The sequence below is a fragment of the Schistocerca serialis genome, chromosome 12 (genome assembly GCF_023864345.2).
Source record: "Schistocerca serialis cubense isolate TAMUIC-IGC-003099 chromosome 12, iqSchSeri2.2, whole genome shotgun sequence".
Lineage (NCBI taxonomy): Eukaryota > Metazoa > Arthropoda > Insecta > Orthoptera > Acrididae > Schistocerca > Schistocerca serialis.
In genome coordinates, this window is record NC_064649.1 from 114,637,433 (window position 1) to 114,781,611 (window position 144,179).

At 43.8% G+C, this 144,179-nt stretch overlaps 2 protein-coding genes across 2 annotated transcripts; both read right to left on the reverse strand.

Annotated features, from left to right (window-relative positions):
• Positions 1–26,191: 26,191 nt before the first annotated feature.
• LOC126428110 (uncharacterized) lies at positions 26,192–104,966 on the reverse strand. Its single transcript, XM_050090014.1, has 6 exons — positions 104,844–104,966; positions 72,024–72,218; positions 63,835–64,141; positions 49,123–49,315; positions 37,854–38,004; positions 26,192–28,149 (listed from the first exon to the last, which is right to left on the reverse strand). Exons 5-6 carry the CDS (start codon positions 37,977–37,979, stop codon positions 27,340–27,342), a joined length of 936 nt encoding a protein of 311 aa, XP_049945971.1. The 5' UTR covers positions 37,980–38,004; positions 49,123–49,315; positions 63,835–64,141; positions 72,024–72,218; positions 104,844–104,966; the 3' UTR covers positions 26,192–27,339.
• LOC126427980 (platelet glycoprotein V-like) lies at positions 38,073–72,242 on the reverse strand. Its single transcript, XM_050089865.1, has 4 exons — positions 72,024–72,242; positions 63,835–64,141; positions 49,123–49,357; positions 38,073–38,097 (listed from the first exon to the last, which is right to left on the reverse strand). Exons 1-4 carry the CDS (start codon positions 72,240–72,242, stop codon positions 38,073–38,075), a joined length of 786 nt encoding a protein of 261 aa, XP_049945822.1.
• Positions 104,967–144,179: the final 39,213 nt, after the last annotated feature.

Sequence of the window (144,179 nt, forward strand, 5' to 3'; positions counted from 1 at the left end):
GTTAAATTTTGGTCTTTCTCAGTTTCCATGCGTTTGTGCGAATATTTTGTAGGTGATAATGTCTGAAGCCCGAAATTCAGATAGCAGTAAAAAATAAAGTAATTTGTAGAGTTAAATGGCGGAAATATCATTCAGACATTGTAGACATCTGTTTAAGAACTTGAGCATTCTGATTATTGCTTCACAGTATATTTATTACCTCATGAAGCTTGTTGTAAATAATGCACTGCAGTTGAAAAAGAACAACAATGGTGTACACAAGTACAATAAAAGATGGAAAAATGATATCTTGATCATTACTCCACATTAAGGTTGTCTTTAGCACAAATAGGGGTACACAGTGCTGGAACAAAAATGTTTGCTTACTTATCCATTGATATAGACTGTCTGACAGACAGAAATGTAAAATTTGAAAACAAACGGGAAAAGTTTCTCCTTGACATTTCCTTCTGTTCTGTGGAAGAAATTGTATTATTGTAACGAGTTAGAGACTGCGAGTAGAAATTACTATCTCACATATCTATATCTAAAGAAAAACTTGTAAATATTCAGGATGTAAACATGTTTAGAAATTAATTTTCGATGTGTTCTTAAAACGACTCGTTCCACATCATTACAATTTACCGCACAAAATGGTCCATGGAACATGAAACTAACTGACAGAACGAAGATGCTTGTAAATAATGCTGGTTAATTAATTCAGAAACGCCACAAAGCGATAGAATGAAGGATCTAGCTTTACACGTAAATAAATTTTGAAGTCAGTATTTCATTGGCTGCTATTTTCCCATTAGAGGTTTACAGACGAAACAATCACACCGAAGAAAAACAACAAAGAACTGCATTTAGAGCCAAACGACGATGTTTAATCTTTGGTATTGTAAAAATGTATTACTTTTCGGTTATGCGATCCAATAAGAGTAATGTAAATGACTTATCTGACACCAGATGACTGAAAATGCGTCTGTGATATAAAACGGAAACACGCACGTCAAAAAATACAGCTTATGGAACGGCATCCTTCTACAACAAGTTAGAAACTTTGATAAAATGTGTCATTTTCTAAGTTATATTTTTCGAAATCATGTGTCTGAAGACACCACATTAATTCATTGGACTTGTCGAACGAGCGAATGCAGTGAACATTTGACACAGAAACTTTGTCGTTGAAGTATTATTCGTCATGTTCCGATTTTCCTATTATTACAAGATTTAGTAATCGCATGCTTGTCCAACAGAAGAGTCTCAGACGAACCGTGGATGACTGGTTTCCAAAATCAAATCACTCTGAATACAGCTGCTGGATCAAAAGATTTCGTGTTTATTAAACATACATACCTGTGAGAATTTATGTTCTGTGGCCACAGAAACGCGCAATCGATTTGACGCCAGTGTTTTTGGTACTGCGACGGGAGGAGCTGCCATGTTTGTTGATGGTATACCTCCTGGTAGCTCCCGTTGCTGCGTCTTCTTACTGCATTTCCCGGTTTTGTCAAGGTTTTGCACACTGGGGATGGACCACATTCACGTTGATCGCTATTCGAGTTGTCACGAACTGTTGCTAAGCAACTGCGTCGTCCGTTGCGGAGACCACTGCATTGTTAAGAACTGCGTCACTTCGCGACATGTTGTCGTCATCGGGTTCCCGGGTTCGATTCCCGGCGGGGTCAGGGATTTTCTCTGCCTCGTGATTACTGGGTGTTGTGTGATGTCCTTAGGTTAGTTAGGTTTAAGTACTTCTAAGTGCTAGGGGACTGATGACCATAGGTGTTAAGTTAAATAGTGCTCAGAGCCATTTGAACCATTTTTGTTGTCGTCATCTGAGACGTTAGGGGAAAGTATCAACCACACGATTAAGGAAGCTTTTGAGAGATAATAGCAGGGACGTAACTGGGGTGGGACAACTGGGGGGGGGCAACTGGGGCCGAGGATAAGATGCATTTGAAATTTAAAAAAATAGGAATAAATAAGGGAAAATAAAAATGAGAAGAAAATGTTGAGTGATTAGTAAAATCGATCAATCAGGAGAAGTTTTTCGCTGTGTTAAAGAAATGAAAGACTTCTTTGGAAATCAATCTGCGGTAGGATGCGAATATCAGTTTGTTAAATGTATAGAAAGGGACTAGGTGTGAGTAAGTGTTTCAGGCAAAGAGACAACATATTTAACGCGTTGCGCTAGCAAATGCGACGTCATCTCTAAACTTACGGAAGATTCACTGGCGTTTTAAGAATGTGGCCAGCGTAATTCGTATGACTAAGGAGTGTAATAACCGAAGTATAGCAATACCTCGTACAAACGTAATTCAGTACTATGGGTTTGGTGCCACGTTAAGATTCAGTGTAAAGTACGAGAAAGAATCGATACGACAGCTAAGGCCTTGCAATCAGAGTTGGACGTTGTAAATGCGTATGACCTTTTCGAAGAGGGGTTGTCGGAAATTAAGAAATGAGAGAGGCTGGCGGTTAAGGAAGAAAGGATTCGACCTTTGCTGATCATTTATTAATAGAGAATCATTCATATGATATAAGAATGTGAAGTTTTACAATCTATCAAGAAAAGCAGAAAGATAACGTTACTGGAAATAGTGGAAATCAAGAAACACATTGTTGTGGGTTGGCAAGAGAGCCAACCCGGTATACTAGAGGAAGCCGAAAGGCACGCGTTTTAGCTCACGCAGACTTGCGTGAGGTCTGGAACAGGACAAGGAAATTAGACTTTAGCAAAAAACGTACGTTGCTACTGGAATACTTAACTTTAATCCATAAATGGGGAACATCGCTCTTGATGGTACATTATTCATAATCTCAATAGTAACTGGTAATGGCGCCTTGCTAGGTCGTAGCAAATGACGTAGCTGAAGGCTATGCTAACTATCGTCTCAGCAAATGAGAGCGTATTTTGTCAGTGAACCATCGCTAGCAAAGTCGGTTGTACCACTGGGGCGAGTGCTAGGAAGTGTCTCTAGACCTGCCGTGTGGCGGCGCCCGGTCTGCAATCACTGATAGTGGCGACACGCGGGTCCGACGTATACTAACGGACCGCGGCCGATTTAAAGGCTACCACCTAGCAAGTGTGGTGTCTGGCGGTGACACCACACACATGACACATAATGTCAGTCTAGTATTAAATGATTATACAGAATTTCTATTTGCCCCCCTGTTAAAGTAAGTTTTCGTTACGAATACTAGGTTCCAACTGTAAATGCATTTCGTTTCTCATTATTTGTTAAATGTATCTCCTCATAAAAACTTTTCTAACATGTTTTTATTTAATGTAATTATTGTAATGTTTTTCTATGTAAACACTCCGAGATTTTTGTATCTTTTGCACAGGTAATATCTGTATGAATGACACGTCATATTTATCTGTGTTTGCGACATTCATTTGTCACCTGAAGGTGACCTGAGAAGCCGAAAGCCTGTTCGTCACCAAATAAATATAATTTAGCGGAACATTGGGATCAGTTTCAATTTTTAATATTAAATGAGGAAAGTTTGGGTTTGTGCTCTGTGTCATCAAAGATGTCACTGGAGACAAACTCGGACAGAGAAAGGATGGGGAAAGAAATCGGACTTGTTTTTTCAAGGCAACCAGCAGACCATTTTCCTTACTTCATTTGAGAGAGAACCCCGGAAAACCTCCATCTGGACAAGCGGATGGGAACCGTTCACCCGACGAAAGATTCGTACCAGAAGACTGGAAAGTTGAACAGCTCACACCAATATCCAAGAAAAGCAGTAGGAGTAATCCACTAAATTACAGGGCCACATCACTGAAGTCGATATGCAGCAGGATTCTGGAACATATTATGCGTTGGAACATTATAAATTACCTCGAAGAAAACGGTCTGTTGACACACAGTGAACATGGGTTTAGAAAACATCGTTCTTGTGAAAGACAACCAGCTCTGTACCCGCACGAAGTGTTGAGTGCTATTGACGAGCGATTTCATATTGATTCCGTATTTCTAGCTTCTCAGAAGGCTTTTGACACTGTACCACACAAGCGGCTTGTAGCGAAATTGCGTGCGTATGAAGTATCGTCTCATTTATGTGATGGATTCGTGATTTCCTGTCAGAGAGGTCACAGTTCGTAGTAACTGACAGAAAATCATTGAGTAAAGCTGAAGTGATTTCTGGTTTTCCCCAAGGTAGTGTTATAGGCCCTTTGCTGTTCCTTATCTATATGAACGATTTGGGAGACACTGTGAGTAGCCGTCTTAGGTTGTTTGCATCTGACGCTGTCATTTATCGACTAGTAAAGCTATCAGAACATCAAAACAAACTGCAAAACTATTTAGAAAAGATATCTGTTTGGTGCGAAAATTGGCAGTTGACCATAATAACGAAAAGTGCGAGGCCATCAACATGACTACTAACGGGAGTCCGATAAACTTCGGTTACACGATAAACCAGTCAAATCTAAAGTTCGTAACCTGACTAAATACCTAGGACTTATAACTGCGAACAACTAAAATTGGAAGGATCAGTAGAAAATGTTGTGGGGAAGGGTAACCAAAGACCGCGTTTTATTGGCACGACAGTTATAAAATGTAACAGATCTACTAAAGAGACTGCCTACACTATGCTTGTCTGTCCTCTTTTAGAATACTGCTGCGCTGTGTGGGACCCTTATCAGCTAGGAATGACGGAGTACATCGAGACAGTTCAAAGAAGGGCAGTACGTTTTGTATTATCGCGAAATAGGGGAGAGAGCGTCACTGAAATGATACAGGATTTGGGATGGACATCATTAAAACAAAGGCGTTTTTCGTTGCGGTGCAACCTTCTCACGAAATTTCAATCACCAACTTTCTCCTCCGAATACGAAAATATTTTGTTGACACCGAGCTACATAGGGAGAAACGATCACCATGATAAAATAAAGGGAACTCAGAGCTCGCACGGAAAGATATAGGTGTTCATTTTTTCCATGCGTAGTACCAGATTGGAATTGTAGAGAATTACTGTGAAGGTGGTTCGATGAACCATCTGCCAGTCACTTAAATTTGATTTTTAGATTATCCATGTAGATGTAGAATCTGAAATCTGTCGCTCTGAATGCGAGTCCACTGCGAAATATCGCTCGGTTGCTGTCACAAGCATTTGGCAACCAAGGCTCATTTGGCAAATTACCTACTTAACCCTTCGTTACTCGCTCGATAATTCCCGACACGGTCACTCCCGCGGGATAACAGTATAAACGGGGCATCTGGACGCTTTGAACGGTGTAAATGAATCATTTTGTAAGTGTTTTATTTAAATCTAAATATAATAAATCTAATAACAAATACAGTTAGGTGCATGCTAGGTGGTAAATATTTTTGGCAGTTGCTGGAAAATAGCTCCAATACTTCTCTGACAAGAGTCAATTTGTCATTCTTTCTGCGAACACCTAAGAAATCACAGGTGCACCTGAATCTGTATTCACTCAAGTGTAAGTAGCAAGACTCATCTGTTGCCCTTTGAGGTATCACACAACTCTGATAAACTAGTTTTTTGGACGTCTCATCTACATCTACATCTACATCTACATCTACATTGTTACTGTGTAATTCACACTTAAGTGCCTGGCAGAGGGTTCATCGAACCATTTTCATACTACTTCTCTACCATTCCACTCTCGAATGGCGAGTGGGAAAAAGGAACACCTAAATCTTTCCGTTCGAGTTCCGATTTCTCTTATCTTATTATGATGGTCATTTCTCCCTATGCAGGTGGGTGTTAACAAAATATTTACTTGTTCGGAAGAGAAAGCCGGCCGCGGTGGTCTAGCGGTTCTAGGCGCGCAGTCCGGAACCGCGCGACTGCTACGGTCGCAGGTTCGAATCCTGCCTCGGGCATGGATGTGTGTGATGTCCTTAGGTTAGTTAGGTTTAAGTAGTTTTAAGTTCTAGGGGACTGATGACCACAGTAGTTAAGTCCCATAGTACTCAGAGCCATTTGAACCATTTGAAGAGAAAGTAGCTGATTGAAATTTCGTAAATAGATCTCGCCGGAAAAGAAGACCGCCTTTCTTTCAGTGACTGCCACCCCAACTCGCGTATCATATCAGTGACACTCTCACCCCTATTGCGCAATAACACGAAACGAGCTGCCCTTCTTTGCACTTTTTCTTCTGTCAGGCCTACCTGGTAAGGATCCCACACCGCGCAGCAATATTCCAGCAGAGGACGGACAAGTGTAATGTAGGCTGTCTCTTTAGTGGGTTTGTCGCATCTTCTAAGTGTTCCGTCAACAAAGCGAAGTCTTTGTTTCGCCTTCCCCACAATATTATCTATGTGTTCTTCCAAATTCACGTTGTTCGTAACTGTAATTCCTAAGTATTTAGTCTAAATGACAGCCCTTAGATTTATGCGATTTATCGTAAACCCAAAATGTATCGGATTTCTTTTAGTACCCATGTGGATAACGTCGCACTTTTCTTTGTTTAGTGTCAATTGCCACTTTTCGCATCATACAGAAATTCTCTCTAGATCATTTTGTAATTGGAATTGAGCGTCTGATGATTTTACTAGACGGTAAATTACAGCGTCATCTGCAAACAATCTAAGGGGGCTGCTCGGATTATCACCTAGATCATTTATATAAATGAGGAAGAACAGAGGGCCTATGACACTACCTTGCACAACGCCAGATATCACTTCTGTTCTACTCGATGATTTACCGCCTATCACTACGAACTGTGACCTCTCTGAGAATAAATCACGAATCCAGTCACACAACTGAGACGATACTCCACGCAATTTGATTAATAGTCGCTTGTGGGGAACGATACCAAAAGCCTTTGGAAATGTAGGAGTACGGAATCGATCTAAGATCCCTTGTGGGGACAGCACTCATTACTTCATGGGAATAGAGAGCTAGCTGTGTTGCACAAGAACGATATTTCCTGAATCCGTGTTGGTTATGTATCAATAAGTCTTTTTCTGCAAGGTGATTCATAATGTTCGAGTACAGTATATGCTCCAAAATCCTACTGCAAATTGAGGTCAGTGATGTGGATCTGTAATTCATTGGGTTACTCCTATTTCCTTTCTTGAGTATTGGTGTGACCTGTGCTACTTTCCAGTCTTTAGGAACAGGCCTTTCGTCAAGTGAGTGATTGTATATGATTGCTAAGAAAGGCGCTATTGTGTCTGCATACTCTGAGAGAAACCTGATTGGTATACAGTCTCGACCGGAAGACTTGCCTTTCTTAAGTGATTTGAGTTGTTTCGCAACACCTAAGATATCTACTTTTATGTCACTCATGCTAACAGCTGTTCTGGTTTCGAATTCTGGAATATTTACTTGGTCTTCTTTCGTGAAGGATTTACGGAAAACTGTATTTAGTAAATCCGCTTTAGTGGCACCATCATCGGTAACATTTCCATCGCTATCGCGCAGTGGCGGTATTGACTTTCTTTTGCCACTGGTGTACATTACATACGACCAGAATCTCTTTCGGTTTTGTACCATATTTGGAGGCAATATTTCATTGTGGAAACTTTTAAAAGCATCTCGCATTGACGTCCGCACTAAATTTTGAGCTCCCGTGAAACTTAGCCAGTCTTGGGGATTTTGAGTTCTTCTGAATTTAGCATGCTTTTTTCGTTGCTTCTGCAACAGTGTTCTGACGTGTTTTGTGTGCCATGGTGGATCAGTCCCGTCTCTTATTAATTTATGCCGTATGAATCTGTCTATTGATGTCGATACTGTATCTTTGAATTTGATCCATATCTGGCCTACACTTACATAATTAGCTTGAAAGGAATGGAGACTCTCTCTTAGGAAGGCATCCAGAAAATTTTTATCTGCTGTTTTAAATAGATATATTTTGCGTTTATTTTTAGTGGTTTTGGTTGATATGGTTTTGAGCCTCGCTAAAATGACCTTGTGTTCACTAATCCCTGTATCCGTCATGACACTCTCTATTAGATCAGGATTATTTGTGGCTAAGAGGTCAAGTGTGTTTTCGCAACCAGTTACAATTCGTGTGGGCTCATGAACTAATCGTCCAAAGTAATTCAAAAATGGTTCAAATGGCTCTGAGCACTATGGGACTTAACATCTATGGTCATCAGTCCCCTAGAACTTAGAACTACTTAAACCTAACTAACCTAAGGACATCACACAACACCCAGTCATCACGAGGCAGAGAAAATTCCGGACCCCGCCGGGAATCGAACCCGGGAACCCGGGCGTGGGAAGCGAGAACGCTACCGCACGACCACGAGCTGCGGACGCCAAATTAATTCTCAGAGAAAGCATTTAGTACAATTTCGGAAGATGTTTTCTGTCTACCACCGGCTTTGAAAGTGTATTGTCGCCAACAAATCGAGGGTAGATTGAAGTCTCCACCAATTATAACTGTATGAGTGGGGTACTTACTTGTAATGCGATTCAAGATTTCTTTGAACCTTTCAGGTGTTAAATTAATATTTTGGTACTGCTGTTGAGTATAACCTCTACCCATAGTAATTCGCAGGAACTATTTATTTCAACTTCACTACAAGATAAACTACTACCAACAGACTCAAACACACCACCACCTACTTTATTTAATCTATCATTTGTGAACACGGTTTGCGCCTCTGTAAGAATCTCGGCAGAATTTATCTCCGACTTAAGCCAGCTAGAAGTCCCTATAACGATTTCAGCTTCAGTGCTTTCTATCAGCGCTTGAAGCTCTGGTACTTTTCCAACACGGCTACGACAATTTACATCTAGAATACCGACTTTTGCTTGGTCGTTTCTCGTCGTTTCTTTGCCCTGTACCCTTTGAGGCTGGAAGCCTTTTTGATTTTTCCCAAGACTGTGTAACCTAAAAAACCGCCCAGTCCAAGCCACACAACCCCTGCTACCCGTATAGCCGCCTCCTGTGTTTAGTGGACACCTGACCTATTTAGCGGAACCCGAAACCCCACCGCCATATGGGAATCTGCAGCCTACACGGTCGCAGAACCGCCTAAGCCTCTGATTCAGACCCTCCACTCGGCTCTGTACCAGAGGTCCGCAATCGGTCCTACCGCCGATGCTGCAAATTTTGAGCTCTGCCTTCATCTCGCTAGCAAGACTGGCAGTCTTCACCAACTCAGACAGCCGCCGGAAACCAGAGAGAATCTCTTCCGATCCACAGTGACACACGTGCCGACGTGAGACACACAGATATTTCAAATCAACAAAAGCTCTGATCTCTATATCTGTTTCTTTAGCACCCCTTTCCCTAGAAAAGTTACCACTAACTTCGTTGATGTAAATATTAGGACATGTTGAAATGACGTATTTTCATCCAAGACTCACATCGTAATATTTACACTCCTGGAAATTGAAATAAGAACACCGTGAATTCATTGTCCCAGGAAGGGGAAACTTTATTGACACATTCCTGGGGTCAGATACATCACATGATCACACTGACAGAACCACAGGCACATAGACACAGGCAACAGAGCATGCACAATGTCGGCACTAGTACAGTGTATATCCACCTTTCGCAGCAATGCAGGCTGCTATTCTCCCATGGAGACGATCGTAGAGATGCTGGATGTAGTCCTGTGGAACGGCTTGCCGTGCCATTTCCACCTGCCGCCTCAGTTGGACCAGCGTTCGTGCTGGACGTGCAGACCGCGTGAGACGACGCTTCATCCAGTCCCAAACATGCTCAATGGGGGACAGATCCGGAGATCTTGCTGGCCAGGGTAGTTGACTTACACCTTCTAGAGCACGTTGGGTGGCACGGTATACATGCGGACGTGCATTGTCCTGTTGGAACAGCAAGTTCTGTTGCCGGTCTAGGAATGGTAGAACGATGGGTTCGATGACGGTTTGGATGTACCGTGCACTATTCAGTGTCCCCTCGACGATCACCAGTGGTGTACGGCCAGTGTAGGAGATCGCTCCCCACACCATGATGCCGGGTGTTGGCCCTGTGTGCCTCGGTCGTATGCAGTCCTGATTGTGGCGCTCACCTGCACGGCGCCAATCACGCATACGAGCATCATTGGCACCAAGGCAGAAGCGACTCTCATCGCTGAAGACGACACGTCTCCATTCGTCCCTCCATTCACGCCTGTCGCGACACCACTGGAGGCGGGCTGCACGATGTTGGGGCGTGAGCGGAAGACGGCCTAACGGTGTGCGGGACCGTAGCCCAGCTTCATGGAGACGGTTGCGAATGGTCCTCGCCGATACCCCAGGAGCAACAGTGTCCCTAATTTGCTGGGAAGTGGCGGTGCGGTCCCCTACGGCACTGCGTACGATCCTACGGTCTTGGCGTGCATCCGTGCGTCGCTGCGGTCCGGTCCCAGGTCGACGGGCACGTGCACCTTCCGCCCACCACTGGCGACAACATCGATGTACTGTGGAGACCTCACGCCCCACGTGTTGAGCAATTTGGCGGTACGTCCACCCGGCCTCCCGCATGCCCACTATACGCCCTCGCTCAAAGTCCGTCAACTGCACATACGGTTCACGTCCACGCTGTCGCGGCATGCTACCAGTGTTAAAGACTGCGATGGAGCTCCGTATGCCACGGCAAACTGGCTGACACTGACGGCGGCGGTGCACAAATGCTGCGCAGCTAGCGCCATTTGACGGCCAACACCGCGGTTGTAAGTAGGCTGTTTATGTTTTCTCTATGTAAGTAGGCTGTTTATGTTTTCTCTATGTAAGTAGGCTGTTTATGTTTTCTCTATGTAAGTAGGCTGTTTAGGTTTTTTATTGGTAACGCCACCTCTGTATGACAATCACTGGCTGTGCTGTGGGCAGTCTGTGTCTGCTTTGCATTGTTGTAATACTCGCCATTGTAGTGTTAGGCAGCTGGCTGTGAACAGCGCGTAGCGTTGCGCAGTTGGAGGTGAGCCGCAAGCAGTGATGGATGTGGGGAGAGAGATGGCGAAGTTTTGCAATTTGTCATGAACTGATATATATATTATGACTTGTGATGATATTTAGCTGGCAGTAGTGGCGCTCGCTGTATTGCAGTAGCTTGAGCAGCGAAGATTTTTGTGAGGTAAGTGATTTGTGAAAGGTATAGTTTAATGTTAGTCAGGGCCATTCTTTTGTAGGGAATTTTGAAAGTCAGATTGCGTTGCGCTAACAAAATATTGTGTGTCAGTTCAAGGACAGTCGTGTATAAATTGTTCAAAGGGGACGTTTCATATGGCGACCCTGCCAGGATACCTCACTGGAATCTTCTGATTTTTTCTTGTAGTTTGTGTATTTAGTGTAGCTTTTGTTTATTGCTAGCGCGTAATTGTAGAGAGAATCTCCTTTGTAGTTGTAGCCTTTCATTGTTGTACAGTAAAACACTTGTGGCATGCATATAGATTTGCACCAAGTATTTCGCAGCTGTAATTAACTAGATATTATTTTCAGTGTTATGTTAATGTGTTCTCTTATTTTTGCTCTTCAAATTGTGTTTTTCTGTGTTGTCGTGTGAAATACTGTGGCAATAATGGCGTGTGAAAAACGTAATACTAGGCTCCAAAGTAAACTGAGAAATGACAGTGAAAATGAAAGCAGTGTGTTAACGCCACCATGTAATGAATTAACAAATATTCAAAGTAGTAATTTGGTAACTGTGCATAGGGAAATGGAGCGGGCGTCAAATAATGGTGTAGACATTGAAACATGTAGAGAACAGGGAAGCATTATCGATCGATCGGTCGGCAACAGCTCGCCTCAGGAATCCGAAATGACAGGAAACAATCTCGCAAATACTGTAGATTCAGGTTTTGGATCCTCACCGTTTTCTCAAATAAGTCAAGACACATTTTCTGCTTGTCAAAATGTGAATGTTGCCGGTGCAAATGCACTGCCGAACAGCGTAGAGAAACAGATTCCAGACACTAATACATTATTATTGCAATTAATGCAACAAATGGAACAAAATCAGAGACAAACACAGCAACAGTTAGACACAGTGGAACAAAATCTCAAAAAGTTAGACACAATGGAACAAAATCAGAGACAAACACAGCAAAAGCTTCAAAAGTTAGACACAATGGAACAAAATCTTAAAAAGTTAGACTCATTGGAGCAAACTCTTGAACGAACACGTGAGGATTTAACTGCTGAGTTACATCACATTGAATCGAAATGTCAAAAAGTCTGTAATGACGTAAAAACACAAATTTGTGAGCATTTCCAACCTATTTTTTCGCGTCATGAAAATGCACTACAGAATCACGAAGCAGCCATAAAAGAACTGCAAACTATTGTTCATGAAAATCATGAGACCTTGCAAGCAAAATTTGACTCAGTTGCATCTACCGATACGGTTATGCAACTTGCAAAAACTCAGGAAAACTTAAAGGTCACAGTAGACACGATTGCAACACAAATGGACACTCTGAAACTTGGTTCAGAAAAACATAGAGAGGAAATGATTTCACTATCGGATAAAGTAGCCGAACTTTCAGATCAGTTCACTAACTTATCTACAAAGGTAGATGATGATCTGAATGACACAACACCTGTAGCCTTCATGGACACTGAAGAGTATGAACAAATAAGAAAATTCAAACAAAATCAGAATCGATTTAATACACAACACCAAAGAGAAATCCGGGAAGTACAAGATCAGCTGACACAGGTAATACAAGAATTACGTATTTCAGAGGACACTCGCGCTCCAACACGGGAAGAGGGACTTAGAAATACGGAACAACCACAAAATAATAACACAGGACACTTCGGAAGTTATGAAAGAAATTGGCAAGGTGCACCGAATTTTGAAATGGAACCGCCGAAACGACGTAACAATGACCGATATGCGACTCGCCGACATGATGACTTTGACTATAAGCTGTTCATTACTACACGTAAATTCAAAACATTTAAGAATTCTGGGAACGACATTCATCCACAAGCATGGCTCCATCAATTCTCTCATTGTTTTCCTCCCAACTGGTCGTTAGAACACAGATTAGAATTTATGTGTGGCTACTTAGAGAATGAACCAGCTGTAAGAATGCGATCGGTCATTCACGATTGCCACAGTGAGGGAGAATTTTACCATGCCTTCCTCTCAGCATATTGGTCTCAAGCTACACAAGATCGCGTAAAACATGACATCATAATGATGAAACATTTCGAACAATCTGAATTCTCCAGTCTTGTGAAATATTTTGAAGACATGTTGCACAAGAATCAGTACCTGACAAACCCATACAGCCCCTCAGAACTCATCCGCATTTGCTTACTCAAATTGCCTGAACATTTACGACATATTATTTTAGCAGGACGTTGCAAAGACGACATTGAAGCATTTCAGGGACTGTTACAAGAACTGGAAATTGACACTGACAATCGGGGAACGCGGAAACAGGAGCACAACAATTACAGGTCACATCCGTCACAATTTCGTGACGACAGAAGCAATAACTATACACGACAAGCCTATTCTTACAACGTAAATCGTGACCAAAACAGACACCACCCGTATGACAACCACTGGCAGAGTAATAATAGTTACAGAGAAAGATCGCATTTCCGTAGTAATGAATATGACAGAGACAATCATAGAAATAGACAATATGACAACCAGAACTATTATTATCAAGGGAGACAGAATAACTTCAGACGCAACAGTTCAGCGCGCAGTTACGACTCAGGGAGAAATTCTCCACCACATGACCGACAAACAAGAAACTATGTAAACTACCGACAAAACGACAGACCTGAATTCCATCAGAACTGGCGAGCTTTAAACAGAGCTGGGCCCTCTCGGCAAGGCGAATTCGTAGAAGTTAGGTCTCCTAATCCCAATAACGACGCGCGCCAACAAAGAGACAGACAATGACTCGCACCGCAGGCATACACGTGCGCCGGCTGGCTCCGAGAAAAATAACATTATATCTGGTACTGCTAATGAGATTTTAATGCAACATTTTGGTTTACTTGAAAATATATTCTGGGTTTAATGTACTTTCTGTGAGATACCAGACGACACACTGGTTAGTTTAAGTGACAGCTACACGATTTTATCACGACGCTACTAATGAGTGACAATTTACAATGTTGCTTTTGCAGTGTTTCTGTTTTATATCTGCACAGTTTTTCTGTATTATTCTGGAAAGTAAAACATGTTTTAGTAGTAACTTTTATGGTATAGCTACAAGGAGACAGCCTTTTATGTAGCACAACAATGCGTTACAGCACAGTACTTTCTTCATCACGGCAATAAGCGTAATAACTAAGATATCTCTACGCAAAGCATTTCACTTTTGTTTATCATGAGGTAAGTACATTGGCTTCTGCAGAACTTAGCTTTTGGAGGAAAATAACTACGACACTTTCACAGAGATTATCTTACAACAATATGCACATTTAGCGCTACAGGACACGCATTTCAGTGATTAATCTTATACTTAAAACACTTATTTTCAAAGATTTTTTAATTACAAAGAAAGTTTTCCGTGATACATTTCATTCCATTGCTGTAATTTGTAACACCTGAGGGCATAATTACATTTATCCTCAGGGGGGTACACGCATACTTTGTGTACCATGTGTGTGGCAACCACAAGGAACCCTAGCTAATATGGTATTTGCTTATACAACTTTACACATCGGTACCTTATTTCTCTAACACACAAATTACACAGCTATCTGATCATTTAACTGAGAGATAAACATTTTTTTACTACGTCAGTGACAGATGTTTACGTAATTACACAGCTGGATAACTTCACACTTATGAAACTGTATTTTGTCTGTACTTTGTGAAACTGTTCATATTTTTTCGGAACCATTGTGATACTATGAGAGCTTTGAATGATGTATTTGGTAAAGGGATTATGATTTTTAAAGTACGTTTGAGGCAGATGACATTTTTGACATGAGCAGAGAATTTTTTTTAATTATTGGAGGAAGCTACGACGATTTTGAGATTTGACTGAGGTGTTATGATGTTATTTTTACGACGACGATGTGTATTATGCTGCTGAGGTATGTTTACGATTAATAGGCTGAGGCTACTATATGAGTTATTTGATTATGCTTCATATTTATAATGACGAAATATTGACGAGTGTCGATGGATACGTATATGTGTAATAAGGTAAGGAGTAATGAATAGTGGGTAGGGACTCTTGACTTGTGAAAAAGGATGTTGGAAACCAAGAATCGTACTTTAAGAGTTATGACATGTGTGAATCATATGTGAATGTATCACAATGCCACTGAACATTTTTTGGACACTTATATTTATAGGATTTTGTTTATACAGATTTGCAACGCTAATTCTTGACCTGTGAAATATTTTTATGTGAGACTGTCACTTTAGCGAAAAGTGCTGTCGTAAATATTTCCGTACGAAAGTTAAGTGACCACCTGCACGTAATGCGTCGCGGGCACCCAGCTGTGTCAGACGTCTGGAGAAAAAGCCATTATTGTGAGCCCTTGTCAGCGGCACAGGTAGAACAAAAAAAAAGGGGAGGCCATTATCCTCGGAAATATTTTTACATCTGCACACCTGATTATGACAAGCGTCTTTCTACGAGAGTTGAGAGAATTTCTACTAACTTATGAAATGTCACATGACTACTGAATGATATTTTTATGCTTTGCTTTTCATAGTTGCTTATTTCATTTGACATCTGTTTTCCAGCTGTGTTGCAGCATTGCTTTTATAAAATAAAATGCATTTGCTAATGTGAACACTTTCTGTCAACAGATCTATTAAATAATTATTTTATGATCCACATTCTTTAAAAAAGGAGCACTTGGAAAGGAAAGAACAATAAGAAGGAACTAGTAACTGCATTCATAATTTTCTTTTCAAGTAATTGGTAACTTTTTGGTAGAATAACTTCTTGTGGTGCACCACTTTAATTACATAGACATTAAGATGTGAATATACATTTCCCTTATCTGCATTGTTGTTTAGTGTAATATTTTTTCTGCTTGAGCTATGTCATGTCTAGGTATAAGTTGCTGCTGTTTGCCAGGCGTAGTGCTACTGAATTTTAATTTGTGTTACTCTGCTAAGCCAGGTTTAATGCTGCTTGCTTTGCAAATTTGAATTTTTTTCGTCATTGATGTTTGTGTTAATTGTTTTGTGCTGCTGCATTGCCTCGTCCCTTAGTTTAGCATCTGAGCTCAGTAGATTTAAGTTAGCTTAAGAGGGGGTAGACTATATGAGAAACTGACTATGGAGAATAGGTAAAGAATGCATTGCGAAGTTATATAAAAAGGATTTGGGCCCAAATGAGTATTGTACAATCAGAAATAATTATTTTGAAAGAAATATGAACAGAATACAGAAAGCATGCTTGGATAAGATTTTTTTGGTGGAAACAAAGGATGAAATAAGAGGAAAGATATATGAAGTTTTGGGATGGACTGCAGTACCAAATGTTACACTGAAAACGAACCCTGTCCTTTCCTATTGGTGTTATCCCACTATGTGTTTGTGTACCCTTGTGTATTTGTTTTCTTCCTGTCTCTGTGTAGTTTCATAGAATTTTTTTTCTTTTAATATTAAGCTACATTCACTATGAGGAGGAATACTGTTATCCTCAAATATAAGTTGCATTAATAATATGTTATTTTCTTTGTAAAGTTGTTTACAATTCTGTTCTGTTTCAATGTTCATGTGTGAAATTAATGTTTTGAAAACTATTCTCATTATTTTATGTATGTACTTATGTCACTATTTTTGTAACACTGATGTATATGTTTATTTCTATTCTTTTGTAAAGCCTGTACTACAAATGTTATCTGTATTATTATGTTTTTAATGATGTATTTTGTACCTTTGTAATTGTATTCTTATGTTATAAAATTGTAATTGTCACCAGTTCATGACATTATTAACTTGTTAGTTACATTTCACTGCACACGTTTCTGTTGGTCATAGTATGTGGACAATATGTGAGAAGTAGGGACTGTTAGTGTTTGCACGTGTGTTAATAACTCAGCAAGGGACTGGATAACAGCATTGCTGGTTCTAAGGACAATTTCAAAAACTTTGTGAGTGCACAAGTAGTGGTTTATGGACTTGCTATATTATCCGCAAGACTCTTCAATGGTGATTGTGCACCTGCACAGTCACAACAGATGGCTGCTGGCCATCTCTACAAGGACTACAGTGGGTCTGCATCTTTGATGGCCCACCAATACCGTAATCTCTACAAGGACTACAGTGGGTCTGCACCTCTGGTGGCCCACCAATACCACAATCTCTACCAGGACTCCAGTGGGTCTGCTCTGTGATGACCTACCTACCAATATTCTTCAAAACTTCGAATGACTCTGCTGTGGGTTTGCTCCATTGTGGCCCATTACCTGTCAGCATGTCAAGAGTCAGCACTGTCTTTCCATTGGAAGGACAACACTACTTCTTCAAGACTGCATGGAAATCCACTACTTCTGTGTGCATTGTCTTTTACTGCTCAGACTTTGAGAAAAGAAACGGCAGTTTCACTGTGATGAACAATGTGGACTGTCTTTATGGACTGTGAGAAATTTTTAGCTTTTGACCAACAATGTATTAATAAGTGTGTGCCTTTGATTTCTTTGTTATTGTAATTATGAAAAATTTTTTTCAAATCTGTATTGGCCACTGCCCAACCCAATTTGTAAAAATTTTTGTGGGGAGCATGGGGGCTATGTAAGTAGGCTGTTTATGTTTTCTCTATGTAAGTAGGCTGTTTATGTTTTCTCTATGTAAGTAGGCTGTTTAGGTTTTTTATTGGTAACGCCACCTCTGTATGACAATCACTGGCTGTGCTGTGGGCAGTCTGTGTCTGCTTTGCATTGTTGTAATACTCGCCATTGTAGTGTTAGGCAGCTGGCTGTGAACAGCGCGTAGCGTTGCGCAGTTGGAGGTGAGCCGCAAGCAGTGATGGATGTGGGGAGAGAGATGGCGAAGTTTTGCAATTTGTCATGAACTGATATATATATTATGACTTGTGATGATATTTAGCTGGCAGTAGTGGCGCTCGCTGTATTGCAGTAGCTTGAGCAGCGAAGATTTTTGTGAGGTAAGTGATTTGTGAAAGGTATAGTTTAATGTTAGTCAGGGCCATTCTTTTGTAGGGAATTTTGAAAGTCAGATTGCGTTGCGCTAACAAAATATTGTGTGTCAGTTCAAGGACAGTCGTGTATAAATTGTTCAAAGGGGACGTTTCACGGTTCCTGGTGTGTCCGCTGTGTCGTGCGTGTGATCATTGCTTGTACAGCCCTCTCGCAGTGTCCGGAGCAAGTATGGTGGGTCTGACACACCGGTGTCAATGTGTTCTTTTTTCCATTTCCAGGAGTGTATTTCTGTCTTTGTTATACGAGCTTCATTTTTGGATCCAGGTAAAAGCGTAATGTTAGAAGATGTCTTCTAACATTAATAGGATATTTACTTTCTCTCCATTTAGGTAGTCCGTCGTTTCCTAAAATAAATAGGTCCTCTTGAATTACTTCTTCCTGTGACGCAAATTCATTATTTTCTCACACTTCTTGTTCTGTTCCTGGATCATGACTGCTTTCATGTAGACAGTCCTGGTACTCTGAGACATACCTGCCTCTGCTAGGACCTTCATCACTCAGCTCGTGGAACCACTACAGCCATACATAAGGATCTCTGTTAGAATCTGTCCCATGTTTTCTTACCTTTGAGATTTATGCTACGAACTAAAAGTATAGAGAATATCTAGTTTTCGTACATAAATATTCTAGGTAAAACGCAAATTAACTGTAATTATTTTAGGTACGCCTAAGATTACGCACATGAAAGTCGTATTGAACCTAGGAAAGAAATAAAGTATCATACACCTACTTTACATCTACATCTACACTCATGCTCATAAATTACTGTGGTGCCACACAACGTGGGACTACACAAAACTGGCGCTAATAGCATAGGCACATAGGGAACACACACGGCACAGATCTGTAACTCTACGGTATTGGTGATAAGTTGAGAAAACCGTCCCGAAACATATGTGCTACAAAATGCCACTGTTTCCTGCGCATGTACCCCGACATCAAAAAAATGTTCAAATGTGTGTGAAATCTTATGGGTGTTAACTGCTAATGTCATCAGTCCCTAAGCTTATCTGCCATCTGGAGGAAGGTGGGACCCACTGCATCCCTGAAAAGGCGGACATACTGGTGCAAAATGAGGTCCCGATACACCTGACCTGCTACAGTTCCTCTGTCAAAGACATGCAGGGGTGTACGTGCAGCAGTCATAATCCCACCCCACACCATCAAACCACGACATCCATACAGGCCCCTTTCAAGGACATTAAGGTGTTGGTATCTGGTTCAAGCCAGATGAAAACCCGGCGGTAATCACTGTTCAGACTATACCTGGACTCGTCTGTCAACATAACCTGGGACCACTGTTCCAATGACCACGTACTGTGTTCTTGACACCAGGCTTTACGGGCTCTCCTGTGACCAGCGGTCAGTGGAATGCACCTTGCAGGTCTCCGGGCGAATAAACCGTGACTGTTCAGTCGTCTATAGACTGTGTGTCTGGAGACAACTATTCCAGTGGCTGCGGTAAGGTCCCGAGCATGTCTACCTGCTGTACTCCGTGGCCGTCTGTGGGCACTGATGGTTGGATATATCGGTCTTTTTGTGGTTTTGTATGCTGTGGGCGTCCCGTAGTGTAGCGCCTAGACTCGTTTCCTGTCTGCTGGAATCGTTGCCATTATCTTGAGATCACACTTTGTGGCACACGGACGCCCTGTGCTACGCCCTGCTGTGTTTGATCAGCCTCCAGTAGCCCTAGTATTCCACCCCTTATAACGTCATCAATATGCGTTCTTTGAGCCATTTTCAACTCACAGTCACCATTAGTACGTCTTTTCAGACGTCTGTACCCCTACTCGCTGCACCGTACTCTGACATGCACCAACACACCTCTGCGTATGTGGACTGCTGCCAGCGCCACCGTGCGATGACCGCAGGTCAAATGCTCCGCACGGTCATACCCTGAGGTGATTTAAACCCGCAAACCGCCCACCAGAGCGTTGTTTCACCACGTATCAGCATTATCCTTAATTTATGAGCATGGGTGTACATAGATACTCCGCAACCCACCGTAAGCTGAGTGGCGGATGATCCCCTCTACCACTACTTGTTGTTTCCTCTCCTGTTCGAGTCGCAAAAAAAGCGAGGGAAAAACGACTGTCTGTGTGCCTCCGTATCAGCCCTAATCACTCGTATATTGGTCCTTACGCGCAATGTATGTTGGCGGCAGCAGAATCGTTCTGCAGTCATCTTCAAATGTCGGTTCTCTAAATTTTCGCTGTAATGTCTCCCAAAGGGAACGCCGGCTTCACTCCATGGATTCGCATTGAGTTCCAGAAGCATCTCTGTAACATTTATGTTTTATTCGTACCTACCGGTAACAAACCTAGTAGCGCTCCTTTGAATTCCTTCAGTTTCTTCCTTCACTCCGACCTGGTACGGATTCCAAACACCCTAACAGTACTCAAGAATAGGTCGTACCTGCATCTTATATGTGGTCTCCTTTACAGGTGAACCACTCTATATTAACATTCTCGTAATAAACCGAAGTCGACATTTGTCTCCCCTATCACACTTTTAACATGCTTGTTGCACCTCATATGACTTTGCAACGTTACGCCCACATAATTCAACAACTTGACTGTGGCAAGCTGGGCACTATAATACTGCATCCGAATATTACAGGTTTGTTCTTCCTATTCATCTGTATTAACTCACGTTTTTCCACATTTAAGGCTAGCTGCCATTCATCACGTCAACTGGACATCTTGATCTTCCTTCAGGCACTCAATCTCGGAACCTTACCGTACACCACGGCATCATCAGCAAACAACCGTAGATTCCTACCCACCCTGTCTGTTAAATCATTTATGCATACAGAGAACAACAGCGGTCCTATTACACTTCCCTGGGGCACTCCTGACGATGCCCTTGACTGCGATAAACACTCCCTGTCGAGCACAACACACTGGGTTCTATTATTTTCGAAGATTTGACGCACTCATATATCCATGAACTTATTCCATATGCTCTTACCCTTGCTAACAGCCTGAAATTGTTCGCCATGTCAATTGCTTACCGGAAATCTAAAAATATGACATCTGCTTGTTGCCCTTCATCCATAGTTCTCAGTACACTATGTGAGAAAACAGCAGTCGAACATTTTCTGTATCCAGAAAGGCCCGTACAGGACCTGCAACATGCGGTCGTGCATTGTCCTGCCGAAATGTAGGGTTTCGCAGGGATCGAATGAAGGGTAGAGCCACGGATCATAACACATCTGAAATGTAGCGTCCACTGTTGAAAGTGCCGTCAGTGCGAACAAGAGGTGACCGAGACGTGTAACAAATGGCACCCCATAGCATCACGCCGGGTGATACGCCAGCATGGCGATGACGAATACACGCTTCCAGTGTGTGTTCATCGCGATGTCGCCAAACACGGATGCGACCATCATGATGCTGTAAACAGAACCTGGATTCATCCGAAAAAATAACGTTTTGCCATTCGTGCACCCACGTTCGTCGTCGAGTACCCCATCGCAGGCGCTCCTGTATGTGATGCAGCGTCAAGGGTAACCGTAGCCATGGTCTCCGAGCTGCAAACGTCGTCGAACTGTTCGTGCAGATGGCTGTTGTCTTGCAAACGTCCCCATCTGTTGACTCAGGGATCGAGACGTGGCTGCACGATCCGTTACAGCCATGCGCATAAAATGCCTGTCATCTCGACTGCTAGTGATACGAGGCTGTGGGGATACAGCACGGCGTTCCGTATTACCCTCCTGAACCCACTGATTCCATATTCTGCGAACAGTCATTGGATCTCGACCAACGCGAGGAGCAATGTCGCGATACGATAAACCGCAATCGCGATAGGCTACAATCCGACCTTTATCAAAGTCGGAAACGTGATGGTACGCATTTCTCCTCCTTACACGAGAGGCATCACAACAACGTTTCACCAGGCAACGCCGGTCACCTGCTGTTTGTGTATGAGAAATCGGTTGGAAACTTTCCTCATGTCAGCACGTTGTATGTGTCGGCACCGGCGCCAGCGTTGTGTGAATGCTCTGAAAAGCTAATCATTTGCATATCACAGCATCTTCTTACTGTCTGTTAAATTTGGCGTCAGTAGTACGTCATCTTCGTGGTGTAGCAATTTTATTGGCCAGTAGTGTACATAACACCAGAATTTTCTCAGGTTCTCTCTCAGATGTTTTGCTATTGTGTGACGATGGTAGTAGCAGTATGCTTCGTGCGCTGATCTTTTCACAGGCCCACCAGTCTCTACTAACCTTCGGCTGTCGTCACTTGCGCGTTCCTCTTTTGAATCTAGACTGCTCCAGCCTCTGCTTGGTTTGATTTCTTTCAGATTCTAGCAGTAGTTGTTGGGTAGATGACCAGTGGCCTTCAGGATGTAATAACGTTCCATAAACAATGCCACTTGCGTAACTGAGAGCCACTGATGGCCGAAGTTGACGGATGGAGAGTTGACGCAAAGGTACTGAAAATGGCGCGAGCTCAGTGCACCACAGTCGGGTGAAACAGAGTGGGATAATCACGTTCGTCACTGGTGTTCCCCGCACGAACATCGGAGAGTAACTTCCAAAATGTGCGAAAGATGGCGCCTTGAATATAAACTACATAACAATCGAACTAAAGCTGTGAATGAGCACTTCGACGAAATCTGCGAGGAGGACAGCCTCATAGAACCAGCAGATCCACTTATGGGTTTATTCACCAAGTGACCAACACACATTGTTTATTCTCAGCTACAGTGAAGCGCTAAAGAAACTGGTATAGGCATGCATATTCAAATATAGAGATAGGCAGAACATGGTGCGCCTTCCGTATATGCCTCCCATCCCGAACGCGGATCTTCTACGATCTGATTCCTTGATTTCTTTCCCCCATCTGCTCTTATTCCTTGAACATATCCGCATACTCTACACCTCCCTCCGCCTTGAACCCCCTCACCCCCTGGTTGCTCCACTCCTCTCCCATCCTCGCCCCCTGCCACGCCTTCACTGCTTTTGTCCCCCCTACCCTCCACCTCTACACCTTTCATCTCGTTTCCCAAGGTGGCTTCCCTCCATTTATCCCTCCTATCAACTCTGATCCTAACCTCCCCCTCCTTTCCTCTGTCCTTTTCCCAGGCTCCCTCTTCCCCCCCCCCTTCCATCCTGTTTTTTCCCCGCCTACCCACTCCCTGCCTCCCATCTCTCCCCTGTGTCCTTTTGTGTTTCCTTCCTCCGCCTTTCCCCATTCCCTCTCGCGTCTGCCCTGCCCCCCTTATCTCTCCCTCCATCGGTTCCCCCCCCCCTTCGTTTTTCCTCTCCTCCTCCCCTTTTTTCCCCTCATGTGTCCAGGTCCCCCCCCCCTTCTGCCGATGGCTGTGGTGTGTCATCTTCCTGCTGACTTTTTAGTACAGTGTTTCCAGAGAGTGTTTTGTGCATCTTTTCCAAAGTGTTCTGAATGGAAATCATACTATCGCTGGGTGTGAATTTTATATCTGTTGCGAACAAAACCAGACTGGCTCCGTGTTTTTTAATTGTCTGTCTACTATCTTACCTGTCTGCTTCCTATGTATTTTATTAGCAGCGCCAACCCTTTGTTTTATGTTTTAACTTTACAGAATTTTCCGCCGTTTTACAATTTAAGTCACCGTTTTATCGCCTGCTTTTATTGTTCCTTATCTTCTAATGTTTTAAAAATTCTGTAGGCTGAAGGGCAACGTACTAAGCTACTGCCAGCCCGCCCCCTTTTGGGGGGGGGGGGGGAGGAAATCGAAATTCTATAAAGGAAAATAAAACACGACGCTGCCCTCGTCAACGCCTCTATAAGACAAAAAGTGTCTGGCGCAGTTGTTAGATCAGTTACTGATGCTACAATAGCAGGTTATCAAGATGTAACTGAGTTTGCACGCGGTGTTATAGTCGACGCACGAATGTCAGAACACAGCATCTCTGAGGTAGCAATGAGGTGAGGATTTTCCGGTACGACCATTTCACGTGTGTACCGTGAATATCAGGAATTCGGTAAAACAACAAATCTCCGACATCGCTGCGGCCAGAAAAAGATCCTGCACGAATGGGACCAACGACGGCTGAATAGAATCGTTCAGCGTGACAGAAATGCTACCCTTCCGCAAATTGCTGTAGATTTCAATGTTAGACCATCGACAAATGTCAGCATGCGAACTGTTCAACGAAACATCACCGATATGGGTTTTCGCAGCCGTACGCCCCCTCGTGTACACTTGATGACGGCATGATACAAAGCTTTACGCCCCGCCTGGGCCCGTCAACACCGCCATTGGACTGTTGATGACTGGAAGAATGTAGTGTGATCGGTCGAGTTTCGTTTCAAATACTATCCAACAGATGGCTGTGTACGGATATGGAGACAGCCTTATGAATCAATGGACTCTGCATGTTCGCAGTGGACTGTTCAAGCTGGTAGAGTCCTGATACATCTAGATACGTCGCTGACAGGTGACACGTACGTAAGCATCCTGTCTGATCACCTGCTTCCGTTCATGTAAATTGTGCATTCCGACGGATTTGAGCAATTCCAGCAGGACAATGCGACACCCCACACGTCCAGAGCTGCTACAGAGTGGCTCCAGGAACACTCTTCTGAGTTTCAACACTTCTGCTGCCCACCAGACTCCCCAGACATGGACATAATTGAGCATATCTGTGATGCCTTGCAACGTGCTGTTCAGAAGAGATCTCCACCCCTCGTACTCCTACGGATTTATGGACAGCCCTGCAGGATTAATGGTGTCATTTCCCTCCAGTACAACGTCAGACAATAGTCGAGTCCATGCCATGTCGTGTTGCGGCACTTCTGCGTGCTCGAGGGGACCCTACATGACATTAGGCAGGTGTACCAGTTAGTTTGCTCTTCACTGTATGATGCGACGGTGCTGTCTAAGATACTGTACGGGAGCTCGGTCTTAGGTCTTCTCAGCCAAACACAGATTGGTAGTCTACAAGTTTTACAAGATATGGTATTCAGATGGATGCTTCGTGCCAGCCGCTATACTCGTATCGTTGACTTGCACGCTGCCCTCCATATGGATACAGTACTGAAAGCAGTTCGCAAACGGACGACGATCTTGCACACCAAAGTAGACGCTTTGTGTAGCTCGGTGTACCAGATAAGAACTCTTGGCAGGACAATACCCCTTCAGTGGTATCCGTATAAGGCACCGCATTCCTTGGTACTATGACATCCAAACCCATTCCAACAACTGGCGGTATCCTGTGGTGTGATATACAGGCCCTAAGAAGTTGACTCCAAACGTTTGTTCATAATAAAGTGAACCCTAGTACCTAATTACCTTCCACCATGAAGTATGGATCGTTGTCGGCGATGGCACTTCGATTTACAGCGTGTGAAAAAAAAAACTGAATGTAAAACATCAAATAAAGCAAAGTAGCTACTGGGTACACGACTGTGTTGCCAGTGATCGCTTTTATAAGTTGCTGTTTATTGGTTTTACAAATTTCAAACTCTTCCAGTAAATCGAGAGCACGCCTTTTTTGCGGTCTGTTGAGAATACGCATACTTTCCTCAGTATTCCCTATGGTATGGCCGGCTTCTGCTAAGAGTAACCGAAGTATAGTCTTTTTACTTACCTGTAAATGCTCTTTAAACCGTGAATTAAAAGAACGATCGGTTTGGCCGCTATAATACTTAACACTACTATTACAACCGGCCCTGCATACACCACAGCCGTCTGATTTGTCATGTGCTCTTCTGGACTTAAGCAAAGTTGTACGGTGTAGTTTACTTGAAAATCACGTGTCGATTTACATTTACGGTAGACATTTCTCCATTTTTTGGGACATATTGCCGTGAAATTGCACTGAGGTGCTTTTCATTCTATCTTTAATACTACAGTTTCCTGGCTGAGTGTGCGTTTGTTTTTTCTTGCTTTAGCCTGTTGTACGGACCCATAACATCATTTACAGAAAAAAGCTTTTAATAAACTAATACAAACTACGTTTTTATCTACTATAAATTTTCACTATTGTTCTGTTTGTTCTATGTTTTCTATCGCATGTTAAATTCAGCTCTTTTATATAACAACTGTGTCATATGTGAACGTAATGTAATGTATGTAGAATGTCTGGTCAAGTGTAAGAGAGGGTATTATAAAAGTAATCTTGCCAGGACAAATTAATAAATAAATCTTATTGACATTTATATGGAAATATTGTAATTTACATTCATAGACCCTTGAACTCGAATGTTATCAATTTTATTTTTATTGCTACTGTCGAGTTCATTGCTTTTATTTGTCTGTATTTTTGCTAAATATAATTTTAAAAAATGCATTTCAGTGAAACTAGATGTACTAGCTAGATAGCATAAGAGTACAAATGGCTCATCTGTTGTGGGTGCAACAATAGGTTCAACCACAGTCTCTAGTCCCTGGTTCTTACTAAAACAAGGCTGTCACTATACTGTTAGAACTTTGTGATTACATATCGAAATGAAAATGGATTATCAAAATCTTTCCTGTCCCAAAAAGGTATTTGAAGTGAAACATTGGGGTAGGACATCAAACGGGTCGACCTGGAGCAGGAGAGACACCATAGGACATTTTAATTTACACTGTCTATACTTTTACATATAAATTCATAAAACTTTGTCAGCATGACCAGCAAGGATTCAGGATTCACACTCATAGCAATGTAAGTTCAACAACATAACAAAATACATATTTTTACATGTGAAATTTCATAATTTTTTCACTTATTATTGGCTGCATTTGTTGCTATATGTACGCTTTCCTTAATAAGTAAGAGAGGTTCTTCGATGAATTTTGCACAGCATACAAATCATATTTACAGGTGTATGAAACTCTAGAATTTTCCAATTCTATTAAAAACTGCGGTAAAAATTGAGATAAAAAACTATAAAATTTGAGTTTTCTCTAAACATGAAGTTTAAAATGTAACACCTCATTCATTTTTTCATAAATCAAACAAATTCTGAAGTTTCGTACATCAGTAAGTATGGTTTGTATGCTGTGCAAAATTCATCAAAGAATCTCTCTTAGTTATGAAGAAAAGTGTACATATAGCAACAAATGCAGCGAACAGTAAGTGAAAAAATGATGAAATTTCACATGTAAAAGAAATTATTTTGCTATGTTTTAGAACTTCCACTGCCATTAGTGTGAATCCTGAATCCTTCCTGATCATGGTGACATAGTTTTATGGATTTATTTGTAAAAGCATAGACAGTGGAAATTAAAATGTCCTGTGGTGCCTCTCCTGTTCCAAGTCGGCCCATTTGATGCCCTTCCCCCCTTAAGCGAGAGGACCAGCATGTGGATATTTTTGCACCACCCGCTCGTTCACACAGCAAGTTGCGTTTGCAGAGACGCCAGAACGAACGTAGCACCAACTACTATGATACTTGTGGCTGGGCTGCCAACACTGCAAGCTGAGCTGTCGCAGCCTGCCTCGTGCAGGCCACCGCAAGAGGCGGGGCAGTCGTCCAGAACGGCACGCCTCTGCCTCCTGACGACGTACGATGGGAAGGACGCCGAAACGCCAAACGTCACACGCCTAGAATGAGGCACAGTGCCCGAAACTTCTGCTGTTGGGAAATGTTCTCCAATGACCAGGGAGGCCCAGACGCTCCTGGGACTCCTCCTCAGGGTGTTCCTGCGCGTCCCATTCCTCTTGCAGACTGTGGCCCAGCTTTCAGCGCCGGCGGCGTTGAACGCTGTGCCATACGGACAGAAGACGATCTTCTTGCCGTCCCTCTTCATCCTGGAAACGGCGTTCTTCGCGCTGTCATCCACCTCACTACCCGCTGCAGAGGACGGAGAACCCGCAACTTCAGCCTCGCTCCTGGATGGGTCGCCACTTGCGCTGACGCTGGACTGAAGGACCGCCATGTTGGTGGCATTACCAGCAGTCACGCCAGTGTCCTCCATTTCCCCAGCACTAACGGAGCCTTTCTTCTTTCCCTTATCCGGCCTCGGCTTGATGATGATGCCCTCTATTTTGATCTGCGGCATCTTCGGAGGTGTGAAGAGCCTGACGAATTTCGCGGAGCAGCTGCAGGGGCTGCCTTCCATCTCGAGCGACTGCAGCGACCGCGGCCGCATGCTCGGCCAGGTGAGGGCCGAGATTCTGTTCCCTGTGAGGCGGAGAACCTGTAAAAGAGTGGCAGTGGTATCCGAGTAAAATGGTTGCTGCATCTACAAATACAGGGTGACTTTGGTAAATGTACGAGGGGGGACCCAAAAGAAACAGGACACCGAGGGCGTTGCCACTTATAGACGTAGTGCAGGGTCCTCACGCTAGATGGTGTTAGTAGAGACCTTCATGAAACAGCTGTGCAGACGGCGTCAGTGCAGAGCTGAACGTGCAAGTGTGGTATTGTGTTTCTCTGACAGTTGGAGGGTTACCTCTGCGAAGTCGTTATGGCAACTTTAAAAGAACAAAGAGTGTGTGTGAAATTTTGTTTCCTGCTTAAAAAAACTGGAACGGAGAAACACCAAAGGCTTCAGGAAGCTTTCTAGGAGGACACTATGAGCCGCACACAGATTTTCGAGTGGTTTGGGTGCTTTAAATGTGGTGAGATGTGTGTTTAAGACCAAGCTCGTTCTGGACGCGAAATGAGGAGAACATTGAGAAAGGTCCGCCAAAAGATCAACGAGGATCGTCGCCAAACGATCGACCAAATTTCAGCAGAGACAGGAATCAGTTGGAGCTCGTGCCAGCGGATTTTGAGTGAGGGTTTGCACATGAGACATGTAGCTGCTAAATTTGTTCCGTGCCTTCTCACACAGGAGCAAAAAAACCATCCGCATGAATGTGTGTCAGGACTTGAAAACAGAGATTTCATGTGATCCAAACTTCTTGAGCAAAGTCATTTCGGGGGATGAGAGTTGGTGTTACAGGTATGACCCAGAAACCAAGCAAGCGTGAAGCCAGTGGAGGACTCGCAACTCTCCCAGACCAAAAAAAAGCAAGGCAAGTGAGGTCCAATGTGAAGACGATGATCTTTGTCTTTTTTTGATGTTCGTGGAATTGTGCATTCGGAATTCGTACCCCCTGGCCAGACCGTTAACCAGCACTTTTACTTGGATGTTTTAAGGCGCTTGCGAGAGGCTGTGAGGAGGAAACGCCTAGAACTTTGGCGGTCAGGTGACTAGTTTCTGCATCACGACAGCGCTCCAGCACACACGGCCTTACGAATGACCCACGATTTGGCGTCTCAGATGTGGGCTTTCGTTCCCCACGCTCTGTATTCGCCGGACCTAGCCCCGTGCGACTTTTTCCTATTTCCACGAATGAAAAAAAACGCTAAAAGGGGAGCGTTATGGCGATGTGGAGGCGGTAAAAACAGCTTCGCAAAGGCACTCGGCAATATCAAACTTGAAAAATTCCAAACATGCTTCCAACAGTGGGAAAAGAGACTTGACAAGTGCATCGCATGTAATGGAGAGTATTTTGAAGGTGACTGAAGTAATTTTGTAAAAAGGTTCATCAATAAATTTTTTTATGACAACAATCCGGTTTCTTTTGGGTCCCCCCTCGTACTCAAATTGCAGGGAAGTGTATGTGAGAGAATACGCAGCTAAAACACTACAGGACCACGTGGCCAGAAATACTTCCCAGGAAGGTGCAGTCACTTGGAAGTGGGGACTTCAGATGTTTGACAGTAATCCCAGTATCACCAGGGTTGGCTGGTTGATTTGGAGGAGGGGGACGGAGCTGTGAGGTCATCGGTCCCATCGGATTAGGTAAGCATGGGGAAGGAAGTCGGCTGTGCCCTTTCAAACGAACAGCCTGAAGCGATTTAGGGAAATCATGGAAAACCTAAATCACGATGGCAGGACATTGGTTTCAACCATAGTCCTTCCGAATATGAGTCCAGTGTGATAACCAGTGTGCCACCATGCTCGGTGCCAGGCACATGACACACCACCATGTGGTAAGCCAGATGACTGTGCAAAACATTCTCCAAGAGGTTTCTACTACTAGTATCACCTACAATGCACGCAGTCCTTATTAACCGTGGATTTGTTTCTAGAGCAACGGTTCTGTTGCCGATTCATTGCACAGGCCACCACAATGCTGAGTTTACTGCCATCTGTGGTACTGACAGATGAGGCTACCTTCATCAGAGGCGGAATCATTAACGTTCACAGCACCCACCTGTGGGATACTGATAATTGCCACAGTAATTGTCCTGGTAGATAGTGTCGGAGGTTCCATGCTGCTTTTTGCGGATGCTGCTGTAGTATACAGAGAAGTATACACAGAAGTTGCAGCGAAATGCAGGAAGAACTGCAGCGGATAGGCACTTGGTGCAGGGAGTGGCAACTGAACCTCAACATAGACAAATGTAATGTATTGCGAATACACAGAAATAAGGATCCTTTATTGTACGATTATATGATAGTGGAGCAAACACTGGTAGCAGGTACTTCTGCAAAATATCTGGGGTATGTGTATCGAACAATTTGAAGTGGAATGATCATGTAAAATTAATTGTTGGTAAGGTGGGGGCCAGGTTGAGATTCATTGGGAGAGTCCTTAGAAAATGTAGTCCATCAACAAAGGAGGTGGCTTACAAAACACTCGTTCAACCTATACTTGAGTATTGCTCATCAGTGTGGGATCCATACCAGGTCGGGTTGGTGGAGGAGATAGAGAAGATCCAAAGAAGAGCGGCGCATTTCGTCACAGGGTTATTGGGTAAGCGTGATAGCGTTACAGAGATGTTTAGCAAACTCAAGTGGCAGACTCTGCAAGAGAGGCGCTCTGCTGTCCAGCTTTCGAGAGGGTGCGTTTCTGGATGAGGTACCGAATGTTGCTTCCCCATACTTATACGTCCTGAGGAGATCACGAATGTAAAATTAGAGAGATTCGAGTGTGCACGGAGGCTTTCTGGCAGTCGTTCTTCCCTCGAACCACACGCCACTGAAACAGGAAAGGGAGGCAATGACAGTGGCACGGATAGTGCCCTCCACCTCACACCTTTGGGTGGCTTGCGGAGTATAAATGTGCATGTAGATGTAGATGTAGATGGTGGTCACAAACGATCAACACTGGGTCTGTTCCGGCATAAGGTCAAGTGCAGGCACGCCAGTCTGGAATGTTAGAGCAGAGAGGGCTGTGAAGGAGACGTCAGCTAGTAGCACGCTGACTGACCCCTTTCCAGGACGACAACACAACAGCAGCGGCCTCTAGCTGAAGAGAACATTAGCTCTCGATCCCAACTTGTCGCAGCCCAGTTCGACAGAAGCGCCAAGACCAGCGACCTGGATAGAAGCACCCACTGTACTACTCCACTTGTATTGGAATCGTTATACTGAAGGACATTGATTGTATTGCATGTCATCCTTTGCTTGCAACACGTCTATTTATTTCCCAAATTTAAGTATTGTCATTTATTTTCTGTAATAAGATTCCCACGAAATGACCATAGTGAGAGAATACGAGAACTTAAAGCCACATGCTAATCGCGAATGAACAGGGTAGGGGGCAGCAGTTAGTGGTGCTAGAAGTAGCATCTGTCAGATGTAGGTGTTTCACATGATGGTGCTGCGCCCTTGACTGTAGAGTTAAGACACTGGTAATAGCAGAACATTCCCACTTGCCTGGTGTTCTTATGTGAGTTTTGAGTGAAACCTACATTCTCGAAAGCCTTTGATCTCCACCTTCAGATGGGTGCGTCACCCTTGGGATGCACTGAATCTTTTTGCTCCTTACCGTGCCAGGAATCATTTTCTGCAGTTTTTCCTCATTGTTAAAACCACCTTGTATAGTTTATGTACATTTGGACTATTGAAATCACTACAGTGTCTACATCAGAGAGTATTTTTGACTGCATCATGCATGTAGGCACAACAAACATTAAAAATTAGTCACTCCTAGGAGACATGCAGTGCAGAATCTCCACTAGGCTGCGGGAAGGCCTTCGTTCACTGGACATGGAAGTCCTTGACTCTTCCTCAGGTAGTCAATAGCCAGCGGAATGCCTCATTAATGACTAGCTTCTGCAGAGCTGCCAGACTGTGGGTATGCTCAAAGCCGATAATTCTCTATTGTATAATTAACCTTTATAAGGCTTACGAGTCGCTGAGTGCTGTACAGACATACACAGGTTACATCTGCTAGGGACGCTATAGTCTTTGGCTGTGTACAAAATGTCTGTTTATACGTTATATTTTGGAGGCGCTTCTCCACTTATCAGACCCATGACAACACGGTAGAGCTTTGAGCTAGTATTGCCATGTGTACAGAGACAAAGGTGGATTGGGCTCGACGCATCGCTGGGGCGCTGACTGCACTTCAGTGTTTCAGTTTGGTGGGCAATTCTACCATGGCTGAGAAAAATCTGGGTATTTAAAAACTGTCAATCCAGTGGGTAAAGTAAGGTTTTTATGGGCTTTATAAAGGATTTTGGGATTCTTTTCGTATTGACTATGAAACAGTTCAATTTATATTCCAAAATTTTAGAAAACGTTTCAGTTTTAATTCTGAAGTCGGATAATAAATTGAAGAAGGAATGTTTTTGTTAGATATAAGTACAAATTAACTATGTTCTGATTTCTCCTTCAGTTGTACTGTCAAACTTTGCTTCCTGCTAAATTTTATTATTGTAGATCAACGGGAAATACGTGAGTCTGCAATTATCAAAATATGTGAATAAATTCCGGTACCTTTTGATTGCATTTACTTAGAAACTTAAGTCTTTTACAGCACCAAGGTAACATGGGCTTCACTATGTGACGTAAATTTTAACTTGATAGGTCTAACCGTTTCTGAGAAAAGAGGCGTCTTAACAGATGGATGCCCAGACAGTCGGACAAGAAATGAGAGAAGAAATATTTTTTTCGCGTGCTATAATAACAGGTTAATCCTTTTCGGGTGTTTTCCTTTACTTTCACTGCTAAATTTCGTTTCTTGCCAAATTTCTTTATTCTACATCAAATGGATCTACAGTGCAGACTGTAATGAGTGACTTTGTGAGATTCTAAATATGTTATCGACGGATGGACAGGCAGTCGGCTAACAAATCAACAAAAAAAATTTTGTGTGTTATAATTACAAATTAATAATCTCCGCATTTGTTTCCTTTAGTTTTACTGTGATATCTTGCTTCTTGCCAAATTTCATGATTCTAGGTCACCGAGAGGTACTCTATAAATTTGATGTGTAGGGTCTGAGTATCTACGCATATAACATAAATGGCCGTATCTTTTGTTTGCATTGCTTCAAATCTCTTCAATCACAAAGTGACTGTACACCTTAGTTTACGACACAAATTTCTACATGATACGTGTAAACGCTCCTGAGAAAAAGGGTGTTTAACACTCTGACGGAAAGACAGGGAGATACACAACAAAATGATCCTGGAACGGTTCAGTTTTTGCCGGTGCAGGCATGGAACTGTAAATAGGATTGGTGCATTTCACCTGCTGTTCAAAATAGTTCCAGAGAGCAAACTATGGGACTAACATCGGAGTTTGGCTTGGTTCAAATGGCTCTGAGCACCATGGGACTTAATATCTATGGTCATCAGTCCCCTAGAACTTAGAACTACTTAAACCTAACTAACCTAAGGACATCACACAACACCCAGTCATCACGAGGCAGAGAAAATCCCTGACCCCGCCGGGAATCGAACCCGGGAACCCGGGCGCGGGAAGCGAGAATGCTACCGCACGACCAGGAGCTGCGGACCATCGGAGTTTTTAGCGGGCCAGTCCAGGTTCGTTATGATGCCTGAAACCAGAGACGTGCATCTGCAGACGTGTCATCTTGAAGAGCGGTAGTGTTGATGGAAAATTCGTCGCGAAGATGTCGAAGGACGACCAACACGTGATCATCAAGATAACCTGAAATGAACACCCCCGAAACATTTGTGGCGGTGGCGAAGAGCGAATGCTCGCGAGCCCTCCACCGTCTCTTTCTGCTAGGCTGCTGAGCCGAATAAACAGAAAGATACGGCTTCTCGTAAACCGAATTAGGCAGTTAATTTAATTCCTAGCTTGACCGCTCGCAACATGCGGGATTACATATGCATTTTGTAGTCCGAATCATGGAAAGAATATCTCAGTTACGCGACCGTTATGTTAATAAGTTCGTGTAAGAAGCATAGTGGACAATGCCGCTTATTACAAGACTTACAATATGAAATAAAGAATAGGGATTCCATGGGAATTAATGATCAGGATACTGAAAATCTGTTCAAAAATATTACCTAAATACACTACTGGCCATTAAAATTGCTACACCAAGAAGAAATGCAGATGATGAACGGGTATTCATTGGACAAATATATTATACTAGAACTGACATGTGATTACATTTTCACGCAATTTGGGTGCATAGATCCTGAGAAATCAGTACCCACAACAACCACCTCTGGCCCTAATAACGGCCTTGATACGCCTGGACATTGAGTGAAACAGAGCTTGGATGGTGTGTACAGGTACAGCTGCCCATGCAGCTTCAACACGATACCACAGTTCATCAAGAGTAGCGACTGGCGTATTGTGACGAGCCAGTTGCTCGGCCACCATTCACCAGACTTTTCCAATTGGTGAGAAATCTGGAAAATGTGCTGGCCAGCGCAGCAGTCGAACATTTTCTGTATCCAGAGAAGCCCGTACAGGACCTGCAACATGCGGTCATGCATTATCCAGCTGAAATGTAGGGTTTCGCAGGGATCGAATAACGGGTACCGCCACGGGTCGTAACACATCTGAAATGTAACGGCAACTGTTCAAAGCGCCGTCAATGTGAACAAGAGGTGACCGAGACGTGTAACCAATGGCACCCCATACCATCACGCTGGGTGAAACGCCAGTATGGTGATGACGAATACACGCTCCCAATGTGCGTTCACCGCGATGTCGCCAAACACGGATGCGACCATCGTGATGCTGTAAACAGAACCTGGATTCATCCGAAAAAACTACGTGCACCCAGGTTCGTCGTCGAGTACACCATCGCAGGCGCTCCTGTCTGTGATGTAGAGTCAAGGGTAACCGCAGCCATGGTCTCCGAGCTGATAGTCCATGCTGCTGCAAACGTCGTCGAACTGTTCGTGCAGACGGTTGTTGTCTTGCAAACGTCGAGACGTGGCTGCATGATCCGTTACAGCCATGCAGATAAGATGCCTGTCATCTCGACTGCTAGTGAAACGGGGCCGTTGGTATCCAGCACGGCGTTCCGTATTACGCTCCCGAACCCACCGATACCATATTCTGCTAACAGTCATTCGATTCGACCAACGAGAGCAGCAATGTCGCGATACGATAAACCGCAATCGCGATTGGCTACAATGCGACCTTTATCAAAGTCGGAAACGTGATGGTACACATTTCTCCCCCTTACACAAGGCATCATAACAACGTTTCACCAGGCAACGCCGGTCAACTGCTGTTTGTGTACGAGAAATCGGTTGGAAACTTTCCTCATGCCAGCACGTTGTAGGTGTCGCCACCGGCGCCAACCTTGAGTGAATGCTCTGAAAAACTAATCATTTGCAAATCACAGCATCTTCTTCCTGTCGGTTAAATTTCGCGACTGTAGCACGTCATCCTCAAATGGTTCAAATGGCTCTGAGCACTATGGGACTCAACTGCTGAGGTCATTAGTCCCCTAGAACTTAGAACTAGTTAAACCTAACTAACCTAAGGACATCACACACATCCATGCCCGAGGCAGGATTCTAACCTGCGACCGTAGCGGTCTCGCGGTTCCAGACTGCAGCGCCAGAACCGCGCGGCCACTTCGGCCGGCCACGTCATCTTCGTGGTGTAGCAATTTTAATGGCCAGTAGTGTATAAAACTTCCTTCTTCTCCTTCTGTAGCTTACCTGAAGAAATGAAGCTTTGGGAATTACTTGCAATTATGTTCCCTCTGTTCTTTACTCTCTTTACTGAGCGACTGTATTAGCTAGCGGTTTCTAGTACATTCTGATGCACAGTGATTAATGTGATTTTTGCTTCCTCTTCTGCCATAAGTTTATACGCGATTAACAAGGACTTTCGCGCCACCTTCAGTGCTGTTCGCGTGAAAGCAAAGAGAGATCAGTGAGAACCCCGGAAGTGCCTGCCAGGTCAACCAGCAGGCGACTGCCAGCTAAGGAGGCCTCCCCTTTGGAACAGAGGGTTGGACTCGCCCAGCAGTGACGCCGAGTGGATGTTCATGCGCACTGCTCCTCATAGGAACCATTGCACATCTGAATGTCATCTCCAGCCAGAAACGCACTCTAGCAAGTATACAGGGTGTTACAAAAAGGTACGGCCAAACTTTCAGGAAACATTCCTCACACACAAATAAACAAAAGATGTTATGTGGACATGTGTCCCGAAACGCTTGATTTATGTTAGAGCTCATTTTAGTTTCGTCAGTATGTACTGTACTTCCTCGATTCACCGCCAGTTGGCCCAATTGAAGGAAGGTAATGTTGACTTCGGTGCTTGTGTTGACATGTGACTCATTGCTCTACAGTAGTAGCATCAAGCACATCAGTACGTAGCATCAACAGGTTAGTGTTCATCACGAACGTGGTTTTGCAGTCAGTGCAATGTTTACAAATGCGGAGTTGGCAGATGCCCATTTGATGTCTGGATTAGCACGGGGCAATAGTCGTGGCGCGGTACGTTTGTATCGAGACAGATTTCCAGAACGAAGGTGTCCCGACAGGAAGACGTTCGAAGCAATTGATCGGCGTCTTAGGCAGCACGGAACATTCCAGCCTATGACTCGCGACTGGGGAAGACCTAGAACGACGAGGACACCTGCAATGGACGAGGCAATTCTTCGTCCAGTTGACGATAACCCTAATGTCAGCGTCAGAGAAGTTGCTGCTGTACAAGGTATCGTTGACCACGTCACTGTATGGAGAGTGCTACGGGAGAACCAGTTGTTTCCGTACCATGTACAGCGTGTGCAGCCAGTATCAGCAGCTGATTGGCCTCCACGGGTACACTTCTGCGAATGGTTCATCCGACAATGTGTCAATCCTCATTTCAGTGCAAATGTTCTCTTTACGGATGAGGCTTCATTCCAACGCGATCAAATTGTAAATTTTCACAATAAACATGTGTGGGCTGAGGAGAATCCGCACGCAATTGTGCAATCACGTCATCAACAAAGATTTTCTGTGAACGTTTGGGCATGCATTGTTGGTGATGTCTTGATTGGGTCCCATGTTCTTCCACCTACGCTCTATGGAGCACGTTATCATGATTTCATACAGGATACTCTACCTGTGCTGCTAGAACATTTGCCTTTACAAGTACGACACAACATGTGGTTCACGCACGATGTAGCTCCTGCACATTTCAGTCGAAGTGTTCGTACGCTTCTCAACAACAGATTCGGTGACCGATGGATTGGTAGAGGCGGACCAATTCCATGGCCTCCACGCTCTCCTGACCTCATCCCTCTTGACTTTCATTTATGGGGGCATTTGAAAGCTCTTGTCTACCCAACTCCGGTACCAAATGTAGAGACTCTTCGTGCTCGTATTGTGGACGGCTGTGATACAATACGCCATTCTCCAGGGCTGCATCAGCGCATCAGGGATTCCATTCGACGGAGGGTGGATGCATGTATCCTCGCTAACGGAGGACATTTTGAACATTTCCTGTAACAAAGTGTTTGAAGTTACGCTGGTACGTTCTGTTGCTGTGTTTCCATTCCATGATTAATGTGATTTGAAGATGAGTAATAAAATGAGCTCTAACATGGAAAGTAAGCGTTTCCGGACACATGTCCACATAACATATTTTCTTTCTGTGTGTGTGAGGAATCTTTGCTGAAAGTTTGGTCGTGCCTTTTTGTAACACCCTGTATTTCGTAAAAAGGCCAAGGAATGTACCTGCAGAGAGTTCCACGCAGGTTCCAACAGGCGCCGGCAGAGGCGCGTCAGCTGGTTGTGGGACAGGTCGAGCGACCGCAGCGCCGTGTTGTGGCTGAGTGTGGAGTCACCAGGAGGCTCTTCCATCAGGTTGTGTGACAGGTCGAGGAGCCTGTGAAGTGGAAGCAGAACGACGGTTATTGACTGTACGGTCATGTGAAAAAGCAAAATTCAAAACTTCTATGCCTGGCACACAATGGCATTGCTGTCGAAGTAGTACTCTTTTTATGCGTAGTAAATACACTCGTACTCTGAATCTGTAACATTCATTGAAACTGTTTGGCAGATTAAAACTGTGTGCCGGACCGAGACTCGAGCTCCGTACGAGATACTGGCAGAGGTAAAGCTGTGAGGACGGGGCGTGAGTCATGCTTGGGTAGCTCAGTTGGTAGAACACTTGCCCACAGTAGGCAACGGTCCAGAGTTCGACTCTCGGTCCGGCACACAGTTTTAATCTGCCAGGAAGTTTCATATCAGCGCACGCTCCGCTGCAGAGTGAAAATCTCATTCTGGAAACATCCCCAAGGCTGTGGCTAAGCCATGTCTCCGCAATATCCTTCCTTCCAGGAGTGTTACTTCTGCATGGTTCGCAGGAGAGCTTCTGTAAAGTTTGGAAGGTAGGAGACGAGATACTGGCAGAAGTAAAGCTGTGAGGACGGGGCGTGAGTCGTGCATGGGTAGCTCAGTTGGTAGAGCACTTGCCCGCGGTAGGCAAAGGTCCCGATTTCGAGTCTCGGTCCGGCGCACCGTCTTAGTCTGGCAGGAAGTTTCGTAGCAGCGCACCCTCCGCTGCAGAGTGAAAATCTCATTCTGTAACATTCATTGTTTTGCACGGTTTGCTGCCAATGTAAATTCGTCCAAAACTGACAGAACTTTCCTGTTCCTTCACGTGTAAGAATTCAGAAGTGGGTGGCCAAACTATAACATGGTCGTACTAATCTTAGAGCTGATGAACATGAATCACTTTGCCCAAAATCACTCTCATATCACGACAGCATGTACATTTTTAACATAATTGGGAATACTTTTAAAGTTTTCCTTTACCATTTCTTTTACACTGAAGGGCCAAAGAAACTGGTACACGTAGCTAATATCGTGCAGGGTCCCCGTGAGCACGCAGAAGTGCCGCAACACGACGTGGCGTGGACTCGACTAACGTTTGGAGTAGTGCTGGAGGGAACTGACACCGTGAATCTTGCAGGGCTGTCCATAAATCCGTAAGAGTGTTAGGGGATGGACATCACTTTTGAACAGCACGTTGCAAGGCATCCCTGATACACTCAATAATTCGTAAATAACAGATTTCAGCTATCAGTCGCCCTTTTTAAATTTTATTGGCACATCTACGAGGCCTGTTCAGAAAGTAAGCTCCGATTGATTGCCAAATTGAAACCACAGTGAACATCAGAAATGTTTTACTTCTAACAATTAGCTACACCTTTCAGCTACTTCTCTACGTAGTCGCCGTTCTGACTTAGACTTTTGTCATAGCGTTGTACCAACTTTTCAATAGCCTCATCATGGAAGGCAGCCGCCAGTGCTTTCCGCCAATTCTCCACGCTGGCCTACACCTCGTCGTCTGTGTCAAAATGTTGTCTTCAAAGACAGCGGTTCATGTGACCAGCGATGAAACTCAGGGGCAGACAATTGCGGACTGTATTGTGGGTAATCTCACATTTCCATTTGAAAACGATGCAGGGGCATCTTCATTGCCCCTGCAGAATGCGGCTGAGAATTGTCTTGATGAAGAAACAGCACGACAGTTATGTAATGTTAGCTGCATAGCTTCAGGCGAAATTTCTCACCAGGCCCTCGTACTTGGCGGCAGACACTATTTTCTACACATCTTTACGCACTCACTGCGAGCTCAGAAATGAGAAGAGCGACGTGATGCTAACTGGGGTTATACTAGAGACACTACCCAACGCATCTGTGCAAAGCTTTATCGGATTTTCATAGTCGTTTCCATTTCGCGACCGATCGGAGCTTACTTTCTGAACGCCCCTCGTAGATTTCAGCTAGAAACCAGACATTCTCTATGCACTATCATTTTTGAACAATGGACTGTTGATGAAGCCCGACCAACAGGCATTACACGCACTGATAAAAAATGATAGTGCATTGAGAATGGCTGGTTTCTAGCTGAAATCTAGATCTGCCAATAAAATTTAAAAAGGACGACTCAGGGCTGAAATCTATTATTTTCAAGTCAATATAACAGCCGCTGAGTGCAACAGCCTTCTGAATGGAAGGTAACCTGACACTCAATAATGTTCATGTCTGGGGAGTTTGGTGGCCAGCGAAAGGGTTTAAACTCAGAAGAGTGTTCCTGGAACCACTCTGTAGCAATTCTGGGTGTCAGGTGTCGCATTGTCCTGCTGGAATTGCTCAAGTCTGTCGGAATGCACAACGTGCGTGAGGACGTTCACATGAACACTGATACCAGCATCGTTGCACAACTGGCGCAACTCGTCCACCTTGTGTGGCAGGAATTTTTCCTGAAGGACCATCCCACTGCACCGAAGGACACAATCTGATCCCTATCAAACCTGCTCAGGTGGCTGTAGGGAGCACCACATTGAGCTGTCTGGCTGTGAGCATTCCCTATTAAAAGATAGACACAGATGGCGTTCTGGTACCTATGCCACTACGCCATCAGTTGGCGGAAGACGTTGAAAACCTTACAGTACGTCTACTATTCCCCAGATGGCGTGTGCCGTTATCGGATCAATATCAACATCGTCTTTCCAGATGCTCTAAATTTGTTTGGCATCGTAAACGATACCTCCAGGCTTTATTTTTTCTCGGGCGCCTACATAGCTGAACCTTCTCTAGCCTGTGGTATCATGTACAGTTCACTTGTTCATCCTTCTGCCAGCATGATTGCAATCTTTGGAGTCTGTAATTGCACAGCATGTATCAGTCCATCTTTTTTCTAATTACAGGTGTTTTCACATGCAATAATAACTTATTAAAGGTGCACAGCAATTTCTCAGTTAATAGTTAACTATTAATTAACGTTATAACGGATTTATAAAATTTAAAATTGTGAGGACTAGATATGATACCCCAGGCCTCATTGGATGCGCACTTATAATTCTGTTTAACTTGATTACCGGGCTTGACTGCCATGTACAGAAGAGCAGGTCAAAGTGCCAGGCAGAAACCTGTAGAGGCCCTACCTGTGTACAGTTGAACAGCTTCACCACTGACAGAAATTGCTTTACACAGTCCACAAAAAATATGACAATAATAAACTGGGACAAGTAATGGTAACTTAATACCATCCGTGTTGTAATTCAACGAAAAGCAGAAATATTTAAAAAAGATTATCTGTGGGAATTTTTTAAAGTATTGCGAACTGTTTTCTTATACTTACAGTTTTAATGCCAAGCATGTATTGTGGCCTACTTTGAAATCCACGGGAAATATGAGGAATCTGTGTAATGTGTTTAACAAAAAGCTGGCAAATTTCGTGTATAATTGTTCTGATCAGGTCCTAAGGTATCACGTATGATACCATCTATAAAAAATTCACTATGCTTTCAATTTTTTGAGGGTTATTTATTGTTGACTAGCATTAACTCCCAGTAACCCACTAACATTTTAATATGTGCTCGGGACTGAAGACGATAGAGCGAAATAACCTATAATCCCTTGTTGTGAGTGACAATTCGCAATTTTTCACAAACACAACTTTTGTTGCTGTAAGTTCACAAGGGTGATGACTGAGCAGACAAACGGAAGGCAACGAGAACGAAAAAAGTCTCCAAATTGAGGGAAACAAAACTTCACTCCTAATTTTCCACAAAGATTCGTTGTAACACACTCATACATTAGTAACAGTCCAATTCCGAGACGAAGACGTAATCTTCATCGGTCGCAGTACACGAGCTCGACATCCGGCATGAACTGAACTTCAGGCCCAGTTCTAGCCCCTAAATAGTTGTCTCCAGCCAATCAGGTTTTGGCGTAGTGATACTTCCTGCAGGCCGTGGCTCGAGCTCCCCCTGCAGCAAGTAGTGCTCGGAATGTCTGTTTCCATTATCTTGTACGTAAATAGCCAGTGTTTACCATAGTGCTTTCGGGTACGCCTTGGGGATAGACAACCTCGTCCTCTGTGGTGTTATATGGGTTGCCGGCCCTCAGGGGCTACCTTGGCTCCGGTATAACATCCTTAATGATTATTCCGTTTCGACATTTGTTCCGAATGTTTCCTACAGCCTTATACAATTAATGGTGACTAAACCTGTACGAAGATTAAGCCATTCAATGGACTTAGCTCCTACCAACCACGTCAAGTTTAAATACAATAGTAGTTACATTCCTATAAATAGAAACTGGAAGCATTTACTATTTATTCACTCTAACGTATTTTATTTGATTTTTGTTTTATCAGTACTATTTTTATCAAGGACACTGTAGTAAATACGCGTTACCAAATTCAATTAGTACTACATTGTAAGAAGAGTGCCTGAATACACCTTCTCGCATACAACGAGCTTCCACGTCACATCCGCCATTTTCCCTTCAGCTGCTGATGTGTCTTAACGATTCTTAATATCCCAACTGTTCTGTATACAATATACAGTCCTTTTCTAAACATTACTGACGGCAATGCTTTCCTGATCGTCAATTTCAGCCTCGAAGCGTAACAGTCAATCTTTCATCTACGATTACGGTTGGTAGAGGAACCGGAATGGCTAACAGTGATACAACGTACACTCCGCTATGCACTGTATGGTGGTTGCGGAGTACACTATGTGATCAAAAGTATCCGGACACCGCCAAAAACATATGTTTTTAATATTAGGTGCATTGTGCTGCCACATACTGCCAGGTACTCCATATCAGCGACCTCAGTAGTCATTAAACATCGTAGACGGACTTCGAACGTGGCCAGGTGATTAGGTGTCACTTGTATCATACGTCTGTACGCGAGATTTCGACACTCCTAAACATCCCTACGTCCACTGTTTCTGATGTGATAGTGATGTAGAAATATAAAGGGACACGTGCAGCACAAAAGCGTACAGGCCGACCTCGTCTATTGACTGACAGAGACTGCCGACAGTTGAAGACGGTCGTAATGTGTAATAGGCAGACATCTATCCAGACCATGACACAGGAATTCCAGACTACATCAGGATCCACTGCAAGTACTATGAAAGTTAGGCGGGAGGTGAGAAAACTTGGATTTAATAGTCTAGCGGCTGCTTATAAGCCACACATCACGTCGGCAAATGCCAAGCGATGCTTCGCTTGGTGTAAGCAGCCTAAACATTGGACGATTGAACAGTGGAAAAACGTTGTGTGGAGTGACGAATCACGGTATCAGTGTGTCGATCCGAAGGCAGCGTGTGGGTACGGCGAATGCACCGTGAACGTCATCTGCCAGCGTGTGTAGGGCCAACAGTAAAATTCGGAGTCGGTGGTGTTATGGTGTGGTGGTGTTTTCCACGGAGGGGGCTTGCACCCCTTATTGTTTTGCGTGGCACTCTCATAGCACAAGCCTACATTGATGTTTTAAGCATCTTCTTGCTTCCCACTGTTCAAAAGCAATTCGGGGATGCCACTGCATCTTTCAACACGATCGTTCATAATGCACGGCCTGTGGCGGAGTGGTTACACGACAATAACATCCCTGTAATGCACTGCCCTGCACAGAGTCCTGACCTGAATCCTATAGAATACCTTTGCGGTGTTTTGGAACGCTGACTTGTGGCCAGGCCTCACTGACTGACATCGATACCTCTCCTCTATGAAGAATGGGCTGCCCTTCCCCGAGTAACCTTCCAGCACCTGACTGAACATATGCCTGTGTGAGTGGAAGCTGTCATCAAGGCTAATGGTGGGCCAACACCATATTGAATTAGCCGGCCGCAGTGGCCGAGCGGTTCTAGGCACTTCAGTCAGGAACCGCGCTGCTGCTACGGTCGCAGGTTCGAATCCTGCTTCGGGCTTGGATGTATGGATGTGTGTGATGTCCTTAGGTTAGTGAGGTTCAAGTAGTTCTAAGTTCTAGGGGACTGATGACCTCAGATGTTAAGTCCGATAGTGCTCAGAGCCATTTGAACCATTTGAACCATATTGAATTCCAGCATTGCCGATGGAGAGCACCACGAACTTGTAAGTCACTTTCAGCCAGATGTCCGGGTATTTTGCTCACATAGTGTATGTATGGTCATGACGCTGCATTGTGCAGGAGAGGGTCGTCTCCAAGTGAGTGTAGGAGGATGTGGATAATGTGGATAGAAATTTTGCATTGCCTGACAAGAGTAGTGGAGCACCCAGCAGGTATGATCGGATGTGAACGTAATCTCGTAGGCACATACCATTGGCGAGTAAGTAAATGATTGGGGTCACAGTTCTCTGTCGTAGGTAGAACAGTACCAGAATGCGTTAGTGTTTTTAGTGTTTAGTATTGTTAACAGGCCTGGTAGAGGATATAAGGGTGTTGAGTGATCAGTGTGAAGTAGGGGGGGATCCCCTATACTGGTTTTGAGACAGCGTTGTCAGCACCTGACGGAGGTTTGAAAGGGGTGTCATAGCGGATCTCCATTTGGCCAGCTGGTCGAATTGTCCAATATGCAGTGTTGTGGCACATTCGGAGGTGACACTAGCACAGTGTTGGACCTGATGGGAATATGACGCAGGCTGAGCGCGTTTAACCACCACAAGGAAGGATCACTGTGTTGTGTGCCAAGCAGATCGTAGTGCCGTTTCATCTGCGCCAGCCATCAGGGAACAACCAATGGACACCCTGCAACACTCTGACGTTCAGCATCTCAGAGACTAGCAGCTGGCGGACCAGGGAAATACCGTCCCATGCGTAGGCTGCTGTTAACACCCCAACTCAGGCGGCTGCGTTTGGGATAGTACCGTCACCGGAAAGCGTGGACTGGTGGCAAATGGCGTTATATAGTGTACAGGTACGAGTCGCGGTTGCCCCACCGTTCTACTCGCAAATAGAGCAAGCAACAAACGACTGTCTGCATACTTCCATATGAACCCTAATTTCTCGTATCTTATCTTCGTGGTCCTTACGCGCTATGCACGTTGGTGTCAGTAGAATCGTTCGACAATCAGCTTCAAATGCAGTTTCTCTAAATATTCCTAAAAAGAACGTCGCGTCCTCTTCAGGGATTCCCATTTGAGTTCCCGAAGCATCTCCATAACACTTACGTGTTGTTCGAAACTACCGATAACAAATGTATCAGCCGCCCTCTGAATAGCTTCAATGTTTGCCTTCAATCCGACTGGTACGGATGCCAAACACTTGAGGAGTACTCGAGAAAAGGTCACTCCAGCATTCTACGAGGCCTGTTCAGAAAGTAAGCTCCGATTGATTGCCAAATTGAAACCACAGTGAACATCAGAAATGTTTTACTTGTAACAATTAGCTACACCTTTCAGCTACTTCTCTACGTAGTCGCCGTTCTGACTTAGACTTTTGTCATAGCGTTGTACCAACTTTTCAATAGCCTCATCATAGAAGGCAGCCGCCAGTGCTTTCCGCCAATTCTCCACGCTGGCCTACACCTCGTTGTCTGTGTCAAAATGTTGTCTTCAAAGACAGCGGTTCATGTGACCAGAGATGAAACTCAGGGGGAGACAATTGCGGACTGTATTGTGGGTAATCTAACATTTCCATTTGAAAACGATGCAGGAGCATCTTCATTGCCCCTGCAGAATACGGCTGAGAATTGTCGTGAAGACGAAACAGCACGACAGTTATGTAATGTTGGGTGCATAGCTTCAGGCGAAATTTCTCACCAGGCCCTCGTACTTGGCGGCAGACACTATTTTCTACACATCTTTACGCACTCACTGCGAGCTCAGAAATGAGAAGAGCGACGTGATGCTAACTGGGGTTATACTAGAGACACTACCCAACACATCTGTGCAAAGCTTTATCGGATTTTCATAGACGTTTCCATTTCGCGACCAATCGGAGCTTACTTTCTGAACGCCCCTCGTATATGCCGCCTCCTTTGTACGTAAATTAATGTTCCCTAAAATTCTTCCAATTAACAAAGTCAACTATTCGCCTTTCCTACCACCCGTTCCACCTAATAACACTTCGCAGCGTTACACCCAGATATTTAAGCGATTTGACTGTGTCAAGCAGGGCACCAGTAATACTATATCCGAACATTGCAGGTCTGCTATTCCTATTCATCCGGACTAACTTACATTTTTCCACATTTAGGGCTAGCAGCCCTTCATCACACCAACTGTAAATTTTGTCGAAGTCGTCTCTTCCTACTCAACCTCATCACCTCACAATACACCACGGCATCTTTAGCAAACAACCGCAGATTGCGGCCTATCCGGTCAGCCAGGTCATTTGTGTGTACAGAGAATAATAGTGGTCCTATTACACTTCCCTGGGGCACTCTTGATGTCGGAGTCTATTATTTGAGAAGTCTTTCATCCACTCACGTATCTGTGAGCTTATTCCATATGCTCATACCTTAGTTAACTACCTGGAGTGGGGCTCCGTGTAAAATACTTTCTGGAAATCTAGAAATGTGGAGCCTCCCTGTTTCCGTTCATCCACAGTTGTCAGTGTTGTTGTTGTTCAGGTCTTCAGTCCTGAGACTGGTTTGATGGAGCTGTCCATGCTACTCTATCCTGTGCAAGCTTCCTCATCTCCTAGTACCTACTGCAACCTACATCCTTCTGTATCTGTTTAGTGTATTCATCTCTTGGTCTCCCTCTACGATTTTTACCCTCCGCGCTGCGCTCCAATACTAAATGGGGACCGAGCGAGGTGGCGCAGTGGTTAGCACACTGGACTCGCATTCGGGAGGACGACGGTTCAATCCCGTCTCCGGCCATCCTGATTTAGGTTTTCCGTGATTTCCCTAAATCATTTCAGGCAAATGCCGGGATGGTTCCTTTGAAAGGGCACGGCCGATTTCCTTCCCAATCCTTCCCTAACCCGAGCTTGCGCTCCGTCTCTAATGACCTCGTTGTCGACGGGACGTTAAACACTAACCACCACCACCACCTACTAAATGGGGGATCCCTTGATGCCTCAGAACATGTCCTATCAACCGATCCCTTCATCTAGTCAAGTTGTGCCACAAATTCCTCTTCTCCCCAATTCTATTCAATACTCCTCTTTAGTTATGTGATCTACTCATCAAATCTTCAGCATTTTTCTGTAGCACCACATTTCGAAAGCTTCTATTCTCTTCTTGTCTAAACTACCTCTCGTCCATATTTCACTTCCGCACTTGGCTACACTCCATACAAATACTTTCAGAAACGACTTCCTGACACTTAAATCAATACTCGATGTTAACAACTTTCTCTTCTTCAGAAACACTTTCCTTGCCATTGCCAGTCTACATTTTATATCCTCTCTACTTCGACCATCATCAGTTATTTTGCTCCCCAAATAGCACAACTCCTTTACGACTTTACGTGTCTCATTTCCTAATCTAATTCCCTCAGCATCACCCGAGTTAACTCGACTACAGTTCATTATCCTCGTTTTGCTTTTGTTGATGTTCATCTTATATCCTCCTTTCAAGACACTGTCCATTCCGTTCAACTGGTCTTCCAAGTCCTTTGCTGTCTCTTTCAGAATTACAATGTCATCGGTGAACTTTAAAGTTTTAATTTCTTCTCCATGGATTTTAATACCTACTCCGAATTTCTCTTTTGTTTCCGATACTGCTTGCTCAGTATACAGATTGAATAACATTGGGGAGAGGCTACACCCCTGTCTCACTCCCTTCCCAACCACTGCTTCCCTTTCATGTTCCTCGACTCTGGTTTCTGTACAAACTGTAAATAGCCTTTCGCTCCCTGTATTTTACCGCTGCTACCTCCAGAATATCAAAGAGGGTATTCCAGTCAACATTGTCAAAAGCTTTCTCTAACTCTACAAATGCTAGAAACGTAGGTTTGCCTTTTCTTAATCTAGCTTCTAAGATAAACCGTAGGGTCAGTATTGCCTCACGTGTTCCAATAATTCTACGGAATCCAAACTGATCTTCCGTGAGGTCCGCTTCTGTCAATTGTTCCATTCGTCTGTAAAGAATTCGCGTTAGTATTTTGCAGCTGTGACTTATTAAATTGATAGTTCAGTAATTTTCACATCTGTCAACACCTGCTTTCTGTGGTATTCGAATTATTATATTCTTCTTGAAGTCTGGGGGTATTTCGCCTGTCTCATACATCTTGCTCACCAGATGGTAGAGTTTTGTCAGGACACGCTCCCCCAAAGTAGTTCTAATGGAATGTTGTCTACTCCCGGGGCCTTGTTGTCAGTGTATCATCTGAAAAAAGACAAGCTGAGTTTCGCACGATCGATGTTTTCTACAGTGATGCTGATTCGTGGACATAAGCTTCTCAGTCTCAAGAAAGTTTGTGGTATTCGAACTGAAAATATGGTCAAGGATTCTGCAGATCCTGTCTTTTACCTTTCTTATATACTGGAGTCACCTGCGCTATTTTCCAACCGCTTGGGTTTTTGTGCTGGGTCAGAGATTCGCGATAAATGCAAGCTATGTAAGGGACGGATGCCATAGTGTACTCTTTGTAACATCGAAGTGGGATTCCATCCAGACCTGGTGATTTATTTGCTTTCAGATCTTTCGGTTATTTCTCCAAGCAAGGTATGGCTCTGAGCACTATGGGACTTAACATCTATGGTCATCAGTCCCCTAGAACTTAGAACTACTTAAACCTAACTAACCTAAGAACAGCACACAACACCCAGCCATCACGAGGCAGAGAAAATCCCTGACCCCACCGGGAATCGAACCCGGGAACCCAGGCGTGGGAAGCGAGAACGCTACCGCACGACCACGAGATGCGGGCTCCAAGCAAGGTATGATTATTACTATGTCGCCAATACATTTACATTTATGTAGACGTAGAATGAAGATTAGGGTCAATATTTCATTGGTGACAGCTCGGATTAGGAAATCACAGGGAATCAAAGCGGCCACGCCCTTTCAAAGAGGCCATGCTGGCATGTGCCTTCAGCAACTTACAGAAATCACGGTAAAATTGAATCAGGATGGCTGGTTTGGGATTTGAAACACCGTCCTCTCGTTTACGACTGGCGTCTTTCCACTGCTGAACCTCACAGATGATGTGGATGTGGGTGTATATGTAGGTATACATGTGGATGTAGATGTATATGTAGGTATACATGCGGATGTAGATGTGGTATGGCCTGGACTGGCGTGGTCGTTTTGTACTGTACCTGAGCCTGGGATTCCCAGAAAGTGTCTCCGGGTGCACACTGGAAATACGGTTTCCAGCGAGGCGGAGCTCTTCCAGCGCTGGAGCCCACCATAGCAACTCCCTGGGCAGGGTACGCAGCTGGTTCCAGGAAACATCCAGCACCTGCAGCTCTGGAGTCCTCCGGAGGGTTCCAGGCGGCAAGAAGTGCACATCTGAGGGCAGAGTGACGTCATAGAACGTCATGCGGCTTCTACCTGCAACATATAGTCTACTCACGTTCACATGGTGCACATCTGAAATGTTCACAGCCACAAAAGGTACAGTAAATATCCACACCGTTAGTGCAACCACGCTGGAGGGTGTCTGTGAAGAGATGAGAGGCTAAAATGCGTTTCCTGAACAAAGGCACCATAATTTCGGTCTGGCCAACGAAGACGAGGTAAGATGGATTGGGGGAAAGAATCGTGCAGTCGTAAATGTTTACACAGTACTAGTAGGGAACATAATGCATGAGGCACTAAAAATCCTGACCTGTGGGGTGTGATCGTTGGGGAGGAGGTGCGTATAAAGGTCACTGTTTCATGATTATCCCTAACAACCCAAAAAACTGCTGCTTCTAGAAATTACATTTCGTACAAAACACGTGTTATTCACTTTTCCAGTAGGATTAATAATTTCCGCGTTGCTAAGAATTGAAAAAATCGAATATAATTAAAAATATTTTTTCAATTCTATAAAAGTAGTTTTATCTTTAAACGAGGTGGGTTAAAAACAAATACAAAATGGAAACAGCAAAAATTCGTGAAGCAACACTAAAAATTTTGAAATACTAGTAAGATATTGGCATCAGCTTCTGAACTATCCTGAACTTAATCATAAATTGTTATCCTTAGATATTAAAGAAATTTTGGAAGAAGATTCACTACCACTATAGAAGAAATTGAAGGAGTAATTAAAACACTCAAAACAAAATAGCTAGTAGAAAAGATTCTGTTAGAGCTGAACTTTTGAAGTGGCCCTGGCCAAATATAGCAAATGAGTTAAATTTACTCTTTTTAAGAAATCTGGAAAATATAAGAAAACCCAGAGGAATGGAAATCAGCCTTGATACAGTAACTCCTCAAAAAAGGTAACCAACAGATGTAAACAACTACAGCGGAATCTCTTTGCTGCCAGTAGCGTATAAGTATTTTCCAAGATTTTATAAATCAGAATACCAACAACAATAGAGTCAGTTAGTGGAATATCAAGGTAGTTTTAGGAACGTCAAGCACAGAACAAATATTTAATCTCAACTCAGCAATTCACTACAGTTTACTTAATTCATACGACTTTGTAATGTTTATGGATTTCAAAAAGTTTTTTTGATTCTGTTGACAGAGAAACTATAGATAAAATAAATCGAGAATTTGGCTTAAAGTCTAAACTTGCGATCCTAATCCGTGAAATAGTTATAGATACCGCCCGTAAAATAAAATTTATGAGATACATTTCACAGCCTTTAACGAAGAAAAAAAAAAGAAAAAGAAAAACGAGCGTACAATAAGGTCACGGCCTATCTCCAGTTCTTTTTAATAGTGTGCTGGAGAAAATAGAAAAACTTACTGAACTCAACACCTCACCTATAAGGTTAGGAACAGGAAGAAGAGAGGTCGAAATCAACTGTCTTGCATTTTAAGCCGATTTTGCTGTACTTTCCGAAAATGTGGCGTCTGCTGCAACATAAATAAATCTCCTGGAAGAAATAGCCAGAAAAACTGGTTTAAGAACCTCTGCAGACAAACAAAATTTGTAACAAACGTTAAGCATACTCCAAAACTCCTGAAAATAGATACTAGCCAAATAGAGAGGATAAACAAATTCAAACATTCAGGGGAGATAATTATAGAAAATGCTTTGGAAAAATCTGCAATAGAGGAAAGGTTGCATAAAACACGGAGAGCATGTGGTATCACGAAAGAGCTCTATAATAGTTTTTGATCTTTTTGAGGAACAGTCATACAATTATTTTTATATGAACACACAAATATTTCATTATATTGTTGTTTGTTTAATTATGACCTAGGTTTAAACATATGTTAATGACATGAACTCAATCACTTGAAAATGTCATAAAAGGCCGAAACCTAGGTCCTAATTAAATATGCAAAAATACTGTGAAATGTGGGTGTGTTGATTTAAAAATTAAAAGTCTCTATAGTAAAAATTGCCTATCGAAAAATGCGAAAATAAGGCAAAACAGCACAGCAGTGAAACGAGAACCCCTATATGCCAGCGAATGGCTGACATGAAACTGTAATTTAGATAAATTAGAAGTACTATAAAGGTGAATTATAAGGAAAATATTAGGACCACAAAATGCAGCAAAAGGCTGGAAATTAAGAAGTAATGCTGAAATATACCAAAATAAATAAAATATCTGAAACTTAATGAGAAAAAAGAGCCATATAGTTCTAAGGCAAGACAGTAGGTTAACTAATAAGATATTCAAATATTTATGGGGTAAGAAGTCCACAACAAGCTGGGTCAAAGAGGTAAAAAAGGATTTAGAAATAAATATAAGAACCGAAAATTTAAACAACAGAGGAGCCTTTCGGGAAGAAGTACTGAAAATGGAAGGATTCCAAGACAGCGTAGCTAGAAAGACTGGTTCAAAACGGTCTGAAGACAGAAAGAAGAAACATTGTGAACAGATGAAAGCTTACTGGAAGAAAAAGAAAGAACAAAGAATGAAGAACTGCAATGGGAACGTGGTCCTCAGAAAAAAAAGTACAAACCGCTTATAAATGCAGTAGAGCCTTATTAAGGGATAAATTGTATTCTGGGGTTTTAAGTGGCACAATGGGTATGTGGCTTCGATCATACTCAATTGACAGAAAGCAGAGGGCATCGTTTAATTACAGAGATGGCACAATAGCCTCATCTGGTTGGGGAACAGTAAGTACAGGGGTGCCGCAAAGTTCTGTACTTGGCCCCTTGCTCATTCTTATTTGTATTAATGACCTTTCACTCTGTACAAAAGCTACTGCCAAATTTACTCTCTTTACAGATCTTTTTGTCGAAAAAACACCTGGCAGTGATATTGCAACACATGCTAACTTTCTGTTCACTGAATTGCCTAACTTGTTCATCTGCAATGGCCTGATTTTAAATTTTAAAATACCCAAAACGTTCATTTTCATGGGTCTCATAAAGTGCAGGAGGATATAAGTCTAAGCTGTAACGATCAAGATCATCTTTAGTGCACATTATAAACTCTTCTATTGTATAAAAAACTTTTCCTCTGAGCCATTTCTTTGTGACACTTTTAAACTCATTCAGTGACACATTATGTGCCTCTATTGGCAACATGTTAAATAGTTTTACTCCCATGTACCTGTAACTATCTTGAGTTTTCTTTAGTCTAGCAACTGGGATCTCATTTGCTGTTTTATACATGTGTCATGGTGATGGTTAGATTGTCGTAGTTTGTGATTGTGTTGTTTTTCTTTTGTGTGTATCAGACAACTTAGTATAAAGAGGGCTGCAACTGTTAGTGTTTTTAGATTTTTGAAATATGGTCTACAAGACTCGTTATTTATGACTCCATGGATGCATCTGACTGCCTTCTTTTGCCAAATGAAAACGTGTTTTGCTCCAGGTGAGTTTCCCTACAACGAAGTGGCATATGTTAAATGGATGTGGGAAAAGGCATAGTATGCATTGAGTAATACGTTACCACTATCACATGACCTTAGTTTACCTAACAAATATGTCACACATGCTAACTTAGTAAAAATATAATCAGTATGACTCTTCCACGTTAATTTTGTGTCAAGATGGATCCCAAGTAGTTTAGCTGAGACACAATCAATCTTATCACTCTTAACACACAAGCTAAAGAGAATATTTACAGTTTTATCATAATTTATATGCAAGTCATTGAGTTGGAACCACTTGATGGCTGCTCTGAGATGAGCTTCACTTTCCTTGTTTAATTTTCCTAAATTTTTCCCTGCTGTAACAAAAGTTGTATCATCTGCATAGAGTGTGGATTTACATAACATGGTGCTGGGAAAGTCATTTACATATATTATTAGAAATAAAGGTCCAAACACAGAGCCTTGTGGTACCCAATACATTTGACCTCAAATTGTTAAAATGCACAGTTTGTTTTCTGTCACTCAGATAGGATCTGATCAGAGATAGTTCTGAGCCTCTAATACCATAGCAGAGCAGTTTTTCTAGTAGTATCCTGTGACTGACAGAGTCAAATGCCTTGCTGATGTCCACAAGAGTGGCATTAACTGATAATCCTGATTCGAATGATGACAATATATATGAAACAACATCTTCAACGGCTTTTCCCGTTGACAGGCCGGACCTGAAGCCATACAGAGAGTCACTAACAATATTATTCACAGACAGATGTTGACTGATTTGCAGCTGTATGCAATATTCCACTACTTTTGATATGATGGGTACAAGGGAGATTGGACGGTAATTATTAGGACAGGACTTGTCACCTTTCTTGTGCAGTGGAGTAACGATTGCCATTTTTAAGGATGAAGGGTAATAGCCACTGACAAACATCCGGTTCATAAGAGAACAGAGTGGATGTGTTGTTACATCTGCTATTTTTTTTATCACAAAATTGGAGGGACCATAAATGTTTTTTGATTTTGAGTAACTTAATTTTGCTATTGCAGTTTTAAAATCTGTTACTTTTACTTATTTCCATTTAAACACAGGAACCATATCCTCAAAATTTTGTAGAAATGAATTTCTAGTATTTGAGATATGGTTGTTGTCACATTTATGGATATGTTCATTTGCAGCACTGTTATTCATACTGGCCGCATTAATGAAGAAGGTGTTGAAATCATCCGGTGTGATACAAGCATCCCATGAATGATTTTTGTTAACATCTTTATTTCTACCCACATGAGTCTTGATAACAGTCCAGGCTGCTTTGCATTTATTTTGCGACTTATTAATATAATCATCATTTGCCTTGCATTTGCTTAATCTAATTTCTGCCTTGTATTTGTTCCTCAAACTTATGTAGTTTGCTTTTTTGGCTTCACTATTTTTTGATTTGTCACAGGAAATCATTAACAGAGTTCTGAGCCTTTGTGGGTCAGGTGTGAACCGGTTATGCACTGATGTGAGACTACGTTTCCTCATATTTCCCTTATTTTTTCTCATTACTTTAGGACAGCAAGTTTTAAATGCATCTGATAATGCACTAATGAATAATGTAAACGTTTTTTCAATATGATTACTTTCCAGCAGAATGTAATTCCAATTTGTCATCTTTATTTGTGTTCTGTAGTTATCAATGTTCTCTTCATTCAAAAGCCTAATGTACTTAATTTTATTGGAGACAGATGCTGGCTCTTTTGTTATAAATTTTAACAAAATACCTTTATGGTCTGATAAAGAATGAGTATTGAATAGCCCTAGTTCATACTGATTTGTCTCAACATTTGTGATTACATTATCAATGCCGGCAGAGTGTCGTGTTGGGTTTTCATTAATGCAGTGCAGGTCATGTGATCTTAGCATATTCAGAAGATTAACTTGTTTTGGTGTGTTCTGCCTTATATCAATATTTATGTCACCAAAAATTTAAATCCTATATTTAGCCCACTTATCGAGGTGTAGTATCAGTTTCTGTAAGGCCTGTGCGAATACTTCAACATCATTATCGGGTGTGCGGTATACAGACACAATCATGAGTTTTAAAATGGGCAGTAACATTGCTGCTATTTCCAGTACATTTTCTATACAGTAATCATTAACACTAAGGGCGCTGTAATCCAAGTCTATACCACTACTAACATATATAGAGGATCCCCCATAGTTGTGTGTTGGTCTACAATAACCTGTTACTAAATCAAAGCCTGGGGGTACATATAACTGCAGTTGGTCTTCACTTAACCAATGTTCATTGATACATAGTATAATATTCTTGTTCAGTCCTAAGAAAAAACTCAGGTCATCAGTTTTGTTTCTTAATGACCTGGTATTTATATGTGCAAATAATAATGAATCATCCTCACAAAGGGGTAGGTCTGGATTCCTCTGTAGCAATATATCAGCTTGTTCACTTTGCTTGTACATTCTTCTGTCACTTGTTGATTGTGTACTTACATCTCTGGCTAGTTTCTTGATCGTGTTGGATCCAGATGATGACGAGATGATTTCCCTGGTGCCATCCATAAAAAATCACTGCTCCTCTGTGGAACTGTTCTCACTCTAGAAGATGCACGTACAGTAGCTTGTTTGTTTTCACTCATATCTTAAGTACTCGCTTTTCTCACTTTTACAACTTGACTGCTTACACTCACTGGCTGAACACTTACATTTAAATCATCTGCTCTTTGAATGTTCTTATTCACTGACTGATAACTTCCGTTTAACTGACCCACTTGACCTGGAGATGGCAACATGACATTTATATGTGTAGATGATGTGCTGACAGTTCCTGGACACTTTCTCCTTTGCCGGTAAGTGGACCGTATAATGGTTTCACTTATGTTTATATGTGTAGTTGGTGCGCTGACAGTTTCTGGTGACTTTCTTCTCTACTGAGAAGTGAACTGGATAACAGTGTCACTTCTGTTTATCATATGAACACCCTATCCTAAAACTGGTGTCATCATATGACAGCCGTTCACTGAGGAAAGTTAAGAAAACGCTAAATGTGGAAGGATATGAACACAATTTACAGCATTCCGTACTGCACACAGCAAAGAAACATTACGGTATATAGATAATTTTTACTTTTTGGACCGTCTGACTACATCTCAATAGAGACAACTGAATGAAACACAATTTTAGTGCCGTACGCGTTTCGCCTTTATTCTCTGCAAGGCATCGTCAGTGGCTTGGAAATGTACATATATTACTATTTAGTTTACATTTTAGGGCAATGTACCTACTGCAAACTAAATAGTAAAATATGTACATATTCCAAGTCACTGAAGATGCCTTGAAGAGAATAAAGGCGAAAAGCGTATGGCACGAAAATTGCGTTTCATTCAGTTGTAGACAGATGGCCCAAAAAGTAAAAATTATCAATATATCGTAATATTTCACGTAACTGAGGAAGACAGGACTACTGAAGTTGATGCAAAGAAACAGTTCGTGGACTGCGAGTGTTTTAATAAGTATGCATATGCACCATGTCGTAAAGCAGCATCTGGATTGTGTAAAATAACATTCCTGAAATGGACTGATCTGCCCACCGTACCAAACTGAACCCAACAGAACATCTTTGAGATGAATAAGAATGTCGACTTCGCTCAAGACCCTGATGTACACGTTTGGGGTCTTGAGGGAGAATGGGCTTCTATTCTTCCACAGATATTTAAACACTTTATTGAAAGTGTCCCCAAAAGTTTTAAAGCCTTCATAAAGGTGAAGAGTGGACATATCCGATATTAAGGTCTACTAACAGCTCACCGGGTATTTTTAATCGGGTAGTATACTTGATCTTGTTATATGCCACTTTGATCTACTACACGTTTCGTCCCATCAAAATATCTAACTGTTCATTAAATGTATTTTCCTGCGATAACCTATGTAAATTTCGTGAATTTGCATTTAAATGCCGGCCACTGTGGCCGAGCGGTACTAGGCGCTTCAGTCCCGAACCGCGCTGTTGCTACGGTCACAGGTTCTAATCCTGCCTCGGACATGGATGTATGTGATGTCATTAGGTTAGTTAGGTTTAAGTAGTTCTTAGTCTATGGAACTGATGACCTCAGATGTTAAGTCCCATAGTGCTCAGAGCCATTTGAACCATTTGCATTTAAATACATATTCATTGTTGTTATATTTTATGTTGCATGTTTATTACTACGCATGAGATAGCAGTGGCGATGGCAGAGTGTTGTAGTGACAGCGATAATGTTATGGACCAGGGATGCTGCATTACGTTAACGCGATTGCATGATATCTGCAATTCAAGAGGAAAAAACTACCTTTGTCAATGTTGCCCTCCGTGTGCACCTAGCAGAAGTAGCGATTGTTTCGCACACTTTCTGTTTTCCTTTTGCGTTGACATGCATCCCATGTTTTGTGTAGTCTTCTCTATGTAGAAGTTGGTTCAAGTCGATTACAGTGACGTTTGTACATGGAGATGCCAGGTCCATTGTAATACAGTTAAGATTGTACACCATATGGTTGTTTCCTGGCTTGTCATATCTGTATGGGATTGTACACAGTAGCAGCCTAGTATGACGCATTCTTGAAATTCATCTTTGTACACTCGTTTTAAAAACTGCTGTGCTTCTGTTACTGTCATTAAAACCTCCAATAACTCCCACTAAGTCGACCGAAGTGAAGCCCTTGGAGAGTTCGACTGCTTCTCTGACAACATTTTCAAAGCATGCTTTTGGTTTTACTACTGCTGACGTGCTGTAATTGAAAGATGTATTTAAGGGTGATGCACACCCATGCCCATGACTATCAGATAACAGCAGTATATTGGTTTTATGCTTGATCTGAATCATTTGACTGCCAGTAACTGTTTTCGTGCAGTTGATGGACGTTCCACTCCGTTCTGTTGTGCCTTTTTTTGCAGCAGTATTGTTTTCTGGCGGCATATTGATGCTAACGATTGCTGGTTTCAAATTGTGCACTGCAGGACTATTAGTTACTGCATTTTGTTTTCAATTAGAAAGAAGAGTGCGAGTGTTACGTATTCCAGGTTCACTTTGTAGGTATTTTTCCAGTAATGCATCATATTGATGTTTAAGAAGTTAAAACTCGTCGAATATCATCGAGATAACTTCGTCTTTACTGTTAAACGTTTGACCTTTTCCTTGTTTACAGCATCTTCGACATAGCCAGATTTTTTGCTTTTCGCTAACATTAGTACAGCTGTAATGATAAACAGTCCTGCATTTAATGCACGAAACACCTTTAAACACATATTGCAATAGCAGTAATTAATTTCTATCAGTTCCTTAGTTGCACATGTTCGATCTTGTAACGAAGTGGACGCTGAGCACATGGCTTCATTAACAGAGTTTACTGCATTTATGCTTCTTTTTTCCACAACATTAGCGATTATATAACACACGATACACTTGTCATCACAATACACGGAAAGTTTTTCACAAATCACACATTTCTCTTCGCAATTTTTGTATCGCGACATTGCTGCTCGCGTTGGTCGTGATACAATGACTGTTAGCAGAATATGGAATTGGGGGGTTCAGGAGGGTAATAGGGAACGCCGTGCTGGATCCCAACGGCCTCGTATCACTAGCAGTCGAGATGGCAGGCATCTTATCCGCATGGCTGTAACGGATCTTGCAGCCACGTCTCGATCCCTGAGTCAACAGATGGGGACGTTTGCAAGACAACAACCGTCTGCACGAACAGTTCGACACGTTTGCAGCAGCACGGACTATCAGCTCGGAGACCGTGGCTGCGGTTACCCTTGACTCTACATCACAGACAGGAGCGCCTGCGATGGTGTACTCGACGACGAACCTGGGTGCACGAATGGCAAAACGTCACTTTTTCGGATGAATCCAGGTTCTGTTTACAGCATCACGATGGTCGCATCCGTGTTTGGCGACATCGCGGTGAACGCACGTTGGGAGCGTCTATTCGTCATCACCATACTGGCGTATCACCCGGCGTGATGGTATGGGGTGCCATTGGTTACACGTCTCGGTCACCTCTTGTTCGCATTGACGGCACTTTTAACAGTGGACGCTACATTTCAGATGTGTTACGATCCGTGGCTCAACCCTTCATTCGACCCCTGCGAAACGCTTCATTTCAGCAGGATAATGCACGACCGGATGTTGCAGGTCCTGTACAGGCCTTTCTGGATACAGAAAATGTTCGACTCCTGCCGTGGCCAGCACATTCTCCAGATCTCTCACCAACTGAAAACGTCTGGTCAATGGTGGCCGAGCAACTGGCTAGTTACAATACGCCAGTCACTACCTTTCATGAACTGTGGTATCGTGTTGGAGCTGCATGCGCAGCTGTACCTGTACACGCCATCCAAGCTCTGTTTGACTCAATGCCCAGGTGTACCTAGGCCGTTATTACGGCCAGAGGTGGTTGTTCTGGGTACTGATTTCTCAGGATCTATGCATCCAAATTGCGTGAAAATGTAATCACATGAAAGTTCTAGTATAATACATTTTTCCAATGAATACCTGTTTATCACCTGCATTTCTTCTTGGTGTAGCAATTTTAATGGCCAGTAGTATATTTTGGTCGGCGAACGACTCCATTCAGCACGCTGCAACTTCTAAAATACTTTCACAATCAGAAATACCTTTTGCAGCCACAATCTATATATTTCAGGAGTAAAAATTATGCAAGAAAAAGAAAAAAATACATTTTTCGTCGGTCTCGACCAGAACCTCCCCTCAAGCTATCGACACGTTTGGAAGCCCCAGAAAATTTTAGTAGCTTATACCACTGTGAAACGATGCATTCGCACCGAATTCGTACCTATTTCGATATTGCATACTCGCTTACCTTCTTGGTTCCTGTTGTAAAAATTGCTATGTCTCTTCGTTCAGATGGTTCAAATGGCTCTAAGGACAATGAGACTTAACGTCTGAGGACATCAGTCCCCTGACGTAGCACTACTTAAACCTAACTAGGCTAGGGACACCACACACATCCATGCCCGAGGCAGGATTCGAACCTGCGAGTGTAGCAGCAGCGCGGTTCCGGACTGAAGCGCCTAGAACCGCTCGGCCACAGCGGCCGGCGTCTCTTCATTCTTCCTCCATTTGATGACTAATGAATACTTCAGGAAACACCTAAACATTATTTGTTTGCTACTTTATTTATCATTTATAATCAATCAGCTGTTTTTTTTTAAATTCTCCTGTTTTTTACTTCTATCATAACTAGCTCCTTTAATTCCCCTGGATTGGGAACACGCGCCTAGCTTTCCCTGGGGGCAGCCCCGACGCACGGCCTGCACGAGAAGATTGAGCGAGTCTCGACGACCGGCGCATAATCCTCCGCGCAGTAACGGCGAGGGCAGGGGAAAAGTCGCGGAAATTAAGGAAATGGCAGGCGTCGGGAAGCGTCCTCGCCGGCCCAGAGTCCATTTTCCGCAGCGAGAGAGTAATTTCCGGTGCAATTAAGGGCCGTTTCGTCTTAATGCCCGGCAGTATTTTACAGGGTGAACTTTCTCCCGTGAGGGTGGGAGCCCCAGTCCGAGGGGTTACCAAGAGTCACCCCGCTTCCAGTTTCTGCACGGACCGATCTGCGGATGAAAACAAAACCCTCCGTGTCCGGCGAGTTTTCCTGCCATACACACGGTACAACCTCGAGATATTATAATACTGTAGAAAAAACACAGCTGTAGACAAGATGAACATATCACTACAGCCGGCCGGAGTGGCCGAGCGGTTCTAGGCGCTACAGTCTGGAACCGTGCGACCGCTATGGTCGCAGGTTCTAATCCTGCCTCGGGCATGGATGTATGTGATGTCCTTAGGTTAGTTAGGTTTAAGTAGTTCTAAGTTCTAGGGGACTGATGACCTCAGAAGTTGTCCCATAGGGCTCAGAGCCATTTGAACCACTTTTGTAAATGATGCTGTGGTCCAATAGTATTAATTAAAATTAAGGCTGTTCAAAAAAATTCATGATTGTATGTTATCTTTTAAATGAGATATTACGGAGTTTTTTAGCGTACCCTTCTGGGTGCGATATATCTCGAAGTTGGTCCTGTGTATATCGATTGTTTCGCTGCTATTCACATCGCATCCGCTTGTTACCGACAACAATAGCAAAGAAGGAACAATTCTTGAAACACGGTATTCGTCCCCATTTTACAAATTTTTATAAAATAATCGCAGAAAGGCCCCATTCCTCACCTCTACCAGAAAGTAATCAGAAAATCGTATCAGCGCTCTGAATGTACCGATTTTTCGCGTGGCCGGCGCTCTTCCTCGCAACTGATATGCAGAGGTTCGACTTTGAGAAATAATGCATACAATAACTACTATGTTTTTTAATTATTTGATCTTGCATATTTCGACACTTTTCATGCGATTTTAAGCATTTTTCATGCATATTTGCATGCAAATTTATGTTTTTTGTGATGCATATAATCCTGGTTCTAGTAATTAGAAACAAGAAGACGTGCATTTTTTCATAGAAAATGATGATGAATTGTACAGTTACGAGATTTAGGTATCACAAATGGAAAGAAAAAATAATGACCAACGTGGGGCTTGATCCATAAATTGAATCAGATTATGAACCTACTGCACTATCAGTTCCGCTATATACTGTATAGCCAACATGCATTTGTATCTCAACTACACTCATGGTCATAAATTAAGGATAATGCTGATGTATGGTGAAAAAACGTTCTGGTGGGCGGTTTGCGGGTTTAAATCGCCTCGGGGTATGACCATGCGGGGCATTTCACCTACGGTCGTCGCACGATGGTGCTGGTAGCAGTCCACATACGCAGAGGTGTGTTGGTACATATCAGAGTACGGTGCAACGAGTAAGTTTGCAGACGTGCTAATGGTGACTCTGTGTTGAAAATGGCTTAAAGAATACATATTGATGACGTTATGAGGGGTCAACTGGAGGCTGGTCAAACACAGCAGGTCGTAGCACGAGCCCTCTGTGTGCGACAAAGTCTGATCTCAAGATTATGGCAGCGATTCCAGGAGACAGGAAACGTGTCCAGGGGCTACAGTACGGGACGTCCCCGGAGTGCAACACCACAATAGGACCGATATCTCACCATCAGTGCCTGCAGACAGCCACGGTGTACTGCAGGTAGCCTTGCTCCAGATCTTACCGCAGCCACTGGAACAGTTGTCTCCAGACAACAGTCTACAGGCGACTGATCAGACACGGTTTATTCGCCTGGTGACCTGCAAGGTGCATTCCACTGACCCCTGGTCACAGGGGAGCCCGTAAAGCCTGGTGTCGAGAACACAGTACATGGCCATTGGAACAGTGGACCCAGGTTATGGTCACGGACGAGTCCAGGTATAGTCTAAACAGCGATTCCCGCCGGATTTTCATCTGGCGTGAATCAGGAACCAGATGCCAACCCCTTCACATCCTTGACAGGGACCCGTATGGAGGTCGTGGTTTGATGGTGTGGGGTGGGATTATGATTGGTGCAGGTACACCCCTGCATGTCTTTGAGAAAGGAACTGTAACAGGTCAGGTGTATCGGGACGTCATTTTGCACCAGTATGTCCGCCTTTTCAGGGGTGCAGTGGGTCCCACCTTCCTCCTGATGGATGATAACGCACGGCTGCACCGAGCTGCCATCGTGGAGGAGTACCGTGAAACAGAAGATATCAGGCGAATGGAGTGGCGTGACTGTTCTCCAGACACCATCGAGCACGTCTGGGATGCTCTCGGTCGACGTATCGCTGCACGTCTTCAAACTCCCAGGACAATTCAAGAGCTCGGAGAGGCACTGGTGCAAGAATGGGAGGCTATACCCCAGCAGCTGCTCGACCACCTGATCCAGAGTATGCCAACCCGTTGTGCGGGCTGTGTACGTGTGCACGGTGATCATATCCCACATTGATGTCGGGGTACATGCGCAAGAAACAGTGGCGTTTTGTAGCACATGTGTTTCGGGACGATTTTCAAAAGTTATGGCAATACCGTGGACTTACAAATTTGTGTTGTGTTTGTTTCGTATGTGCCTATGCTATTAGCGCCAGTTTTGTGTTGTGCCACGTTGTGTGGCACCCCATTCTGCAATTGTCCTTAATTTATGAGCATGAGTGTATATTAAATACAGCTCCTCGAAAAATTTGAAAGCCGATTTTTTTCTGTAAATTTCTGAAAAATGTTACGTAGCTAAAGCGTGTTCAAGAAAAACGTTGTATGTTGACAGTACATTAGAATCTCTTATAAGTTTCATTTAACAAAGCTTGGTAATAAGACATCTAATTCGTAAGTGTAGGACCTATTTCGAAGAGCGTAACAACACCAGCGTACGTGTGCTGCGGCTTCTGACCAATCATCGTCTTTGTGTTTGATACATCAGGTTTATTCTTACGATGAGCAAAGAATCGTCACGAGAACGCCCGTTACATCAGTGGCGAGGAACGTAGAGAAAGCAACAATTTTTCTGGCGAGAAGCAAGTAACTATACTTTCTACACAAACCTATAACGAAACAGGCTGTTCTTCTTTGTACCTTCCGCGCTTCTTCTATCATTTCCACCAGATAGTCGTCGCAGACAGGGAATCAGTACGCAAGTATCGGTCACAGATGAGATGTGTTTTGGAAGCTACCTCTTTCATGGGCTGACTACATTTACTGAGGATTCCTCCAATAAATTTCAGTCTGTCATCTGCCTCATCTGCGATTATTTCTGTGTGGCCGTTTCGTATTACATAACTCCATACGCATACTTGGCTCTGAGCACTATGGGACTTAACATCTGAGGTCATCAGTCCCCTAGAACTTAGAACTACTTAAACCTAACTAACCTAAGGACATCACACACACCCATGCCCGAGGCAGTATTCGAACCTGCGACCGTAGCGGTCGCTCGGTTCCGGACAGAAGCGCCTAGAACCGCATGGCCATACCGGCCGGCCATACGCACACTACCAGATATTTAACGGATGTCGGCGGTCGAGTAATCAAAGGAATGTGCTTCCCCTAAATATGTGGAATGCGTTACGTTTATTTTTGACAAAGGCCACTGTGCGAACCATGGAACCAGTGCAGCGATACGCGAGCGACCCACCGTTGTGGCTGAGGTTGAGAAGTCGCAGACCGCCCGTGGCGCTGAAGAGCTTCTCCGGGATGGAGCGGAGCTGGTTGCTGGACAGGTCCAGCCTGGAGAGGCGGCCGTGGTTGGGCAGCAGCGCCGCAGGGAGCGCCTGGAGGCTGTTGCTGGAGAGGTCCAGCGACTCCAGGGCAGCGTTCCTGGAGAACGCCGTGCGGTGCAGTGCCGAGACGCGCGTCCTGGAGAAGTTCAGCGAGCGCAGGTGTGGGCAGTGCTGGAGGAGACCCGCTGGAAGCTCCAGCAGTGGATTGTCCGAAAGATCCAGCTGGAACAGCGGCGGTGCCGGTGTCAGTCCCAGTTACTCGTACCTGTAGTTACGGCAGTCCACAGATCAACTTCTGTTCACACACAGTGTAACATTGAGGCTCCACATATAAATACAGTGCGGGCCGCACTCAGCCCTTGTGAGGCAAACTGAGGATCTACTTGATTGAGAAATAGCGGCTCCGGTCTCGGAAACTGACATAGGGCTGGGAGAGCCCCTCCATATCCGCATCCAGTGACGCCAGTGGGCTGTGGATGACACGGCGGCCGGTCGGTCCCACATCTACATCTACATTCATAATCCACAGGCCACCTGACGGTGTGTGGTGGAGGGTAGTTTGAGTACCTCTATCGGTTCTCCCTTATATTCCAGTCTCTTATTTTTCGTGGGAAGAAAGATCGTCGGTATGCCTATGTGTGGGCTCTAATCTCTCTGATTTTATCCTCATGGTCTCTTCGCGGGATATACGTAGGAGGGAGAAATATTCTGCTTGACTCCTCGGTGGAGATAAGTTCTCGAAACTTCAACAAAAGCTCGTGCCGAGCTACTGAGCGTCTCTCTCGCAGATTCTTTCACTGGAGTTTATCTGTCATTTCCGTAACGCTTTCGCGATTACTAAATGATCCTGTAACGAAGCGCGCTGCTCTCCGTTGGATCTTCTCTACCTCTTATATCAACCCTATCTGGTACCCATCCCACACTGGTGAGCAGTATTCAAGCAGTGGGCGAACAAGTGTACTGTAACCCACTTCATTTGTTTTCGGATTTCATTTCCTTAGGATTCTTCCAATGAATCTCAGTCTGGCATCTGCTTTACCGACGATAAATTTTATACGATCATTCCATTTTAAATCACTCCTAATGCGTACCCCCAGATAATTTATGGAATTAACTGCTTCCAGTTTCTGACCTGCTATATAGTAGCTAAATGATAAGGGATCTTTCTTTCTATGTATTCGCAGCACATTACACTTGTCTACATTGAGATTCAATTCCCATTCCCTGCAACATGCGTCAATTCATTGCAGATTCTCCTGTATTTCAGTATAATTTACCATCGTTACAGCGTCTCGATATACTACAGCATCATCCGCAAAAAGCCTCAGTGAACTTCCGATGTTATCCACAAGGTCATTTATGAATATTGTGAATAGCAACGGTCCTACGACACTCCCCTGCGGCACACCTGATATCACTCTTACTTCGGAAAACTTCTCTCCATTGACAATGACATGCTGCGTTCTGTTATCAAGGAACTCTTCAATCCAATCACACAATTGTTCCGATAGTCCATATGCTCTTACTTTGTTCATTGAATGACTGTGGGGAACTGTATCTAACGCCTTGCGGAAGTCAATAAATAAGGCAACTACCTGGGAACCCGTGTCTGTGGCCCTTTGAGTCTCGTGGACGAATAGCGCGAGCTGGGTTTCACACGACCGTCTTTTTCGAAACCCATACTGATTCCTACAGAATAGATTTCAAGTCTCCAGAAAAGTCATTATACTCTAACAGAATACGTGTTCCAAAATGCTACAACTGATCGACGTTAGAGATATAGGTCTATAGTTCTGCAAATCTGTTCGACGTCCCTTCTTGAAAACGGGGATGACCTGTGCCCTTTTCCAATTCTTTGGAACGCTACGCTCTTCTAGAGACCTACGGTACACCGCTGCAAGAAGGGGGCCAAGTTCCTTCGCGTACACTGTGTAAAATCGAACTGGTGTCCCATCAGGTCCAGCGGCCTTTCCTCTTTTGAGCGATTTTAATTGTTTTCCTATCCCCCTGCCAGCCCAGCCCGACAGCGCTTAACTTCGGTGACTTGACGAGAACCGGTGTTACCATTTCGGCAAGGCCGAAGGCTCTACACTCAAATTTGAAAAAATGAGAAAAACAGAACACCTTGGACGACTACTGACAAGACATTCATATTCACAGGACATGTACATTAGTATGTTCTCCAGAAATGATTAGCATTTTAGTCAGCTCGGTTCAGCATGTGTCCTGTTGCCTAGTAGGCACAGGGTCCGCCTTAGGTGCCGATAAATTGTTAATGGCATCGACACATATAAGGCCAAAATTGCGTCATGTGGCTGTCAGTGTGTGGGTATTATGTTGACGAGTTGCACAACGGATTGATCTGACAAGTACCTTTTAGCTCCTGCAAGAAACAATTTCCACCCCACACTACTACAGAAGTCGGGCAGACGCTCCTAACGTACCAAAAAGAAATGCCTGAAAAACTTTCAGCAATAAATATCGACTGGAGTCGTCCGCTGAAGAAAAAGAGACAAAAATATTCAATATTCTTACGTAACTAGTGGGATACTTGGGTACTGGAGTATTGTTAGTTAGTGTAAGAAAAAAATTAAATGAGCGGAAATTATTATTTATTGCAAAATTTAAGAAAATCAAGTGAAACTTTTATTTATAAACTAATACACAAATTTGCGGGTTCCTTTGGAATGGGAGGTTACCTGCTAAAGACATTTATATACAAAGTGTGGGAAAGCACTTTTATCCCTCCTCGAGTTCAAGGACACGCGAGGTCAGAAGAATTAATTGTGGCCTGGAAAGAATTACAAGGATGCTTATGGACAACCATCAGCTATATAATGGAATCAGGACAATGAAAATTTGTGTCCCACCGGGACCCAAACCCATATCTGCCGCTTATCGGCAGCGGTCACCTTACCGTTTGACTATCCGAGCGCGACCCACTGTCATATCCAAAGTTCCATTTCTCGTGAACCACGACTCTACAACCTGCGCTCGTGCATCCATTATATACAGGGTGGTCCATTGGTAGTGGCCGAGCCAAATATCTCACGAAATAAGCGTCAAACGAAAAAACTATAAAGAACGAAACTTGTCTAGCTTAAAGGGGGAAACCAGATGGCGCTATGGTTGGCCCACTAGATGGCGCTGCCATACGTCAAATGGATATCAACAACGTTTTTTGAAATAGGAATCCCAATTTTTTATTACATCTTCGTGTAGTACGTAAAGAAATATGAATGTTTTAGTTGGACCACTTTTTTCGTTTTGTGACAGATGGCGCTGTAATAGTCACAAACATGTGGCTCCCAATTTTAGACGAACAGTTGGTAACAGGTAGGTTTTCTAAATTAAAATACAGAACGTAGGTACGTTTGAACATTTTATTTCGGTTGCTCCAATGTGATACATGTACCTTTGTGAACTTATCCTTTCTGAGAACGCATGCCGTTACAACACGATTACCAGTAAATACCACATCAATGCAATAAATGCTCAAAATGATGTCCGTCAACCTCAGTGCATTTGACAATACGTGTAACGACATTCCTCTCAACAGCAAGTAGTTCGCCTTCCGTAATGTTCGCACATGCATTGACAATGCGCTGACGCAGGTTCTCGGTCGTTGCCGATGGATCACGACAGCAAATATCCTTCAACTTTCCACACAGAAAGAAATCTAGGGACGTCACATACGGTGAACATGCAGGCCAGGGTATGGTGCTTCGACGACCAATCCACCTGTCATGAAATATGCTATTCAGTACCGCTTCAACTGCACGCGAGCTATGTGCCGGACATCCATCATGTTGGAAGTACATCGCCATTCTGTCATGCAGTGAAACATCTCGTAGTAACATCGGTAGAACATTACGTAGGAAATCAGCGTACATTGCATCATTTAGATTGCCATCGATAAAACGGGGGCCAATGATCCTTCCTCCCACAATGCCGCACCATACATTAACCCGCCAAGGTCGCTGATGTTCCACTTGTCGTAGCCATGGTGGATTTTCCGTTGCCCAATAGTGCATATTATGCCGGTTTACGTTACCGCTGTTGGTGAATGACGCTTCGTCGCTAAAAAGAACGTGTGCAAAAAATCTGTCGTCGTGCCGTAATTTCTCTTGTGCCCAGTGGCAGAACTGTACACGACGTTCAAAGTCGTCGCCATGTAATTCCTGGTGCATAGAAATATGGCGCGGATGCAATCGATGTTGATGTAGCATTCTCAACACGGACGTTTTTGAGATTCCCGATTTTCGCGCAATTTGTCTGCTACTGATGTGCGGATTAGCCGCGACAGCAGCTAAAACGCCTACTTGGGCATCATCATTTGTTGCACGTCGTGGTTGACGTTTCACATGTGTCTGAACACTTCTCGTTTCCATAAATAACGTAACTATCTGGCGAACGGGCCGGACACATTTGTATGATGTCGTCCATGGACCACCCTGTATATCCCCTTACAGGGGAGACATTTTACTTGAAATTCGCTGGCATCCATGCATCCATGTCCGAAGGAACTTTGTATCGTAGTTTAGAATAACAGACTGATGCTGCCGTAGCTCGACGCGTGTGAACACCCCATAGTGGCTTGCCTTCTATGGATTCTGTTTTAAAAATTTTGTAACTGGCTTGATTTTTACTTTTATATGTATCATGCTAGTTTGAGTATTTTACTTCTGATGAAGGCACTCACAGCAATGCCGAAACGTAGGTCAAAAGACTCCTGTTTTGCGGCCGAGCACTGTTATTGCTTTAATTTTACTTTGTAATGGATCGCTGACCACACAGCCATCTTCGAAACTTTCGATTATGTCAGCTGATTTGCTTAACCGTAACCAGTATCATCGTGGGAATGATTCCCCAATTTGTCTCTGCTCTGCTTGTATCTCTTCCTTACTATTTCAGATGCCCATAAACCCAGCAGGTGACATTTAAACTACCAGTGGGCTGTGATCATAGTGTTTCGCGACATCAGTGAATGTAGTAGATTTAGATGTGATATTGAGTGAAGAGCTCTTCGGAAACCTAAAACCATATATACACTATCTGATCAAAAGTATCCGGAGACCTGGCTGAAAATGACTTACAAGTTCGTGGGGCCCTCCATTGGTAATGCTGGAATTCAATTTGATGTTGGCCCACCGCCAGCTGGAGTGGCCGAACGGTTCTAGGCGCTACAGTCTAGAACCGCGCGACCGCTACGCTCGCAGGTTCAAATGCTGCCTCGGGCATGGATGTGTGTGATGTTCTTAGGTTAGTTAGGTTTAAGTAGTTCTAAGTTCTAGGGGACTGATGACCTCAGATGTTAAGTCCCATAGTGCTCAGAGCCATCTTTGCTGGCCCACCCTTAGCCTTGACGACAACTGCTTTTCTCGTAGGCATACGTTCAATCAGGTGCTGGAACGTTTCTTGGGGTATGGCAGCCCATTCTTCACGGAGTGCTGCACTGAGGAGAGGTATCGATGTTCATCGGTGAGGCCTGGTACGAAATCGGCGTTCCAAAACATCCCAATGTTGCTCTATAGGATTCAGGTCAGGGCTCTGTGGAGGCCAGTCCATTACAGGGATGTTAATGTCGTGCAACCACTCCACGACAGACCGTGCATTATGAAAACGTGCTCGATCGTGTTGAAAGATGCAATCGCCATCCCTAAATTGCTCTTCAACAGTGGGAAGCAAGAAGGTGCTTAGAACATCAGTGTACGCCCGTGCTGTGATAGTGCCACGCAAAACAACAAGTGCAAGACCTCCCCATGAAAAACACGACCACACCATAACACCACCGCATCCGAATTTTACTGTTGGCACTACACACGCTGGCAAATGACGTTCACCAGGCATTCGCCATACCCACACCCTGCCATCGGTTCGCCCGATTTGTAGCGTGATTCGTCACTCCACACACCGTTTTTCCACTGTTCAATCGTCCAAGGTTAAGTTTCTTACACCAAGCGATGCGTCGTTTGCCAATTACCGGCGTGATGTGAGGCTTATGAGGAGCCGCTCGACCATGAAATCCGAGTCTTCCCATCTCCTACCTAACTGTCGTAGTACTTGCAATGGATCCCGATGCAGTTTGTAATTCCTGTGTGGTGGTCTGGATAGATGTCTACCTGTTACACATCACGACGCTCTTCCACTGTCGGGGGTCTCTGTCAGTCAAGAGACGAAGTCGGCCTGTGCGCTTTTGTGCTGTACGTTTTCCTTCACGTTTCTTCTTCAATTTCACATCGGAAACAGTGGACCCTGGGATGTTTAGGAGTGTGGAAATCTCGCGTACAGACTTATGACACAAGTGACACCCAATCACTTGACCACGTTGGAAGTCCGTGAGTTCCGCAGAGCGCTCCATTCTGCCCTGTCACGATGTCTAATCATTCTGACGTCGCTAGCAGTAGGTGGCAGGTCAATGAACCTAGTACCTTTTTTACTTTTCCGTGTCCAGATAAAATTTTATTTTTCCAGTATTTAGCTACCGCTACGGCTTTGTCGTTGGCTTGTAGCAGGTCACTAAAACTGCAGGGCTCCGGCAGTAGTCGGCACATGAGCAGATGTGCCTCGTCTTGTACCTCTCCGCATCCGCAAAGAACGTCGTCATCCTCAGTCAGCAGTCCCCACTTGCACAGATTAGTTTTGCATCTGGGTACACCAGCCCTCAGCCTATTTAGTGTTCTCCACACTGTGTAAGGAAGTTTGTTTCCAGGTGCCATTTGCTCTTTTGGTATTATCTGCAGTGCGGTTTGTTCATTCTCCCATTTACGGACTCTATTATCTTCCTGTGAACCGTCAAGGATCTTGGTTCTTGCAATAAAGCTATTTCAAGACTTTAAGCCTCCGAGCCTGAGTGGCCTGCCCATTCAGTGGGTGTCGAGAATCTGTTTCTTTCTTTGTTCTCTCAGCGTCTGCTGCCACCTGCCTTCTGATCTTGGATGGGGCAATTCCAGCAAGTAGGTACAAATTACCCGTTGGTGTGGGTCTGAGACAGCCTGTAACAATTCGCATTGTCTCATTTACACTTACATCAACCTGTTTAGCATGTGCAGATGCTTCCCATACTGGCGCTGCATAGTCTGCTGCAGAAACACACAGAGCAAGTGGTGATGGTTGAGCTCCCCATTCATAGTTTGTCAGCCTGCAGATGATGCTATTCCTGGAGCAGACTTTAGCCTTGGTGTTTTGGCAATGCTGCTTGAAGGAAAGCGTTCTGTCGAGTACAACCCCCAAGGTATTTAGGTGTTGGACAGTGCTTTAGCTTCTTACCTTGCCATGTAACGTCGAGCTCAACTCCAGCATCTCTATTGCGCAGGTGGAAAGCACATACTTGGGTCTTGTCAGGGTTTGGCTTGAGGTGATTGGCGTCGTAGTATCGAGCCAGTTCTTCAAACGCTCTAGAGAGATTTCCAGATGTTGCATCAAAATTGGACCCCTGGACCACCACAGCTGTGTCATCAGCATATACGAACAGTCTTGCATCTTGAGGTATAGGTTGGTCATTAGTGTACACATTATAAAGGATGGGAGAAAAGTACACGTCCTTGTGGTAAGCCATTGTTCTGCAGTCGCCATCCACTGTTCTTGCCATTTAGGGAGACATAAAATCTTCGATTCTGCAGAAGACTACGAATAACCACCGTCAACCTACAGTCCCCTGTGAGGTGATATAATTTGCGCAATAGCTTTCTGTGGTTTACCGTGTCGTATGCAGCAGTAAGATCTATGAAAGCTGCTCCAGTTATTAATTTTTTTTTCAAACCCATCTTCTATATGTTGCGTCAGATTAAGTATTTGCCCACAACAAGATCTTCCTGGTCTTAAACCGGCTTGTTCCTTTATGAGCTTTCCATCTACAGTTTCTGCCACCCAGTTGAGAATCATCTGCTTCAGTAACTTATAGAGATGGCATAGAAGTGACACTGGTCTTTAGCTTTTGGGGTCCTTTATCTCCTTGCCAGGTTTAAAGCACCAAATCAAGTTAAATGCACCTAATATGAAAAACGTATGTTTTCAGGAGTGTCATGATACTTTTGACCACATAGTGTAAATACTGCTTTCTTTATATGACTGGTTGTAATGCCTAATGGTGATGACAACCTACCTCCTGCAGCAGCCTGTTGGCCTTGAAGGTGTCCACGTGCAGCGCCTCGATGTGGTTCCCGGATAGCTTCAGCTGGGTGAGCAGCGCGTTGTGTCTGAACAGTTCAGCGGGCAGTCCGTCCAGCTGGTTGTCACTCAGGTCCACCGCTGACAGGTTGCGATTCGCTGCGAACGTGTCTGGTAGCAGCTGTGACACCTGCAAGCAAACCCAAAAACCCATGGCTTCCAAAAAGTGCTGTGTGGTGCGAAATATTCTATAGAGGAATGTGGTGAGCCATTGTTACTGCCTCAACGAAAGCAGAGAAGTTGATGAGTAACTTACCACAGCCTACAAAAATATCTGCCATCACCAGCCGACAACAAGCTAGTAACGTGTAACACTGCCTCATGCCATGATTGGACTTCATTTCGGTGCGGAAGCGATTCGACAAGGATTTCATGGGATGCCATTTCCGGCTGAGACCATTCGCTGGTGATAGGTCCCAAAAAATACCAAATTGAGGTATGTTCATTGCTACTGTTCCACAGAGTCACAGACAATTTCTATGGGATTAAGACTGGATGATTTATTATATTCCATATAACTCCAGACATTTTATGTGAGATTAAGATCCAGCGGCCGACTTGGATGGCCGAGCGGTCCTAGGCGCTACAGTCTGCAATCGCGCGGCCTCTACGCTCGCAGGTTCGAATCCTGCATCGGGCATGGATGTGTGTGATGTCCTTAGGTTAGTTAGGTTTAAGCAGTTCTAAGTTCTAGGGGACTGATGACCTTAGAAGTTAAGTCCCATAGTGCTCAGAGCCATTTGAACCATTTTAAGACCGAGTGATTTAGCAGGCTAGTATAAACGCAATGGGGTGCCTGAGTGTTCATCAGACCAGGATCGTACGCATGCTGCCCTAGGTTGGTTAGTTAGTTTCATGTTGCATGGATCATTTTGCATGATGTGGAATGACATTCATATCTCAAATTAATTTGTAAATATGGTTAAATGCTGAACCTCTACAAGCGTTTTTTAATGTAAGATGGCGTTAGTAATTTCCACAACCTATTACACATTACAGTAACAGAAATTCTTCTATAGAGTGAAAATAGTTTTCAAGTTTGTTTTCAAATTTCACTTTGCTCTGTGTCAGAAATTTTGTATAACTGAGTAAGTGATGAAATATTTTAGTTGCTGCATTGTGCACTCCTTTTTTGTGCTGATGACAACCTTACTGTGGAGTAATGAAGGTCATTTTCCTTCTGGTATTGTAATAATGTACATGATCGTCCATTTTAACTGTAGTGGGTTCTTTACAACAAACTTCATGAGGGAATACATATAGTGTGAAGCAGTAGTTAGACTTCTCAACTCCTTAATCAAACGTCTACAAGATGGTCGTGGACGAGCAGCATATATTATTTTTACAGCACGTTTTTGAGTAGTGAACCCTTTCTTTCTTAAAAATGAGTTACCCCAGAACAATATTTCATATGACGTTATTGAATGAAAATATACAAAGCATGTACATACACTTGCTGATTTGCCTCTCCCCAAGATTTTCATTGGTTCTAAGTATAAAAGTGGCTGACCTAAGTTGTTTTAGGAGTTCCAAAATGTGTTTTTTCCAATTTAAACTCTCATCAATATGGACACCTAAGAATTTTGAAGTTTCCTCACCAAGAGTTACACTTCTTATTGGTGTAGTACCCATAGATTTGCAGAACAGAATCTGTTGGGTCTTTTTAAAATTAAGAGTGAGACCATTCACAGAAAACCATTCAATAATACTTTTAAGAACATTGTTTATTATTTCTTCTGCTTCTGTACATATGATTGGATCGATTGCGACACAGCGGTCATCTGCCAAAAGAACTGATCCCCGTTGTTGTATATTAGATGGAAGATCGTTTGGGTACGTGAGGAACAATAGTAGACCTAAGAATCAGCCTTGGATAGCCCATATGTGATTAGCCCCTAGTCAGGTTAATGTTCCTAGACTGTATTAGTTGATTTACTAACTACAACTTTCTGCAATCTTTTGGCTAGATATGACAGTGTCCATTCTATTGCTATACTATCAGTCCCACAAAACATTAAATCGTCTAAGAGAATACTGTGATTCAGGCACACAATAGGTCATACAAAATACCAACTGGCGGTATTTTATTGTTTAATTGTAGTATTATTTGGCGAGTGAACATGTAAACGGTGTTCACAGTACAACAACTCTCCTTAAAACCAAAGTGTGACTCGCTGACGATAATATTGTTGCTCAGGGTAGATACTGTTCTAGAATACATCACCTTCTTAAAAAGTTTGGAAAATGATGTCAGCAGTGAAAGGGAATGGCAGTTATTCAAATCTATCTTATCACCTTTGTTAAATAGGATTTTGACAACGTTATATTTCAGTCCCTCTGAAAAAAAGCGTTGAGTTTATAATGCATTACATATTTCAGATAAAGTCAGGCTTTTATTATATGGGTAACAAATCTTTAGTATTGTATTGTAAGTAGCATTAAAACCAGATGAGCTTTTATTTTTGAGCCAATGTGCAGCTTTCTGAATTACAGAAGTAGAAGTTTGTTATAAATTCATATGATTAAATTTTGTGAGTTCTCTTGAACTGTTTGTACCTATATTTTCTAATGTATTTAAGAAATGATTATTAAATGTACAGGGTGATTCAAAAAGAATACCACAACTTTAGGAATTTAAAACTCTGCAACGACAAAAGGCAGAGCTAAGCACTATCTGTCGGCGAATTAAGGGAGCTATAAAGTTTCATTTAGTTGTACATTTGTTCGCTTGAGGCGCTGTTGACTAGGCGTCAGCGTCAGTTGATGCTAAGATGGCGACCGCTCAACAGAAAGCTTTTTGTGTTATTGAGTACGGCAAAAGTGAATCGAAGACAGTTGTTCAGCGTGCATTTCGAACGAAGTATGGTGTTAAACCTCCTGATAGGTGGTGTATTAAACGTTGGTATAAACAGTTTACAGAGAATGGGTGTTTGTGCAAAGGGAAAAGTTCTGGACGGCCGAGAACGAGTGATGAAAATGTAGCACGCATCCAGCAAGCATTTGTTCGCACCCCAGGAAAATCGACTCGCAGAGCTAGCAAAGAGCTGCAAATTCCACAATCAACTGTATGGAGAGTCCTACGAAATAGGTTAGTTATGAAACCTTATCGTCTGAAATTGGTTCAAGCACTGTCTGCAGCTGATAAGATGGATCGGCTGCCAGGCAGCCCGTGACAGAGCACTTCATCACTGGCCTCCAAGAAGCCCTGATCTTACCCCCTGCGATTTTTTCTTATGGGGGTATGTTAAGGATATGGTGTTTCGGCCACCTCTCTCAGCCACCATTGATGATTTGAAACGAGAAATAACAGCAGCTATCCAAACTGTTACTCCTGATATGCTACAGAGAGTGCGGAACGAGTTGGAGTATCGGGTTGATATTGCTCGAGTGTCTGGAGGGGGCCATATTGAACATCTCTGAACTTGTTTTTGAGTGAAAAAAAACCTTTTTAATACTCTTTGTAATGATGTATAACAGAAGGTTATATTATGTTTCTTTCATTAAATACACATTTTTAAAGTTGTGGTATTCTTTTTGAATCACCCTGTATTTTGTAGCAGTGACCCATCATTTACAGCCCTTCTGTTCAGTTAGGTAGTGATGTTATCCTGTCTGTTCTGTCTCTCCTTTCACTACATTCCATATAGAGTTAAGTCTGTAGTCGAAATTACTGATTTATGACTTTGTGTCATTGCTGTTGTCATCTTGGAAGATGGAAGTATCTACGTGCTATTCATCACGAAGATATAAAAGATAGGGCAACATTTAATCATTGAGAATTTTGAAACAACATAACAGAACTTGTTCACAATAACCTGAATGAATGGGGTGAAATTATGGCACGAAAAATACCCTCAATACACCGCAGATCCATCTCCAGTAGGACCTGGACCCTCCTCTCACTGTGGGCTGAGCGCCTCATTCCGGCATCGGCACGCTCCATGCATCGCATCATCTGAAGAGCAGGGAAATCGAGACTCATTGCTGGAAAACGTTTGAAGGTGAAACAGTAGTTGGGAAGTAACACGTGGCGATAAGTTAGCAAATAGCCATTAAAGCTGCAACGCTAGGAAGAATAGTAGATAACGTAACTTGGGGATACAATAACGTGTGATGTGAGCAGTGACTAAATATGTCAGCCATTTGGATGTAATCTCACTTGACATCGGGACGAAGTGAGCTCGTATGATAGACACAATGACGTCTCTCCGTGCTGGACCACCTCTGTCCCAGAAATCATCAACTGCAGTGCCTGGCGAGCCAGTCTCTCGGAGGACAGAGGATAGAGGTCTGGAAATTGTGTTGGCCGGGGCAGTGCTGTAGAGGCTCCTCTACCGTGGTAGGTCGTGACTGCGCGGGGAATATGCGGTGTGGCGTCATCTTGTTGAAAGATAACTCCTCAAAGACGTCAAAGATAGGTCACAGCCATCTGCGTTGTTGTTGTTGTGCTCTTCAGTCCTGAGACTGGTTTGATGCAGCTCCCCATGCTACTCTATCCTGTGCAAGCTTCTTCATCTCCCAGTACCTACTGCAACCTACATCCTTCTGAATGTGCTTAGTGTATTCATCTCTTGGTCTCCCTCTACGATTTTTGCCCTCCACGCTGCCCTCCAATACTAAATTGGTGATCCCTTGATGCCTCCGAACATGTCCTACCAACCGATCCCTTCTTCTCGTCAAGTTGTGCCACAAACTCCTCTTCTCCCCAATTCTATTCAATATCTCCTCATTAGTTATGTGATCTACCCATCTAATCTTCAGCATTCTTCTGTAGCACCACACTTCGAAAGCTTCTATTCTCTTCCTGTCCAAACTATTTATCGTTCATGTTTTACTTCCATACATGGCTACACTCCATACAAATACTTTCAGAAACGACTTTGTGACACTTAAATCTATACTCGACGTTAACAGACTTCTCTTCTTCAGAAACACTTTCCTTTCCATTGCCAGTCTACATTTTATATCCTCTCCAGTTCGACCATCATCAGTTATTTTTCTCCCCAAATAGCAGAACTCCTTTACTACTTTAAGTGTCTCATTTCCTAATCTCATTCCCTCAGCATGACCCGACTTAATTCAACTACATTCCATTATCCTTGGTTTGCTTTGGTTGATGTTCATCTTATATCCTCCTTTCAAGACAGTGTTCATTCCGTTCAACTGCTCCTCCAAGTCCTTTGCTGTCTCTGACAGAATTACAATGTCATCGGCGAACCTCAAAGTTTTTATTTCTTCTCCATGAATTTTAATACCTACTCCGAACTTTTCTTTTGTTTCCTTTACTGCTTGTTCAATATACAGATTGAATAACATTGGGCAGAGGCTACAACCCTGTCTGACTCTCTTCCCAACCACTGCTTCCCTTTCATGCCCCTCAACTCTTATAACTGCCATCTGGTTTCTGTACAAATTTCGCTCCCTGTAATTTACCCCTGCCACCTTTAGAATTTGAAAGACAGTATTCCAGTCAACATGGTCAAAAGCTTTCTCTACGTCTACAAACACTAGAAACGTAGGTTTGCCTTTCCTTAATCTTTGTTCTAAGATAAGTCGTAGGTCAGTACTGCCTCATGTGTTCCAATATTTCTACGGAATCCAAACTGATCTTCCCCGAGGTCGGCTTCCACCAGTTTTTCCATTCGTCTGTAAAGAATTCGCGTTAGTATTTTGCAGCTGTGACTTATTAAACTGATAGTTTGGTAATTTTCAGCTGCTTTCTTTGGGAATGGAATTATTATATTCTTCTTGAAGTCTGAGGGTATTTCGCCTGTCTGCGTTAACACATCAGAAATGTAATGGCTGAGTTCACATCTTAAGCGGCCGATGTGGGGGAGCTGTTCTAGGAGCTTCAGTCTGGAACTGCGTGACCGCTACGGTCACAGGTTCGAATCCTGCCTCCGGCATGAATGTGTGTGATAGGTTAGGTTAGGTTTACGTAGTTCTAGGGGACTGATGACTTCAGATGTTAAGTTCCACAGGGCTCAGAGCCATTTGAACCATTTCAAGATCACATATAGGCGGAGAAATAACTGATCGTGGTCAGAACAGGGTAGGACAATGTTGTGTATGACGTCGCATGCAACGGTAAGGAGTGGTGGTCTGTCTAGTGGTGTGGCAACTGTCATCGAAGGAAAGGTGAGCAGGAGCAGAAACGATTAGTGAGGAAGTAACACAGCGAACAGAAGACACACTAATAAGCCAGAACATTATCACCACGGACCTACTATCGATTAAGACGTTCACGCGTCCATAGTCACCTGGCAGGGAATGACTGCTAGCCAGACACACCCACAGTGCATGTGGTATCAGTGAGCAAGCTGTCCACGTGTAGAACGTGGAAGGATTGTGATCAATCTGGTCTGACCGAGGGCAGATTGTGATGGACTGGACACTCAGCACGAACATTTGGGAAACCGAACGACTTGTCAGGTGTTCGAGGAGTGCTGTGGTGATTGTCTTCAACTGATGGGAGACCAAGGTGAAATCAGATCCAGTCGTCATGGCATTGGGTCGCCACCCTTCTTCCAGATGTCAGATGTCGTAGGCTGAGCAGACTGGTAAAACAGGACAGGTGGTGAACTGGGGTGAACCTAACATCAGGCTTTAATGCTGGGCAGAGTACAAGTGTGTCTGAGCATACAGTGCGCCGAACACTCCGAAAGATGGGCTTCCACAGCTGGCGACCCATCAATGTGCCAGTGTTAACACTACAACATCAGCAACTACGACTGAAATGGCGGTATGACAAACGGCACTGGACGTTGGCGCACTGGTAGAGGGTTGCATGGTCTGATGAATCCGAACACCTTCTCCACCATGCCGATGGTAGGTCGCGAATCCCTCGTCTTCCAGGGGAACAGCTCCTTGACACCTCTTCTGCAGGACGGAGACAAGCTGGCAGTGCCTCGATAATGCTCTGGGGAACATTCATGTGGGCATCCATAGGTCCAGTGGAGATCGTATAAGGCACCATGACGACAAAGGAGCATCGTGCATTGGTTGCAGACACCCGCTCAAGACCATCATGTTTCCTGACAGTGTAACAACAACAACTGTACATATAATAATTTTTTTCTTCTGATTTTCGTTAAATTAGTGTAATCGATGTTCTGATTTCATTTCTTTTTCTTTTCATGCCATGATGTTAAAGGAACTGTAACCAATTTTCGATGTGAATATTAATGTTTATGTCAAATTGCAAGCAATATTATAACAAAATGGAAATGTAAGAAATGTTGAAACTGTTGTAAGATGTTAAAGTTGTATTTATGCGCCTGGTCCATACGTAGGCAATGTATTAGGATATGTGGAATGCAAAACCTTTGGTGAATACCCTGTCTGTAGGGGAGCGGTAAAAGGTGGATGGCAGGCGAGCGCGGGAAAATGCACACGGGCGCGGCACGGCACAACGGGCTCAGCGGTAGTAGTCGGAGTTGGGCATCGGTCTGAGAAACACGCTCTGGATCGAGGAAGCTCTCCTGGAAAACGTGATTTCATTGAGCCTCGGATGTGCCGTTTCCGACGACTATACAGCATGGCTATATTCCATAGGCACTAAATGGAAAAGTATTGCGACGCTAAGACGAAGCAAAGTGCCGATACATCAAGAGCCAAAGCTGTGATTGTATGTGTGCTTTGCGCCTCGCCATCTCGCCGCCCGCCAACCACCGCATCGATACGAACAGGTTGAAACTTTTAGTACTGTATTCGTGTGGACCAGTGTTACTTTTGTTCCTGACTGTTCAATAACAACTTAACTTTTACCAGAACTGTCCTATCATTTAATCATCCTCATCACTAACCTAGACAGGGTCCTTTCCACATGTTGTGCAATCCGAGTGTCCCGAAATGAAGATTTAAAGTTTATGTTAATAATAATTACTTGCAGACTTAGCTATGTTAGAATGATGTTTAAAGAACTGTTTTGTTAATGAATCTATAGGTAAATAACAAAGGTCTGACAAAGTGGGAAGATAATTTTGAAATTGGTTTAGTAATGAAGTTTAATTATTTTGAGGCAGATATAATGGTATTTTAAATGAGCAGGAAATAAGATAAAAAGAGTAGTAATTCATATTTTGGAAATCTTGAGTGCTTAATGCTTTCAATAGTTAATAGTTTCAATACAGTGATCATAACAGATTCAGCCCCCCCCCCCTTTTTTTATTCATTTGAATTCTGTACTGTTCTAAACTGATTAGACCAGTAAAGTTAAAGCCAATATAAAACCCAAAATTTATCAGTGTTTTACATTTATCAAAATTGACATTGTGTGTGTGTTTCGAAAGTGCTATTTCTAGGATAGCCTATGCCCGATTTTAATCAGATCAATAGACAGTACGAAGTTTCGTAGCAAACCTTATAGTGTAATGTTGTGTATTTATGGTTTATCCATATTGGTACAGAAAGTGAAATTATCAGTTCAGTAGATTTTCTGGTTCTAAAATTTACCATATTATGCGGTGTTACTACGTGTTGTTGTGCTCAAACGTACATCAACTTGTACAGGGAGGAAACTCAGTTAATGCCTAATTAGGCTGGCGACCGTATTATTAACAAATTGGTAACATCTTTTGTGTTGTTTCTCGTCCGTCCTGACGTGTAGTTGCATTTCGGACTTGCTTGACGTATCATTGTTATTACTGAGTGGGTGTAAGTCTGATTTGCCTCCATTCAGGTACACGCGGTCAACGTATATACAAAAATCCTTTTCTCTTAAGGTGAAGCCCGTCAACTTACTATAGTACAGGCTTAAAAAAGTATCGTGCGCCCGAGCGTAGTGGCATATTTCAACAGTGTGTCATGTCACCAGGCCAGGAGTGTGATGGAGTGGTTCGAGGAACACAGTGTCGAGTTCCAGTTGATGTGCTGGCCGTCCATCTCGCTAGATCTCAACCTGATTCAACACATCTGAGATGTGACTGAACGTGGTGTCAGAGCTCATTGCTTCCCTTCCCGGAGTCTACAGGAGTTAGGTGACTTGTGTATGCAGATATGATGCCAAATCCGTCGAGCGAGCTACCAAGGCCTCACTGCTTCCACGCCATGATGTGTCACTACTGTTATTCGAGCCAAAGGTGGACATACAATCTACTAGGCAGGTGTTCATAATGTTCTTGCTGGTCAGTGTGTACTTAAATTGTATTTCTCCAACTGTATCATAACTCATTGCAGACAATGTGGCAAGAATCAGGGTCCAGCGATTACAACAACTACAACAGTGGTGATGGAGCCTGATATGGCGCGCGCCGCTATCCTGTGATCTTGTTCAGAGCGCGCCCTGTAATCGACTATAGTTCGCTGTCCTGGTGCGGGTGGCACTCCGGTGGTGATTTGCTATGACGTCGGTGGCGTGTGTTTGCGGTGGCCGGCGGAAAGCGAGAGTGTAGTTGGTTTTCCGGGACTGCACATAACGTGAAGTTCGGTCTGCCTGACCTGCTGGTGACTGGCGCTAAGGCTGTTGTGCCTCGCAGTATGAGCAGAGTGGTCTGGGGCGGAGGCGACTCGCCGCTGTGCTGGCCATGCGGTGGGGATTAATTGGAGTCGGCGTACTTGTTCTGCCTGCCTGTCTGATGTGGAGGTCCGGTGGGGTCCTGTGATACTCTGGCCCGGAGACAACTAGTTGCTGAATTTTGGAGTCGTCTGCCAGGTTAGGGTGTGGGCTCGGTTGGCTCTTCAGATTTTCCCATGGAAGCTTCAGCAGCGATTTATGAACTTCATTCTGATGTGGGACGGCGCTGTTGGAAGTTTTTGCTGTGTGTGTGTGTGTGGCTCGTTATGATATTTCTTGATACTAATTTATTTGCTCAACTGCAGTCTTACCCGGAGTTGCGTTCATTTATGGTAGTATATTTGGAATTCGATGTGTTAGGTAAAGTCTGCCTAAGAAGGGCGGTTTTATACAGTATTTACATAGTGAATTGCTGCTGCTTGGTATATGTGGTCTTGTGGGACCTGAACAACACGACCTAGTCAATTTGGTTGTGTAACAGCATTTAGTGGTATGTTCTGTATTTTTCTCGCTGTGTTATTATTAACTTGGTGGAATAGACGCGTTTGGTGTCGTTGAGGCACTTCTAAGACTGTGGTTTGACTATTCATGTGCGCTTGGCTTTTATTGTTTCGTTTTAAGAAGCGATAATTGCTTGTAGAGATTTGTGTGTGTTGGCTTCCGGTACTTAAGAGCGCCCGAGTTAACGGCGCTATGGTTATCATGTGCTGTCGGGATGTTATACTGTATTTTTGAATTTTATCTTGTGTTGATATTACGTGTCGTGTGTTACAGAACATAACCAAGGTGCGTAAGTGATGGGCAGTTGTGGGAGGCATGTCGGGGAGCTCTCAGCGGTTTATTTCGGGGACCGTTTCTAGTGGGAAGGCTCCGAAGTGTTGAGAGCTCGCTTGTCTGTGATTGCGTTGTCAGTTGCCCTCGCCCTTTGCTTGTATCAAATTATTTTGTTATTATATTTATTGGTTGTGTGTTGCGCTTCTTTCATTTTACGGTGCCAAGCGCCATTATCTTTCTCAAAGTCTTTTTTTATATAAATCATTTTAAATTGTAATGCCAAGTTAACTTATTATTGGATTATGTCTTTTGGGTAAACTCTAAAAGCACTATTGTAAAAAAAGGTTCTTGATTTTATGGCGGCAAGCCGCCGTTATTGTTTTTAAAGCTCACTCTTTTAACCATTTGTCAAGTTCTGTAAGTTATATGAATTTGTTGTTATTTAAAAGAGTTTAGTATTGGCAATTTAATAAATTGTGTACAGAGTCTGCTGTTTGGATATTATTGTGTGGAACTCCGGATCTCCTTGGATAGTTCTCCTGTATGAATACACATTTGAGAGCCGTGAGTAGCATGTGTCTGTGTAGCTTCTTGTAGCAATGAGGCTCCGAGTGCGAATGCACCGCATCGCTTACGCCAGCGATGCTCTATCGAGGCGTGAAGTACAGAGCTGCTGGAGGCGTGGCTCTGTGGATGCGCACCATTGGGTCCGGCTGATTTCACGCGACCGCTGTCGGCATCGGACAGAAATTTGCAATTCCGGTTCCAACGTAATGGGGCCCATCAGGTAGCATCGATACATAATACTTTAGACATAAAATTCAGGGCTGCGGCTCATGGTCTAGAGGCTAGCGTTGCTACCTCTGGATCACGGTGTTACGGATTTGATTGCTGGTCGGGTTGGGGATTTTCTCTGTCCGGGGACTGGGTGTTTGTGTTTTCCTCATCATTCCGTCATCATTCATGAAAAGTGGCGAGATTGGGCTTTGTTAAGATTGGGAAAGTGTACAGGCGCCGATGACCGCGCATTTGAGAGCCCTACAAACCAATTATCATCATTATCATCATCATCATCATAAAACGTAAGTCTTAGGATGTCATTCCTGACGTTATTTGCCTGGAGCATAGCGTTGAGCCTTGTAAGGAAGTGAAACGTGGACAGGAAACACTTCAGGAAAGGAGAGAACGAAAACTTTTGAAGTCTGGTGCTACAGATATATGCTGAAGATTGTATGGGTAGACAAGTACCGAAGAGTCACTAACTCCAACTGTGAGGAAAAGGATTTGCTAACGTAGTGTACCTAAAACACGAGATTGGTTGAGAAGACACGTCTTGGATCCCTAGGGATCGTCAGTTTGGTCATGGAATGAACTGTGAGGGAAAAAAACTGCAGAGAGAGACTGAGGGGCCGGCCGCGGTGGTCTCGCGATTCTAGGCGCTCAGTCCGGAACAGCGCGACCCCTACGGTCACAGGTTCGAATCCTGCCTCGGGCATGGATGTGTGTCATGTCCTTAGGTTAGTTAGGTTTAAGTAGTTCCAAGTTCTAGGGGACTGATGACCTCAGATGTTAAGTCCCATAGTGCTCAGAGCCATTTGAACCAAGAGACTGAGGAATGACTATATTAAACAGATGCAAGTGGATGTAGGTTGCAATATTCAGATATACTGTTGTTGTAATCATGTTCAGTCCAGAGACTGGTTTGATGCAGCTCTCCATGCTACTCTACCCTGCGCAAGCTTCTTCGTCTCCCAGTACCTACTGTAACCTACATCCTTCTGAATCTGCTTAGCGTATTCATCTCTTGGACTCCCTGTACAATTTTTACCATCCACACTGCACTCCAATACTAAATTGGTGATCCCTTGATGCATCAGAACATGTCCTACCAACCGATCCCTTCTCCTAGTCAAGTTGTGCCAGAAATTCCTCATCTCTCCAATTTTATTCAGTACCTCCTCATTAGTTACGTGATCTACCCATCTAATCTTCAGCATTCTTCTGTTGCACCACATTTCGAAAACCTCTATTCTGTTCTTGTATATTTATCGTCCATGTTTCACTTCCATACATGGCTACCATGCAAATACTTTCAGAATTGACTTCCTGACAGTTAAGGGTATACTCAATGCTAACAATTACTCTTCTTCAGAAGCGCTTTTCTTGCCACTGCCGCTTCAGTCCAGAGCCCCGCGGTTGCTACAGTCGCAGATTCGAATCCTGCCTCGGGCACGGTTGTGTGTGATGTTACTTAGGTTTACATAGTACTAAGTCTAGGGGACTGATGAACTCAGATGTTAAGTCCCATAGTGCTTAGAGCCATTAGAACCATTAGCCTTGCCATTGCCAGACTACATTTTATATCCTCTCTACTTCGACCACTATCAGTTATTTTGCTCCCCAAATAGCAAAACTCATCTACTACCTTAAGTGTCTCATTTCCTAATCTAATTCCCTCAGCATCGCCCTAATTAATTCAACTACATTCAATGATCCTCGTTTTGCTTTTGTTGATGTTCATCTTATATCCTCCTTTCAAGACACTGTCCATTCCGTTCAACTGCAATTCCAAATCCTTTGCTGTCTCTGACAGAATTACAATGTCATCGGCGAACCTCAATGATTTTATTTCTTCTCCATGGACTTTAATTCCTACTCCGAACTTTTCTTTTGTTTCCTTTAATGCTTGCTCAGTATACAGATTGAATAACATCGGGGAAAGTCTACAACCCTGTCTCACTCCCTTCCCAACCACTGCTTTCCTTTCATACCCCTCGACTCTTATAACTGCCATCTGGTTTCTGTACAAATTGTTAATAGCATTTCGCTCCCTGTATCTTACCCCTGCCACCTTCAGAAATTGAAAGAGATTATTCCAGTCAACATTGTCAAAAGCTTTCTCTAAGTCTACAAATGCTAGAAACGTAGGTTTGCCTTTCCTTAATCTTTCTTCTAAGATAAGTCGTAGGATCAGTGGAAACAAGTATGGTTATTTTTAATGGAACCGTATACTTTTCGTAACTGCATTCAATAGCTCTTGAATAGCTAATTACAGTGATACGGCGCTTTTTGAGTCCTTTGGCAAAAGAATCTGACGAAGGTATTAAAACTGTAAAGCAATGAGACCACAGTCGGCTACTGCGGTGTAAACACCGCCAAGTAGAACTCTCGTGCTGGGCTCCGTCGTTATATCCAGCAAGACAGCCTTTCGCTTAGCTGTAACGGTATATCCTACAGGCCACAGATACAGACTCGGGAATAATACTTGCACATAGAACTAAGACATACGCTAGCTTCCAGCGTATCAGATGGAGCTTAGAAAACTTCATTCAAACCCTCACCATTGCTGATTACTTGTCAAAGCCGAAACAGAAACATCGGTCGGTCAGCGAAGATGAACTAGTGGTCATGGCTCTTAGGTTAGGTATTTCAGAGCCCATGTTTACTGGATTTTTTTGTTTTTGTTTCGAATGATCGCTCCTGTCATATCCCTGAAAACCCGTGGACCCCCTGTACAGATTTCGTTTTTCTTTTGAACAGAAGAGTAGGATCAACAATCATGTGAAAAATTGCAGACAATCAACTAGCTAGTACAAAAGTGTGCGGCTGGCTCTTTCCAAATTGCTATGACGATTTTTCATTATGGTATTAACCTGTAGTTAGCAAATTCTGACTTTAGCTTCCTTGGGTCCTGAAATACCTCTGCACCTATTGTTGTTGTTGTGGTCTCCAGTCTTGAGACTGGTTTGATGCAGCTCTCCATGCAACTCTCTCCTGCGCAAGCTTCTTCATCTCCCAGTACCTACTGCAGCCTACATCCTTCTGAATCTGCTTAGTGTATTCATCTCTTGGTCTCCCTCTACGATTTTTACCCTCCACGCTGCCCTCCAATACTAAATTGGTGATCCCTCGATGTCTCAGAACATGTCCTACCAAACGATCCCTTCTTCTAGTCAAGTTGTGCCACAAGCTCCTCTTCTCCCCAGTTCTATTCAATACCTTCTCATTAGTTATGTGATCTACCCATCTAATCTTCAGCATTCTTCTGTAGCACCACATTTAGAAAGCTTCTATTCTCTTCTTGTCCAAGCTATTTATCGTCCACGCTTCACTTCCATACATGGCTACACTCCATACAAATACTTTCAGAAATGACTTCCTGACATTTAAATCTATATTCGATGTTAACAAATTTTTCTTCTTCAGAAACCCTTGCCTTGCCATTGCCAATCTACATTTTATATCCTCTCTACTTCGACCATCATCAGTTGTTTTGCTCGCCAAATACCAAAAGTCCTTTATTAATTTAAGTGTCTCATTTCCTAATCTGATTCCCTCAGCATCAACCGACTTAATCCGACTACATTCCATTATCCTCGTTTTGGTTTGGTTGATGTTCATCTTATACCCTCCTTTCAAAATACTGTCCATTCCGTTCAACTGCTCTTCCAAGTCCTTTGCTGTCTCTGACAGAATTACAATGTCATCGGCGAACCTCAGAGCTTTTATTTCTTCTCTTTTGTTGATGTTCATCTTATACCCTCCTTTCAAAATACTGTCCATTCCGTTCAACTGCTCTTCCAAGTCCTTTGCTGTCTCTGACAGAATTACAATGTCATCGGCGAACCTCAGAGCTTTTATTTCTTCTCTTTTGTTGATGTTCATCTTATACCCTCCTTTCAAAATACTGTCCATTCCGTTCAACTGCTCTTCCAAGTCCTTTGCTGTCTCTGACAGAATTACAATGTCATCGGCGAACCTCAGAGCTTTTATTTCTTCTCTTTTGTTGATGTTCATCTTATACCCTCCTTTCAAAATACTGTCCATTCCGTTCAACTGCTCTTCCAAGTCCTTTGCTGTCTCTGACAGAATTACAATGTCATCGGCGAACCTCAGAGCTTTTATTTCTTCTCTTTTGTTGATGTTCATCTTATACCCTCCTTTCAAAATACTGTCCATTCCGTTCAACTGCTCTTCCAAGTCCTTTGCTGTCTCTGACAGAATTACAATGTTCTCGGCGAACCTCAAAGCTTTTGTTTCTTCTCCATGGATTTTAATTCCTACTCCGAATTTTTCTTTGGTTTCCTTTACTGCTTGCTCAATATACAGATTGAATAACATTGGGGATAGGCAACAGCCCTGTCTCACTCCCTTCCCAACCACTGCTTCCCTTTCATACCCCTCGACTCCTATAACTGTCATCTGCTTTCTGTACAAATTGTAAATAGCCTTTCGCTCTCTGTATTTTACCGCTGATACCTTCATAATTTGAAAGAGAGTATTCCAATCAACATTGTCAAAAGCTTTCTCTAAGTCTACAAATGCTAGAAACGTAGGTTTGCCTTTCCTTAACCTTTCTTCTAAGATAAGTCGTAGGGTCGGTATTGCCTCACGTGTTCCGACATTTCTGTGGAATCGAAACTGATCTTCCCCGAGGTTGGCTTCTATCAGTTTTTCCATTCGTCTGTAAAGAATTCGTGTTAGTATTTTGCAGCTGTGACTTATTAAACTGATTGTTCGGTAATTTTCACATCTGTCAACACCTGATTTCTTTGGGATCGGAATTATTATATTCTTCTTGAAGTCTGAGGGTATTTCGCCTATCTCATATAGCTTGCTCACCAGATGGTAGAGTTTTGTCATGACTGGCTCTCCCAAGGCCGTCAGTAGTTCCAATGGAATGTTGTCTACTCCTGGGGCCTTGTTTCGACTCAGGTCTTTCAGTGCTCTGTCAAACTCTTCACGCGGTATCGTATCTCCCATTTCATCTTCATCGACATCCTCTTCCATTTCCATAATATTGTCCTCAAGTACATCGCCCTTGTATAGACCCTCTATATACTCCTTCCACCTTTCTGCTATCCCTTCTTTGCTTAGAACTGGGTGCCCATCTGAGTTCTTGATATTCAAACAAGTGGTTCTCTTTTCTCCAAAGGTCTCTTTAATTTTCCTGTAGGCTGTATCTATCTTACCCCTAGTGAAATAAGCCTCTACATCCTTACATTTGTCCTCTAGCCATCCCTGCTTAGCCATTTTGCACTTCCTGTCGATCTCATTTTTGAGACGTTTGTATTCCTTTTTGCTTGCTTCATTTACTGCGTTTTTATATTTTCTCCTTTCATCAATTAAATTAAATATTTCTTCTGTTACCCAAGGATTTCTATTAGCCTTCGTCTTTTCACCTACTTGATCCTCTGCTGCCTTTACTAGTTCATGCCTCAGAGCTACCGATTCTTCTTCTACTGTATTTCTTTCCCCCATTCGTGTCAATTGTTCCCTTATGCTCTCCCTGAAAGTCCGTACAACCTCTGGTTTAGTCAGTTTATCCAGGCACCTGGTACTGTTGTTGAATTTAATGTATTACATCACGTCTTCCAGTAAAACAATATTCATACACTGTGTCCCTCTTCTATGTCCACGAAAAATTTCGGAGCGTCAGTTGAAACTGATTACCCTCTGCCGATCTACCTACAAGGAAAGTATTTATTTAACGTCTGTGTGGCAACCCAGCTCCCGATCCACCTACAAGGAAAATATTTATTTAATATGTGTGTGTGGCAACCTAAGAAAAAAACTACCGATACTAAGACCAGCACTGGAAAATGCATTCTTTTGTAATTATCTGAAAACAAAACTATTAGTTTCGCGTTTTTAAATTATTGATTTTTAATTGCTTAGTGTACAAAATTATTTCCAAGGATTGTAAGTTTTTACTATTTCCTCATTTGAATTTGTCAGTTGTACCTCGTTTGTTTCAGTTTAGCATCAATTCCAGGCATTGCAGTGCTCAACATTAAATTCTTCCTCACTCATGGTCTGGTGGCTAGTGTTGCTACCTGTGGATCACAGGTTCTCGGGCTCGATTCCCGACCTGGTTGGGGAATTTCTCTGGCCAGGGACTGGGTGTTTATGTGGTCCTCATCGTTTGATGATCAACCTCATTACTCGTGACAGTGGCTAGAGTGGACTGTGAAAAAATTGGGATTTTGTACGGGCGCTGATGATCGCGCAGTTGGGCGCCCCGCGAACCAATCATCATCCTAACCCGTTAGATAATAGTATTGGTTGAAAACAGTCTTGGTTGCAATTTTAGTTTTTTTTGTTTTTGATCTATGCGTTTCACCTTATTTAGGGTCCGCCCCCGGTAGCTGAGTGGACAGCGCGACAGATTTTCTCCGCTCAGAGACTGGGTGTTGTGTTGTGTTAATCATCATCATTTCATCCCCATCGACGCGCAAGTCGCCGAAGTGGCGTCAAATAGAAAGACCTGCACCAGGCGAACGGTCTACCCGACGGGAGGCCATAGTCACACGACATTATTATACCTTATTTAGGAATCTTCAGGTTGATGTTAATTTGGTATTTCTTAGAACGATCCTTTAGAGAGTATAGCCAAAGGGCATCGCCGAATACATCAGGCCAACAATGCCTTCGTTAAACTCAGTAAAAACTTTCTAGATGAGTTTAACGAAGTCGCGATGTTGGCCTGATGTATTCGACGATGCCCTTTGGCTACACTGTCTAAAGGATCGTTCTAAGAAATACCAAAGTAAGATCAACCTGAAGATGCCTAAATGAGGTGAAACGCGTAGTTGAAAAATAAAAAACTAAAATTGGAACCAGGACTGTTTTCAACCAATACTGTTAAGCACTGGTTCCCTGTATCCCACAGATGGATTGGAAGAATTTCGTTAGATAATAATTTTATTAGAAGAAAATCGCAGACTTCAGTTTGAAGAACATTGTGAGACAGTAATTCATAAGTAGGAATTGTAACGTTCCCTGGCAAACTCACACATTAACAAACTGAAATTTATTTGTACCATATACGCCACTCTGAGCAATTTGTATATAATGTAATTATTTAACAAAAAATATTATTGAATTTTGTGTAAAAGACATTTGTTATTATTGTAATATTTTTTGTAGTAATATTCTCTCTGTATTTAGGATGGTAATATTTCTATATTAAATATGTAATTGAGAAATGTGTCAATATCTGAGATATCAGAGATAAATTCAGCCAGAGGGAAATAATGTCGTGAAATTACAAAGAAATGTTAATAGTCAGCAATACTATAAAAGCACAATGCACTATGTATTCTTTGGTCTTCCTCGTTTAGAGCTGAAAGCGGTATGAAGCTGTATCGATGTATTTGGTGAATGGGTAGACTTCTTTTGTCTCTGTCTAGATTTAGCCGCCATTAGAGGAGGCGTTACAAATTAATGTGAGTTCAATTATTGTTTGATCTAAATACATCAGAATTTATCAAAAGTGTGTATTATTAATGTAAATTAGCTTGCCCATGTCATCTATAAAATTTCTTTTAAGAATTTTCAGCATTTTTAGCGGTGTTGCTGGGCTGTGCCGCGACCGATCGATTTGCAGCGGCGGCACATTTAAAAAATTGTTCCGCTAAAGGTAAAATCAACCAAACCCGTAAATCGGGAACAGATAGATAAACATTAACAGTGAACTGAGAGAATGTTCTTCTTTTACAGCGATCCAGAGACTGACTGAGATTTTAAAAATAGTTACACATTTGTGCATTCTTAGACGGATAGTTAATGTTGAAATCTAACAATTTTGGTTCTTTCAAATAACTTAAATGTATAGCGAAGTAGGTTTGATCAGTGATAATTAAATGTCGGCTTGGTAATAATTAACCATTTTCTGCTAATAGTGATAATCTTGTGTTCAAAAGCTAACGCCGGGAAAGAATTCAGTAAAAATATTTAACAAAAAATCCACTGCATTTGGAAAATGTGTGCCAAGGCCGAATGATGTAAAGGACTTAATTCTCAACTGAATATTCTTAATCAGTCAATATGAGTTCACGTAATTTTTAAATGTACGTAATTCTTTTGAAAGTGAATTTTTTTATTACCACACGTAAATAAGAGAGAGGTTCTACAACAAAGTTCGCACGCAAAGAAAGTAAGGTAAAGAAAATTAACTTAAAAGCAAATTTTATTCTTTAACGAAATTTACAGCAATTTCGTTAAAGAATCTGACGAGCTTCTGAATGTCAAAAACATTTTAAATGTGTCTCTGATTCCGGGTTAAGCTGAAGGGCATTGAGTTGGAAGGTCTATGAAAAACGGCAGATAATGCTTCACATTGTACTAATTAGTTGTAATATAAGTCTGGAAAAGCCTGTACACATTTCTCTGACCACCTGGTGAAAGCCAGGGTAACTGCAGATTGTAAATCATGTACCAACTAAATGAACAGGGACTCACACAGGTAATTCTTACCTTACGAAGGTACTGATAAAAAACGCTGAGAAGGAGAGAAAGATTCACTGATAATCTATAACGTTTATGAAAATCAGTTCACAGCTATATTACCTGAAGGTCAAGAAGAATCTGTTCATGTTTAGGTTACGGTACGTCTTAGCACTATTTCTAAACAGTCAGGTCACATTAATGCAATCACCACCTAAGTTCGATGTCAACGTGCCATAACCTCTCACATCTGGCATGTGGGAGCACTAGCAGTCGCGGGGAACCGGAAAACAGTGCTATCATTGAAACTTCCTGGCAGATTAAAACTGTGTGCCGCACCGGGACACGAACTCGGGACCTTTGCCTTTCGCGGACAAGTGCTCTACCATCTGAGCTATCCAAGCACGACTCAGGCCCCGTCCTGACAGCTTCACTTCTGCCAGTACCTCGTCTTCTACCTTCTCTAGTGCTATCATTGTCGTAATGCGGAAATGGAGCGATCTACCCGCCTTCCAACAGGGCCTGATCATTGGCTTTTGGGCCAAAACTGGAAGCATTTCAGAAACGGCTAAGTTTGTAAACTGTTCGCGTGCCGCCGTGGTTAAACTGTACAGTGCATTGCAAAATGGCGCTATCGAAAACCGGCGCTGAGGCAAATGCGGTGCATCATGGGACAGAAGTGACTGAGGTGAACGACGGCTGCAGAGATGTGTACAGGAGAACTGATGGGCAGCTGTTGAGCAAGTGGTTATTCAGATGAACCAAGGGACTACCAACACACTCTCCCCAATGACTATTCACAGAACGTTGCTGTGTATTGTTCTCTGTCTGGTTCATGCACGCTTGCTGACTGCTTTTGATCAGCGATGGGGGCTCGAACTTTAACGCCAATATCACAACTGGACTCCACTGAGTGATGGCAGGTGGCCTTTTCACATGGCCTTGAGGCCCTGCAAGAACCGTCAGAAGGGTGCACGTTGGAGGAGGGGCCTTATGGTATGGGGAATGTTTTTGTGGCATTCCATGGCGATCTCGTCATTCTGGAAGGCACAGTGGGTCAACATAATTATCCTTGACCATTTATGAAGTGTCGGCAGAAGTGGCGACATCGTGTAGTTTGAGGAGACCGAAATGCACGCTATAAGCTCACGCAGGCTGGCGTGAGGCCTGAAACAGGATACGTAATGAATGCTATAAAGAAAAGTACGTAGCTTCTGGAATACTTAACTTTAATTCATAATTGTAGAACATCGCTCTTGATGATACAGAAGTATTATAGCAATTGCACAATTTTGGTAAACATTTTTGGAATACAGTGATCAATTAATTGTTATATTTAGATTAAAGTTCAGTCTTGATCACGTTATGTCTGTTTTAATGAGTAACCGGTTTCGGTTTTTTCTATAAAACCATCATCAGACCTGCGAATAAATTTTAAGAAATACTAGATACCAATCTTTAAATGAATGAAAAAGTCTAATGATGTCAAAATTTTTTAACAAAATAAAATGAAATTAGTTATACCCATTGGCTCCCTTGGGTTGGTAGGTGGAGCTCTCCTTGCTGCTGTGCAGTCAACTGACGGTTATGAGAGCTGAGCACGAGCTTAAATATTTTAAGCTCGTGCTCAGCTCTCATAACCATCAGTTGACTGCACAGCAGCCAGGAGAGCTCCACCTACCAACCCAAGGGAGCCAATGGGTAATTTCATTTTATTTTGTTAAAAAATTTTGACATCATTAGACTTTTTCATTCATTTAAAGATTGGTATCTAGTATTTCTTAAAATTTATTCGCAGGTCTGATGATGGTTTTATAGAAAAAACCGAAACCGGTTACTCATTAAAACAGACATAACGTGATCAAGACTGAACTTTAATCTAAATATTATAGCAATTGAATACGGCGCCTTGCTAGGTCGTAGCAATTGACTTAGCTGAAGGCTATGCTATCTTCTCGGCAATTGAGAGAGTCTTCGTCAGTGTAGCATCGCTAGCAAAGTCGGCTGTACAACTGGGGCGAGTGCTAGTAAGTCTCTCTAGACCTGCCGTGTGGTGGCGCTCGGTCTGCTATCATTGACAGTGGCGACACGCGGGTCCGACGTATACTAGTGGACCGCGGCCGATTTAAAGGCTACCACCTAGCAAGTGTGGTGTCTGGCGGTGACACCACAATTTCGACACCTACACGGGCTTTGTTTTTCCTTGGCACAATGGCATCTGTCAGCAGAACAATGCAAAGAGTAACAGTGTTCACGGTATACGGGCGTGGGTTGAAGAGCACCAGGGTGTGTTTACCATACTCTCCTATCCACCAAACTTCCCGCATTTAAACCCAGTCCAGAATCTGTGAGACCACCACAAACGGGCTCGTAACGTCGTGGATCCTCGACTGAGAAACCTACTGCAGCTGGACATGGTACTGGAATTGACACGGCTCCATATCCCTGTCAGTACCCTCAAGAAACCCACTGACTGTTTTCGTGAATATCCATGCTGCAAAAGGTGGTTATTCACCCTCTTGACAGATGGTCAGATTGAAGCGACTGGTCCGTGCATGTTGAAGAAGCGAGAAATGCTCTGACACACGAATTTACAGTTTAGAGGTTAGGCTCCTGGCCGTGTATGCGGAAGGAGGTAAAATCGGATTCTCACCTGGCTTTAGAGATTTTCGTTTGCCTTGCTTATTTAATCTGAATGATACGATGACTACTTTGTAAAGGTCATTACATTTTGCTACGAGATGCTTCACCAATCCAACTTGTCTATATTAAACAATGGTCCCTTTTCCATGCGTTTTTTAAATAAGACGAAGCTGCAATATTCACGAAAACTCTAAGTGGCAACCGTGACAAGGCCATTGTCGCCAGTTTGAATAAACAAATTTCGTATTATTCGTGTTGTTGGAGGTGCTTTGAGTTAAGAAACCTCAGCCTCAAACTAGTGATAGGTTTCACTTCTTTACGAGAAAAGAATGAAAGATGGTTGGAACTTCATCTTGCTGGCTGCGGGAGACAAGTATTCGTCATGTCACATGGAAGCAATAGTTTACTATTGACGCCTTAAAATTGCCATTAAAGTTGCATTCATCATCTAATCATTAATAAATAGATTAATTAATAACTGTTGTCGCAGTCGTTAGTACTCTAAGGTCTGCACAACTGAGGGATGCAAATACAAGTGGTACAAGTGAATTTCATACGAAAAATGATCTGAATGGACATTCTGAAAGGCAAAGTGAGGATCTGTTCTGGCTAGACGAAGAGCAAGCGATTTCATGCAGAGTGCTGTGCCCTGTGACGATAAAATTTAAGCTCTAAGCCATTGCCTGGACTGCATTCAGAATACAACTAAGAGAACTGAAATAGTCGATAGAAGGAGATTTGCTTGTATCTTTAATAAAGGTTCAGATACCGTATGCACTTTTTTGAAAGTACAGAAATAGCCTAACTGTATGCTCTTACGAGTACTCATAGTAGTATTTATGCATCTTTAAATTGGCCATATTTTGAAATACCGCTTGTACATCTCGAAGCAACATCAGAATACTGACACGGTACATGATAAGGTTCTTGGATGTGGCCATATATATATATATATATATATATATATATATATATATATATATATATATATATATATATACAGGGTGAGTCACCTAACGCTACCGCTGGATATATTTCGTAAACCACATCAAATACTGACGAATCGATTCCACAGACCGAACGTGAGGAGAGGGGCGAGTGTAATTGGTTAATACAAACCATAAAAAAATGCACGGAAGTATGTTTTTTAACACAAACCTACGTTTTTTTAAATGGAACCGCGTTAGTTTTGTTAGCACATCTGAACATACCAACAAATACGTAATCAGTGCCGTTTGTTGCATTGTAAAATGTTAATTACATCCGGAGATATTGTAACCTAAAGTTGACGCTTGAGTACCACTCCTCCGCTGTTCGATCGTGTGTATCGGAGAGCACCGAATTACGTAGGGTTCCAAAGGGAACGGTGATGGACCTTAGGTACAGAAGAGACTGGAACAGCACATTACGTCCACATGCTAACACCTTTTTATTGGTCTTTTCCACTGACGCACATGTACATTACCATGAGGGGTGAGGTACACGTTCGACGGGCGTTTCATAGGACGTGGAGGACGCATAAATTGGCCAGCCCGTTCTCCTGATCTTACACCTCTGGACTTCTTTCTGTGGGGTACGTTAAAGGAGAATGTGTACCGTGATGTGCCTACAATCCTAGAGGATATGAAACAACGTATTGTGGCAGCCTGCGGCGACATTACACCAGATGTACTGCGGCGTGTACGACATTCATTACGCCAGAGATTGCAATTGTGTGCAACAAATGATGGCCACCACATTGAACATCTATTGGCCTGACATGTCGGGAAACACTCTATTCCACTCCGTAATTGAAAACGGAAACCACGTGTGTACGTGTACCTAACCCCTCTTGGTAATGTACATGTGCGTCAGTGAAAAAGACCAATAAAATGGTGTTAGCATGTGGACGTAATGTGTTGTTCCAGTCTCTTCTGTACCTAAGGTCCATCACCGTTCCCTTTGGATCACTACGTAATTCGGTGCTCTCCGATACACACGATCGAACAGCGGAGGAGTGGTACTCAAGCGTCAACTTTAGGTTACAATATCTCCGGATGTAATTAACATTTTACAATGCAACAAACGGCACTGATTACGTATTTGTTTATATGTTCAGATGTGCTAACAAAACTAACGGGGATCCATTTAAAAAAACGTAGGTTTGCGTTAAAAAACACACTTCCGTGCATTTTTGTATGGTTTGTGTTAACCATTTACGCTAGCCCCTCTCCTCACGTTCGGTCTGTGGAATCGGTTCGTCAGTATTTGATGTGGTTTACGAAATATATCCAGCGGTAATGTTAGGTGACTCACCCTGTATACACAGGGTGGTCCATTGATAGTGACCAGGCCAAATATCTCACGAAATAAGCATCAAACGAAGAAACTGCAAAGAACGAAACTCGTCTAATTTGAAGAAGGAAACCAGATGGCGCTGCCATAGGTCAAACATATATCAACAGTGTTTTTTAAAATAGGAACCCCCATTTTTATTACATATTCGTGTAGTACGTAAAGAAATATGAACGTTTTAGTTGGACCACTATTTTCGCTTTGTGATAGATGGCACTGTAGTAGTCACAAACGTATAAGTACGTGGTATCACGTAACATTACGCCAGTGCGGACGGTATGTGCTTCGTGATACATTACCAGTGTTAAAATTGACCGTTTACCAATTGCGGAAAAGGTCGATATCGTGTTGATGTATGGCTATTGTGATAAAAATGCCCAATGGGCGTGTGCTATGTATCCTGAACGGTATCCTGGACGACATCATCCAAGTGTCCGGACCGTTCGCCGGATAGTTGCGTTATATAAGGAAACAGGAAGTGTTCAGCCACATGCGAAACGTCAACCACGACCTGCAACAAATGATGATGCCCAAGTAGGTGTTTTAGCTGCTGTCGCGGCTAATCCGCACATCAGTAGCAGACAAACTGCGCGAGAATCGGGAATCTCAAAAACGTCGGTGTTGAGAATGCTACATCAAGATCTATTGCACCCGTACCATACTTCTATGCACCAGGAATTGCATGGCGACGACTTTGAACGTCGTGTACAGTTCTACCACTGGGCACAAGAGAAATTACGGGACGATGACAGACTTTTTGCACGCGTTCTATTTAGCGACGAAGCGTCATTCACCAACAGCGGTAACGTAAATCGGCATAATATGCACTATTCGGCAACGGAAAATCCACGATGGCTGCGACAAGTGGAACATCAGCGACCTTGGAGGGTTAATGTATGGTGCGCCATTATGGGAGGAAGGTTAACTGTCCCCCATTTTATCGATGGCAATCTAAATGGTGCAATGTATGACGATTTCCTGCGTAATGTTCTACCGATGTTACTACAAGATGTTTCACTGCATGACAGAATGGCGATGCACTTCCAACTTGATGGATGTCCGGCACATAGCTCGCGCGCGGTTGAAGCGGTATTGAATAGTATATTTCATGACAGGTGAATTCGTCGTCGAAGCACCATACCCTGGCCTGCATGTTCACCGGATCTGATCTAACGTCCCGGCATTTCTTTCCGTGGGGAAATTTTAAGGATATCTGCTATCGTGATCCACCGACAACGCCCGACAATATGCGTCAGCGCATTGTGAATGGATGTGAGCACGTTAAGGAAGCCGAACTACTCGCTGTTGAGAGGAATGTCGTTACACGTATTGCCAAACGCTTGAGATTGACGGACATCATTTTGAGCATTTATTGCATTAATGTGGTATTTACTGGTAATCGGCCGGCCGGTGTGGCCGTGCAGTTGTAAGCGCTTCAGTTTGGAACCGCGTGACCGCTACGGTCGCGGGTTCGAATCCTGCCTCGGCCATGGATGTGTGTGATGTCCTTAGGTTAGTTAGGTTTGAGTAGTTCTAAGTTCTAGGGGACTGATGACCTCAGAAGTTAAGTTCCATAGTGCTCAGAGCCATGTGAACCATTTTTTTTACAGGTAATCACGCTGTAACAGCATGCGTTCTCAGAAATGCTAAGTTCACAAAGGTACGTGTATCACATTGGGACAACGATATAAAATGTTCAAACGTACCTATGTTCTGTATTTTAATTTAAAAAAACCTACCTGTTAGTAACAGTTCGTCTACATTGTGAGCCATATGTTTGTGACTATTGCAGCGCCATCTATCACAAAGCGAAACAAGCGGTCCAACTAAAACATTCATTTTTCTTTACGTACTACACGAATATGTAATAAAAATGGGGGTTCCTTTTTAAATGGCTCTGAGCACTATTGGACTTAACATCTGAGGTCATCAGTCCCCTAGAACTTACAACTACTTAAACCTAACCAACCTAAGGACACCACACACATCCATGCCCGAGGCAGGATTCGAACCTGCGCGGTTCCAGACTGTAGCGCCTAGAACCGCTCGGCCACATCGACCATCTGCGTATTTAAGCTGGCCGCGGTGGTCTAGCTGTTCTAGGCGCTCAGTCCGGAACAGCGCGACTGCTACGGTCGCCGGTTCGAATCCTGCCTCAGGCATGGATGTGTGTGATGTCCTTAGGTTAGTTAGGTTTAAGTAGTTCTAAGTTCTAGGGGACTGATGACCACAGATGTTAAGTCCCATAGTGCTCAGAGCCATTTGAACTATTTGAACCCTATTTAAAAAAACGCAGTTGATATCCGTTTGACCTATGGCAGCGACATCTAGCGGAACAACCATAGCACCTTCTGGTTTCCCCCTCCAAGCTAGACAAGTTTCTTTCTTTGTAGTTTTTTCGTATGACGCTTTCGTGAGATTTTTGGCCCGGTCACGATCAATGGACCACCCTGTATATATATATATATATATATATATATATATATATATATATATATATATATATATATATATATATAGGGAATGTGATAAAATGTTTGATCTCTCTGAAAAGGCACAGACGCACTTCAAATATCTGTTTGTTCCCCACGACAGAAAGGAGCAGTGAAGCAGCTCAGCAGAATGTTTTCCGTAGTGGAAATGAAAGCACAACACTGTATTTCTACTAAACCCATCTGTGTCACACCATAGGAGAAAGTTGCTACAGAGACGGAAGGAAATACAATACAACACAGGAATATCAGACGTATCTGTATTAACAAACAAAATCCTCTAATACTGCAGTTCAAATATTCAGTAACCCGTGATCTCGAGTTCATAGGAGCGGACTTTAGGAGCGCCCCATCAATATCTCTTCGGTAGCCTTTGTATCAAGAAGCATTTTCAATAAAATTGGAAAAATGGAAAAATCTTATAAAGACATACAAGTACAATCTTCCACATAATCATGAGTTGTATAAGAATATATTCCCCTCACAAGCAGCAGTTACCGTGGGTGTAAGAAGAAGAAGATGCGGAGAAAGAAGACGGCGTGGTCAGAGAGGGGGACAAGAAAGGCTGAAAAATGTGCATCACACGTGTTGCCAAGGAGGCTATCTCCAAGAAATACCGTAGAAGGACGTGATTTAGATTCTACTGACACTGACTGTCAGGGGGTTATTGAAAGTGCCTATGAATAATCTCTTGTACACTTTGGAGCCGCACCAATGTATTTTCGTGTCGGTATTTTAATTTTATTTACTATTTATCTATCGTTTTTCAGCTTGTTACATGAATTTCGCTATATATACTGACTTATTGTTGTTCTTCAATCGACATGTATTGTACTATGTATATCATGTGGGTTGTACCAAAATGTCTTCAAGACATAACACAGCAAATGAAATGTTTTTGCACTAGTACAAGTTTAAAAAGTCTTAAGACGCAAGTAGTATAAGTATTTATAGTATATATATGATATATATAATATATAATATATTTTTATAATATATACTACCTAAAACTGGGTTGTTATTGTTGTTGTCATCTTCAGTCTCAAGGCTGGTTTGATTCCGTTCTCCATGCTACTGTAGTCCGTGCAAGACTTTTCATTTTTGAATAACTACTGCAACCCACATCCTTCTGAAACTGCTTACTGTATTCCTCCTTGGTTTTCCCCTACATTTTTGTCCCGCAGAGTCTTCTATTAGTTACGTGATACAGCCATTTAATCTTCAGCATTCTCCTGTACCACCATATTCTAAAAGCTTTTATTCGCTTCTTGTCCAAACTGTTTATCATCCATGTTTCACTTCCATTCACGGCTACACTCCATACAAATATTCCACAAAAGACTGCCTCTCTTAAATGTGTATTCGAAGTGAAGAAATTTCGCTTCTTCAGACACGGTTTTCATGCCAGTGCCAGTCTACATTTTATATCCTCTCTTCTTCGGCCACCATCAGTTATTTTTCTGTCCAAATAGCAAAACTCATCTACTTCTTTCAGGTCATTTCTTTACCTAATTACCTTAGCACCAGCTGATTTAGTTCAACTACATTCCATTTCCCTCGCTTTGCTTTTCTCGATATTTATCTTATATCCTACTTTCAAGACAACTATATGCATACTACTATACAAGGACTAATTGGCTATTAGGAAAAAAAGTATCAGATGTTTAGACAGTACGACACATAATTTATAAACAGCTATTTAACTTTGGCAGTCACTTACTCAGTTTGTTTCAGCAAGCACTTGGATTATTCGTACTGTCTGCCCCTCAGTTAGTGTCACAGTAGTGGTGCGATCGACTTTTTGAAACTATCTATACAGTGATGCGGGTTAAGATCCCATGTACAACACGCTGGGAGCCACTCAGCCTGATGCAAAGAAAAAATATAATAAAATTAAAAATTAAAAAAAAAATAGAATTCTGTGTGACACTGAATAGCGTTAAAAAGTGCAGTAAATAGTATCGTTGCAAGGTGTAATGGGTAACATAAGAGCTTCTGCTCCAGGAGATAGTGGGTTCGAATTTCGTCAGACGTACTAACGTTTCCTTTATTTTGAAATCTTCATCGAAATGACTTCGATCATAATTGTTGTTCATTTAATTGGTTTAAATGTAATTTTCTTAAATTTCTTTTCCTTTGTCATATCGGTTTAATCACCATATGAAGTTTTTCGTTTGTTCATTTCTTCCTTATATTATTCTTTGCTCAGTACCAACTAAATTTCTTCATATTTGTCTATCATAATATTCAATTACTTGAAAATTCCGATCTATCTGCTAAAAACAAAAGATGAAATAATCTATTTTTATTTGTGGAACGGTATGAAACCAACAATAATCAACACACAAACATTTAAAATATAACCTAAATATCTGTTGCACTGGGGACAAAATAATACCGATGAAAATTACGTGGAAGATGGGTTTATAAGTAAAACGAAATTCGTGCAAAATGAGACATAGATGAACGCCATTAGGTCGACAAATAAACAGGGTGATAAAACAAAAGAAATTAATAAAAAAAACACATGAACAAATACTACAAGCGGAGAAAGAATGATAGCAACAAAATGAGAACAAACGAAGTTGACATTATGATAAAAATAATGGGACAAAGGAATGGAACTAAAGATTACATTTGCATTAATTAATTGAATAAAAATTATGATCAAAGTTATTTTGATAAAGATTTAAAAATAAAAGAAGTTTAGAACACTGGACAAGGTTGGAACACGCAACTTAGTGCATTTGACGCTGTTATGCCATCCAGTGGACAACACAAGACTGTACAAGTAAACTCTTATGACGCTGTTGAGTGTCACACAGAATTTCGATTTTTTTCGTCACTTACTGACTGGCTGCAGCGTGTGATACTTGGAATTTTAACCTACACTAAAGCGCCAAAAAACTGGTATAGGCATGGGTATTCAAATAAAGGGATATGCGTGTGATGGAATTGTAACCTACAGTGAAGAGCCAAAAAACTGTTATAGGCATGGGTATTCAAATACAGACATATGTAAACAGATATAAAACGGCCCTGCGGTCGGCAACGCCTATATAACACAACAAGTGTCATGCAGTTGTTGGAGCGGTTCCTGCTGATACAGTGGCAAGTTATCAAGATTTAAATAAGTTTGAACGTGGTGTTATAGTCGGCGGACGAGCGACAGGACACAGCATATCGTAGGTAGCGATGAAATGATGATTTTACCATACGACTATTTCACGAGTGTACTGTGAATATCAAGAATCAGGTAAAACATCATATCTCTGAAATCGCTGCGTTCAGGAAAAGATCCTGCAAGAACGGGACCGCCGACGACTGAAGAGAATCTTTCAACGTGACAGATGTACAACCCTTCCGCAAACAGCTGCAGTTTTCAGTGCTGGGCCATCAACAAGTGTCAGCGTGAGAACTATCGAAAGAAAGATCATCGATATGTGCTTTGGGAGCAGAAGGCCACCTCGTGTACCCTTGATGACTGCACGACACAAAGCTTTACGCCTCGCCTTGGCCGGTCAACACTGACATTGGACTGTTGATGGCTGGAAACGTGTTTTCTGTTGGGACGAGTCTCGTTTCAAATTCTATCAAATGGATGTACGTATACAGGTATAGAAACAACCTCAAGAATCCACGGACACTGCATGCTAGTAGGGGAGTGTTGAAACTGCTGGAAGCTCTGTAATGACGTTGGGCGTGAGCAGTTGAAGTGATATGGGATCCCTGATAAGTCTAGATACGACTGACATCCTTCAGATCACCTGTGTCCATTCATGTCCATTGTGCATTCCAATGGACTTGGGAAATTCCAGCAAGGCAATGCGACATTGCCTCCAGAATTGATACAAAGTGGCTCCAGGTACACTCTTCAGAGTTGAAACTCTTCTGCTGTCCACCAAACTCGCAGGCATGAACATTATTGAGTATACCTGGGATGCCTTGCAACGTCCTGTTCAGAAGAGACTTCCACCCCCACCTACTCCTATGGATTTACTCCAACCACTGGTACTCTTACGGATTTATGGACAGCCTTGCAGGATTGATGGTGTCAGTTCCCTCCAGCACTACTTCAGACATTAGTCGAGTCCCATGCTACGTGGTGTTGCGGCACTTCTGCATGCTCGGCGGTGCCCTATGTGATATTCGGCAGGTATACCAGTTTCTTTGTATCTTCAGTGTTCATCACCGTGTACATACACTCCTGGAAATGGAAAAAAATACACATTGACACCGGTGTGTCAGACCCACCATACTTGCTCCGGACACTGCGAGAGGGCTGTACAAGCAATGATCACACGCACGGCACAGCGGACACACCAGGAACCGCGGTGTTGGCCGTCGAATGGCGCTAGCTGCGCAGCATTTGTGCACCGCCGCCGTCAGTGTCAGCCAGTTTGCCGTGGCATACGGAGCTCCATCGCAGTCTTTAACACTGGTAGCATGCCGCGACAGCGTGGACGTGAACCGTATGTGCAGTTGACGGACTTTGAGCGAGGGCGTATAGTGGGCATGCGGGAGGCCGGGTGGACGTACCGCCGAATTGCTCAACACGTGGGGCGTGAGGTCTCCACAGTACATCGATGTTGTCGCCAGTGGTCGGCGGAAGGTGCACGTGCCCGTTGACCTGGGACCGGACCGCAGCGACGCACGGATGCACGCCAAGACCGTAGGATCCTACGCAGTGCCGTAGGGGACCGCACCGCCACTTCCCAGCAAATTAGGGACACTGTTGCTCCTGGGGTATCGGCGAGGACCATTCGCAACCGTCTCCATGAAGCTGGGCTACGGTCCCGCACACCGTTAGGCCGTCTTCCGCTCACGCCCCAACATCGTGCAGCCCGCCTCCAGTGGTGTCGCGACAGGCGTGAATGGAGGGACGAATGGAGACGTGTCGTCTTCAGCGATGAGAGTCGCTTCTGCCTTGGTGCCAATGATGGTCGTATGCGTGTTTGGCGCCGTGCAGGTGAGCGCCACAATCAGGACTGCATACGACCGAGGCACACAGGGCCAACACCCAGCATCATGGTGCGGGGAGCGATCTCCTACACTGGCCGTACACCACTGGTGATCGTCGAGGGGACACTGAATAGTGCACGGTACATCCAAACCGTCATCGAACTCATCGTTCTACCATTCCTAGACCGGCGAGGGAACTTGCTGTTCCAACAGGACAATGCACGTCCGCATGTATCCCGTGCCACCCAACGTGCTCTAGAAGGTGTAAGTGAACTACTCTGGCCAGCAAGATCTCCGGATCTGTCCCCCATTGAGCATGTTTGGGACTGGATGAAGCGTCGTCTCACGCGGTCCGCACGTCCAGCACGAACGCTGGTCCAACTGAGGCGCCAGGTGGAAATGGCATGGCAAGCCGTTCCACGGGACTACATCCAGCATCTCTACAATCGTCTCCATGGGAGAATAGCAGCCTGCATTGCTGCGAAAGGTGGATATACACTGTACTAGTGCCGACATTGTGCATGCTCTGTTGCCTGTGTCTATGTGCCTGTGGTTCTGTCAGTGTGATCATGTGATGTATCTGACCCCAGGAATGTGTCAATAAAGTTTCCCCTTCCTGGGACAATGAATTCACGGTGTTCTTATTTCAATTTCCAGGAGTGTAGTTTCAAGAAGTCAATCACACCATTGGGGACGTCTCATTGTGAGATGAGGCGACAAGCATAATACTGAAAGCGCAGCCTCAGGCTAGTGACAGCTCTCTCCTCTTGTCAGAACATGGAAGAGCAGAAGTGGGAACTGTACGTACCTTGCTCCCTGTGAGCTGCAGGTACTCCAGGTGGGGAGTGACGGAGAAGACGCTCTCGTCGACGGTGGCGAGGTCGGCGACCGCCCGCGCCTCGACGCGCCTCAGCAGCGGCGTCCTGGAGAGGGCGTCCGCGGGCAGCGCGACGAGGGGGGCGGCGCGCCACGACAGGCGCAGCGTCGCGACGCCGGGGGGCACGCAGGGGGGCACCGCCAGGGGGGACGCGACGCGCGAGCAGTCCGCCAGGCAGCCGAACACGAAGCAGGGGCAGCCGCCCGCAGGGGTGGCCCCAGCGCCGTCGCACGCCGCCAGCGCCGCCGCGGCCGCCGCCAGCACCAGCGCCCCGGCCGCGGCCGGCCACACCTGAGGAGGAGCGCGCGGGTCGAAACGCCACAGGAGCCAAACGTACCGGCGCTCTAAACACTCAGTGCCGCGTGGCTGATTCACTCTACCAGCTCTGTTCAAAAAATTCCGGAGCTTTATGCACAACATTTTTCTGCACTTACCTTTCCATTATTCTGTGTGGTCTCCTTAGAAATACTCTCTTTCGCAACGCCGTTTCGACTTCCGGATGCAGTACTGGTACACCTCTTGCCGGATCGCGCAAAGTGACGTCTGTGAATTTTCTTTTATCTCGTCTATAGTTGCAAATCTTCGTCCTCCCAAGGGGGTTTTCAAGTTGCGAAATAAAAAAATGGTCTTCAGGGGCCAGGTCTGGAGCATACAGAGGATCAGAGGATCCGTTTTTGTGCAATAGCCATGCACCGATTAGGTTCCTTTCAGCTTACGGTGATACAATAGCTCCCTACTTAGCAATCGTATACAACCGCTCGCTCATCGATACATCTGTACCTACAGATTGGAAAATTGCGCAGGTTGCACCAGTGTTTAAGAAGGGTAGTAGGAGTAATCCATCGAACTACAGACCTATATCATTGACGTCAGTTTGCGGTAGGGTTTTGGAGCATATACTGTATTCAAACATTATGAATCACCTCGAAGGGAACGATCTATTGATACGTAATCAGCATGGTTTCAGCAAACATCCTTCTTGTGCAACGCAGCTAGCTCTTTATTCGCACGAAGTAATGGCCGCTATCGACAGGGGATCTCAAGTTGATTCCGTATTTCTAGATTTCCAGAAAGCTTTTGACGCTATTCCTCACAAGCGACTTCTAAACAAGCTGCGGGCCTATGGGGTATCGTCTCAGTTGTGCGACTGGATTCGTGATTTCCTGTCAGGAAGGTCGCAGTTCGTAGTAATAGACGGCAAATCATCGAGTAAAATTGAAGTGATATCAGGTGTTCCCCAGGGAAGCGTTCTGGGACCTCTGCTGTTCTTGATCTATATAAATGACCTAGATGACAATCTGAGCAGTCCTCTTAGGTTGTTCGCAGATGATGCTGTAATTTACCATCTAGTAAGGTCATCCGAAGACCAGTATCAGTTGCAAAGCGATTTAGAAAAGATTGCTGTATGGTGCGGCAGGTGGCAGTTGACGCTAAATAATGAAATGTGTGAGGTGATACACATGATTTCCAAAAGGAATCAATTGGAATTCGATTACTCGATAAATAGTACAATTCTCAAGGCTGTCAATTCAACTAAGTACCTGGGTGTTAAAATTACGAACAACTTCAGTTGGAAAGACCACATTAGATAATATTGTGGGGAAGCCGAGCCAAAGTTTGCGTTTCATTGGCAGGACACTTAGAAGATACAACAAGTCTACTAAAGAGACAGCTTACACTACACTCGTTCGTCCTGTGTTATAATATTGCTGCGCGGTGTGGGATCCTTACCAGGTGGGATTGACGGAGGATATCGAAAGGGTGCAAGAAAGGGCACCTCGTTTCGTATTATCACGTAATAGGGGAGAGAGTGTGGCAGATATGATACGCGAGTTGGGATGGAAGTCATGAAAGCAAAGACGTTTTTCGTCGCGGCGAGATCTATTTACGAAATTTCAGTCACCAACTTTCTCTTCCGAATGCGAAAACATTTTGTTGAGCGCAACCTACATAGGTAGGAATGATCATCAAAATAAAATAAGAGAAATCAGAGTTCGAACAGACAGGTTTAGGTGCTCGTTTTTCCCGCGCGCTGTTCGGGAGTGGAATGGTAGGGAGATAGTATGATTGTGGTTCGAAGAACCCTCTGCCAAGCACTTAAATATGAATTGCAGAGTAATCATGTAGATGTAGATGTAGATGTACATGAATGTGTGGGTGCATTATCGCGATGCAAGAGCCATGAATTGTCTCGCCACATTTCAGGCCGTTTCCTTCTCATGTTTGCTAACGAGGGTCGCAACATGTCCCCATAATACCATCGACTAACAGTTTGTACCTGTTGCACGAATTCAAATTGAAAGTCCTTCAAAGCCAAAGAAAACTGTCAGGATGACTTTTAAATTTGACCTGAGCAAGGACCACACAGCCAACAACACTTACAAAGTGCCAAGAAAAAACAATCACAGAAAGTGAAATAGCAAAAAATAATGAAATTAGTATCCTAACACACTCCTAAGGTAAAACAAAAGCGCAGTTAGACAAACAGCACCATATAGCAACATTATGACAAACATGCATATGCTCTTAGCGTAAAAGAGAAAACATGAAAAGCTGGCCACTGTGGCTGAGCGGTTCTAGGCGCTTCAGTCTGGTAGGCGCTTCAGTCTGGAACCACGGTGCTGCTATGGTCGGAGGTTCGAATCCTGCCTCGGGCATGTATGTGTGTGATGTCCTTAGGTTAGTTAGGTTTAAGTAGCTCTACGCCTAGAGGCTGATGACCTCAGATATTAAGTCCCATAGTGCTTAGAGACAATCAGACCAATTTTTGAAAACATGAAAGGGCAAAGACTGTACAACATACAAAAAATAAAACAGCAGCTGAAGAACAAAACAGCAAATAACATCATATAACATGAAAAATGTAGCATATGGACAGAAAAACCCAAAATGACAAACACAATACAACCAACAGTATGAACAACACCTGGAGAACAGTGACATAAAATGCACAAGAGAGCAGTAATGAAAACGTTATGTACAAATGGAGATCTGTACGTAAATTGAAATGCAAAATTACACACCCAATTATGAACTCCGCCAGTGCAATGTAAAAATGAAGACCCCAGCAGCTCATAAATTTAATTTAGATGCCAGTGGCTTTGAAATAATCTGTGAGTTAGTTATATTTATCAAGATGGTGAAGTAAAACAGGAACGCTGGTGGGGTGGGGGCAACCTCTGGCAACCAGCTTCTTGTACAAGTCTGATTGTGCAGTCGAGTACTTGGAACATGCCAATGTGATGGGGTTAGATCCACTACTGCTGTTGTGTCTTTGTCTCAATGCCCGTACGTGACAATCTTCAACTGACACACGTGCTTGGGGTAACTCCTGTGTCCCAGGCTCATGCAAATGATGGAAGTCACATGATGACTACAAAGCTGCACCGAGGCGAACCATTGCGGAGAAGAAATGTTCGCCTGTATGGCCATGCTTAGAGTGGTGAGAGACATACCATTCAAAGTTCTAAGAGTGATAAGCAGCCTACTGTATTTTCAGTGTGAGATCCTTATAAGGGATCGGCATTGGGTGTAACTGCCCTTCTGTAATGCTCCTCATGGCAAGGCAGTCAACAGTTTCATTATGAACAATGCCACAATGTCCTTTAATCCAGAGTAACTGAACGACAATGGCCAAGGACTACACGTCTCTGATGGCCACCAAGACGTCCACAACATGTCTGTTGGTCTGTTTATCAAAAGTGGGGTTTTGCAGTTTCTGCAGCGCACTTTCAGAGTCCTTAAGTATCAGCACGAACTTGAATGTCCAGGTGCCCTAATGGTCAATAGCTCCGCCGTGTAGGTAGAAGATTAAGGTGGAAGCGCAAACATTTGGCAGGCGCCACTAGAAAGGCTGTAGAGGGCATATCCCACGTCCCCCTCAGATTTAGAACTGTCTGTATGAGGATACTGCGGCCATTGTATGCTGAGCAAGTGCTCCAGGTCGCGAGTGAGGGGGGTCTCCGATCGGATATCGTACGGCAGGTATGCCACTGGGGCTTGCACGACGAATAAACGAAAAAGGGGAGTTTGGAGTCCTATAGAAGGAGCAGAAATAGATGGCGTAGCTGCGAACTAATAAAGGAGTTCTCTTCATTCATCGTCCATGTGGTGCCTGAATCGACCCAGCAGACATGCAGGATGGCGGCTGCCTACGCACCGCGTGTGGCTTCGGAATTTGGTAGAGCAGCTGGTACCAGCAGTGCCCTTTCAGTTCCATAGGGGATGGAGAACGGCCAGGTGTTCCGAGGGTCAATCTCCAGAGCCTCCCCTGTCACTCGGCAGCTGCAACTGACTCAAGGGCTGAGACTACACACTGGACAGTTAGCACTCAGCAGTGGGACATTTGCTAACAAGGTTGAGGTAGTTATGATGGCGCTTCCACTGCGCTCTATGGCGGTAGGAGTCGCTATGACGTTACTGTGTCCTTGTTTTACCTCGCTGTCAGCTCCTCTAGTGACTTCACGTCTCACAGCTCGGCACTTGAATACTTACTTTTACGTTGTACCTAGCCTTTCTTGCGAAACTCTGCTTTGTCACTGCTTCCGTGATGTCATTATCCTTCGCTTGCAAATTTGGGCTCTCGATCGCTTCCCGATGAGTTATATAGCTTCCATGTTTGCCACAACTTGCTCAGCACTTTCCTCATACCTGGCAGTGTATTGACCATTGAAACATGTGGTTCGGCTTCCAGAAGCTGGCAAAATAGAACTTCGACGAGTTTTTAGTGTCCGCCAGGGATACTATCCTGGGGCGTAACATCTCCCTCTTCCCTCCGAAAATTCATCTCGCATTTTTGAGTTTGGAGTATCAATAATACGCTCACTCTATACAGGATGGTTCATTGATCGTGACCGGGCCAAATATATCAAGAAATAAGAATCAAACAAGAAAACTACAAAGAACGAAAGTTGTCTAGCTTGAAAGGGGAAACCAGGTGGCGCTATGGTTGGCCCGCTAGATGGCGCTGCCATAGGTCAAACGGATATCAACTGCGTTTTTTTAAATAGGAACCCCCATTTTTTTATTACATATTCGTGTAGTACGCAAAGAAATATGAATGTTTTAGTTGGACCATTTTTTTCGCTTTGTGATAGATGGCGCTGTAATAGTCACAAACGTATGGCTCACAATTTTAGACGACCACTTGGTAATAGGTAGATTTTTTAAAATAAAATACAGAACGTAGGTACGTTTGAACATTTTATTTCGGTTGTTCCAATGTGATATATGTACTTTTGTGAACTTATCATTTCTGAAAACACATGCTGTTACAGCGTGATTACCTGTAAATACCACATTAATGCAATAAATGCTCAAAATGATGTCCGTCAACCTCAATGCATTTGGCAGTATGTGTAACGACATTCCTCTCAACAGCGAATAGTTCGCCTTCCGTAATGTTTACACATCCATTGACAATGCGCTGACGCATGTTGTCAGTCGGTCACGTGGATCACGATAGCAAATATCCTTCATCTTTCCACACAGAAAGAAATCCAGAGACGTCAGATCCGGTGAACGTGCGGGCCGTTGTATGGCGCTTCGACGATCAATCAACCTGTCATGAAATATGCTATTTAATACCGTTTCAACCGCACGCTAGCTATGTGCCGAACATCCATCATGTTGGAAGTACATCGCCATTCTGTCATGCGGCGAAACATCTTGTAGTAACATCAGCAGAACATTACGTAGGAATTCAGCATACATTGCACCATTTAGATTGCCATTGATAAAATGGGGGCCAATTCTCATTCCTCCCATAATGCCGCACCATACATTAACCCACCAAGGTCGCTGATGTTCCACTTGTCGCAGCCATCGTGGATTTTCCGTTGCCCAATAGTACATATCATGCCGGTGTACGTTACCGCTGTTGGTGTATGACGCTTCGTCGCTAAATAGAGCACGTGCAGAAAGTCTGTCATCGTCCCGTAATTTCTCTTGTGCCCAGTGGCTGAACTGTACACGATGTTCAAAGTCGTCGCCATGCAATTCCTAGTGCATAGAAGTATGGTACGGTTGCAATCGATGTTGATGTAGCATTCTCAACACGGACGTTTTTGAGATTCCCGATTCTCGCGCAGTTTGTCTGCTACTGATGTGCAGATCAGCCGCGACAGCAGCTAAAACACCTACTTGGGCATCATCATTTGTTGCAGGTCCTGGTTGACGTTTCACATGTGGCTGAAGACTTCCTGTTTCCTTAAATAACATAACTATCCGGCGAACGGTCCGGACACTTGGATGATGTCGTCCAGGATACCGAGTAGCATATGTAGCACACGCCCGTTGGGCATTTTGATCACAATAACCATACATCAACACGATATTGACCTCTTAGGCAATTGGTAAACGGTCCATTTTAACACGGGTAATGTATCACGAAGCAAATACCGTCCGCACTGGTGGAATGTTACGTGGTACCATGTACTTACACGTTTGTGACTATTACAGTGCCATCTATCACAAAGCGAAAAAAGTGGTCCAACTAAAACATTCATATTTCTTTACGTACTACACGTAATAAAAAATGGGGATTCCTATTAAAAAAACGCATTTGATATCCGTTTGACATATGGTAGCGCCATCTAGCGGGCAAACCATAGCGACATCTGGTTTGCCCCTTCAAGGTAGACAACTTTCGTTCTTTGTAGTTTTCTCGTTTGATGCTTATTTCGTGAGATATTTAGCCCGGTCACTATCAATGGACCACCCCATATACAGTGGTTATCAAATTAATCATCCGATTTAGGATGTCTATGTTTCACGAACTAATGAACGTATACTATGATAACATACTAGGGTAACCACTTTTTTTTCTTTTCTGTTAATTTCACACCTGATACAGGTAGGTCAGTAGCGGTATACTACGCCGCTCTTCGGCCACAGATATGACTAATGATACAAAAGGAGACAATCGCAGAACAGACATGGTGGATATACAAACGTAGACATACAAAATTAAAACACACGGAGCCGTTCACGGGCGCAGTGTCCAAGATAAAAACGTTCAGAAATGTAGATACACACAGAGGTGACACACGCGAACGTTGGAGCACAAACGATGAAACACTGGAATACGAACGTGACGGCACCATCAAACACGAGGTGATGATCTCTGGTGCACGAAAGTTCACTATGCGTGTACGAGACTGGGAACCTGCCAAAAAGGGGAAAAGGTGGGGGAGAGAAAGAGGGGAGAGGGTGTAGATTCTGGTGGCAGAGAAGATGGGAGGGGGATGAAAGAAGGTAGGGGGGTTAGGGGAGGCCTGTGGGAGAGGAGCGAGGGAGGAAAGGAGAGGGGGAGGAGAGAAAAAACACAGGAGGTGGATGGGGAGGACCAAAGTTGGTAGGAGGGGTAGATGGAGGGGAGGAGGGCATCATCAGGGAGGGGGAGTTGGTGGAAGCCACCTTGGGTGAGGGTATGGAGAGTGGAGAGATGGAGAGCAGGTGGGATGTGGGAATACAGGCGCGGCAGTGGATGGGGGTGGGACAGGATGAGAGAGACAAGTGGGTGAGGGGGATCAAATTTGTGGGAGGTGTAGAGGGTCTGTATCCATTCGAGGAAAAGGACTAGGTGCAGGAACAGGATGAGGTCATATAGGATCCGCATCGGGACGGGAGGCAGGTGGGATAGGCAAGGCGCAGCGCATGGCGTTCTAGGATTTGTGAAAGGTAGGAGGGGCGGAGATCCAGGCGGGATGAGCGTAGCAGAGGATAGGGTGGATGAGGGATTTATAGGTGTGGAGGATGGTGGAGGGTTCCAGACCCCATGTACGGCCGGAAAGGAGCTCGAGGAGATGGAGTCGGGAGCGTGCCTCGGCTTGGATTGTCCAGAGATGGGGAGTCCAGGAGAGGCGACGGTCGAGGGTGACGCCAAGGTATTTAAGGGTAGGAGTGAGGGCGATAGGACGGCCATAGATGGTTAGATAGAAATCAAGGAGGCGGAAGGAAGGAGTGGTTTTGCCTACAATGATCGCCTGGAGTAACCACTTAATGCCTCACTTATTTATATATAGCCTTGTTGCTGATTAATGTCGAGAGCAGTACGATTTTGCCTTACGTCCATACATTCGTCGCACTAATCATGTAACTGATTGTATCCTACTTATTCATGGATTGTATGGCAAAGACTATATTATCTTATTTATTGACTGTTAATATGTTGTATAAACCTTTAGTGTGAAGCACTTAATATTGTGATCAAAGACTTGAATAAAAAACATTTGATATACAATGAACGGAAAACTGAAAAAGTTCTTTTCCATACCTTTTCATAGGCGTTCAATATGGCCCCCCTTGAGATGCACAGCATATGCCAATGCAGTATTCAAATTGTTCCCACACTGCAAGTCATTTCCTTTCCTATTCCACTGGCAAGTGGAGAAACTACTGCCTATATGCCTCCGGCCCCAAGCCCTAATTTCACTTATCTTGCATTCGCTGTCGTTAGATGAAGTGTAAATCGCCGGCAGTAGGTTCGATGTGCAGTCAGTTACAGACACCCGTTCTCTAAAATTTCTCAAGAGTGTTTCGCGAAAAGAACGTCGCGTTTCCTCCAGCGACCCCATTTGAGTTCATGAAGCAAGTCGCTAGCACTTGAGTGTTGAATGAACCTATCAGTGACGAATCCAGCAGCATGCTTCTGAATTGCTTTGGCGTCTTCCTACCTGATGCGGATCCCAAACACTTGAGCGGTACTCCTTTGTACACTTCCCAAAAACTGTCCCAATAAACTCCACTTCCTAATAAAGGCCTTATCAGCTGGGGACCTATGACATATCGTGGGGTCTTTGTTAAGAACCTACAGTGGAAACCGTGTGAATGCTTTCCGAAATCTATGAACAGAGAATCTTTGTCGACAGATAAATGTGTGCTAAGAGACCACGATAAATACTTCTTTTAGTCAGTCTGTTTGTGTCTACAGAAAATGAATTATTGAATGCGAGTGGACACGGGTTTGAACCGCTGTCTTTCCGAATGTGAGTCCAGTGTGCTAACCACTGAACCACCTCGCTCGGTGGCAGATATGTGCGTACTGTTGTATGCAGATACCTGTCTTCATGCGAGGGCTATTTGGGAAGTAAGTTCCGATTGGTCGCACAATGGAAACCACTGTGAAAATCCGATGAGGCTGCTCACAAACGTTTAGGGCAGTGTCTCTAGTATGCCCGTCGATCGCATCAAGACGCTCTTTTCAGTTGTGAGCGCACTGTGAGCGACTAAAGGTGCCTAGGACAACGACGTCTCCCACCAAGAAGGAGGGCCCACTGAGAGGCTTCGCCTTAATGAATACAGCCCGCCTAACACAACTGCCACGCACTTCCTTCTTCACGGCAATTCTCAGCCGCACTCTGCAGGGGCAGTGAAGATGCTCCTGCAGCCTTTTCGATGGGAAGTGTTCGATCACCCACAACACAGCCCTAATTGGCTTAGTATCAGTATCATCTCTGTTCACATGAAACGCTGAATACGAAGACAAGACCTGGGCACAGGCTACGCGCTATAGAGCGGCATAGAGAATCGTCGGAAAGCACAGGCGACTGCCTTCTATGACGAAGGTATAACACTCCGACAAATGTCTAAGTCGGAGCGGCGACTATGTAGAGTAGTACCCGGAAGGTGTAGCTAAATGTGCAAAGAAAACAGTTTTGATTTTCACTGTGGTTTCCATTTCGCTACCGATCATTCTTTACTTTCCGAACAACCCTCGTATTACAGTCGCAGAAACACGTATATTATTCTCCATGGACAAAATTCATATTAGTTTTAGTCATTGAATTAGTATTTGTCCTTTTCGGTAACTGTACGGTCAGCGTGGGGAATTGCTAACCAGAGGAGCCTGGGTTCGATACCGAGTTAGGTTTGAAATTTTCTCCGGTCAGGGACTGGATGCTGTGTTGCCATTACGTCCATATAGTTGTAACTGACATATCACAGATGTTATGTCCGTATGGGCCACAACATTAAAATAATAATAATAGTAATGGTTATAATAATAATAGTAAATTAGTACTACTGTTTGCAGATGTCTATGTTCTTACTGCAGCTAAATGATGCCTATGTTCATAGTATTGTCAGCAGATTAATACGATGCACATTCAGAAATTAAGTGTGCTGTGAGCATAAGCAGCGGTCGGTTTTTTGTTTTTCGAGGGTTGGCAAGACTGAGTGGTAGAGGGGGGGAATCCGCAACCCAGTGGGAGCATCGCAGGAACAGGGCAGTACGTAAACTGGTGCAGCAGTGTTCAGTTGCTCAGAAGATATAGGTAAGAAATACCGCCCAGTGCGAGCCACGTTCTGTGTCCCGCATCCTACTTGCGGAAGGAATAACACCTACCGAGTTTTTTTCCGTCGCTGCAAGCGGTTTACGGTGCAAGTGTTACGAACAGAACTAATGTGTTTAAGAGGGCTACGACGTCAAAAAATTTGAAAAACATCGATTTTTCAAAAATATGCCTATATTGTAGTTCACATATTCCTGAATAGTTTGGTGTATAAAACATATCTATTTGAGGGAGTATAAGGCACGTTATTTGGTCTTAAGTGTACCAAGATGCAGCGCCACACCTCTTCGCACAGCATTCTTCTGTCATTTCGGTCTGTTGAATTAGAATTTTTATATTTGCGCCAGAGGTTGTCATACGTGAAACAAAGAGACCTTGCAAATGAAAACATTGAAGAAATGTCTTCATGGCGGTACCCAAAACCAAAATGAAAGTTTTAGCCCATGTGTATGGAAAATATTGGCAAAAATCATTTTTGAGGGAAGAAATGCTCTTGCTATTGTTGTTTATGATGCACTTTCATGTTTTAATGATGGTGTGCAAAGCAGGAAATATGTTTTAGAGAAAATGATAATTAAGCCCTGAGTGAATTGGATCAAAGTTTTGTATACGGTAGACAGAGAGCGTGTAGTGGCGGCAGATAAATCATTTTTGGAGGTGATAAAATCAAGAAGTGTGCATCATAGGAATGTGAAAACGATAAAAACTGATTTAGAAAATGAGAAAGAACCTGCTTATGTTGCTGGACAGTTATAAAACTATGCCAAATACAAGCAGAAACTTTAACAGCATTTCACGCAAAATACTAATTTTTGTACCTAGGTACATGTAACATCCAAAATAAATATTCTATTACTTTTAAACTTGGTATGCTTATTAAACACAAACTCCTTAATGCAAAAACTGTTGTATTTTCCAAATCTATTAAAAACGCTGGTAAAAATTGAGATAATTAACTATAAAATTTGAGCTTTTTCTAAACATTAAGTTTAAGATGTAACAGCTCATTTATTTCTTCATAAATTAAATGAATTCTAGAGTATGACACACCTGTAAGTATGGTTTGTGTGCTGTGCAAAATTCATCGAAGAATCTCTCTCACTTATGACGAAATGTGTGCCTATAGCAACAAATGCAGCCAATAGTAAGTGAAAAAATTATGAAATTTCACATGTAAAAAAAGTTTTGTTATGTTCTTGAACTTCCACTGCTACGAGTGTGAATCCTGAATCCTTCCTGGTCATGCTGAGAAAGTTTTATGAATTTCTTTGTAAAAGTGTAGACAGAGGAAGTTAAAATGTCCTGTGGTGCCACTTCTATCCCAAGTCGCCCCGTTGGCGTCCCCCCCCCCCCCCCACCTAAGATGTGCCCGAGTTTAGTGCAGAGGGAACAAAATGTCCACATCAGTGGAAGACCTTGCATGTTGAACTGATGCACTGGTGCAAAAAAATCACGGAAACCGTTCGCGAAGACGGCCGAATGACATTATATGACGTTTCCGCGATGTTCCCACAACTCTCCGGAACTCTCTTATACGAGACAGCCACAGTAAAGCTGGACTATCGGAATCCTTGTGCACGGCGCATCGCAAAACCTCCGAGACAGCAGCACAAGAAAAAATCGAATCACTAGAGCTCACAAGTTTTTTGAGCGACTTGAATTCGTAGGTGAGGATTTTCTGAGCTCTACTGTGACTGGCGATGAAACGTGGATGACGCTTCACACGCCTGGGAGAGAAAAATACAGGCGTCACAGTGTTCTCACAACACTTCTCATCAACCGAAAAATTCAAAACCACAATTTCAGAAAAAAAAGGCACGATGTCAGTGTTTTGTACCGAAAAGGCGTCATTTTGGTCGAATTTCTGCCTCAGGCAGAGACCATCAATCCACAACGATACTGTGAGACCATCAGAAATCTGATATGGAACATTGAAAACAAAAGGATGGGAATGCTGACGACAGAAGAGTGTTTGTTGCACGACCACGCCCGTCCTGACGCAGCCTTGGCCAACGAGGGGCTCTTGTACTTATTTGGTTGGGATGTTTTGAACCACGCCCTCTATATTCCCCTGACTTGGCGCCTTCATATCATCAGCATTTCGCCTCCCGGAAGGCACACGTGAGCAGATGAGGAGGTGAAGAAAGAGGTTCTGAATTGGTTCAAATGGTTCAAATGGCTCTGAGCACTTTGGGACTTGACATCTATGGTCATCAGTCCCCTAGAACTTAGAACTACTTAAACCTAACTAACCTAAGGACAACACACAACACCCAGTCGTCACGAGGCAGAGAACTTGGTCAACGAGGGGCTCTTGGACTTATTTGGTTGGGATGTTTTGAACCACGCCCTCTATATTCCCCTGACTTGGCGCCTTCATATCATCAGCATTTCGCCTCCCGGAAGGCACACGTGAGCAGATGAGGAGGTGAAGAAAGAGGTTCTGAATTGGTTCAAATGGTTCAAATGGCTCTGAGCACTTTGGGACTTGACATCTATGGTCATCAGTCCCCTAGAACTTAGAACTACTTAAACCTAACTAACCTAAGGACAACACACAACACCCAGTCGTCACGAGGCAGAGAACTTGGTCAACGAGGGGCTCTTGGACTTATTTGGTTGGGATGTTTTGAACCACGCCCTCTATATTCCCCTGACTTGGCGCCATCATACCATCAGCTTTTCGCCTCCCGGAAGGCACACGTGAGCAGATGAGGAGGTGAAGAAAGAGGTTCTGAATTGGTTCAAATGGTTCAAATGGCTCTGAGCACTTTGGGACTTGACATCTATGGTCATCAGTCCCCTAGAACTTAGAACCACTTAAACCTAACTAACCTAAGGACAACACACAACACCCAGTCGTACGAGGTAGAGAACTTGGTCAATGAAGGGCTCTTGGACTTATTTGGTTGGGATGTTTTGAACCACGCCCTCTATATTCCCCTGACTTGGCGCCATCATACCATCAGCTTTTCGCCTCCCGGAAGGCACACGTGAGCAGATGAGGAGGTGAAGAAAGATGTTCTCAATTGGTTCAAATGGTTCAAATGGCTCTGAGCACTTTGGGACATGACATCTATGGTCATCAGTCCCCTAGAACTTAGAACTACTTAAACCTAACTAACCTAAGGACAACACACAACACCCAGTCGTACGAGGTAGAGAACTTGGTCAATGAGGGGCTCTTGGACTTATTGGGTTGGGATGTTTTGAACCACGCCCTCTATATTCCCCTGACTTGGCGCCTTCATATCATCAGCTTTTCGCCTCCCGGAAGGCACACGTGAGCCGATGAGGAGATAAAGAAAGAGGTTCTGAATTGGTTCAAATGGTTCAAATGGCTCTGAGCACTTTGGGACTTGACATCTATGGTCATCAGTCCCCTAGAACTTAGAACTACTTAAACCTAACTAACCTAAGGACAACACACAACACCCAGTCGTACGAGGTAGAGAACTTGGTCAATGAAGGGCTCTTGGACTTATTTGGTTGGGATGTTTTGAACCACGCCCTCTATATTCCCCTGACTTGGCGCCTTCATACCATCAGCTTTTCGCCTCCCGGAAGGCACACGTGAGCAGATGAGGAGGTGAAGAAAGATGTTCTGAATTGGTTCAAATGGTTCAAATGGCTCTGAGCACTTTGGGACTTGACATCTATGGTCATCAGTCCCCTAGAACTTAGAACTACTTAAACCTAACTAACCTAAGGACATCACACAACACCCAGTCATCACGAGGCAGAGAAAATCCGTGACCCCGCTGGGAATCGAACCCGGGAACCCGGACGGCGATGTTCATACTACTGTGAATATACCACTGGCGTCAGATATGTTTGTACTACTGTCAGTCAAATATTGTTTCACAGTACTATCAATAGAACATTAACATTAACGCAGGTGGGATAACGTGGCCAGTCGAAGGGACACTGAATTTTCAACTAATCCCGGGTACTGATAGGAGCTTGTCGCTAACACATTTTAAATCTCTATATCACAGAGTAACAAACCACATATTGTGAGATCGAAAGAAACTAATAACTGGGAATTAAATCATTTGGGGAGTTAGTGTGTTTTGTTCACACTTAAACCTGAGATCATACTTCCCAGAGTGCTATTTCACGATCCCCCTCCCTTACATGAGGTACAGGACAAAACAAATTAAACGACAAGAGAGAAAGAATAAAGAAGAGAAAAACATAGGGACAGAAAGAAAGATGAACAGAAAGAAGACGTAAGTTATTTCATGTTGTCCATAATAGCCCAAACCAATGTTTGTAAAAATGGGAAATACATGCATTTTTCTGAAGGCTTCCACACTGACCACTTTCGCCTACTTGTGTGGGTAATGTGGCCAGACCCATCGCAACAGCATCCCATGTTTGTCGTTCTGACTTCCGGACGCATTTTCTGGGCATATTGATGTCCTGCTATCACAAATAATAATAAGCGGCTGAAGCAAATCAATTTGAATCGGATTTTTCTTTTAGGTCAGATATAACAGAACAGACGTGTTTTTAAATAACTTAGTTCAGACTTGTCACAAAGAGATAGGAGGACCTATGATAATTTTGTATATAAGAGAGATAACAAGTCAAGCTGATCTGCAGTGTCTTGCGTAATACAGGGTGAGTCACCTAACATTACCGCTGGATATATTTCGTAAACCACATAAAATACTGACGAATCGATTCCACAGACCGAACGTAAGGATAGGGGCTAGTCTAATTGGTTAATACAAACTATAAAAAAATGCACGGAAGTATGTTTTTTAACACAAACCTACGTTTTTTAAATGGAACCCCGTTAGTTTTGTTAGCACATCTGAACATATAAACAAATACGTAATCAGTGGCGTTTGTTGCATTGTAAAATGTTAATTACATCCGGAGATATTGTAACCTAAAGTTGACGCTTGAGTACCACTCCTCCGCTATTCGATCGTGTGTATCGGAGAGCACCGAAGTACGTAGGGATCCAAAGGGAACGGTGATGGACCTTAGGTACAGAAGAGACTGGAACAGCACATTACGTCCACATGCTAACACAGTTTTATTGGTCTTTTTCACTGACGCACATGTACATTACCATGAGGGGTTAGGTACACGTACACACGTGGTTTCCGTTTTCAATTACGGAGTGGAATAGAGTGTGTCCCGACATGTCAGGCCAATAGATGTTCAATGTGGTGGCCATCATTTTCTGCACACAATTGCAATCTCTGGAGTAATGAATGTCGTACACGCCGCAGTACATCTGGTGTAACGTCGCCGCAGGCTGCCACAATACGTTGTTTCATATCCTCTGGGGTTGTAGGCACATCACGGTACACATTCTCCTTTAACGTACCCTACAGAAAGAAGTCCAGAGGTGTAAGATCAGGAGAACGGGTTGGCCAATTTATGCGTACTGCACGTCCTATGAAACGCCCGTCGAACATCCTGTCGAGGGTCAGCCTAGTGTTAATTGCGGAATGTGCAGGTGCACCATCATGCTGATACCACATACGTCGACGCGTTTCCAGTGGGACATTTTCGAGCAACGTTGGCAGATCATTCTGTAGAAACGCGATGTATGTTGCAGCTGTTTGGGCCCCTGCAATGAAGTGGGGACCAATGAGGTGGTCGCCAATGATTCCGCACCATACATTTACAGTCCACGGTCGCTGTCGCTCTACCTGTCTGAGCCAGCGAGCATTGTCCACGGACCAGTAATGCATATTCCGCAGATTCACTGCCCCGTGGTTTGTGAAACCCGCTTCATCGGTAAACAGGTACAACTGCAACGCATTCTCTGTTAATGCCCATTGACAGAGAATTGCACTCGATGATTAAAGTCATCACCATGTAATTGCTGATGTTGCGACACATGAAACGGGTGAAAGCGGTGACGATGCAGTATGCACGTGACACTACTTTGACTCAGTCCACCGGCTCTCGCAATGTCCCGTGTACTCATGTGTGGGTTCATGGCAACAGCAGCTAACACACCAACTGCTCCCGCTTCTCCTGTGACGGGCCTGTTACAGACCCGTTTGCGTGCTACGACCATACCTGTTGCATACAGTTGGCGGTAGATGTTTTGCAATGTGCGGCACGTTGGATGCTCTCTGTCCGGGTACCGTTCTGCATACACCCTGCAGGCTTCAGCTGCATTTCGTCGACACTCGCCATAGATGAGTATCATCTCCGCCTTTTCAGAGTTCGAATACACCATGGTCACAGTTCCTACAACACTACACTATCAAAGACGTCTGGTAACACGGTGTACTACAGTTGGTCTGCGTGCGGAGACGAGTGCAGAATAACAATAGCAGCAAGTGCTACATGCAGACACTGCGACAGCTAGAGCAAACCACAACAGTGCACTACAGCCACACTCGTAAACACGGTCGTCATCGTAAACATGTCCCTGCAGATGCTGCTCGCCGACCGTGGCCCGTGTTTGTTACAACACGCAACTGAACGTCGGAGGTTTCAAGCATCAACTTTAGGTTACAATATCTCCGAATGTAATTAACATTTTACAATGCAACAAACGGCACTGATTACGTATTTGTTTATATGTTCAGATGTGCTAACAAAACTAACGTGGTTCCATTTAAATAAACGTAGGTTTGTGTTAAAAAAACATACTTCCGTGCATTTTAGTATGGTTTGTATTAAACAATTACACTAGCCCCTCTCCTCACGTTCGGTCTGTGGAATCGGTTCGTCAGTATTTGATGTGGTTTACGAAATATATCCAGCGGTAACGTTAGTTGACTCACCCTGTATATTGAAGTAACTAACTATTACTGCGACAAACACCTTGGCCACATTTACCGATGAGTACTCCGGCAACTTTCCTCGATCGGGTGCCACGTCGGCGTTTAGGGATTTACAAAGGAAATTTTGACACCGAAAGAAACAACAAGGAACTTAATTTCTAGTGCAAAAGACATTGTTTGAACATTGATTTTGTAAAAAGCTATTACTCTACATATGAGTGAGGTAACATGAGTGATGACTTGGTTTGTATCGGACGTCTGAAAATCAGAAAAGTTTTTTGAAAAAATAACGAAACAAGCTTCCTCTCTCACACTCATTGACAAACTTGATCGTGCACATCGCAACTAGTGTGACCCCTTCTCGGTAGGGCAGAAAACTTGCCACAGATAGTTCTGTCTCCCTGGCAGCGTCAACCATAGCTGCCCCTCTAATAGTAACAGGTATCCTTATACTTCATGGTTGTCACTGCTGGTGGGACGGGGTAGGAGGGGGATGGGGGGGAGAAGGCAAGGGGGACTGTTTCCCGCTCCCCCCTCCCCCTCTTTTCAATATTTTTTTGAAAAGCAAGTTCAGTTTACTTGGTCTTAGTTGACAAAAAAGACAGCACTGAAGAAAGATATCCAAACTTAACTTATTACATATAATAAAAGATCTTGTGCAGTAGGAATTAATGCTTTGTCAGATTTGCTATCGTGCCACTAAATCAAATACAATTGTATTATTCACTAAGATGACAATATGCCGTGTTTTAATGAATTCTGTTGGTACGACAGCAAGGGATGAGGGACAGAGAGTAGATAAGCACGGATCTGCTTGGTTTTGCTTTAAGTTGCGCCTGAAAGACACAAAATATGTTTAGGGGATCTACGAGAAAACGAGTTCGAGAATTATTTGCTGACGTTGAAGCTTCGGTATCTGTGACACAGTGATATAGCAGTTTGCAGCAGTTGCTGTTGGATCAAATAGACTTAAGAAATGCTGCTACAATTTTTATATCCAATTTTGAAAAAAATGAAATAATTTACCTATTTGGATCATCATAGGATAGAAATTGTAAGATTACATTATTTAATTACTGCTTCTGACTTTTTAACTACTTACATTTTATTTCTAATTCTCATAGTGTTCCACTTGCCTATTTAAATGTATCTTTAATGTTTAAAAAATAAAAAAAACTTACTAAATAGAATGTGAAACTGGTTGGCAGATTACAACTGTGAGCTGGGCCAGTCCCGACTTCGAGTCTGGGTCCGGCACACAGTTTTAACCTGCCAGGAAGTTTGGCATCAGCACACACTCCGATGCAGAGCGAAAACTTCATTCTGTAAATAAAATGTGTGTGTAGCACTCTATCTACATTTCCAACCAAATTGAAACTAAATTTAATTTGAAGAACTATTCAATTTGATATAGTTTCCACAGTAGTTTAGGACCTAGCACATAATAATCATACGACCACGAGCTGCGGACCCCAGGATCAAACTGACAGGCTTTGGTAGTTTTAAGTACCATCGAAGAATATGTTCTGAGGTGTCCAGAATGATGCAAAAAGTAGTTTCAGGTCCTAATTTTTTCAACCTTTTTCAGGGGAACACCCCTTTTAGATACCCTTGTGATCTGCACCATGCCTGTCGAATCATCCCTCCCGCCCAACAATATAGTGCTGCTGACTCCGATGCTTTATACTATAGGCTGTATATGTATTCACCATACAGTCAACAGATACGCCCGTCCTACTTTTAACCAGTAAATCCGTATTACTAATCAGCAGAAGTCTATGTTCATGTCTTTGCCATAATAATATATCATCAACTGTATCTTACAAGCGTCAGCAAACACCTACACTCATACATTGATACAAATGTTATCATATGTATTCACAGTACTGCCGCCAGATTCTTACATTAAGGGCATGTAGGACGTCAAACGGGCCGACTTGGAGCAGGAGAGGCAGTACAGGACATTTTAATTTCCACTGTCTGTACTTGTACAAATAAATTCATAAAACTTTGTCAGCATGACCAGGAAGGATTCAGGATTCACACTCGTAGCAGCGGAAGTTCAAAAGCATAACAAAACAAATTTTTTTTTGCATGTAAAATTTCATCATCTTTTTACTTCCTATTGGCTGCATTTGTTGCTATAGGTACACTTTTCTTCATAAGAGAGATTCTTCGATGAATTTTGAATTTTGTTTGTACAACAATACTTACAGGTGTATGAAACTACAATTTATTTAATCTATGAAAACATGAATGAGCTGTTACATTTTAAACTTCATGTTTAGAAAAAACTCAAACTTTACAGTTAATTATCTCAAGTTTTACCAGAGTTTTTAACAGATTCGGAAAATTCTAGAGTTTCATACACCGGTAGGTATGGTTTGCATGCTGTGCAAAATTCATCGGAGAATCTCTCTTACTTATCAAGAAAAGTGTACCTACACCAAGAAGTGAAGTCAATAGTATGTGAAAAATGATGAAATAACACATGTAAAAAAAAATTTGTTATGTTTTTGAACTTACACTGCTATAAGTGTGAATTCTGCATCCTTCCTGGTGATGCTGACAAAATTTTATGAATTTATTTGGAAAAGTATAGACAGTGGAAATAAAAATGTCCTGTGGTGTCTTTCCTGCTCCAAGTCGGCCCCTTTGACATCCTACCCCCTTAATACCAAATGGTTCAAATGGCTCTGAGCACTATGGGACTTAACATCTGCAATCATCAGTCCCCTAGAACTTAGAACTACTTAAACCTAACTAACCTAAGGTCATCACACACATCCATGCCCGAGGCAGGATTCGAACCTGCGACCGTAGCAGTCGCGCGATTCTTGACTGAGCGCCTAGAACCGCTAGACCACCGCGGACGGCTCCCTTAATACCAATTTCAACATAGTAGTTAGAGCTGCCCTGAGCGGATCTCTATATTTATATCACTCTCAGCAAATACTTTCATAACACTATCAGCTGATACGTTACTAACACTACCAGTGATACATTCGTACCAGAGTCAGCAAACACTTCTACATCACCGCCAGCTGGTACTCACCTTCATAGTAATTTCAACAGGAACGTCCATACTGCCTTCAGCAGACACATACATTTATACCACTGTCAACTGATACGGTCATAATACCGCCGGCGGAGTTGTTTCTCGGCACTGTCAACAGAACAGTTCACACAGGTGTCGGCGGGCGCACACGTTCCCACTACTGTCGGGCGGACACGATCTCTGTGCCGGAGTTGGCGCCGCTGCCGGCAGACACTTTCACGTTCACAGAGGTGCAGGACTGCAGCCCGAGTGGACACTCGGCAGCCGGTGACGACTCACCGGCAGCGCGCGCGGCGCGAGGAAGCGGCCAATCGCTGCCGCTAATTGTTGCACAAGTGGGACACTTGTCTCTCTCTCCTCTCCTGTCCACGCCACACCTCCACACACACACATAGCGTACTGCGCCGTACGCTACGCTGTTCTGAAGCCCTAAATGGCGACCCTCCCAGGCTTCGCCACATCTGCATAAATATTCCGCAAGCCACCTTGCGGCGCATGGCGGAGGGTACCCTGTACCACTCCTCTACTCCGTCCATCCTAACAAGGGAACCTCCCCATCGCGCCCCCCTCAGATTTAGTTACAAGTTGGCACAGTGGATAGGCCTTGAAAAACTGAACACAGATCAATCGAGAAAACAGGAAGAAGTTGTGTGGAACTATGAAAAAAATAAGCAAAATATACAAACTGAGTAGTCCATGCGCCAGATAGGCAACATCAAGGATAGTCTGAGCTCAGCATTGTCGTGGTCCCGTGGTTAGCGTGAGCAGCTGCGTAACGAGAGGTCCTTGGTTCAAGACTTCCTTCGAGTGAAAAATTTACCTTCTTTATTTTCGCAAACTTATGATCTGTCCGTTCGTTCATTGACGTCTCTGTTCACTGTAATAAGTTTAGTGTCTGTGTTTTGCGACCGCACCGCAAAACCGTACGATTAGTAGACGAAAGGACGTGCCTCTCCAATGGGAACCGAAAACATTTGATCGCAATGTCATAGGTCAACCGGTTCCTCCACAGGAAGACACGTCTGATATGTTATATACGACACTGGTGACGGCATGTGCGTCGCATGACAGGAGTATGTTGTCGACCCACCTAACTTGTACTCTTGGCGAATGGGTAAAAAGATTCTTCTACCTTGCCCGATTTAGATGTTTCGATGTTTGTTTAGGTGTAGCGATGTAGCGTCCCCATACTACGGCGCAGTTACCTCGCATCGGACGGACGGACAGATAATAATTGTCTGAAAAAAAAATTAAACTTCTCAGTCGAGGGAAGATCTGAACCAAGGACCTCACATTCCGCAGCTGTTCACGCTAACCACGTGACCACGGCGCTCCCGAGCTCACAGTATCCTTGATGTTGCCTGTCTTGCGCATGGACTTCTCAGTTTGTATATTTTGCTTATTTTTATCATAGTTCCACACAACTTCTTCCTGTTTTCTCGATTGATCTGTGTTCAGTTTCTCAAGGCCTATCCACTTATAATTAAATCTGAGGGGGGTGCGATGGGGAGGTTCCCTTGTAAGAATAAAGCTGATGTAAACAACACAAAGGCGATGATTGGTCAAAAGCCGTAGGACACGTACACTGGTGCAGTTACGCACTTGCAAGTAGGTACTCCGTATGTACGCTATATGATCAAAAGTATCTGGATACCTGGCTGAAAAGGATTTACAGGTTCGTTGCGCCCTCCGTCGGTAATGCTCGAATTCAGTATGGTGTTGGGCCCAACCTTAGTCTTCATGACAGCTTCCACTCTCACAGGCATACGTTCAGTCAGGTGCTGAAAGGTTTCTTGGGGAATGGCAGCCCATTCTTCACGGGGTGCTGCACTGAGGAAAGGTATCATTGTCCGTCGGTGAGGCCTGGCAAGAAGTCGGCGTTCCAAAACATCACAAAGATGTTCTATAGGACCCGACCGGAGTGGCCAAGCGGTTCTAGGTGCTACAGTCTGGAACCGCGCGACCGCTGCGGTCGCACGTTCGAAACCTGCCTCGGGCATGGACGTGTGTGATGTTCTTAGGTTAGTTAAGTTTAAGTAGTTCTTAGTTCTAGGGGACTGATGACCTCCGAAGTTAAGTCGCATAGTGCTACACTGGACTCGCATTCGGAAGGACGACGGTTCAATCCCGTCTCCAGCCATCCTGATTTAGGTTTTCCGTGATTTCCCTAAATCGCTTCAGGCAAATGCCGGGATGGTTCCTTTGAAAGGGCACGGCCGATTTCCTTCCCAATCCTTCCCTAACCCGAGCTTGCGCTCCGTCTCTAATGACCTCGTTGTCGACGGGACGTTAAACACTAACCACCACCACCACCCATAGTGCTCAGAGCCACTTGGACCATTTTTGTTCTATAGGATTCAGGTCAGGACTCTGCGCAGGCCAGTCCACTACAGGGATGTTCTTATCGTGTAACCACTCGGCCACAGGCCGTGCATTATAAATGGTGCTAGATGGTGTTGAAAGATGATATCGATATCCCCGAATAGCTCTTCAAGAGTGGGAAGCAAGAAGGTGCTTAAAACATCAATGTAGGCCTGTGCTGTGATAGTGCCACGCAGAACAACAATGGGTGCAAGTCCCCTCCATGAAAAACACGACCACATCGTAACACCAACGCTTCCAAATTTTACTGTTGGCTCTACAAACGCTGGCAGATGACGTTCACGGTCGCAGGTTCGAATTCTGCCACGGGCATGGATGTGTGTGATGCCCTTAGGTCAGTTAGGTTTAAGTAGTTCTACATCTACTTCTACAGCTACATTTATTATGCGCAAGCCACCCAACGGTGTGTAGCGGAGGGCACTTTACGTGCCACTGTCATTACCTCCCTTTCCTGTTTCAGTCGCGTATGGTTCGCGGGAAGAACGACTGCCGGAAAGCCTCCGTGCGCGCTCAAATATCTCTAAGTTTGCCACTTGAGTTTGCTAAACATCTACTTAACGCTGTCACGCTTACCAAATACCCCGCCGCTCTTCTCTGGATCTTCTCTATCTCCTCCGTCAACCCGACCAACAATTAATTTTATATGATAATTACACTTCAGATCGTTCCGTACGCATACTCCCAGATATTTTACATAAGCAACTGCTAGCATGTTTGTTCCGCTATCATATAATCATACAATTAAGGATCCTTCTTTCTACGTATTCGCAATACATTACATTTGTCTATGTTAAGGGTCAGTTGCCACTCCCTGCACCAAATGCCTATCCGCTGCAGATCTTCCTGCTTTTCGCTGCAACTTTCTAATGCTGCAACTTCTCTGTATACTACAGCATCATCCGCAAAAAGCCGCATGGAACTTCCGACACTATCTACTAGGTCATTTATATACACTCCTGGAAATTGAAATAAGAACACCGTGAATTCATTGTCCCAGGAAGGGGAAACTTTATTGACACATTCCTGGGGTCAGATACATCACATGATCACACTGACAGAACCACAGGCACATAGACACAGGCAACAGAGCATGCACAATGTCGGCACTAGTACAGTGTATATCCACCTTTCGCAGCAATGCAGGCTGCTATTCTCCCATGGAGACGATCGTAGAGATGCTGGATGTAGTCCTGTGGAACGGCTTGCCATGCCATTTCCACCTGGCGCCTCAGTTGGACCAGCGTTCGTGCTGGACGTGCAGACCGCGCGAGACGACGCTTCATCCAGTGCCAAACATGCTCAATGGGGGACAGATCCGGAGATCTTGCTGGCCAGGGTAGTTGACTTACACCTTATAGAGCACGTTGGGTGGCACGGGATACATGCGGACGTGCATTTTCCTGTTGGAACAGCAAGTTCCCTTGCCGGTCTAGGAATGGTAGAACGATGGGTTCGATGACGGTTTGGATGTACCGTGCACTATTCAGTGTCCCCTCGACGATCACCAGTGGTATACGGCCAGTGTAGGAGATCGCTCCCCACACCATGATGATGGGTGTTGGCCCTGTGTGCCTCGGTCGTATGCAGTCCTGATTGTGGCGCTCACCTGCACGGCGCCAAACACGCATACGACCATCATTGGCACCAAGGCAGAAGCGACTCTCATCGCTGAAGACGACACGTCTCCATTCGTCCCTCCATTCACGCCTGTCGCGACACCACTGGAGGCGGGCTGCACGATGTTGGGGCGTGAGCAGAAGACGGCCTAACGGTGTGCGGGACCGTAGCCCAGCTTCATGGAGACGGTTGCGAATGGTCCTCGCCGATACCCCAGGAGCAACAGTGTCCCTAATTTGCTGGGAAGTGGCGGTGCGGTCCCCTACGGCACTGCGTAGGATCCTACGGTCTTGGCGTGCATCCGTGCGTCGCTGCGGTCCGGTCCCAGGTCGACGGGCACGTGCACCTTCCGCCGACCACTGGCGACAACATCGATGTACTGTGGAGACCTCACGCCCCACGTGTTGAGCAATTCGGCGGTACGTCCACCCGGCCTCCCGCATGCCCACTATACGCCCTCGCTCAAAGTCCGTCAACTGCACATACGGTTCACGTCCACGCTGTCGCGGCATGCTACCAGTGTTAAAGACTGCGATGGAGCTCCGTATGCCACGGCAAACTGGCTGACACTGACGGCGGCGGTGCACAAATGCTGCGCAGCTAGCGCCATTCGACGGCCAACACCGCGGTTCCTGGTGTGTCCGCTGTGCCGTGCGTGTGATCATTGCTTGTACAGCCCTCTCGCAGTGTCCGGAGCAAGTATGGTGGGTCTGAAACACCGGTGTCAATGTGTTCTTTTTTCCATTTCCAGGAGTGTATATTGTGACAAGCAATGGTCCCATAACACTCCCCTGTGGCACGCCAGAGGTTACTTTAACGACTGTACTCCATTGAGAACAACACGCTGTGTTCTGTTTGCTAAAAGCTCTTCAATCCAGCCACACAGCGGCTCTGATATTCCGTAGGCTCTTACTTTGTTTATCAGGCGACAGTGCGGCACTGTATCGAACGCCTTCCGGAAGTCAAGGAAAATGGCATCTACCTGGGAGCCTGTATCTAATATTTTCTGGGTCTCATGAGCAAATAAAGCGAGTTGGATCTCACACGATTGCTGTTTGCGGAATCCATGTTGATTCCCACAGAGTAGATTCTGGGTTTCCAGAAATGACATGATACGCGAGCAAATAACATGTTCTAGGGGACTGATGACCTCCGATGTTGTCCCATAGTGCTCAGAGCCACTTTTTTAGATGACGTTCACCGGGCATTCGCCATACCCAAACCCTGCCATCGGATCGCCACACTGTGTACCGTGATTCGTCACTCCACACAACGTTTTTCCACTGTTCAATCGTCCAATGTGTACGCTCCTTACACCTAGCGAGGCGTCGTTTGGCATTTACCGGCGTGATCTGAGGCTTAATACCAGCCGCTGGACCATGAAATCCAAGTTTTCTCATCTCCCACCTAACTGTCATAGCACTTACAGTGTATCCTGATACAGTTTGGAATTCCTGTGTGATGGTCTGGATAGGTGTTTGCCTATTACACATTACGACGCTCTTCAACTGTCGGCGGTCTCTGTCAGTCAACAGACGAGGTCGGCCTCTACGCTTTTGTGCTGTACGTGTCCCTTCACGTTTCCACTGCACTATCATATCGGTAACAGTGGACCTGGGGATGTTTAGAAGTGTGAAAATCTCGCGTACAGGCGTATGACACAAGTGACACCCAATCACCTGACCACGTTCGAAGTCCTCGAGTTTCGCGGAGCGCCCCATTCTGCTGTCTCACGGTGTTTAGTGACTACTGAGGTCGCTGATACGTAGTACCTGGCAGTAGGTGGCAGATCAATGCAACTAGTATGAAAAACGTATGTTTCTGGAGGTGTCTGGCTACTTTTCATCGCTTTGTGTATTAAATATGTTATTACTAATTTACGTTAAATGAGACTTTGAGTTTTCCAAATATATTAGCTACCATCAACGTTTTTCTTAATCACGCTTTAATTATGTAGTTTTTGTTTCAAAAATCGTTTATAGTCACAGCCTCTGCGCTGTTGGGGTCTGATTGTCGCGCTGTTAATACGCGGTACGAATGTGGCTGACGCTGCTTTCTTTTCCGTAGTGAAACACACGTGTGGAACACGGTCAAAAAGTGCTGACAAATAGACTGTTCTTAATGTTTCTCATACATTTACAGAGATAATCGGCTATGAAATTTTCCGAGCAACTGTATCAGTTGAGACTCTAGCACACATTTCGTGCATAGCGGAATCGGTATCGTATTCATAAAAAAATGATGATGAAATTTTAAAATAATGAGGCGTAGGTAATTCAGATTGAATGAGTAAGAAAGATTAACTCGGGCGACACTTGAACTAGCGAACCTGGTCGATAACGCCTTTCAGCAACAGGTTGTCAACAAGGAACTGCACAAGCTGATGGTCACTCCATACTGTCCTCTGGTCCATCTTAACCCGTTATTGACTGGAACAAGTTATATTCGGCTACTTGCAGTCATTCATGGACTTCATTTTCCCAACCAACGACGGAATTTATTTGGCCCGCGATGCGCCATGTTACCGGGCCACAACTACTCGAGTCCGCGGCTCGTGGTCTAGGGATTAGCGTTGCTGCCTCTGGATTACGGAGTCCTGGGTTCGATTCCCAGCGAGGTTTTTTCTGCCCTGGGACTGGGCGTTTGTGTTGTCCTCATCATTTCATCATCATCATCATCATCATCATCATCATCATCATCATCATTCTAGGCAGTGGCTCTATTGGACTGTGCACAAAGTTGGACTGTGTAAAAATTGAGACTATGTACAGGCTCTGACGTCCGCACAGTTGAGCACCCCACAACCGCACATACCCGCCCCAGTTTGACTGACACATCGCCATCTAAAAGATTCTCATGTTATTCCTACGTCCCAACTATTCGAGAGTTGTTTGAAGAATATGATTGGCCACTCAGATCGTCGGACAAGAATCCCATACAATATTTATGGAGCGTAATCGAGAGGTCACCTCGTGCAGAAAATCCTGCACTGGCAGCACTTTTTCAATTGCAGACGGCTATACGAGTGGGTGCATTCAAGTTCTAAGGCCTCCGATTTTTTTTCTCTGGACTGGAAAGAGATAGAAACATGCGCATTGTTTTAAAATGAAGCCGCGTTCATTGTCAATACGTCCCAGAGATGGCAGCACCGTACGGCAGATGGAATTTTACCGCCAGCGGCGAGAATGAGAACTGTTTTAAATACTTAAAATGGCGACGTTTTCCTTACGTGAACAGCGTGCAATCATTCGTTTTCTGAATTTGCGTGGTGTGAAACCAATTGAAATTCATCGACAGTTGGAGACATGTGGTGATGGAGTTATGGATGTATCGAAAGTGCGCTCGTGGGTGCGACAGTTTAATGAAGGCAGAACATCGTGTGACAACAAACCGAAACAACCTCGGGCTCGCACAAGCCGGTCTGACGACACGATCGAGATAGTGGAGAGAATTGTTTTGGGGGATCGCCGAATGACTGTTGAACAGATCGCCTCCAGAGTTGGCATTTCTGTGGGTTCTGTGCACACAATCCTGCATGACGACCTGAAAATGCGAAAAGTGTCATCCAGGTGGGTGCCACGAATGCTGATGGACGACCACACGACTGCCCGTTTGGCATGTTGCCGAGCAATGTTGACGTGCAACGACAGCACGAATGGGACTTTCTTTTCGTCGGTTGTGACAATGGATGAGACGTGGATGCCAAGTTTCAGTCCAGAAACAAAGCGCCAGTCAGCTCAATGGAAGCACACAGATTCACCGCCACCAAAAACATTTCGGGTAACCGCCAGTGCTGAAAAAATGATGGTGTCCATGTTCTGGGACAGCGAGGGCGTAATCCTTACCCATTGCGTTCCAAAGGGCACTACGGTAACAGGTGCATCCTACGAAAATGTTTTGAAGAACAAATTTCTTCCTGTGCTGCAACAAAAACGTCCGGGAAGGGCTGTGCGTGTGGTGTTTCACCAAGACAACGCACCCGCACATCGAGCTAACGTTACGCAACAGTCTCTTCGTGATAACAACTTTGAAGTGATTCCTCATGCTCCCTACTCACCTGACCTGGCTCCTAGTGACTTCTGGCTTTTTCCAACAATGAAAGACACTCTCCGTGGCCGCACATTCACCAGCCGTGCTGCTATTGTCTCAGCGATTTTCCAGTGGTCAAATCACACTGCTAAAGAATCCTTCGCCGCTGCCATGGAATCATGGCGTCAGCGTTGTGAAAAATGTGTACGTCTGCAGGGCGATTACGTCGAGAAGTAACGCCAGTTTCGTCGATTTCGGGTGAGTAGTTAATTAGAAAAAAAATCGGAGGCCTTAGAACTTGAATGCACCTCGTAGGGGCAGCATGGCTCAGTATTTCTGGAGTGAACTTCCTACGACTTCTCCAGTCCACGCCACGTCGAGCTGGTGCTCTACACCTGGAAAAAAGGTAGTCCGACACGGCATTGGGAGGTATCTGGTGACTTTTGTCGTCTCAGCGTAATATTTGGTTACCTGTGAACTACTGTCCCTTGTGGACACTAGTCAGTTGTTTCGTGAAGATGGCCCGATAATACGAAAACTAGTTAGCAATAAAGAAAAATAAGCAGAACAAAAACAGTTTCAGCTTCAAATATGAAACTGTCCTACCAAGAAGAGACGGAGAACTATGTAAATTACATTACTGGGAATTAAAATTACTACACCAATAAGAAATGCAGATGATAAACGGGTATTCATTGGACAAATATGTTATACTAGAACTGCCATATGATTATATTTTCACGCAATTTGGGTGCGTAGATGCTGAGAAATCAGTACCCACAACAAACACCTCTGGCCGTAATAACGGCCTTGATACGCCGGGCCGTTGAATCAAAAAGAGCTTGGATGGTGTGTACAGGCACAGCTGCCCGTGCAGCTTCAACACGATACCACAGTTCATCGAGAGTAGTGACTGGCGTATTGTGACGAGCCAGTTGCTCGGCCACCTTTGACTCGACGTTTTCAATTGGTGAGAGATCTGGAGAATGTGCTGGCCAAGGCAGCAGTCGATCATTTTCTGTATCCATAAAGGCCCGTACAGGACCTGCAACATGCGGTCGTGCATTATCCTGCTGAAATGTAAGGTTTCGCAGGGATCGAATGAGGGGTAGAGCGACGGGTCGTAACACATATGAAATGTAACGTCCACTCTTCAAAGTGCCGTCAATGCGAACAAGAGGTGACTGAGACGTGTAACCAATGGCACCCCATACCATCACGCCGGGTGATACGCCAGTATGGCGATGACGAATACACGCTTCCAATGTGCGTTCACCGCGATGTCGCCAAACACGTATGCGACCATCATGATGCTGTAAACAGAAGCTGGATTCATCCGAGAAAATGACGTTTTGCCATTCGTGCACCCGGGTTCGTCGTCGAGTACACCATCGCAGGTGCTCCTGTCTGTGATGCAGCATCAAGGGTAACCGCAGCCATGGTCTCTGAGCTGATAGTCCATGCTCCTGCAAACGTCGTCGAACTGTTCGTGCAGATGGTTGTTGTCTTGCAAATGTCCCCATCTGTTGACTCAGGGATCGATACGTGGCTGCACGATCCGTTACAGCCATGCGGATAAGATGCCTGTCATCTGGACTGCTAGTGATACGAGGCCGTTGGGATCCAGCACGGCGTTCCGTATTACCCTCCTGAACCCACCGATTCCATATTCTGCTAACAGTCATTGGATCTCGACGAACGCTAGCAGCAATGTCGCGATACGATAAACCGCAATCGCGATAGGCTACAATCCGACCTTTATGAAAGTCGGAAACGTGATGGTACGCATTTTTCCTCCTTATACGAGGCATCACAACAACGTTTTACGAGGCAACGCCGGTTAACTGCTGTTTGTGTATGAGAAATTGGTTGGAAACTCTCCTCATGTCAGCACGTTGTAGGTGCCGCAACCGGCGCCAACCTTGTGTGAATGCTCTGAAAAGCTAATCATTTGCATATCACAGCATCTTCTTGCTGTCGGTTAAATTTCGCGTCTGTAGCATGTCATCTTCCTGGTGTAGCAATTTTAATAGCCAGTAGTGTAATTGGTTTAGCACATGCAGACTGGCTGTCGTCTTACTGTAAACATAATGGCTTAATTGAGACGTACCAGGTTTAGGCTTCTCACACAGTGGACAGGCGCTGCCAACACCAGGGAAGCAAAGGCCGTGCGTCACCACTGTCCAGCCTGCAGCGCGAGCAATTTGCGACCCACACTTCCACGCGTCGGACCGTGGCCAACGCGCAGTTAGTCGCTCTGAGTCACCGCAGACGACCCGACACACGCCGACGCGTTCACACAGAGCGCATCTGGCGTGGAGAACCGTCCAGTCGCACACAAACAGCACGTATCAGACGGGACATCTACACCTAAATCCATACTCCGCAAGCCACCTGACTGTGTGTGGCGGGGGGTACTTTGAGTACCTCTATCTGTTCTCCCGTCTATTCCAGTCTCGTATTGTTCGTGGAAAGAAGGATTGACGGTATGCCTCTGTGTGGGCTCTAATCTCACTGATTTTATCCTCATGGTCTCTTCGCGAGATATACGTAGGAGGGAGCAATATACTGCTTGACTCCTCGGTGAAGGCATGCTCTCGAAACTTAAACAAAAGCCCGTACCGAGCTACTGAGCGTCTCTCCTGCACAGTCTTCCACTGGAGTTTATCTATCATCTCCGTAACGCTTTCGCGATTACTAAATGATCCTGTAACGAAGCGTGCTGCTCTCCGTTGGATCTTCTCTCTCTCTTCTATCAACCCTATCTGGTACGGATCAAACACTGGTGAACTGTGTTCAAGCAGTGGGCGAACAACTGAGCTGTAACCTACTTCCTTTGTTTTCGGACTGCATTTCCTTAGGATTCTTCCAACGAATCTCAATCTGGCATCCGCTTTACGGACGATCAACTTTATATGGTCATTCCATTTTAAATCACTCCTAATGCTTACTCGCGGATAATGTGTGGCATCGACTGCTTCCAGTTGTTGACCTGCTATATTGTAGCTAAATGATAAAGGATCTTTCTTTCAACGTATTCGCAGCACATTACACTTGTCTACATTGAGATTCAATTGCCATTCCATGCACCATGCAACTCGATGCAGATCCTCCTGCATTTCAGTACAATTTTCCATTGTCACAACTTCTCGATATACCACAGCTTCATCAGCAAAAAGCCTCAGTGAAATTCCGATGTTATCGACAAGGTCATTTATACATAGTCTGAATAGCAACGGTCCTACGACACTCCCCTGCGGCACACCTGAAATCACTCATACTTCGGAAGACTTCTCTCCACTGAGAATGACATGCTGCGTTCTGTTATCAAGGAACTCTTCAATCCAATCACACAATTGGTCTGATAGTCTATATGATCTTACTTTGTTCATTATATGACTGTGGGGAACTGTATCGAACGCCTTGCAGAAGAAATACGGCATCTACCTGAGAGCACGTGTCTATGGCCCTCTGAGTCTCTTGGAGGAATAGCGCGAGCTGGGTTTCACCCGATCGTCTTTTTCGAAACTCATGCTGATTCCTACAGAGTAGATTTCTAGTCTCCAGGAAAGTCATTATACTCGAACATAATACGTGTTCCAAAATTCTACAGCTGATCGACGTTAGAGATATAGGTCTATAGTTCTGGAAATCTGTTCGACGTCCGTTCTTGAAAACGGGGATGACCTGTGTCCTTTTCCAATCCTTTGGAACGCCACGCTCTCCTAGAGACCTACGGTACACCGATGCAAGAAGGGGGGAAGTTCCCTCGCGTCGGTCAATAGCGTGAGTTCGCCGTCTGTCTGAAGTGTGAATCTGTACACTGACGAAATGGAAACCGCTGCAGTACGAAGCACCAGCCCGAGATTTGTCAGACTTTCTGATGGTGTTCGCGAGGTAACGCGCAATGAATGACTAAAACTTCATGCAGGTCGGAACCGACGTCCGTTATCAACGTCAGTACGGTATGCGGTTTGACCTACAGCGACAGCTGTACCAGTTTCACAACCTGAAACATAGTCGCGAATACAAACCGTGATCCAAGTTAGACGCAATTGCAGGCTTTCTCGGCGTATTTCAGCTATGAAATCTTTACGGGTTATCAGCCGAGTGGCGTCGTCTTCTAGTCGCAACGTTTCAATGGATTGCGTATCCATCATCTTCATCTACACAGAAGCTCCCAAATTATTGGAAAAAGAGGACAGGTAGTTCCAGTTTTCAAGAAGGGTCGTCGAGCAGATACGCAAAACTATATAGGCCTACATCTCTGACATCGATCTGTTGTAGAATTTTAGAACATACTTTTTGCTCGCGTATCATGTCATTTTTGGAAACCCAAAATCTACTCTGTAGGAATCAACATGGATTCCGGAAACAGCGATCGTGTGAGACCCAACTCGATTTATTTGTTCATGAGACCCAGAAAATATTAGATACAGGTTCCCAGGTAGATGCTATTTTCCTTGACTTCCGGAAGGCGTTCGATACAGTTCCGCACTGTCGCCTGATAAACAGAGTAAGAGCCTACGGAATATCAGACCAGCCGTGTGGCTGCATTGAAGAGTTTTTAGCAAACTGAACACAGCATGTTGTTCTCAATGCAGAGACGGCTACAGACGTTAAAGTAACCTCTGGCGTGCCAGAGGGGAGTGTTCTGGGACCATTGCTTTTCACAATATATATTAATGACCTAGTAGATAGTGTCGGAAGTTCAATGCGGCTTTTCGCGGATGATGCTGTAGTATACAGAGAAGTTGCAGCATTAGAAAATTGCAGCGAAATGCAGGAAGATTTGCAGCGGATAGGCACTTGGTGCAGGGAGTGGAAACTGACCCTTAATATAGACAAATGTAATGTATTGCGTATACATTGAAAGAAGGATCCTTTATTGTATGATTATATGATAGCGGAACAAACACTGGTAGCAGTTACTTCTGTAAAATATCTGGGAGTATGGGTACGGAACGATTTGAAGTGGAATGATCATATAAAATTAATTGTTGGTAAGGCGGGTGCCAGGTTGAGATTCATTGGGAGAGTCCTTAGAAAATGTAGTCCATCAACAAAGGAGGTGGCTTACAAAACACTCGTTCGACTTATACTTGAGTATTGCTCATCAGTGTGGGATCCGTACCAGGTCGGGTTGAGATAGAGAAGATCGAAAGAAGAGCGGTGCGTTTCGTCACAGGGTTATTTGGTAAGCGTGATAGCGTTACGGAGATGTTTAGCAAACTCGAGTGGCAGACCCTGCAAGATAGGTGCTCTGCATCGCTGTGTAGCTTGCTGGCCAGGTTTCGAGAGGGTGCCTTTCTGGATGAGGTATGGAATATATTGCTTGCCCTACTTATACCTCCCGAGAAGTTCACGAATGTAAAAGCAGAGATATTCGAGCGCGCACGGAGGCTTTCCGGCAGTCGTTCTTCCCGCGAACCATACGCGACTGGAACAGGAAAGGGAGGTAATGACAGTGGCACGTAAAGTGCCCTCCGCCACACACCGTTGGGTGGCTTGCGGAGTATAATTGTAGATGTAGATGTAGATCTTCGCCTGAAGATGATGGATACGCTATCCATTGAAACGTTGCGACTAGATGACGACGCCAGTCGGCTGATAATCCGTGAAGATTTCATAGTGATCCAAGTACTACCAAACGTTTTTTATTCCAGTCTTTGATCACAATATAATGTTTCGACGATAACCGGTTTCAGTCAGTAATGACTGCTGTATGACCTATTGTAGCCGGCCGAAGTGGCCGTGCGGTTAAAGGCGCTGCAGTCTGGAACCGCAAGACCGCTACGGTCGCAGGTTCGAATCCTGCCTCGGGCATGGATGTTTGTGATGTCCTTAGGTTAGTTAGGTTTAACTAGTTCTAAGTTCTAGGGGACTAATGACCTCAGCAGTTGAGTCCCATAGTGCTCAGAGCCATTTGAACCATTTTGAACCTATTGTATTTCCACCATATTATGGTCTTACGTAAACGAAGATTACATCGAGCCCACAGTAGCGACATCTATGAAGCATGTAGGCAAGCATATTTCTGGTAGCTACTGCACTTCAGTATGTTTTGTACAGTAACGCCAACTGCAAAATGACTCTGTCGACGATGTGGCCTATTTTACACCACATTTTAGTTCTACATGACGCCGGCCGCGGTGGCCGAGAGGTTCTAGGCGCTTCAGTCCGGAACCGTGTGACTGATTCGGTCGCAGGTTCGAATGCTGACTCGGGCATAGATGTGTGTGCTGTCCTTAGGTCAGTTAGGTTTAAGTAGTTCTCTAGGGGACTGATGACCTCAGCAGTTAAGTTCAATAGTGGTCACAGCCAGTTTGAACGATGCTCCGCTAAGTGTATTTATATGTTTTAACGATGCCGTTACTGCTTCATCACATTAGGTCATGGTATAGAACAGCTACACTTTACCTTATTTTTATCTGTATATTCCCAGCAGTGATATGGCAACAGCCTAGCCGCAATGGATACACCGGTTCCCGTCAGATCATCGAATTTAAGCGTTTTCAATCGTGGCCGGCACTCGGATGGGTGACCATCCAGGCCGCCATGTGTTGTTACCATTTTTCAGGCTGCATGCACCCTCGTGAAGCCAATTGAGGAGCTACTCGACCGAACAGTAGCGGCTCCGGTCAAAGTAAACCATTACAACGACTGGGAGAGCTGAGGATGACATGGCGGCCGGATGGTACCGATGGACCACTTGTGGTCTGTAGACGGCGTGAGCTATATCCTGATTTGAAATACAGTATTGTTTTGATAGATAGATTGCGCACTGGTTGTATATTTTTTTATATTGTAGATCTGAAGATGGTCATTACTGACTGAAACTGGTCATCATCGAAGAACTTTACGTTGTGAACAAAGACTGAAATAAAAAAACATTTGAGTGCCAGCTGTACTCTCTTGCATTCGTCGTGCAATCTGAGCAAACAACTTCTTTCAGGAGCAGGAGACGAGGTACTGGCAGAAGTAAAGCTGTGAGGACGGGGCGTGAGTCGTACTTGGTACCTCAGATGGTAGAGCACTTGCCTGCGAAAGGCAAAGATCCCGAGTTCGAGTCTCGGTCCGGCACACAGTTTTAGTCTGCCAGGAAGTTTCATATCAGCGCACACTCCGCTGCAGAGTGAAAATCTCATTCAAGTAGCAGATGGTACAGTATGTACTATTCCCATGGGAGAGGCTCCCCGTACAAAACTTGCTTCTGATTGGTCGGCACATTCGGGTGTTAGGAGCCAAACGCCTAACTTCTCTTATTAATTTTTTGTATTCTTTTCATTGTATTTAACCCAGTTTTCAGTATGACAATATCTCTACCATACGAGTCTACCGTTTTTGTTTATTAAATTTCACTAGTTTTGAGAAGCATAAGAGTGACGATATTACAACCGAAGTGCTTGGGACACTTTCGGGTCGCTTTGGCGCGCCTGGGAGACGAAGTAATTCGGCTGCGCTAGTCACTCTATTATCGGGCGTTCTTCTGAGCCGGATGTGTATCTCTGTTTCGAACGAACATGTCGTATTCTATATAGCAAGTTGTTAGAAAAGTTACCGTACTACTAAGAAAACTGTATCGAGTGTTGTAGAAGACAGTGTACAAAATGATTATTTAAAATGTAAACAAACAGGATACATTAATAAGAGGTGTCGCCTACCATCATTGTCAGTACTACAGTTCTTGCCATCTGTAGATACAGACAATAACCTGGGCAAGTGGCTTCCCGCAAAACTCACAGTCACAGGTTTGAACTGACAGCGTAGCAGCTTCCACCGAAGAAAATGCCACGACCGACAAGCTGTCTTCTGCGCTGGGGACACAACTTTAGAAGACGACAGGTTGGTGGAAAGAATGGTTAGGGACTCCTATTGAATCTCTCCAGGTCTCTCCAGCATCCAGGTCTGACTTCCAACATGACAACGTATAATTTATACCTGTTTCATAGTCGGATGAACATCTAACATGTATAGCGATTAATTTTGAAGTAGTAAACTGTTCTCTTACTTGTTTTTGCGTTCGTGTCGTTTTCATTTGACTGCCCGTCATATGAGCAACACATACCTAGTAAAAAGACTCGTCACAAAATCGGTGGTTTACGACGGAGGACAGCGTAGACAAGCGATGAATGCGACCATATCAACCTAGATTTGTTATTTTGCTTATAATGTTTTACCATCTACTTTCTTACATTTCCTATTTTTTACCGTTTTCAATTTTTACATACCTTTTTAGGAAGAAAAAAGTAACTCAGTACCTAGTGGACTCTCTTATCACTTTTGGTCGCAATTTTCGTGTATTTAAAGCCCAGCATTGACCTTTCCTGATGGTGCGTAACAGAGCTACTAGGGAAGCAAACAGAACGACTGTACACCACAGCTAAGGAGCTTCTTACTTGAAATAAGACAATCTCGGCCGCAAAATCTTTTTTATTTACACCAAAAGACGCGTTTCGCCCTTTTGGGGCACCATCAGATTGGCGTAAAAATGGAAGTGGAAAACCAGCATTCGTCCATTTATGCCATATGTGGGCATTAATGGAGGAATGTTGGCTTTCCACATTAACTTTTGCTCCAATCAGATGGTGCCCCAAGAGGGAGTAACGCGTCATTTCCTGAAAAAAAAAAAAAAAAAAAATGCAGCCGAGACTATCTCATTTTGAGAAATTCATAACCGGTTCTCTGTAGCAGGCGCCCAGAATGGAATGGAACCAATTGTAAGCACCTACTCACATTTTAACGTTGCGCTCTGTACCATGCGTTAGCTATCACAGACGATTATTTTCTAATGAATTATTTTAGCCATCTATTGGGTCATTTTGTTCGTAGAATGGCTTGACCACGGAACATCGTACCGAAATTGGTTAGGCAAAATAAAAAAAATGGTGTTGACAAAAGCTATTAATTTCTTGGAATTGGAAATATGTGGTAAGTTCTATGGCACCCATTTGCTGAGGTCATCGATCCCTAGGCTTACACACCACTTATTCCAGCTTTAACTAACTTACGCTAAGGACGACACACACACCCATGCTCGAGGGAGGACTCGAACCTCTGACGGGTGGAGCCGTGCGAACCGTGGCAAGACTCCAGAGACCGCGCGGCTACCCCCGCGGCTATTAATTTCTTCCTCGCTGTGTTGGTCACTGTTCCGACCGACAGAGAGTCGGGAATATGTGACGATATCATCTCAGGAATGCTAGTTTGCTGACAGATCAGTATACCGAGGAGGCTAGCCAAGAATCCACACTTTCACCAAACCAGTAATCACAAAGATGGAGAGGTATGAGTCTGGAGAATAGGGTGGAATGTGGATTCACATTGCGACATGGTGAGGTGTGCATGTCATTTTGGTTATTACGGAATTGTTAACCTGTTGCTTTCATGTGTCGATAAGCACACATGTTAGAACAAGCCTTGTTGGTCTGCGATCTTCTTACAGCAAGCCTTGTTGGTCTGCGACCTTCGGTTGTGTTGTTACACCGTCTGTGCCTGAGGGTGCTCACAGAGACAGCAGTATTATTAGTAGAGGAGAGTTGGGAAGCAGAGGTGGAACTGAATGTGCAGGAAATTTTTATCTGCAACTGAGCTGCTAAATATTGAATACAGATTTGATGTAAATGACTGGATAAGACTGTGATGCATTTATGGATATTGAAAAGAGTTTTGCCAAAAATTGATTTAAGGGAAATCTGCAGCTTTGCATACTTGCACGTAATTATTACTTTGCTGTAAAATTAACTGTAGTGCCGAAATTTGGTTGAAACATATCTCATGGATTACTTACAGCTGGAGAAGTTAGTTCTCCACCCCCACTTATCAATTTTGTGAAAGAACAGAAATCACTTTAGAATTGGCTCTAAAATAGTCACTTTTGTCTAAAATAAATACTGTTCACGATCTTAAAGACAAAGTTATAAAGTAATTGTTTGCTTTACATTGTTTTGGGAAAATCGTTTGTAAAACATTAGCATAAAATACTATGTTGCTAGTGTCCACATAGTACGTGGCGATACACAAGCTTTTTGGTATAATTTCTAGTTTACCATTTTACTTTAGCTTTGTTGCAGCGATGCGTGATATGCTCCACTTCAGAGAGAAAATTTTTACTGTCCCGAGTTAAGTGCAAGAATAGTTCATACAATTATGCTATACATATAGAAGAGTGATTAGGCCAGATAGCTTACATTCAGTTTAGGATGTGTTTTCTTATTATATAAAGTACATTTTAGCGACTAGTGTGATATATCCAAGTGTGAAACATTTTCCGCATTCTGGGGTTTGTTTAGCTAGTTACGTTCACACGTCAGCAGCGGTCTTTCATTAGAGTAATTTAGACAATTTATTCGGACAAAATTTAGTAGTTCATTCGATGTGTAATTTTTGTTGGTTTAATTCTGGCGTGTTTCTGAGATACTGAAACCTGTCCTCTGTGACGTCAGACAACACATCATTGTTCAATCAGCTGCGCAGTACACGGCTTAAGTAATCTCATATTTCCGGTAATCAATGTCGTACGCTTACACTTCATACTACACACACAAATACGGATTTTTTAAGCGGAAAGATTAGAACATTTACCTTAACTATCGAATTTTATTTTGAGTTTTGTGTTGACCATATTTATACAGGTAAAAATAATTTCCATCGGGAAAGAATTTCGATGACAGTGTTCTCGACAAAACTCACTTTTCATCAATTATAAAACAATGAATTACAACTCATTTTTAAAAAAAGTACTGTTGCAGGGCCTTTTATTATGAGCAGAAATGAGAATAGTTGCACATTCATCAACTCACACTGCTGGCCTCATACGGGGTGACTGAGAATAGTGTACTGAACACCATTTTGTTGTATTTATACCATATGCAGACTAATAATTATAGGCACTACGAGTTGCAATATGGCTCTGGCCTCTGGCATGAGCCTTGATTGGTCGCCATATTTTCCAGATCTGAACATATGTGACTCCTTTTTGTGGGGCTACATTAACGACAAGCTGTACTGCAATAACTCCAAAACCATTGGTGAGCTAAAATCAGCCATTTAGGATGTCATCCACAGCATCGATGCTCCGGCGCTTTGCGGTCACGCAGAATTTCACAATTTTCCTGCGCCA

Coding starts and splice junctions, on each gene's coding strand:
- LOC126428110 (XM_050090014.1), bottom strand. CDS start 37,979: ATGGAAGAGCCTCCTGGTGACTCCACACTCAGCCACAACACGGCGCTG. Junction 28,150..37,853: donor CTGCGTGGAACTCTCTGCAG/GTACATTCCTTG, acceptor ACTCTTTTACAG/GTTCTCCGCCTCACAGGGAA.
- LOC126427980 (XM_050089865.1), bottom strand. CDS start 72,242: ATGGGTTTTTGGGTTTGCTTGCAGGTGTCACAGCTGCTACCAGACACG. Junction 64,142..72,023: donor CCAACAGGCTGCTGCAGGAG/GTAGGTTGTCAT, acceptor CCGCTGTTCCAG/CTGGATCTTTCGGACAATCC. Junction 38,098..49,122: donor TCTGGGAATCCCAGGCTCAG/GTACAGTACAAA, acceptor CTACTTCGACAG/CAATGCCATTGTGTGCCAGG.